The sequence below is a fragment of the Pongo pygmaeus genome, chromosome 4, assembly GCF_028885625.2.
Source record: "Pongo pygmaeus isolate AG05252 chromosome 4, NHGRI_mPonPyg2-v2.0_pri, whole genome shotgun sequence".
NCBI classification, from domain to species: Eukaryota; Metazoa; Chordata; class Mammalia; order Primates; family Hominidae; genus Pongo; species Pongo pygmaeus.
Genome location: NC_072377.2, coordinates 166844012 through 166988190, shown reverse-complemented (window position 1 = coordinate 166988190; position 144179 = coordinate 166844012). Strand labels below are relative to the sequence as shown.

General features: G+C 34.6%; 1 long non-coding RNA gene across 1 annotated transcript; it reads left to right on the top strand.

Annotated features, from left to right (window-relative positions):
• The first annotated feature begins 44901 nt into the window (after positions 1 to 44901).
• Positions 44902 to 134751, top strand: LOC129037389 (uncharacterized). Its single transcript, XR_008502789.1, has 3 exons — positions 44902 to 44978; positions 121428 to 121675; positions 134383 to 134751. It is a non-coding gene; the product is annotated as an uncharacterized LOC129037389 (long non-coding RNA).
• The last annotated feature ends 9428 nt before the right edge of the window (positions 134752 to 144179 follow it).

Below are 144179 nucleotides of genomic sequence, written 5' to 3'. Positions count from 1 at the left end.
TTTCTAACCACACTGATACTTTACAGTACAAAAGGCTTTTCTAGGCCCTGGACCTTGGCTCATGCTGTTGTCTCTGCATTATAATGTTTTCCTATTTGCCTGGTTATCTCTTACACACTATGCAGATGTCATCTTAAACATATTTTCTTCAGTGCAGCCTTCCCTCACCCACAAATTAGGTTATGTCTCCATTAAACATGTTTCCTATCATCCTGGATTTATCATCATTTCAAATACAAATGATTATAATTCCATACTTAATTAAATGTTTATTTAATGCTTGTCTCTCCAGTTAAACCATACATTCTGCAAAGGATGGTCTAGTACTGTTTCCTTCATGGCCTAATAGTTAAATGACTGCGTGACTCATGTCCAAATCTCACTGCTTGTGTTTTCCCCAATTTCTTGATTTTCTGCTCTTATTTGCATATTAAATAAGTTTCAAGTTGATTGCATTTAAAAGATAATGACAAAATATTGTACGATTTATGTGTAGTTATATAAAATTATCTTAAAACATGGAACATTTTAAACCAAGGAACATTATATATCATAGGGTTATAAGTTTTGTAACAAAATAGTAGAAACTATTTTAATATTCAATTTCTAATAGAAAAACTTTTCAAATCTAGTTCTCCAAAACCTCGGCAAACCAGTATGCTTTCAAGTCAGGTTATCATTCATTCATTCATTCATTTATTCATTCATTTAACAAATACTGTTAATTGTCATTAAGGTGTCAGACACTGCCAGGTGCTGCAGAATGCAGAGGTGAGTAAGTCATGATATTTGCCCTCAAGTCCCTTATAATTAAATGAGAAAAGCAGTGTGGTGACAAATTTTTTAGGGTACTGCATTTTATAAAAATGATTTAAGAAGATGAAATATTTATTGGCATTCTAAGAGATTATTCATGGCAGATTGTGGGGATTAGATATTAAATAGAATTGCAACTAAAATTTTTAAAGAAATTCTGGAGTCCATTAATGTAATTCCTATAGAATTTGATAGTTTATCAACTTTCTTACTTTCTGCTCATTTTCCTTAATCAATACCAAATGGATTACTCAATGTGAAAGTTATCAAATGTAATTCCAGACCTGAACGTGACCTTAGGAAAATGCCTGACCAAAGTTTCTCTGAGAATAAAAAATATATAAATTTGGCCAAGAGAGGATAAATGACTGATTGAAAATTACCCAGATGACTCATAACAGAATTAAGATAGGAAATGCAAATTCACTACCAGGCCTCATTTTGTCTTCACATCCATGTAAACAACTTCAATTTATAGCTTAAGACAAAGGTGAATATTATGGTCATAAAGTATTTGTGATTCAATTCTTCTTACTAAATACTCTGAAATACATAAAATTGTTTCTTGTTTATTTAATTCAGTCTTTAAAGGATGATATGCTTTTAGTTAAGTCATGATATTTAATTATTCAATGTAACAATATTCCATTTATCATTTTACAGTATTGGGGATGAAGAACAAAGGATTGCCTATTAGTGCAATGCATAGGGTGGGGCTTTCAGTTTGGGAGTTTTGCTTGGCTAAGAATTAAGTTTAATGATGGAATTGGTTTGAACCATTGAGCTGGTAGCATTCTTTTACTCATCTCTTCAGAAAGATAGTCTTCATTTTATTTTCCTTTCTTGGAATGTTGATTGCATCTCTTGGAATCTTACTCAAGTGACAACCATTTTATTTTAGCCACAGTTTAAACAGTACTTTATATACCTGAAGTGTACGAAAATATAAGTGGTGATTATAAGTTTTATTTTCATTTGAGAAAAATATGCTTGTTTCAACTAGGCTGGCATAAAGCATTTAGTATGAGCAAAAAAAAAGAAAAACTAAAAAAAAAGAAAGAAAAACAAAATGTTCCTTTTCAACACAAAAATTCATTTTTCCAAATATTTTTCATTTTCATTTAGACCATATTAGCCATGTCATCTCCAGTTGCCTTAGGGAGAACCCTTTTAGTCATTTAGCATTTTATTTTAGACTTTTGGCTCCAGATTTTAAATGAATAAAAAATTGCTGGAGAATTCAAACTCCAAAGTGATATGCAGCTAATTGAATAGACTTTTTAAATAATAATTAACTCATGAGTACATAATTAAATTCAGGGACACATTTGACTTATTTTTGAAATATTCTTGAGTGAAATGCCATTTTTCTAGGATATTTTTAGGAAGCTAAAAGCTTAAGTTGTGTTAAGATATAGATTAAGTAGCAAGGAAATAAAGATCCTTTTTTAAAGAAGGAGGTAGTGTTAAAAACAGAGGGAAATATATGTGTCATTAAGACAATATTAAAATATTTAATGATGTAAAATATGTTGGTGATATATTGCTAAATAAGTAAGCAGGATTTAGAAGATATACCTTATATGATTTTAATTAAGTTACAGATTATAGATAAATGGACTGATGCAGACATAAAGAAGAGATGGATGGATGGGTGGATGGATAGATAGATGGATGGTAGACAGACTGATGCTTAGAATAAATTGTAGCTGCTAAAATTACACTGATTGTTTGAATATTGGCTGAAAATTTACTAGCTCTAGGTTAATTAATTGTGTATTACAATTACATAAAGTCTCTCTGAGCCTTATTTTCCCCATTTGTAAAATGTAGGTAATACCAATAACTAGTTCATGGGCTATTATGAATAAAATAAGGTAATTCTAGTCAGGTGCTTAGCACACTGGCAGGTACATAACTAGCCATATCATAGCAGTAAGTGTTCACTTGTGTATTATTATTACCATCTATATGTATACATGTATAGACATTTTATTTAATATGATTTATATATACATTTTTATACTACATATTTAATTGAGCCTCATTGTAAACATAAAATTTTAAATTTTAAATTTGATTGTTGTTTCAATAAACATTTATTAATCCCCAACTATGTGTAAGTTTGTGAGAGAGATACAGACATCTGCATGTATTGTGATACTTGTAAAGTTACAGAGGAAGGCAAGTTTAATTACAGTGGGTGAAAAGTGCAAACCAGAGAGGGTGAGTACAAATTCAAGAGCTAGATAGTGAAAGATCAAAGAAGAGAAGGTAGAGTCCGGGAGATTTTTCCCTTAATCTCTGCCATTGATCCCAAGAGGATGCAGAGAATGAATTAAGTGAATTGTTTACTGCCTTATTTATCTTCATTTCCCACATGCTGCTCACAATGTGGGCATTCTACCTGGTTTAATGTCAACATATATTTCTAAATTTCATGGGCAATTTTTTGGTATTTTTAAGGTTATTTTAACCATTCTTAAAATTTAACTTACATGCAAAATTGAAAACCTATTATCCCCACAATTAAATAAAATGAATTGTAAAATGTGTACTTTTTTCTCGAATACACCCATACACGATTGTTTGTTGAAGGAATCCTAGTGACAGATAATTCATTTCAATCTTTTTTATTTTACTAAGAAACAACTTGAATTCTGCAAATGCCAAATGATTTGTCAAAGACTACACAATAAAAGCGTGATAGAAGCAAGCAACAGCCTTCTGATTTTTCTCTAATACCATGCTTTGAGTACCTCTTCTTTGAAGCCATGCCTACTTCCTTCTCATAATTTTAAATTTTCCCTCTTCTGGGACTATACTGCCTCATGGCAGATATCATTCAGATGCCTTTGTCTGTCTGTCTCTCTCATATTAACCTATACATGGAAGTGAAAAATAAGTATCTCTGAACCCTACAGAAAATTCTATTTTATGCATATTTAAATACCTCAGTCTGTAAATCTTCAAGCGGTAATATCAAAGATAACTTTAAAATGTTAGTAATATTAAAAAATAATGTGCCGGGCAAGGTGGTTCACACCTATAATCCCAGGAATTTGAGAGGCCGAGGTGGGTGGATCACTTGAGGTTAGGAGTTCGAGACCAGCCTGACCAACGTGGTGAAACCCTGTCTCTACTAAAAATACAAAATTAGCCGGGTTTGGTGGCACATGCCTGTAATTCCAGCTACTTGGGAAGCTGAGGCAGAAGAATCACTTGAACCCAGGGGGTGGAGGTTGCAGTGAGCTGAGATCATGCCATTATACTCCAGCCTGGGCAACAAGAATGAAACTTTGCCTCCAAATAATAATAATAATGTGTTTCTGTGACTAGAGAGTTGTGTGTGTGTACATTTGTGTACACATGTGCATGTGTGTGTGAAACCTGAATACACTGTTAAAATTATTCTTAAGAAATACTACTGCATCAATATAGTTTCTCATCTTACTAAGGAAACTTTAAGCTCCTTAAAAATAGGGATTGTACCTTATAGTTTTTAACAATTTTTCATTGTGATAAGAATAGAATTCTCCTTCCTGTATTCAATGTATTTTATCTGAGGTGGTCACATTTCCAGTCATGAGCAAATAGTTCAATATGATACCTTGTTTGTGACCTCAACTATTCACAAGCAATTGTTGTCTTTTACTTAAGAGTATTAAGCCAAAAAAAAACACTAAAAATTGTAATTAAATAAAAGTAATAAATATAGATAATGATACTCCTAATCAACCACCACTTATAAAAAGCAAGAATCAGAATGACTCTATATTATACTCACACATTTTTCAGAAAAAATGAATATTATGAAATGTTTGCTCCTAGTGTTGCTGGACAAAATGATGGCAGAAAAAGATGAGCTCAGGGATTCAATTTCCCAGCTTGAGTGTCACATAACTAACCTGAAAGATTCTCTGAGTGCTCTAGAGGAGATCCTCATCTTCTATAGCCACAAGTCTGAGATGACTGAAAATTACATGCAGCATCTCATACTGTGGCTGGCACAGTTACAACTCTTAAGAATCTACTTACCCTCCAGCCCTATGTCCTAATTATTTCACAGAGATGTGGGTCACTTTTTCCTTCTGCAAGATATCACACTGGTCCTTTATATTGATAATATATGCAGATTGGACCTAGAGTGCAAGAAGTAGCAACTATTCTGGACTTATTGGTAAGACATCTGCATGTAAAGAGTAGAAAATAAATCAGACAAAAATTCAGGGGCCTTCTACCTCAGTAAAATTTCTTGGGGTCCAATGACATAGGGCATGCTGAGATAAAAAAAAAAAAAAAGGAACAATGCCTAGGGACCTCTTTGAATTTTTGAACATATTCTACATTTGGGTGTGTTACTCTGGTCAATTTACTAAGTAATCCAAAAAGGTGCTAGTTGTGAGTGGGACCCAGAACAAGAAAAGGCTCTGCAAGAGGTTCATGCTGCTGTGAAAGACGTGTTACTTCTTCGACCTTATGATCTAGCAAATCTAGTAATACTTGAAGTGTCAACGGCTACGGGGAGGCTGTTTTTTAGCAGGCCATTTGAGGCAAATTGCTGTGCATGCCCTTGGGGTTTTGGAAACAGGTAACTAATCTGGTTTCACAGGTTCATGGATGAAGAGGATCTTTGTCTATGGAAGAATTATATGAATTATACTTACCTATATCTGATTTAGATAGTATTTACAAGAGACTTTAGACTTATATCTGATTTAGATAGTACTTACAAGAGACTTTAGACTTTAGAGTTAATGCCGAAATGAGTTAAGACTTTGGGATTGTTGAGATGAAATGAGGGTATTTTGCATGTGAGAAGGAGAGGGTTTATGGATTTATAAGGGCCAGTGGTAAAACGCGATAAACCAAACGCATGTGTCCTATCAAAATTCTTATGTTAAAATTTGAATCCCCAATGTGATGGTATTAGGAGGTGGAAAGCTTTTTAAATTTTGTTATATAAAGTTTTGATCATATTATACATATTGTTTTGTAGTTTTTTTTTTTTTGCCTTAAAAGCACTATTGCTTCATGACAAAATATAGATTTATCTTATTCTAGGTAAGTGCAGACTAATATCCCAAGGAATGGATATATCATAATTTATTTAACTCCTCTTCCCCTAGGTTGTTTTCTATTTTTCACTATGGTAAGCCTCCACAACACGGATATTTGAGTGTTGTCACATAAATATGTGGAGAAAAAAAATTGCAAGTAGTTGTTATTTGCAATCTTTCCAAAAGGTATTTTTTTCTATAATCAGAGATAAGGAATAAAGAAATTAAAATACATTTAAAAAGAGATAATAATAGGTTAATAATAGTGCAGTAATTCTCAAATAATTTTTTTAAGCTATAAAGTTAAAAAACTTTTAAACCTTTATTTAAAAAGAATCTTTTTTTTTCCTGTAGCTGCCAATTTGTTATAAATCCTCTAAGGTGAAAGGAATAAAAGTTTAAAAATAGCCATCTTTTATGTTATTTATTATTTATTCTTTACAAAGGAAAGAAAAGTGAAGGAAAAACATGCAATAGGGAATTAGCTGGGGGATGCATTTAGTCAATTCTCCAGCTTCTGAGATGTTGCTCTTCCAGAATTTTATTTTCATCCTCTTTCTTTCTCATGTCTCACTTCTCAATATCATGTTCTTTAAAACATTAATTTTGTTTGCCACTCTAGACAAAAATAGAAATTTGAATATGCACGTGAGAACTGGAACATTTTCTTGGTCTTGTACTACTAGTTGATGTTCTTTTAGTTACAAGCTACAGTAACTAGCATGTACAGCAGTTTTATACTATTAATAATTGAGCCTCTTTGAGTTACAAACCCTTGTTATCTTACTTAAAACAAAATATTAGAAGATCTCTTCTTTTTTAAGAGTTGGGGTCTCTTTCTGTTGCTCAGGCTGGTGTACAATAGTGTGATAATAGCTCACTACAGCTTCCAACTTCTGGGCTCGAGTGACTCCCACCTCGGCCTCCTGAATAGCTGGCACTACAGGTACATGTCACCACACCTGGCCAATATTTTCATTTAATCTATTCACACTGTCTATGCATTAAATAAATGAAAGTTGTAAGATTAAGTGAAATCATCAAGGTGTTTTTGTTTTTTTGTTTTGTTTTGTTCATTTTTGTTTTAGACGGAGTCTCGCTCTGTGGCACGATCTCAGCTCACTGCAACCTCCACCTCCCAGATTCAACCAATTCTCTACCTCAGCCTCCTGAGCAGCTGGGATGACAGGTGCCTGCCACCACGCTCAGCTAATTTTTTTGTAATTTTAGTAGAGATGGGTTTCACCCTTTTGGCCAGGCTGGTCTTGAACTCCTGACCTCATGATCCACCTGCCTCAGCCTCCCAAAGTACTGGGGGGATTACAGGCATGAGCCACAGCACCTGAACTTATCAAGGTATTTTTTTAATGCTAAGTATACTTAGTACTTTAGATACTTTTCTAGAAATTCCATAAATACTCTTTAGAAAGATACTCATGTGCAAAAGCATTCAGTCAAATAGTCTGATACTTAAGGGGTACCACACATTGTAACAGGGTATTATATTTGAACTCTCCAATCCATATAACAGAAAGACTGGTACACTTAAGATCTTTTACATTTTGACTTTGTGCCCTTTTCAATTAAAAACGTAAGGTCTATATTTGTATAACTACCTCTGCAATGTCTCAGAATGTTTATCTTTATATAAAGATTAACAAGTGTCAAATATCATTGCTGCTTTACGTTGTTAGAGAATAGAAATAAATACTAGAAAGATACATTTCAGAAGTGAAAACAAAAGGAAGTTGGTCCAGTTCTGATTAGAGGCTTATACCTATGAAGGCCTTCCTTTGTGTTTGGTCTAATATTCACAAATCTTTTAAAATCTAAATAATTGTTTTTTATCTTTATTTTGTGCAAACAAAGGTGAGAAAAACGGAGACATAAATATAATACATATTTTAATTACCCAGAACTATGTGGAATATCTTGAAGAAAATTAATTAAGTGAGTGAAATGTTATTCTCCTTGCTTCTTGTGCCTGCATTTAGACAGGTCTTCATCTGTCTCTCTCTCTCCCTTTCCTTTATTAAATACAGTTATTGAAAGTAGGGTGATAAAAAATCTATATTAAATATCAATCAGATGTGAGAAACAATACCACTCACTGGTCTCACCGGTAGGAGGTTAGGGAGATTTGAGTGAACTGGATGTAGTTGAGTGGGTGGGTAGGAGTGGAAAACAATTACATATAATTCCCTGCATTAGAAAAACCTGGCTATGCCAGTGTTATTTCTGAGAAATGTGTCTTCATATATTTTATAATATTTACTTTTTACTGATTACAAAAGGAACCCATGATCCAGGTGGAATATTTGGGAAATATAAGGAAAATAAAATTTAAAAATTTTATTATACGCAAACCTTTGATTGTCACTGTACTCATTCCCATAGGATAATTTATTGTTACCAAATTATTGAGTCAAAGGACAAAAGCATTTTTATAATTCTCCACTTTTAAGCTGTACTGTCAAATTGTGACAATTTGGCAACTAGGTCTTAGAAAAGGCCTCTCCCAGGAGAATGGCGTGAACCTGGGAAGCGTAGCTTGTAGTGAGCCGAGATGGCGCCACTGCACTCCAGCCTGGCCAGAGTGCAAGACTCCGTCTCAAAAAAAAACAAAAGGCCTCTCCACAGTAGTATCTCCATTCTTGCGTTTGCTTGCAATGCAGGGTTCACTGTCCTTTCTTACCTTTCCTCACTTAATTTTCTTTCAATTAATTCATTTCATCACACTATTGAACATTTACTATGCATTAGGCAACAATCCCTAGCTATCCTGAAGACTGAGCAATGAATAAAGCAAGGTAGTCATTTTCTTCTTTGGGCTAATTTTCTAGTTTGGGAGATAGATATTAAACAGAAAAACACACAGTAGTAAATAAATATGAGCTAAAAATTATTATAAGAACTGTAAATAAACTAAGTTGTAATGAAAACTAGTAACATGGTAGAAGACGTGTTTACATCGAGGTTGGGCTCAGGGAAGGCCTGATTAAATCCTGAACAAATCCTGCTTTCTAATCCTTTATATATCTTGATAAATAATTGCCTAATGCAACTTTCCTCAAATTTATCATAATACTTTTATGTCAAAAGAGATGAAGATCAAAAAATGAATAGCTTAGATTTTACTTGCCCAGTCACAGGAAAATATTTTTATAACTTATGGTTTCTTAAGCAAGACACATATCCGAAATTCATAAAGGAAAATGATGAGATAGAAATCTTCTTCATGAAAAAAAATGTAAAAGAAATCAAAGTCTAACTACAGACTATGAATTTTTGGCAAAATATTTAACACAAAAAGTCTTACAATATTATTCTTCAAAGAGCTCCTATTAATTGACAAGTGTTTCTTTTTAATATAATGATAAAGGGATACAAAAAGACTTTTAACCGAGAAGAATTGATAAAGTCCAATAAATACATGAAAAAAAGGCTCAACTACACTAGTAACCAGGGATATGCATATTAAAACATCTACCATTATGTCCATCATATAGTTATAAATCCTTTCCTCAGGACCAAAAACATCTCTTGAAGACATTGTTGTTTGCCTAACCACAACCAACTACATCATTGTTTCTAAAAACAACCAATTTTGTTCAGTTTTTTTCTCTTCTTAGTATACTCATACACTTTAGAATATGCTGGCCATAGATCCGAATCTGGGTTAAATCTTCATGAGTCATTCTCTTTCCCAGTAATTGGTTTAAGCATGGATTTTTGACATAATTCAGGGAAATGAGAGAGGAGAATTCTGCTAAAAAAAATTCTGCAGAAGATTTGCACACTCTTAAAAAACAGGTCAAGATGCCCATTTCTGTCTCTGAATGGTGTCAGGCTTAGCATGGACACCAGGAAGAGCTACAGCTGTCATCTTGAAATCACCTTGGAGAGCTCTATGAGAATAAGAATAACAGGAGGAAAAATAGGCCACAGCACAGTGCTCTTCATCCTCTCAACTTTCTGTTACATGACAAAGTGAATTTTCTCATTTAAATAAACTTAAATTGACATTTTCTTTTATTTGCAACCCAAAGTAACCTGATACAATACCTCAAACACTGGATGGTAATGTAAATTATTGCAACATTTTTGGATAATTATCAGCAAATAAATATAAGTAAATTAAAGTGTTCATCTCTTTTGACCCAGCTACTGATACTAGGAATCTTAGGAATCTATCCAAATTAAATAGTGTATATAAATAGATAGATGAATATATCTATGTCATATATTTGATACATATACATATATTGCATATATATGGTCTAATTTCACACAACACATGCACACATCAGCCTTACTTGTAAAAGCAAAAAGCAAAAAAAAAAAAAAAAAAAACAGAAATAAAACACTGGAAATAATAATAAATACCCTTGTATGGAAGTATATCTAAATAAACTTGAGGCACTGTGGAATACCATGAAATTTTATGAAGCACTATGACATGTTTAAAATAGATAAGACAGATCTATAATATATAACTTGGAAAGACTTATTTTAATGTCAATGCAAATTTATTTATTTATTTATTCATAGTATGATCCCATTTTACCAAAGAATTATGTATTAGAAGAGTTCTAAAATCATATTCTTAGGCATAAAGGAAAAATGATGATGGAATTTTGAACAGAGCTTAATATAAAAGGGACCTCAAAGATAATAGTTCCTGCCCTTTTATTTTATTAAGGCAGAAACTGAGTTCTGAAAGGGGTATATGACTTGCGCAGTTCTCACAGGTAGAAAAGAATCCAACATTCTGAATTTTACATCTATATATTGCTAAGTTGCTCTGCATTTTGAGATATGTGAGATAAAATGGGAGTGACACACAATTGTCTTTTCAGTTGGTACAAATTAGAATAATACAATTTCAGAGTTTCAGAAAAGTCCTCCTCTACATTATGTGAGGCTTCTCATTTATTTAGGGGCAAAAACCTTAGCACTTAAGACACTGAGATTGCAGCGATGTTCACAGTACTCAAAATTTGAAAGCAACCTGGTCCATCAGCAGATGAATGAAAAAAGAAAACGTAGTACTTATACACAATAGAGTACTATTCAGCCATAGAAAAGAATAAGATCCAGTCACCTGCAACAACACGAATGGAACTGGAGGGCTTATGCTAAGTGAAATAAACCAGGCACAGAAAGACAGAAAGAAAAATATCACATATTTTCACTTATTTGTGGGATCTAAAATTCAAAACAATTCAACTCATGAAGATAGAGAGTAACAGGATGGTTACTAGGGAGGGTAGTAGGAGGTGGAGGACAGATAGGTATAGTTAATGGGTACAAGAAGTAGCTAGAAAGAATGAATAAGACCTACTATTTTATCACACAACACGGTAACTATAATCAACAATAACTTAATTGTGCATTTAAAAATAACTTAAAAAGTGTAATTGGATTGTTTGTAACTCAAGGGATAAATGCTTGAGGGGATGGATACCTCATTCTTCATGATGTGCTTATTTCACTGTGAATGCTCATATCCAAACATTTCAGGTATCCCATAAATATATATACCTACTATGTACCCACATAAATTTTTTTAAAAAAGGTAGTGGGTGTTGTAGTAAGAAACATTTGAATTAGAATTCTGGATTTGCCGTTTTTGGTTTGTAAATCTCAGCTACGTTACTTAACCTGTCTCAGATTCGGCTTCCTGTACTACACAATGGGAATAATAGCTTAGAACTGTTTTAAAGGCCTAAAAAACATAAACATATGAAAATATTGGAATGTATTATTCTCCATTTTTATTTTGGCAAAATCCACCCAATCTTTTTAAGAAACGCACTTTGTAACCAAAGACTTGCTTCCAGTTTTCACTCTGCAGAGCAGTTTCTGAACAAGCTAAGAAATGGAGACATGTCAGTCCCCTATATTTTTTATACTTTTCTCATCTTGACACCTGATTGTCTGGTGCTCATCTGTACAGACAATTCAAGCAGAAATTGCAATAGACATTATCAAATATCCATGCCAATTGAGGTTAACAGGTGCCTGACATTACCAACAAACTTCATTTACTAAAGAGTTTAGAGCACATATTTGGTCTGATGGTGGGTAAGTGGCAAGGAGCAATTTTGAGTGTTAGTTTTCCAGTTCTACAAAGCTATCAATCTTTCCCCATTGATATTCCAGAAATTATTGAATTAAACATTCCAGTTATTGAACCAAAGAAACCAAAAATATTTGCTTGTTTTACATATTGTGTATTTATTTAATCTATTAAGTACCTGCATGCCGTTGTATTTTCGTTCATGCACTGGTAACAGGCAGAATTCTACATACCACTATTGTAGACCAGCAGTGCTGTATCATCTACCTGTTGCAGGCAAGTAGAGCAGAAGCAATGAACTCCAGCTCAGTCACCCCATACTACCATATTTGACCCAAAGATGAATGGTTGATTTAGAAATTAATCAAGGTATTGAGTGTGGTTAGTATCAAGACTATTCATGAGAAATAACCTTGATGTGTTTGCTGTTGTCATCCTCCTTGATGTTGCTGAAAGCAAGTTGTGACTGGAAGAAATATCTGCACATTATAGAATCCAATAGTGTTAGATCTTGATCAGCTCCTGATATAAATCTAATCCAACTCTCTCACTGTATGAATGTCATAGTATTCCTTGTGACTTTATACAGGTAATCTAAATGTTTTGTGTTTTGACATTTCTCATCCCTATGTGGGAAAAATTATAATCCCATAAGTATATGTACAACTTACATAAAGTTTTGGAGGAAAGTGGTATGTGTGAATTAGCGTTGAAACTTCTAAAATCCTATAGGCAATCATAACAACATTATACGTTATGTTTCTCTCATTTTCACACTTAAGGAAAACTTAGTTCCATATGGAGTGTTAGATTCTTTTTATTACATTCCATTCAGAACATTCACCTGACTTTTCTCACCTTTTGGTCTTGTTCTTTTATGGAGACTAAGAATCTAAAAACAACCAAGTAGCATATGGGTCACATGATATTTCTAGAGAAACTTGAGTGAGACCTTCTTCTGTAATTAAGGCGAAAATTCTTTGGCCTGATTAAAGAGAAGTTGAATCTAACTAGAATACCATTTTTTAAACCATTAGATGCCAGATTAATTTTGGGGGATTTAGAACAGGGGAAAAAAGCTACAAGTAAATATTAAAGGCAAAGGCTGTCTTTAATAGTATCCTCAGAGATCATGGGGGAAATTATATTTTATAAAATACTTCTTAAATATTTTATATACTATATATATTCAAAGTTTTATATATTTTATAAACTATTTATATATTCAAAGTTTAAATATATATATATATATATATATATATAGAAACTTTTGCTTCAGCTTACTTCTGCTTACTTCTGTCTAAGTCTGTTTTGTGCTGCTATAACAGAATACTTGACACTGGGTAATTCATAATAAACACAAATTTGTTGGTTCATACTTCAGGAGTCTGGGAAGTTCAAGATCAAGATATCTGCATCTGGCTAAGACTTTCATGATGTGCCATCACTTGATGGAGGGCTGAAGGGCAAAAGCCCAAGAGGGGGTTGAACTTTTTTTAAATAATGACATTAATCTATTCATGAGGGTTCTGCCCTCATGACGTAAACACCTCCTCTTAGGCCTCACTTTCCAACACTATTACATTAGGGATTCAGTTTCCAACACATGATTATCTGTGGGACACATTAAAACAATAGCAGCTTCTGTGCCCATTCTGCTACTCCATGATATATGCTAATATTCTATTAACACATCCTGGATTTTCTAATTACTATACCTTTTTAGAGACAGGTACAGAATAGAATAGAATAACTTCTAGCAGCATTTCCCAAAGTCCGTTCCACAAAATCACTAGTCCTATGAGGTAGATCTTCGAGGGAGGGGAATAACCATCAAGATCAAATGAATTTGAAAAAAAATGTGTATAATGTTCCCCATTTAATGAAGAATCAAAATACAGTTTATTATTTTACATCCTCTAAATCAGTCGCAAAAGAATCTGTTACCTGTGGTTGACAAGGTATTTCCAAAATTTGTTTGCCCCGGAAAACATGTCTGCAGAATTTGTGTTAGGTGAAATCGATTAGTTAATGAACTGAGCTTGGTTAAATCTCTAGCCTAGGCTAGACATGGAGTGTTGAAGACATAGTGAGGTGGACCTTGGTCATATGACATGTAATACAGAAAGGAGAAACATGAGCGTTTTTGACTTTAATGCTTTCTACTTCCCACAACTCTATTTTGGGGGCCTGTTGGCTTGACTCTTCTTGTGATTGATAATTTACAATGCAATAGTAGTGATATATTATCAAATAATATGGTTATAATTTATCAAACACATTTCACAGCTTCTGAAGGAAAAAGTGATAGCTCAGATGGATAAAAGTATTGGGCCAATTTCAATGTTATTCCAAGTCCTTGGATGGTACTAGTAGGCAGGTCACATGTGTGCATGCACACACACACACACACATACACACACACACAGATGTGCATCTACTCCCAATGAAACACAGTTTTAGATTTGGCTGGTGATCTAGCTATGTGAGAATCAAAATGGCAGCAATTCTTCTTCTGAACAGGTTTTTAAATGCAGTATATGCCAGAAATAAAATCCAGAGTTAGCCAAATTTTTCTTCATGTCAACTACACTACAGGAGATAAATAGGTCATCGTAGTAGCTAATGCCAGGAGTCCAAAATTATTCTCTTTTTTTATTACTTCTAAAATTTTGTTTGGGGTTTAATTTTTAAATTTATTTTCTTTCTTTTTTATTTCTTCTTCAATGCTTAAGGAGCAATAATATGTTTTAATTTAATTATTATAAATACCTATTTAAAACACAAGTATTACACAATTACCTATCATTTTTCATTAAATGTTGAGTAGATACAAAAGGAAATTTATAAAATATGTGTAAAGGATTAAGAATAAAGATATGGTGATCCTCTGTGGGCACAACACTCAGTTTATTTAAAAAATTATTGGCTTAAAATTCTTTCTGTGCCCCATCCCTTTCCCATCTCCTTCTCTCCATCTTCAGGGTACTCATCATATTGAGTTATTTATTGTTCCTTTGCTTCTATTAACTTATATATATTTTTATCTCTAAAAGTTTCCTGTTTTATTTGAAATATGCATCAATAGAATTAAGCTGTGTATTCTTCTTCAATTTTTCCTTTCGCTTGATTTACATCTTGCAGCTCATCCATGTCATTTCATATAGCTATTATTCAGTTGTTTTCTCTGTTATAGAATAGTCTGTGGAATTAATATATCAAACATTACTTACCTTTTCTAATGTTGGTGGTCATGCACTATTTATTTAATTACAAACTGTTATTTTATACGTAATTTTAAATATCTTAGAGTTCTCTAGAGGGACAGAACAAATAGAATATATATATATATGTATATAAATATATTTATATATAAAGGGGAGTTTATTTAGTATTAACTCACACTGTCACAAGGTCCCACAGTAGGCTGTCTGCAAGATGAGGAGCAAGGAAAGCCAGTTCAAGTTTCAAAGCTGAAGAACGTGGAGTCTAATATTTGAGGGCAGGAAGCATTCAGCATGGGAGAAAGATGCAGGCTAGGACAGTCTAGTGTTTTCATGTTTTTCTGCCTGCTTTATATTCTAGCCATGCTGGCAGCTGGTTAGATGGTGTCCCCCCAGATTAAGGGTGGATCTGCCTTTCCCAGACCACTGACTCAAATGTTAATCTCTTTTAGCAAGACCCTCACAGGCACACCTAGGATCAATACTTTGCATCCTTCAATCAAATCAAGTTGACACTCAGTATTAACCATCACAAGTCCACCCCTTGTGAACTTGAACCGATACACATCTCCTGAGATCATACATAGTCTTCAAATAAAGACAACAATAAAGTCATAATTACACCTAACATCGTACAACTATCCTTTGTACAACCGGAAATGAACCAATCCCCAACCCAAATACTATTACATAAAGATAACAATACTTAAATGCTGATATGAAGTCAATAAATCTTATGTCACATGATAAAGGAGAAAGGAAATAAAATAAAGATATTTTCTTAGTACAAGTGTATACATGCTCAAAAATGTATTTAACAAAACAATGAGGAAATACTCATCACAATTACAGTCCTCATTTCTGCAGCTGGTCACGTGGTCATAGCTTGTATTGATGACTACCTTCTTCTACTACCCATTCTGTATTTCCTTTGCCTTCAGCAAGCACCTCATCAGATCGTGGTTTTTTTTGGTTTTTGTTTTTTTTGTTTTTTTTCCTGGTGGAGTGACCCAAGCCTTCATTCCTGAAGTGTCTGGACCATTTGTAGTCCTGCCTGGATTGAGCTGTTGTAGTTTCCCATTGACCTTAATCTCAGAGCATGGTAATAATAAGAGACAACCTAATGGATCTCCTATATTCCATGTATACTCTTCCTTACCTCTGTTGTGTACTAGTAGACTGATTTCATCTTAATAGTCAAGGTCAATCACTCCAGCCAACACTGTAACTTCCTCTTAGCCTGTTGACTGAAAGGTAGGAGGAGCCCGAAGTGTCCAGGTGGCAATCTTAACTTCCTTTAATGGGATCACTGTTGTGTCTCTTGGTGGCAGCGTTCCTCCCTCTGAAGCTAAGACCTCTAGGCCATCAGCACGTAATGTTACGGGAACATATCTCTTCCAGAAGGTTTGAGGATATATATTCATATGCTTAAGAATGAAATTGCTGGGCCATAAGCTGTGTGCAAATTCAACACTATCAGGTCATACTAAATTATTTTTTGAAGTCATTTTACCAATGTACTCTTTCAACCAGAAATATATTTCAGTAACTCCACACCATTCCTGACATTTGATATTACCTACTTAGAAATTTTTAAAAGACATAGTAAGATTACCTCATTAGTGTCTCAAATAATTATTTAAGTACATAATATTTATAATTTCTGATTTATGATTAAGTACATAATCCTATCTATCATCATTTAGAAAATATTTACATTTGTCCTTTTACATTCCTCACAAATGATTCAAACATAAATAGTTGTGAGTGCAAGGGAGCTAGTTTCCTATAATATATGTATAATCTTTGTTAAATTAATCAATGCATTTATCACATATAATTGATAGCCATTCAGTTATCAATCACTAAATATTACTTGACAATCAGAAGACACAAAATGATGAGTCAAAATGCAAGGTCAACCAGTATGTATAGTTCACACAGAAAAATCACAATCCATAAATATTTCTTTCTATTTGCTGTTAAAATCTCTGCATTCATATATATTGAAAATTATAATTAAAAAGAAAATACTTATCAAGTTTTAGCCAAAGATATATTTTTAAATGAATTCATGATTCACCTGTAGCTTGTATACATTGTGAATTATTGCATGTTAAGGGTCTCCCTCCCTCACTCCCTCCCTCCCACCTTCACTCCCTTTCTTCCTTCCTTCCTTCTTTCCTTCCTTCCTCCCATTTTTCTTTCCTTACTTTGGTTAGGATTGCTTTTGCTTCTTTGGTTCCATAAATATTTTAGGTTTTTTTTTTTCTAATTCTGTGAAAATGACATTGGTATTTTGATAGAGATTGCATTGAATCTATAGATTAACTTGGACACTATGTTCATTTTAACACTATTAATTCTTCCAATACATGAACATGGAATGTCTTTCCATTTATTTACCTCCTCTTCAATTTCTTATAACAGTGTTTTGTAGTTTTCTTGTAGAGATCTTTTATCTCCTTGGTTAAATTTATTCCTAGGTATTTTTTTAATAACTATTGTGAATAGGTTTGTCTTCTTTGTTTCTTTTCAGCTATTTCATTATTGATGTATGAAATGCAGCTGAAGTTTGTGTGTTGATTTTGTGTTCTGCAACTTTACTGAATTTGTTCATCAGTCCTAAAAGTTTTTTTGTGAAGTCATTTGTTTTTTCCTAGACATTAGAATAAAACCACAGTTACGTTTGCACCAACTTAATATAAAATTATGCCATCTGAGAAGATGAACAATTTGACTTCTGCTTTTCCAATTTGACTGTGTTTTATTTCTTTTTATTGCCTAATTATTCTTACTAGACTCCCTGTACTTGTTGAATAGGAGTGGTGACAGTGGGCATCCTGTGTTGTTCCAGTTTTTAGATGAAAGCTTTTCAACCTTCCCCTATTCAGTATGGTGTTCGTCATATATGGCCTTTATTACTTTGAGATGTGATTCTTCTATGCTGAGTGTCTTGAGAGTTTTTGTCATAAAGGGATTTTTATTTTTGTCAAATGCTTTTTTTTGCCTCTATTGATGGTCATATGTTTTGTCCTTTATTCTGTTAATGTGATGCATCAAGTTTATTGATTTGCAAATATAGAGCCATCCTTGCAACCCTAAGATAAATCTCACTTTATCACGGTGTGTTATCTTTTCTTAACCTGTTGTTGGATTTGGTCTGCTAGTATTTGTTGAGGATTTTCATTTCTGTGTTCATCAGGGATATCAGCCTGTAGTTTTCTTTTTGTTGTGTCCTTCTCTCGTCTTGGTATTAGAGTCATGCTAGCCTCATAGAATGAGTTACAGAGAATTCCCTCCACTTCTGTTTTTTGGAATAGTTTGAGGAAGTTTGATGTTGGTTCTTTTTTACATCTTTAGGAGAATTCAGCAGTGAATTCATCTGGTCCTGAGTTTTTCTTTGTTGGCAGACTTTATTACTGCTTCTTGATACCTGTTATTGGTCTGCTCAGGTTTTCTATTTCTTGCTGATGCAATCTTGGTAGGTTATAGGTTTCCAGGAAAACTTAATTATTAGAACATTCTCAGGAGGAAAAGCATCACTATTCAACAACATTTCAAAGAGACAGCCAGTTAGAAAAACAGGAAAAATTTCTTATTTAAACAACTTTCCCTAATGGAGCTTACAAAGAAAGTCCTAGAGAAAGAGGACTGAACATCTGTGGAACAAAAATTTAGAAAGACATATTGATTGTTCAGACAAGATAACAATAAAAAGTTAACAAAATAAGAGTTTTGGTAACAGAATCTTGCTTTCAGCAAGAGTCCATCGAGTAGGACATCAGTTGTATCATGCCTCTTTTACAGATTCTGAGCTTTCTTTTGGAAATTAGCCCATTGAAAAACCATGTATACAAGCCACAAGGCACTCATATTTTGCCATGTTTAAACAACAGGACCTAGGCTCCAGTACAGTGAAATTGTTTGCAATAAATCTCCAGTAACACCTTGTCAAAGCCAACACAAACTAATTAAAGGAAGAAGAAAGAGCAGATGGCTCTATTCTCGCATTTAGAGATTATATAGCTTCAATTAATAGGAGGCAAAGTAAAAAAAAATGTGCTGTACCTTTTTGGTAACAAGAACATAAATATTCTTTTAATCATAGTTTGGCCATAGTGAAACAATATATAAATACAATTTACAATGCTATTTCAGAATTTTAATAGTTGTTGGCTATCTTGTCCTCTAAAAGAAGAATATTATTAAAGTCTTTCTCCTCGGTGATACATTTTCCCCAGTGAAGGATAAGTTTCTAATTGCCTCTATATTCAGAGATTTTATTTTGAACTTTCAGATGCTATCAGGAAATATTACAAACAAAAATTTAATTCAGAGATTGCCTTAGTAAAGTGAACAAGCAATAAATATTGTGGTGTGTTATGAAAGTGATAAGAATTTTGTGATTAAAAAAAATAGCTTGAATTCTTTTTTGTTATATTTTAAGGTAAACATGAGGGAAGAATTTGGTTCATATGAGTAGTGACAGTTATTTGATTCAGGAAACTAAAAAAAAGATAGTGCCCAAATGACTATTGGATATTATCACTACATTTCCCTCATTCGCCTAGTTGGTTAATACTTTTTCTAACATTAGAAAAGAAAGAAACTTGCTACCATCTCATGAATTGATATGCCTTGTTTACTAAAGCAGATTGTTCTTCGCTCACTTATTAGAGCCACCTTCAACAAGACTAACAATGGCAAAAGAGGCCCTTTGAATTGTTAAGTGACAAGCAATGGGAAAAATAATCACTTTTCCTCAAAGTTATACTATTATAGAAGCTCATTCTTTTCAAAAAATGTTCTTACTATGAAGCAGTAAGTGTGATTAAAAAGAAGAATGTTAGCAACAGAAGGAGGCATTTCCATCTAAGGAGCTCTGTGACTTTTCATCTGAAGTAATTTTAAAGAAATGGAGAGAAAAAATTGAATTTGAATTAATCATAATTAAGACGACAGAAGTGAAATCTTGTCTTCAAAATGCTGATGGAGGGTTGTGCATTTATAAACTCCAATGTTTCTTCTGCAAAAATGGTCTCACATTACCATTCTAGCTAAATGTAACTCATTTCTATCACATTTTATAATTTTCTTAGAACTTAGCACTAACAGAAATTATCTTATTTATTTTTCTTAGTATGCTACTGTCTTCCTTAGTAGAATATAATTTTCATGATACAGGGATTATTTTATGTCTTGTTTTAAATTTCTAATGCTCAGGGGATCTTCATTAAATAAACATTTGTTAAATGAATTAACAAATGAGTGAATAAAATAATCAACAGAAGTGCTCTCAGCCTTTCTGAGCTTATAGTTTAATTGACTAAAACCCAAAAGAACTAATTTTTCATAACTGTCATGTTAGCTCAGAGGCAAAATGTCAAAGGCATTGAGAGTCTCGGCTTTTAACTGAGAGACCTAGGGTGACACTGCTTTGACACTGACTAGTTTGCAGAATTGCGAGTCACTTGACCATCTTGGGCCCCTAGTCATTTGTACATAATGGACATAACAATTTATAATGTATTGGGAAAGCTAAAAATATAACTTATGTGTAGTGTTTGACACTGTTTTAAGGGTTCAGTAAGTGTTAGTTAGTTCTTAGGATTTTTAGAAATAATTCTTGGGGTTCCTGCTGCACAAAGAGAGTCTATCTGTCCATAGGTCATCAGTTGCAACAAACGTCAAATAGAGCTTTCCTCAACGCCTTTAATTTTTCATTCTATATGTTAAAATTTATATTTAGAAGCTGGGCAAGGTTGCTTGTGCCTGTAGTCTCAGCTACTCAGGAGGCTGAGGCAGGAGGATCATTAGAGGCTTGAGACCAGGAGTTTGAGACAAGCCTGGGTAACATACTGAGACTCTCTCTCTAAAAAAATATTAAAATATTTAAAAAGTTCATATTTAGAGTGAGAACATTAGCTATATGATAAGTAAGGAGTTAGCACCATAATTAGAGAGATTTTAGGTACTTTCTATGGGCAATTTAACCACACTATATTTTGGAATTATTTCAAATCTTTCTTCTACACGCATATATACCTTGAGCAGTTACAGCAAAGAATGTGTCTTTGTAACAATTTAGAATTCTTTACTTCATGTTGGATTTAGTTAACTTGAGGTAAATATAAATCAAGGACATTTCTATGCAAAGAGGTTTGTGATTTTACAAATGCAGTGCTGGTCAATACAAACGACTTGGTGTTATTTTTAGTATTTGCAAACATCACTTCAGGTGGAGTGAAGGATTTGAGCTGAAATATGCTCAGAGTTTGAATACCTACATTACTTGAGACATTAAGTATTGCCTCTAAATAAGTTTTCTGAAGATTTTTCCCCAACTTTTCCTAGCTACTTAGGAAAAAGTATCACTTATTTTCATTTCTTTGGGTTTGAAAAATGTCTTCCTTGAAGAATTTAATTAATATTCAAGAAATTTGAGCCTCAGGTTAAAAACTTTATTAGGTAACTTTTCTTCTTAAGTAACATTATTATTTAAGCTCTAGAATACAACTTTCTCTGAAGGCATTTTGTAATGTATTCCCTTTCACTGTTTTTATTTTTAGTTTTTGTGGGTACATAGTAGGTATATATATTTATGGGATACATGAAATGTTTTAATACAGACATGCAAAGTGAAATAAGCACATCATGGAGAATAGGGTATCCATCTTCTCAAGCATTTATCCTTTGAGTTACAAACAATCCAATTACACTCTTTAAGTTATTTTAAAAAGCACAATTAAATTATTGTTAACTACAGTTATCCTGCTATGTGATCAAATAGTAGGTTTTATTAATTCTTTCTAATTATTTTTTGTTCCCATTAACTATACCTACTTCCCCGCCACTTTCCACTACCATTCTCAGCCTCTGGTAATTAGCCTTCTATTGTCTTTGTCCATGAGTTGAATTGTTTTGATTTTTAAATCCCACAAATAAGTGAGAACATGCGATGTTTGTCTTTCTGTGCCTGGCTAACTTCACTTAACATGATGATCTCCAGTTCCATCCATGTTGTTGCAAATTACTAAATCTCATCCCTTTTTATGGCTGAACTCCATTGTGTACTTCACTGTGTACGTGTACCACAATTTCTTTATCAATTCATGTGTTGATGGACACTTAGCTTGCTTCCAAATCTTAGCTATTGTAAACAGTGCTGCAACAAACACAGGAGTGCAGATATCTCTTCAATATACTGATTTCCTTTATTTTGGGTAGATACCCAGCAATGGGATTGCTAATTCATATGATAGTTCAGATTTAGTTTATTGAGGAACCTCCCGACTGTTCTTCATAGTGGTTGTACTAATTAACATTTCTACCAAATGTAGAAAAGGGTTCCCTTTTCTCCATATCCTCGCAAATATTTGTTATGGCCTGTCTTTTGTATATAAGTCATTTTACCTGTATGATATGATATATCTCATTGCAGTTTTCGTTTGCATTTCCCTGATGATCAATGATGCTGAGTACCTTTTCATATGGCTGTTTGCTATTTGTATGTCTTCCTTTTGAGACATGTCTATTCAAATCTTTTGCCCCCTTTTTGATCAGAGTGTTAGTTTTTTGTTTTTTTTTTTCCTGTAGGGTTGTTAGAGCTTCTGTTATATTCTTGTTATTAATCCCTTGTCAGATGGGCAGTTTGCAAATATTTTCTCCCATTCTGTGGGTTTTCCTTTCACTTTATTTATTGTATCCTTTGCCGTGTAGAAACTTTTTAACTTGATGTGATCACACTTGTCCCCATTTTTGCTTTGATTGTCTGTATTTGTGGAGTATTGCCATAGAATTCTTGCCCAGACAAGTGTCCTGTAGATTTTCCTGAATATTTTCTTTTCATAGTTTCATAGTTTAAGGTCTTAGATTTAAGTCTTTAATCCATTTTGATTTGATTTTTGTATATGGTGATACATAAAAGTCTAGTTTAATTCTTCTGCCTATGAATATCAAGTTTTCCCAGCACAATTTATTAAAGAGACTGTCTCTTCCCCAGTGTATTTTTTGGTAGCTTTGTCAAAAATGAGTTCACTGTGGATGTGTGTATTGGTTTCTGAGTTCTCTATTCTGTCCCATTCGTCTATGTGTTTGTTTTTTATGTCAGTACCATGCTGTTTTGATTACTATAGCTCTGTAGGATATCTTGAGGTCAGGTAATGTTATTCTTCCAGTATGTTTTTTTCTTTTTGCTTAGAAAAACTTTGGCTATTCTGGGTCTTTTGTGATTCCATATAAATTTTAGTATTTGTTTGTTTTTCTCTGAAGAATATGATAGATATTTTGATAGGGATTGCATCAAATCTGTAGATTGCCTTGGGTAGTATGAACATGTTAACCATATCAGTTCTGAAAATCCATGAACATGAAATATATTTCCGTTTTTTGGTGTTTTCTTCAATTTCTTTCATCAGTGTTTTATATGGTTAAGTTAACTCCTAGGTATTTAATTTTACGTGTGGCTATCATAAATGGGATTACTTTTTAAACTTCTTTTTCACATTGTTCATTGTTGGAATATAGTGATGCTACTGACTGTTGCATGTTGATTTTGTATCCTGCAACTTTACTAAATGAATCAGTTCTAAGAGTTTCCTTGTGGAGTCTTTAGGTTTTTCCAAATATAAGATCATTTCTTCTGCAAACAAGATAGTTTGACTTCTTCCTTTCCAATTTGGGTGCCCTTTATTCATTTCTCTTGTCTGATTGCTCTAGTTAGGGCTTCCAGTACTATGTTGAATAACAATGGTGACACTGGGCATCCTTGTCGTGTCCCAGATCTTAGAGGAAAGGCTTTCAGATTTTTCTCATTCAGTATGATACTAGCTGAATGGTCTGTCATATATGGTTTTTATTTTTTTATTAAGTTGAGGTATGTTCTTCCATCCCAGTTTTTTGAGGGCTGTTATAATGAAGGGATGTTGAATTCATGAAGGGATGTTGAATATGATGAAGGATGTTTATCATGAAGGGATGTTGATGTCCTGGAATCAGGGACTCCAAGAGCCTCCTTGGTGCTCTACCCACTGTAGGTCTCCTGATACCTAAGGTGCAAGACAAAGTCCCCTTTACTTTACCCTCTGCTTTTCTTAAGAAGAAGGAGATTTGCACCATTACCACTACAGCTGAGAATGTGCTGAGTCTCACCTGAAGCCAGCAAATCTCAGAGGCTCTTTCTAGGATCTTGATGTAATACCTAGGTATTGCTGCTGATTATTCAGGGCCCAAGAGCTCTCCAGTTAGCAACTGATGAATCCTTCCAGGACTGGGTCCTTCCCTTCAAGGCAGAGAGTTCCCTTCTGGCCAAGAGTGTGTCTCAAAATGTCATCTGCTAGCTAGGGTCTCGAATGGGAGCCTCATGCCTCTGATCATTGCCCTATCCTACTATTGCTGAGCTGGTATCCAAGATGCAAGATTAAATCCTCCCCACATTTCCCTCTCCTCTCCTCTCCTCTCCTGTCCTCTGTCTTCTCCTCTCCAAGTAGAAGGAAGGGGTCTGCTTTGGAGCCATGTGAGCTGTGCAGCCTGGGTTTAGGGAGGGGCAATGCCAGCACTTTCTCAATTGCCCCAGCTGGTGTCTCAGTATGTTGCATGTCACCCAGGTCCACTGTCTCTGGGCGTACTTCAGCCCTAGGACTCATCCAGGTTTTGCCGTCCTTGTGGTCTAGAATGCCTTTCAAATTTATTTGAAAACACAGAACACGGTAGCACTAGGTGGCAAGGTTTGCTGGCACTCAAGTTTGAACCTCTAGAATCGGCGATTCACCTATGGCTTGGGCTGGTTTAAATGCTCCCTCTGTGGGCAGGCATCACCTCAGGTTGGTCCAGTTTTTCTTTCAGCTCTAACAGGACAGCACTGAGTTCAATCCCTCAAAATTGCTGTATTTTCCATCTCTCAGCATCCAGAGAAGCTCTCTGACCACACAAGTGATGCTGGGGTTCGGGGAGATATGGTGTTGAGATTCAAGACCATTTTTTCTATCTTCTCAGTGCCTGTTTCAGTGATATGAAGTTAAAACCTAATACTATGAGTACTCACCTGATTTTTGGTTCTTATGAAAGTGTTGTGTGTGTGTGTGTGTAAATGCTTGTTAAATTTGTGTTTTTCTGGGGGTGGAGGTAGGTGATCAGTGGAGAGTTCTATTCCTCCATTTTGCTCTGCCTCGCTCTCTAATGTATTCTTAATGCAGACATTCTTTTATAAAAAAAGATGAGGAGATTCTAACAGCCTCTATCAGTTATATATGTTAATGGAAATGGGAAGTAGTTAAGAGAATTTCAAACTTCAAGCAAGCTTCATATTATCCACATATTGCTCTGAATATTTATGTTTAGCTCTGATCAGAGTATGTGTAAGATTGATGCTAATTAAATGAGAAATGATTCAAAACAAATAAAAGAGCTCTAAGAAAAAGGACATGGTACTTGCTTATATCTTCATCTTTTGAGGCAGGGGGACAGAACTGTACAACTTCTCTGGTTGATCAATACAATGTATGAAAAAGAGCTCACCCACCCTCCCATTGTTTTGTTTTGCCTTCATCCTAACCTTCTACCCTCTCTAAACTTTATGTCTTACATCTATCTTCCTTTGAAGTAATCAGAGAACATGTAGAATTACAGCAGGAGTCATATTTATCTTTTCTTATAATTTAACTACAAACTTTATGTGAAAATAATAAGACCACACAACTGGTTCTATAAAAGATGGCGTAATATGACATCAGACCAAATCACTGTAAAACACACACACACACACACACACACACACACACACACACACTTTAAAAAACTATAGAATCCGGCCAGAATATTTCCAAGCAATTAGGTGTCTGTTTTGTATTTTCTGGATAATACGTAAAATTATTGAAATAAGGGAGGTACAAGAGTTGAACTTCACTTTTACTGTGGCTTTTGTCCTGAGAAACCATGAAAACAGGGATCAGCAAACTACATTCCCTAATAAAATATTTGTCAATCCCTGCTCTAAAATGTGGTGTAGGGAAATAGGTTGTTAAGCAGAGAACAGTGGTCTCTGCAGGCAGGGAACGTAGATTTAGTATTGAGAACTGGCCAGACAGTTGGGATTTGGGAAACCTGGTCCTAGAGAGAAGGAAGCAAGGAAGAGGTTCCAAAAATCTTTGTAAACAACCCTTCTTAATGTCTTTACCAACTCTTACACATATACAGGGGAAAACTTCAGGAGTTCTGGAAGGCAGAACCACTGGGAAGCTGGAGATCCAGCCAAACATTTCAGAGCTTATACAGTATTGGGGAGATAGAGCTTACGTTGTTGTTTTTTCTATTTATATGCCTCCATTTTGGATGAGAGAGCTTAAGTTTTGTGCCTAACTAAAGAGACATTGACAGACACTGTGGGGTTCAGTTGAAACTCCAATGAAGGCATAACCTAGGATTAGGATCATGCCATATTTTTAAGAAAAAAAAATAAAATACTCAACAAAGCCTAAAACCAAAGTTTGATACAAAGTGATTCGCTTATAATTGTATTGCCTGACTGATCACTGTCCGACAGATCTCTTTTGGAGCCATGTGAGCTGTGCAGCCTGGGTTTAGGGATGGGTGAGGCCACCGCTTCCTTGGCTGCCCCAGCTGGTGTCTCAGTATGTCGCACGTCCCGCAGGTCCACTGTCTCTTGGCGTACTTCAGAATGCTCCTTAAATAAAGGTTATATAATATATACCCACCACATATCTTCCATGATATCCAATGCAATCAAAAAAATACGAAAGAAATAACAAGCAGCAGGTAATAAAGACAAAAAAAGACAGTAAAATTATAATCCAAGATGTCCAAAACACTGGATATTGTAGACAAAGGCATCAGCATAACTATAATCCTATGTTAGAGACAACTGAGAATCCATTTAAAAAGTCATATGGACATTTTTGGGATGGCAAAATACAACATTTGAACTTAAGAACTTGGATGGTTTTAAGAGGAGAGTGGAGATAGAAGAAAAAATGATTTGAAAAGTAAAAGATAAATTAATGGAAGAGATCTAGAGTAGACAGAAAAGAACAAAAAAAAGTTTCTAAGAAATGTGAGGTATGGTCAAATCTATAATATACATTTATTTTTGAGTTCCTAAAAAAGAGAAGGTTAACCTTGAGCATAAATAACATTTGAAAAAATATTGTTCAGTCATTTTCCTAATATGATGAAAACATCAACACACAGATTCAAAAAATTTAGCAAGCCCTGTACAGAATAAATAAATACAAAGAAACCATACCCAAGCATATGATAGTCAAAAAGCTGACATCCTAAATGTAGCCAGTTTAAAAAATTTTAAAAAAATTTAAAAGGAAGTAACAATAGACCAATGATAAACCTTTTTAAAAATCTAAAAAAATTCAGATAATCTTTAATGAGATAAAAGAAAAAAAATGCTGCCAACTCAGAATTACATGTGGATAAAATATTCTTTGGTAATTAAAGCTTTTGAAAGGAATTGTGTTTTTCATTAAAAAGCTCATATTTTTCAATAGTTTCTTCCAGCAGGATGAAATTATTTGAATTAGTTAAAGGGAAAATTATCACAAATGAAAGCACAAAACTCTAAGGAAAAAAAAACACAGAAAGACTAGAAAGTTAAGTACAGTGATAAATATAATTGAATATTAGCTATTTATTAAAAGAAAAATAATAATATCCTATGAAGTTTATAATATATTAAAATTATATTTAGCACAAAGATTAGGAAGTGGTAAATGAAGTTATAGTGTTGTAAGTTTCTTACATTCTCTGGGAAGCAGCAAATAAACGAATTTAATGAATAGTGTGAATAAACCCAGGACACATAATTTAATCTATAGAGTAACCATTAAAAGAATAAAATGAGTAACAAAATAAAATGTGATTAAAGAGCTAATAAAGAAATAAAATGAAACAATTAAAATACTTAATCTCAAAGAATGTGACAAAAATGAAAGAAATGAAAACACATATGGAAAAAAGAAAAAAAGAAAAATAGTAGACTTGATTGCAACTTGAACAGTTGTCGTATTATGTGTATCTGGCAGAGAATTTCCAGTTTCAGTTCCAATATATAGAGTTGAAAGTTGTCACTGCTATCTTGAGAACAAGAAAAATCAAGAGAAACATTTAGCAATAATTTTCTTATGGCCATCACAGAACTAAGTTCACAGAGCAGACTGCCACCTCAAATCAGAGAAGAACAGCTGAGATATGCTCTCCTGGAGTCATAAATTTGTAATCACCTAAGTAGCAGTTTTGATAAATGGCTGAAGGTTGAGTGTGAACAAGCTATACGGTGTGAAACTCCCATTGCAATCTTAAGGGACGTCCTACATTATGGTAAGTTTTATCATCAGGATTCCCACCAAGTTCTCATAGTGAAAAGCCAGAGATCCCCTCATATCTCTAGCAGGAAAGGTGACAAGTAACCACTGTAAAATATATCTAGGTAGCCTAACTCATTACTCACATTCAATGTTGTACTGGAAGTACTAACTAATGCGAGCTTAAAGAAGAACCAAGTTGGAAAAGTTACACCACTAGATTTCTGGACTTTACATAAACCTACAGTAATTAAGGCAGTATAAGATTAGGGTAAGGTAGCACAATTAGACCAATGGAATTAAGTAGAAATCCCAGAAATATACCTACGTATATGCATACTTGATATCTCATAAATGAGACATTATTATATGTAAAGGGAAAATAACTGGATATTCAATAAATGTTGCTGGGGTAAATGAAAAAAATGGGAAAAATTAACTGATGCCTATCTTATACCATATACAAAAATAATCCAATATGAATTGAAAATGTATATGTGAAAGCTAAAATCTTAAATCTTCTAGGTGAAAATGTTAGAGAATATCTTCACTACTTTGCAAATAAAAATATTTTTATTACACATAACATTAAAAATAATAACTGTACTAAAGAAGAGAGAAAAATGACAAAGCACTTGTAGCCAGAGATAAAAACATAAAAAAAACACAAAACCCACTACTTAACAAAAAACAGACAACTCATTTAAAAAAAATTGCCAAAGCCACAAATGGATTATCATATCAAGTGCATCAGCTGAACAACAAATAAAAAATGAGCAGCATTAATCACCAGAGATACAAATAATTAACAGAATGCCATCCAACTATGCATCAACAGAGTAACTAATATTAAAAAGATTGACAACACCAAGGGTTACCAATATGGTGTCAGTTACATCACTAGTACATTTGTACCATCATTTTGGAAGACAATTGGAAAATTTCTAAGAAAGCTAAAATATGTATACTCTATACTGTATGATTTCATTAACATGGATTTTATAGAGGGAAAACTAAGCTGTTGTGTTAGTGGCCAGAATAGTGATTACATTTAAAAAGGGGATAATATTTCAAAGAGGAATAATAGATACTTTTTGGTCTTGAAAGATGTTCGAAATCTTAATCAAAATAGTAGTTACAGGTACTAATCATATGTAAAAGTTTATAAAGCTATACATCTAAGGTATACACACATTATATGTTATTGCTTAATTTAAAAACAATAAGAAAAACAGTAGCAATTGTAATATAGGTAAGCTGTGTAGGTGATGATAAAAATTGAAATGTGAATTAATGTATGTAAATATCAACGTATATAAGTCAGCTGCTAATGATTCTTTCTATACCTAGGTCTCTGCTTTTATCTCTCATGATTAACTTTTCAGTATAGATACACAGAAGAAAAATAAGGTGACATGATAAGCATATAGTCACATAAGTAAATTTCTAATTTTGTTCCTTTTATTTTTAGGTGACACATAATAATTGTACATATTCATGGTATACAGTGATATGTTGATAGATGCATACAGTGTATAATGATGAAATCAGGGTAAGTAACATATCCGTCACCTCAAATATTTATCAATCCTTTGTGTTGTGAACATTCAATATCCTCTCTTCTAGCTTTTGAACATATACATTATTGTTCACTATATTCACCATGCAGTGCTATAGAGCACTAGAAATTATTCCTTTCATCTAGCTATAATTTTGTTCCTATTAACCAACCTCTGTCTCTACTCATCATTTTTATGCTTCCCAGACTACAGTAACCATAATTCTAATCTCCACTTCTATAAACTCAACTTTTTTTTAGTTCTCACATATGAATTATAATATGCAGTATTTTTCTTTTTGTGCTTGACTTCTTTCACTTAACACGATGTCCTTCAGGGTTATCCATGTTGCCATGAATGACAACATTTTATTTTTATTATGACTCAATAGTATTCAATTGTGTATGTATACCACATTTTTTATCTATTCATCTGTTGGTGAACTTTTAGGTTGATTTCATATATTAACTATTGTGAATAGTGTTGCAACAAACATAGGGTTGCAGATATTGCATCAATATACTGATTTTCTTTCCTTTGAATAAATACCCAGCAGTGGGATTGCTGCATCATTTGGTAGTCTGAGTTTTTCAAGAAATCTCCGTACTGTTTTCCATACTGGTTGTACTAATTTACATTCCCACCAACAGTGTGTAAGAGTTCCCTTTTCTCTACATCCTCTGCATCATTTGTTATTTTTGTCTTATTGATAATAGCCAGTCTAACTGGAGTGATATAAGATCTCTTTGTTTTGATTCGCATTTACTTGATGATTAATTATGGTGAAGATTATTTCATAAATGTGTTGGCCATTTCCATATCTTTTCTTTGAGAAATTCTATGCAAATTCTTTGCCCACTTTTAAATCAGGTTATTCATTTTTTTTCCTGTTAAGTTGTTGGAATTTCTCGCATATGTTGGATATTACTCTCTTGTTGAATGTATAGCCTGCAAACATTTTCTCTTATTCTGTGGGTTGTCTCTTTACTCTGTTGATTGCTTCCTTTGCTATGTAGAAGCTTCTTAGCTTAATATAGTCCCATTTGTTTGTTTTTGCTTTTGTTGCCTGTACTTCTGAAATCTTGGCCATAAAATATTTGCCTAGACCTATGTCTTGAAGAGTTTTTTTCGTTTCCCTCTTGTAGTTTTATAGTTCTAAGTTTGACATTTAAGTCTTTAATTCATGTTGAGTTGACTTTTGTATACGATAAGAGAGATAGGTTCAGTTTTATTCTTCAGCATATGGTTAGTCAGTTTTCTCAGCACCATTTACTAAAGAAGCTGCTGTTTCTTTAATGTAGGTTCTTGGCAGCTTTGTCAAAAATAATAGGCTGTAAATATGTGGATTTATTTCTGGGCTTTTTATTCTGTTCCACTTGTCTACGTGCCTGCTTTTATAGTAATATCACTCTGTTCTGGTTACTATTGCCTTGTAATAAGTTTTGATGTCAGGAGTGTGATCCCTCCAGCTTTGTTCTTTTTGCTCAGTATTGCTTTGACTATTTGGGGTCTTGTGTGGCTCCATACAAATTTTAGGGTTATTTTTTCTAATTCTGGGAAGACTGTCATTGATATTTTGATACGTATTTCAATGAATTGGTAGATTACTTCGGGTAGAATAGTCATTTTCATGATATTAATTCTTCCAATCCATGAACATGAGATTTTTTGTTGTTGTTTTTGTGTGTGTTCTTCAATTTCTTTCATCAGTATTTTATACTTTTCCTTTTAAAGATTTTTCACCTCCTTGTTTGAATATTTTATTCTATTTGTCTGTAACTACTGTAAATGGCATTGCTTTCTTGATTTCTTTTTCTGTTGGTTTTTTATCTGCACATTGAAATGCTACTGATTTTTTGATGTTGCTTTAGTATCATGCAAATTTACTGTATTAGTCCATTCTCAAGCTGCTAATAAAGACATACCCAAGACTGGGTAATTGATAAAGGAAAGATGTTTAATTGACTCACTGTTCAGCATGACTGGGGAAGCCTCGGGAAACTTACAATCATGGCAGAAGGGGAAGAAAACACATCTTTCTTCACATGGCAGCAGCAAGGGGAAATGTTGATGAAAAGGGAGAAAGCCTGTTATAAAACCATCAGCTCTTTTGAGAACTCACTCACTATCATGAGAACAGCATGAGGGTAATTGCTCCATAATTACATTACCTTCCACTGGGTCCATCCCACAACACGTGGGGATTATGAGAACTACAATTCAAGATGAGATCTGAGTGGGGACACAGCCAAACCATGTCATTTACTGAAATGGTTTTATCAGTTCTGAGAGTTTGTTGGTGGAGTCTTTAGGTTTCTCTATGTATAAGATCATGTCCCTGCGAAGAGAAACAATATTACTATAGCTTTTCCAATTTGGATGCCCTTTTTTTCTTTATCTTCCCTTATTGCTCTGGATAGAACTTTCAATACTGTATTGAATAAGAGTGTTGAAAGTGAGCATTCTTGTCTTGTTCCAATTTAGTATGATGTTAGCCATACATTTGTCTTATATGGCCTTTATTATAATAAAGTATGTTCTTTCATTACCTAATTGGCTGAAACTTTTCATCATGAAGGGATGTTGAATAATAATTTTTTCAATTTACTGATATGATCATGTGGGTTTTGTTCTTCATTTTGTTGACGTTATGGATCACATATATTGATTTGCTTATGTTGAACCATCCTTACATCCCTGTGGTTAATCCCAGTTGATCATGGTGTATTATCTTTTTGATGCGTTTTTGAATTTGGTAAACTTCTTTTTGGGCTCTAGTATCAGAATGTCAGAATTCAAATAAAAGTTCTGCTTCATTTTGGATGAGTGATTTTCTAAGCTGCAGTTTTTCCTTTATCTGTTAAATAGCAACAACAGAGGATAGACTTCCTAAAAATTACTGAAACATTTATTTAGCTTAGACCTGTAACATGTTTGACAAATAGAAAAGTTCCATGCAGATTAACTGTAATTATAATTTGCTAAAAAGAGATCACAATTATCATGCTTTTGATTTGGATAGTAATTTGTTAAATGAATCATTGCTTTTATTTTTTTCTCTGAACAAAGCAACAAATTGAGTAGAAAACTCGATGTCTGAAGTAATTTTCCATTTGATTTGGCTTATCACAAATGCAGAAAAGGGACAATTTTTCCTACTCTGACATCCATCTTTATTCAAAGCATTCTTATATTTCTATTTTATGAATGTTGGTGTATTTATTTATTTATTTGAGACGAAGTCTCACTCTTTATCCCAGTCTGGAGTACAGTGAGTGGTGCAATCTAAGCTTACTACAACCTCCATCTCCCCGGTTCAAGTAATTCTCCTGTCTCAGCTCCCCCAGTAGCTGGGATTGAAGACATGTGCCACACCTGGCTAATTTTTGTATTTGTATTAGACACAGGGTTTTACCATGTTGGCCAGGCCAGTCTTGAACTCCTGACCTCAGGTGATCTGCCAGCCTTGGTCCCCCAAAGTGCTGGGATTATAGGCATGAGCCACTGTTCCTGGCCAGTGTATTCATTATTAATGTATGTTTTGCTAAGTTATGCTTTGTCTTATTCCCTTATTTTGGTAAAAATAAGTGGCATGCAGATTTGATCACAATATCAATATAATATGTCCTGTTTCATAGCAATTTTACTTTTAGTTAGTTATTATGTGGAAATTAATGAACAGAGATGTAAGCTAATATTTATATATGATAATTGCAGAAAATTTTATAACATAAATTGAAAAACTATAACTTAACTATGTAAAAGCATGAGATCGTTTAACTCATTTCCCTGTAACTAAATATTATGAAACTGTTAAAAATCAGAATGTATGAGAATATTTACCACTCAATAAGCTGATTTACCATGTTTAATTCAGAGGGATAAAAAGCAGGCTGGAAAACAGAATTTGCGATATGAATAGATAGATAGATAGATAGATAGATATATAGATAGATAACTTGTATATACACACATACATCTGACAGTGAAAACATCAAAATGTGAATGGTGGCTTATGAATGATTTATGAAAATTAAATTTCAGTATTTTTCCTGTGTTTCTTAAGTTTTCTACAATGAGCAAGTATTACTCTTAAAAATTTGAAAGACACATACAATCCAAAAGATGCTGTTAAAAACAAACAAAAACAATGAAGTGATGTTTTCGTTAGCAAACACTTGACTTGATCAGTTTTCAGAAGAAGACTTTAGGAAACAAGAAATGACACCAAAAAAATCACACTTACCCTTACCTTTTAAGACATACAATTGCTGTTTAGCTTTGGACAAAATAAAAGACCTGAAAAAATTTTAATACAGATCCTTTCTTTCCTGAAGATAGAAATCCTCAAACCCATTGAATGCTGAGGTATTGATGTCAAGCTATAGTCACCCTAAGTTAGTTTAGATCCATTATTAATCGGTAACTACCAAAATTAGAATCTTTCCTTTGGAGATGACACAGTGACAGCCTGACATGATTTGGCTATGTTCCCACCCAAATCTTATCTTGCACTGTAAGTCCCATAATTCCCATGTGTCACGAGAGGGACCCAGTGGGAGGTAATTGAATCATGGGGCAGGTCTTTCTGTGTTGTTCTTATGGTAGTGAATAAGTCTTATGAGATCTGGTGGTTTTATAAAGGGGAGTTCCCCTGCACACATTCTCTCTTGCCTTCTGCCATGTAAGACATGTCTTTGCCTCCCCTTTGCCTTCCACCAAGATTTTGAGGCCTCCCCAGCCACGTGGAACTGTGAGTTCATTAAACCTCTTTTAGTTATAAATTACCCGTTTTTGGGGTATGTCTTACTAGTAGTGTGAGAACAGACTAATACACAGCTTAAGTAAATTTCCCTCCTTCTTGAGAATATTCTGGGCACAAGGTGCCACCTGTTAAGTGTGTATACACATGTCAATGTAGAAGATTTCATCATGTCCTTTTGAGAACAATTAAGTGGCTGCAAAATCAAAAGTTCAAGTTTTAAACAGTGTCTTTCACATGTCTATTGACTTTACACCAAATGCTCTTAATACTTTCTGGAATTAGCATTAGTCCAACAGGAAGATATTACAATCCTAAATTTCTATGCACCTAACACTGGAGCTCCCAAACTTATAAAACATATACAAATAATTATAAACATATAAAAATTATTATAAAATTACTACTAGACCTAAGTAATGAGATAGACAGCTACACTCTAATAGTCGGAAACTTTAATACCCCACTGACAACACTAGACAGATCATCAAGACAGGAGGTCAACAAAGAAACAATGGACTTAAACTATACCCTAGAACAAATGAACTTAACAGAAGTTCACAGAACATTCTTTCCAACAAGTGCAGAATGTACATTCTTCTCATCAGTACATAGAACATTCTCCAAGGTATACCACATTATAGACCACAAAACAAGTCTCAATCAATTTAAGAAAACTGAAATCAGATCAAGTATCTTCTCAGACCACAGTGGAATAAAACTGGAAATCAACTCCAGAAGAAACCCTCAAAACTATACAAATACATGAAAATTAAATAATCTGCTCTTGAATGATTTTTGGGTTAACCATGAAATCAAGATGAGAATTTAAAGTTTTTGAAATGAATGATAATAGTGACACAACCTATTAAAATCTCTGGGATACAGCAAAAGGAGTGCTAAGAGGAAAGTTCATAGCATTAAATGCCTACATCAAGAAGTCTGAAAGAGCACAGATAGACACATAAACAGAATTAAAAACAAAAATCATATGATGATCTCAATAGATGCAGAAAAAGCATTTGATAAAATCCAGCATCCTTTTATGATAAAAACCCTCAACTAAACAGGCATAGAAAGGACATACTTCAATGTAATAAAAGTCATGGCCAGGTGCGGTGGGGCTTACGTACTTGTAATCCCAGCACTTTGGCAGGCCGAGGTGGATGGATCACGAGGTCAGGAGTTCAAGACCAGCCTGGCCAAGATGGTGAAACCCTGTCTCTACCAAAAATACAAAAATTAGCCAGGCATGGTAGTGGGTGCCTGTAATCCCAGCTACTCGGGAGCCTGAGGCAGAGAAATGCTTGGACCTGGTAGGCGGAGGTTGCAGTGAGTTGAGATCGCACGCTGTACTCCAGCCTGGGCAACAGAGTGAGACTCCAACTCAAAATAAAAATAATAATAAAATAGAAAATAAAAGTCAAACCCACAGCCAACATCCTACTGAATGGGGAAAAGTTGAAAGCATTCCCCCTGAGAGCTGGTACGAGACAAGAAATGCTCACTTTTACCACTTTGATTCAACATAGTACTGGAAGTCCTGGCCAGAGTAATTAGACAAGATAAAGAAATAAAGTTCATCCAAATTGGAAAAGAGGAAGTCAAATTGTCGCTGTTCACAGATCACATGATCATATAACTAGGAAACCCTAAAGACTCATCCAAAAACCTCCTAGATCTGATAAATGAATTCAGAAAAGTCCCAGGATACAAAATCAATGTGCAAAAATCAGTAGCAGTGCTATACACCAACAATGACCAAGCAGATAATCAAATCAAGAACTCAATCCCTTTTATAACAGCTATGAAAAGAAAAAAGTACTTAGAAATATAATTAACCAAGGAGGCAAAAAATTTCTACAAGGAAAATGACAAAACACTACTGTTAGATATTGTAGACAACACAGACAAATGGAAACACATCCCATGCTCATGGATGGGTAGAATCAATATTGTGAAAATGACCATACTGCCCAAAGCAATCCACAGATTCAATGAAATTCCCATCATAATACCATCATTATTCTTCACAAAACTACAAGAAACAATCCCAAAATTCATATGGAACCAAAAAAGAACTTGCATTGCCAAAGTAATACTAAGCAAAAAGAACAAATCTGGAGGCATCACATTACCCAACTTCAAATTATGCTACAAGGCTGTAAGTTACCCAAACAGCATAGTACTGGAATAAAAATAGGCATGTAGACCATTGGAGTAAAATAGAGAACCCAGAAATAAAGCCAAGTACTTATAGCTAACTGATCTTTGACAAAGCACACAAAAAGATAAAGTGGGGAAAGGACATACTATTCAATAAATGGTGCTGGGATACTTGGGAAGCCCCGTGTAGAAAAATGAAACTGGATCCTCATCTCTCACCTTATACAAAAATCAACTCAAGATGGATCAAATACTTAAATCTAAGACCTGAAATGATAAAAATTCTAGAAGATAACATCGGAAAAACTCTTCTAGACGTTGGCTTAGGGAAATAATTCATGACTAAGACCTCAAAAGCAAATGCAACAAAAACAAAAATAAGTAAATGGGACCAAATTAAACTAAAGAGCTTCTACACAGAAATATAAATCATCAGAAGAGTAAACAGACAACCCACAAAGTGGGAGAAAATCTTTGTAAACTATGCATCCAACAGAGGAATAATATCCAGAATCTACAAGGAACTAACTCAAACAATTCAGCAAGAAAAAAACAAATAATTCCATCAAAATATGGGCTAAGGACATGAATAAACATTTCTTAAAAGAAGATATACAAACAGCCAACAAACATATAAAAAATGCTCAGCATCACTATTATCAGGGAAATGCAAATGAAAACTATAGGGAGATACCACCTTACTCCTGCAAGAATGGCCATAATTAAAAAGTAATGACAGATATTGGCACCAATGTGGTGAAAGGCAAACACTTTTATACTGATGTTGGGAACGTAAACTAGTACAGCCACTATGGAGAACAGTATGGAGATTTGTAGAACTACCATTCGATCTGGCAATCTCACTACTGGGGTATCTATCCAAAGAAAAAGAAATCATTTATGAAAAAGACCCATACACACGCATGTTTATAGCAGCACGATGTGCAATTGCAAAAATTTGGAACTAACCTAAATGCCCTTCGAACAACAAGTAGATAAAGAAAATGTGGTATATATACACCATAGAATACTACTCAGCCATAAAAAGGAACAAAATAGTGTCTTCTACAGCAACTTGGATGGAGCTGGAGGCCATTATTCTAAGTGAAGCAACTCAGAAATGGAAAATGCGAATATTGTATGTTCTCACTTATAAGTGGGAGCCAAGCTATGAGGACACAAAGGCATAAGAATGATATAATGGAGGCCAAGGAGGGCAGATCAATTGAGCCCAGAAGTTTGAGACCAGCCTGGCCAAAATAGCCAATCCCTGTCTTTACTAAAAATACAAAATATTAGCACAGTGAGGTGGCGCACACCTGTAATCTCACCTACTCAGGAGGCTGAGGCACGAGAATCACTTGAACCTGGGAGGTGGAGGTTGCAGTGGGCCGAGATCATGTCACTGCACTCCAGCCTGAGTGACAGAGCAAGATTCTGTCTCATAATAATAATAATGATGATGAAATTTGCCAACTCAGACGATAAGGGTTGGGAGTGAGTGAGGGATGAAAGACTACATATTGGGCACAGTGTACACTGCTTAAGTGACAGATGCTCCAAAATCTTAGAAATCACCACTAAAGAATTTATCCCTATAACCAAAAACCTCTGTATCCCCAAAACTATTGAAATTAAAATAAAATTTTAAAAAGACAATAGGCTATAGATTTTACAACATTCTGATCAACCATCTTGGTAAATTTGAGTAGAAGTTATCCACATCTTAGTTAAATATTAAATGGAGTTTCTTTATATGGGTAGCTGCACTAGCTTCCCAAAAATGTTTAATTGACACTTTGTATAGCAAGGTGATAAAGAGTGATATATGAGTTTTAAAATTATTTATGTTCCATAGAAAAGTAAGAAAAATGTTTACTTTTATATGGAGATAATTTAGATAGTATTTGGCTACATCTATTTTTTCAACTTGATCTCCAAGGTACTCATAAAAATCACTTGCTGTTATACTTTTGCTTTTTGAAGCAGGAGAGCTTGGACTGCTGTTCAGGATGTCCTTATTAAGTATATAGAGGGGAAAAGATAAATGAAGAAATTTACAGCCTGCTTGATACCTGTCTTTCGAATATCTTTAGAGTTACGCCACCTGGAATATCTTGCAAATTTTCATAGAGAACTCTTTAGATAGAGTATGAAATATTGGCCTGAGCTGAAATGAGCTCATTTGTTTTAAGAAAAGATATATAAACTACAAGGAATTTAAAAGAATATTAACTCATGCCAAATCAAATTTTAGTTTTCTTTCTTCCTACTATTATTGTTAATGTTTTATGTAAATATCTGGGTTTACCTGGAAAATGTATAATAGTACTAGAAAAGAAACAAGTAAAACATTGCATAACATGTTTTTTTAAAATTTTAAAGTTATGAAAATATAGAAAAGGTTTACAATTCCTGATAGTTTGAAGACATTTGCTTATCTTGAGATATGAGATTGTTTTGTTTTTTGTCAATGCAGTTTTGAAAAGAAAAGCAATTGGTAAGAAACTCCTAAGGTGCCCCTCAATGTTTGCTGCCTCTTGTTACATATTCCCCTTTTTCTCAGGATGGGCTGGATTTAGGAATGCTCTTATGCAATAGCATATGATAAAAGTGATGGATTTTTACATCCAAGATTGGGTTACCAAGTACACTTGCAGCTTACACAAGTTTCATATTTGCTGGCTCACCTTGGCATGGGGTGCAATCAGCCTGCAGCTGCCTCTTCTGTCCATTCGCCCTTCACCATTTTCCTTCAGCTATTCCAACAACTGGGAAAAATGCATGTTTAACTCCATGATGCAGGGTGTTGGTTTGTCTTGCAGGACATCCATATCTGCTGAAGTTAAAGGAGGTGGAAGGCAGAAAGATTGAAACATCTTAGTGCATCCTCATTGGGTCCACCTTCTACTTATGGGTTTCAGCTTACCCTCATTTTTTCTGGTCATACATCAATCTTTCCTTCCTGATTTCCTACTCTGCAATTTAAAGCTCTAGTGCAGGACACAAATACAGCATCCTTACAGAAACTGTTTGTTTAATCAACTCATATGATTGCATAACACCAAATCCATACAATCACACACACAAACATGCACACACACAAAGTCAACAACTTAAAATAATAGATAATAAGCAAGTTACAGAAATCCTGGGAAGGCCAGGGAGGTGGACTAACATTAAACAAACATATATGTTTAATATGTCTAATGTTTATGTTTTATGAGTGGACTCCGGCTAATATAAATAAAAAAAGTAATAAATAAATGAAAAACAATTAATCAAAAATAAATTTTATAAAGTGCAAAAGAGAAAAATGCTTGAGAAAAACAAGCCCAAATAGTTAATGACAAGAATTAAAACAAGACACACTACAGAAATTGCAGGTTTTAAAAATATAAAATAACAGGACATAATTAATGCACATAAATTTGGAAATTAAAGAATACATACAAAATATTTTAAAGTATATGTTAGCAAATCTTATTCAGAATAAATATAATAGAAAAAAATGAATGAGATCTACTATTTGATAGCACAGCAGGGTGACTATAGTCAATAATAATTTAATTGTACATTTTAAAATACTAGAAGAGAATAATTCGATTGTTTTAACAAAAAGAATAAATGCTCAATGGGATGGATGCTCCATTTTCCATGATGTGGTTATTACACATTGCATGCCCATATGAAAACATCTCATGTACCTTATAAACATATGTACCTACAATGTACCCACAAAAATAAAAAAGTAAAAAACGAAGAAATAGGTAAACCTAAATTATCACATAACCATTAATAAAATTGAGTAAGTAGTGAAACATCTTCCCACAAAGAAAACTCCTGGCTCAAGTGGCTTTGCTCATAGCTTCTACCGAATGTTAAAAAAAAAAAAAATCAGTTAAACAAAAATGCTTCTAGATAATATAAAAAGAAGAAAAAAATCTTAGCTTATTTTATAAAGCTAGCATATTTGTGATTCAAACCTCAAAACTGAACAGCATGAAAAAGAAAAATATATATATATACACACACATATATATGTACACATAAGAATACAGATAACTATATATATACATACACTATGTATGTATATATATATGTATATATATTTCTTTTTTTCATGCTGCCCTATTTTGAATTTTTGTATCAAGCATATTCTAGCTTCATACATATATTCATTCCAAGTTCCTTTATGAATGTAGCTGTATCCTAACAAAATAGTAGCAAACTAAAACTACTTTAAAATGGATAACAAGGAAGTTACAGGCATCACAGAAGGCAAGGGATGTTGTTTAACACCACAAAAATTAATTCATGTGATCCGCCAAATTAAGAGATTAAAATAGAAAAATCCCCTGATGTAACAGATTCAGAACAACAATTTGACAAAATTCAGCATATTTTGTGATTATTTTTTAATAAAGTTGTAAATGAGGAAAGTCCTGATACAATCTGTTCACAAAATTTTCATCAAATTGTTGCATCCAGGGAGAATGTAATTGCTATAGGCCAGAGCTCTTGCTGTTTCAGGAAGATATAGCTAAATATTATACAAATACAATGTTTTGAAAGGCACTAGAGGGCAGATGCAATGAACTAAAGATGGGGATGTAATGAGAACAAGTAAAACAGATAAATACTAATTTTTAAAAAGTAAAAATAAAACAAATAATGTAGGTTATAATAAAAATTAGAAATATAATCAATCTTAAGTCACTTCCATAACAATTTCAGATAACTTATAGATAACAGGAAATAATGTTAGAATTTATGTGAATTCTTAGAATTTTACAGATAAAAACTCAAATTTGTGGTTTCACAATACTCTGACTTACATTTTCTCTTCCAAAATTACTTTAAAAAAAAACACAAACTAAGAACCATACTGTAATATCACTTAATTATATACTAGAAAAAATAAATATAAAATTAACATTCAGAAGAGGTAGTTTCTAATTGTCGTCAGCCTAACTGTGCCTTTTCTAAGTAGCCTAAGGTTACTTGGTATTAGCAAGTGTATTAGTCTGTTCAGGCTGCAATAACCAAATACCACAGGCTGGGTGGCTTAGGCAACAGAATTTTCTTTTCACAGTTATGGACGCTGGAAGTCCCAGATCAAGATCTGGACACTGATTTTTGTTGAGAGCTCTTCCTGGCTTGCAGATGGCCAATCTCTTCTCATATGGTAAGAGAGCTCTTTGGTGTCTCTTTTTTTTTTTGAGACAAAGTCTCGCTCTGTCACCCAGGCTGGAGTGCAGTGGTGTGATTTCGGCTCACTGCAACCTCCACCTCTCAGGTTCAAGAGATTCTCCTGCCTCAGCCTCCTGAGTAGCTGGGATTACAGGTGCATGCCACCAAGCCCGGCTAATTTTTTTCTGTTTTTAATAGAGACGGAGTTTCACCGTGTTGGTCAGGCTGGTCTCGAACTCCTGACCTCATGATCCACCGGCCTCCACCTTCCAAAGTGCTGGGATTACAGGCATGAGCCACCATGCCCAGCCTGGTGTCTCTTTTTATAGGGACACTAATTCTATCAGATCAAGGTCCTACTTTTATTACCTTATTTAACCTAAATTAATTCTTAGAGACCCCATCTACAAATACAGCCACACTGGGGGTTAAGTCTTCAACCTATGAATTCTATAAGAGACACAACATTCAGTGTGTAACAGCAAGATACATATTTTTTCTTTGAGAAAATTAGTACACAAATAAAAGATGAAAACAGTCCTTAAACCAAAGTATTGGTCTATACTTTATGAACAACTAGATGCATGTCTGTCTTGAGGAAAGATGAGTGATATTCTTCCTTTGGTTAGAAGTATGCCTGTCTTGTGCTTTTAGTACACATATCTCCATAAATATATTAGGGAGATAGTCCATGGGGATTTAAAATACTATAAAAAATAAACTGTAATTGGATTTCATTATGGAGTCATAGTTCAAACAATGGGATTGCAGTGCAGTAGAACCTGCCAGTCTCAGATGAGAGGCTTTGGCAATCTGTTTTTCGCATGCACAAATGCAGTGCACCTGTGAGGTTCTTAATCTTCCAGAAAATTGAAGCTGTCCACCTTCAAGCAGAGATTTAAAACCTATAACAGTAATCAGTGGAAATAAAGTAGGCATTGCAATTGGTAAGGCATAGGTGTCATGTAAACCTTTTGTCCGTTCTGTCATATGGAGTCCTAAAATTTCTGTCTCTCTGTGATTAAAATGAATGATCAATGTATGATCTAATTTAGAGCAAGAAGGCCTCCTCATTGTTAAATTGTCTCAATAATAAAAGTGAATTCTGAATATTTTCCTGGGATTTAGTGTTAATCTTTTATTTTTTAAATTTCCATGCTTCTTTTTACTGTTCAAGATGAATGAAGAGGAAGATTATAAATTTCGTGTAATACTAAAATGGTTTTATTTCATATCTTGTGTTTTTTTTTCTGTGGGAGAAAGGGGTAGTAAATTGTGACTTTATGATGAAATGAACAGTGGACCCCCTTAAAAAATCATTTTTCCCCTCCAAACTTTCAACTACTTTGGAATTTCCAATTCAATTTTTAAAACGTGAAAAATGCCGTAGGTAATTTCGTTTGAGTCAACAAAACTCTGGTATTTTCTTTCTTTTTTTTTTTTTTTTTGAGATGCGTTTCACTCTTGTGGCCCAGAATGGAGTGCAATGGTGTCATCTGGGCTCACTGCAGCCCCTGCCTCCCAGGTTCAAGAGATTCTCCTGCCTCAGCCTCCCAAATAGCTGGGATTACAGGCACCCGCCACCACGCCCAGCTAATTTTTGTATTTTTAGTAGAGACGAGGTTTCACCAAGTTTGCCAGGCTGGTCTCGAACTCCTGGCCTCAAGAGATCCACCCACCTTGGCCTCCCAAAGTGCTGGGATTACAGGCGTGAGCCACTGTGCTGGGCCAACACTGGCATTTTCAAATGATGTTTAGAAGCCTCGATAGCTTGTGACTTTAAAAATGAACCATCAGTTATAGTCTTGATTTTTCAGAGCTGCAGTTAAACATGCCATATGTTGACTAATCTGCAAATAATACATCTGTGATCTTTTGTGGAATTTCCCTCCTCCAGACTTCTATTCCAAGCTCCACATGAGTTAAGAAGTGTCTTGTAAGTTATAGTTACTGTGCTTTCCTTCTATGGGCTGAAGATTTTGAAGGCCTCTCTGTAGCCACATGTGATTCACATTTTGCATAAAGGAATTAGGTTCAGCAACAGGCAAAAAAATAGCCTTTGTTACGTATCTACAATCTATTAAATTGCTTTCTTAGGAATAATAAGTAAATGTATATTACATTTACATGGGAGATAAGTCAGGGTTGGAAGAGTGAAGAGAAGCAAAAAGTCAAGAGTGGCGGCTCATACCTATAGTCTGTACTTTGGGAGGCCAAGGCAGCAGGATTGCTTGAGGCCAAGAGTTAGAGTCCAGCTAGTGTAACATAGTGAGACTCCATCGCTACAGAAACAAATAAAAAAAAAAATAAATATTACCCCGTTGTGGTAGTGTGGAGCTGTAGTCCCAGCTACTCAGAAAGGAGAGGTAGGAGGATCACTTGAGCCCAGAAGTTCAAGGCTGCAGTGAACTATGATCATGCCACTGCACTCCAGCCTGGGTGACAGAGTAAGATCCTGTCTCAGAGAGAGAGAGAGAGAGAGAGATTGAGAAGAGAGAAGTGCGAGATCACACTTTTGCAGCTCTTTTTTTCTCCTTCTGGCACATTTTTCATTTTCAAGACCCCACGTCCTCCATATATGCTTTCCTGGCCCACCCATTTCCCTCCTCCCCTTACACAGATGGAGAACTTCCTTTCTGGTGTTCTCTCAGCACTCAGCACAGATTGCTAGTGCTTTTATGTGCTGAGCCTTTCCCTTCAACCTGGACTGAAAGAGGATGGCAATCTCGCTGAAGCTGTTTCTTTTTCTTCACAACATATAGGAAAGTGTTGCCCCTTTTTGGAGGTAAGCCTTTTGTTCTTAAAAATTCTATAAGAAAGAATGAGGAGAAAAGGAAAAGAAGTTATTAAACCAAATTGAGGAAGGGATATGTATCTCTCTCCATGCTTAAAAATTAAAAGGAAATATTAGAAAATTTGCTAGACAGTTAATGATTTGGACCATCTGTAGTGGCCTCCGTAACATATAAAAGAAGAGAATCTCCTTTTAATTAATTTTCAGTTGTAAATCATGCTGCAAAATAGCAACCATCCTTAGAGACTAAATCTTATGAGTCATGGCTTCATAATAATGTGACCCAGGTGTCACAGACATACAACACTGAAATATTATACTTTTTCCAATACTTTGAAATAATCTATTTAAATTTCTAGTGAGGGAATATTTTGATATACTAACTACTGGGGATTTATTTCCCTGTCAACTACTACCACTTATTTTACATTGCTATTCACATTAAAATAGATCAGAGTGATAAATCATATGCACAGAACAGAAGTAAAAATAAAAACAAACTTCTTTAACTTTTTGGAGAGAATTTAAGCTTGAAAGCATAAGGTTTTGGCTTGTACAAGCTTGTTAACTCAGAATTTAAATGGCTAAGCCCCAAAAGGAGAAGCTTATATTAGAAAGAATACATTTGAAAGAAAATAAAAACAGATAAATCTGACTCCGCTACTACAGACTAGAAACAGGTCCCAAAAGATTAGAAAATTTTGTGAGACCCTGGGGAAAACAAACAAACAAACAAAATACACACACACACACACACACACACACACACACACACACACACACAGACTGTCCAGGACCATGATCAGCAATGACTGATTGCCTCAAAGAGTGAGTGGGAGCTATGGCACAATCACAGACATATCACTGAGTGCTACCTTTGTGGAGGTTATAGTCCATATCTGGCTGACATTAACAGGTTCAGCAGAAAGGATGTGCCATCTGCCAAGAACATCACTCAACCCTGTTCAAATTATTGCTTGCAAATAAAATCCCTCTTTTTGCCCGGAATCCAGGACATTAAAACATAAAACAGGTGCAGTTTTGTCTGCTCCTCTTGGAAACATTTGACAACCTCTGGAGACAATTTTGATTGTCAGACCTTCGAGGGAGGGACGGTGTTGATATCTAGTGTGTAAACGCCAGCATTGCTGCTAAATATCCTACAATCCACCATACAACTCTCCTACAACAAATAATTAGCCAGTTTTCTGGCCTAAAATGTCAGTAGTGCTGAGGTTAAAAACTCTGACCTAAAGCAGGGCCCATAGTGAAGCAACTTTTGTTATGCTTACTCTATATGAAGACCATGATACACTAACATAAGACTTACAAAAAAGATAAATAAGACATTTCAGTAGTCTTTATCTAGAAATTAAAGTGGAAAGAGGAGTATGCTCTGCAAATGAGAGATAAAATTCCCAGAAATAATTTTATGTTAATTATTTTTAATAAAAACATTTTTGTTTCTTTTTCTTTTTATGTATGTATTTTTTAAGAGGGAGGATCTCACTCTGTCATCCAGCCTGGAGTGTAGCGGTGCAATCTTGGCTCACTGCAGCCTTGAATACCTGGGTTCAAGCTGTTTTATTAAGATAAATACCTATGAGGAGATACTTATACCTCTATGTAATACAATTAAACTACATTTTGCTGAATAACAAATTACTCCAAAACTTAACGACTGAAAACAACCAAGATTTATATTCTCACACTTTCTGTGGTCAGAAATTTGGAAGTGGTTTGCCTGGATTTCTATGGCTCAAAGTCTCTAATGAGGTTTCACATAAGCTGTTAGCGAGAGCTGCAGACATATCAAGATTTAAATGAGTCCAAAGGATCCGCTAAGGTCACACACATGATTATTAGGCTTCAGTTTTTTTACTGGCTGCTGAACTGACAGCTTCAGATCTCAGCCATGAAGTATGGGCTTCTCCACAGGGCTGCTCAGGATATAGCAGCTGGCTTCTTCTTCATGGCAACGGAGCCAAGGAGAATGAGGGAGGGAGGGAGGGAAGGAGAGAAAGAGCGAGAGAGAAAGAGCAGGCAAGTGAAAGATGGTAATGATGGTCTTTTATAACCTAATATTGGAAGTTGATCTTATTTAGGTGATTGTTGCTGTAGTTGTTGCTAACTAAAGCTCATTTCTTAGATTTTGGCTTCTCTACATATACAAATGCAGATATAAATTAGAACAGAATAGAAACAATAATTTCAGTCTGTACTCAAGGGGAGGAATACACAAGAGAACGAAGGCCAGGAGATAGAGATCAATGTGGGAACTGCACACCCTATTATATTGAATAAGACACTGAGATTCAATAGATGCAGTAAATTCATGCTGCTGTGAAAGGTGGATTTGATATTGGAAGCTAGGAGTCCCAGGACTGAAGAATTAGCTCTTTCTTTTTACAAATAACTTATGTAAATTGTTTGTGTGCTGATTTATGTGATCATAAATTGTATTACTTTAAATTATTAACAACATTATGATGATTTATTTTTTACCTCCCTGCATTAGTTAGGTTTAGGCTTCTCTGCATGTACAACAAGCAATAACTAGAGCAATGATCACCTAAACAAGGTCAACTTTATTTTCCATCTCTGGAAAAAGAGAAGTGAAGTCTGGAGATAGATAAGCTGAAGCAGATAAGAAGGCTCCACGCTATGATTCAGGGCCCCAGGCTCCATTGTTCTGCTCCATCACTCTCTTTAGTGCTTCTATTTTCAAGTTCACTTTATGATCCAAGATGGTTGTGGGAATTCTAAAATATCATTACTTGACAAGGAAAGATGGAAGATAGAAGAAAAAGATCTCTTTTTTTCCAGCCAATTTTAGCTCCAAATGATCCAACTTTCTCAAAATTGTATATACTATTTCCCTTTACATCTCATTGGCCATAACTAAGTCACATGGCCATATCTAACTGTAAAGTAAATGGGAAAACACGGTTATTTATTCTGTGCAGCAACATGTTCAAATATTTTTAAAAATTCCAACACTAAGATGGAAGACAGTAGATAGCAAAGTAAGAAAATGGCTGTTTTTTCTTTTCTGTGCTATAAAAGAAATGCGTTCCCACTAAAAACTGTAAACAGTAGAGAAAAGTAGAAAAATGATATAAAATGATACCTACACTCCGTTTTCCCCAAGATAAGCATTTTTTCTTTCTTTTTGTAAAAATTTCTATTTTCAATTTTTGTGGGTTCATAGGAGGTGTGTGTATTTATGGAGGTGTATGTATTTATGGAGTAAATGAGATATTTTGATACAGTTATGCAATGTGTAATAATCATATCAGGGTAAATGTGGCATTCGTCACCTCAAGCATTTATATTTTGTGTTACAAACCATCCAATTATACTGTTTTAGTTATGTTGAAATTCACAATTAAATTATTATTATTGACTGTTGCGCTTTCAAATACTAGATCATATTAATTCTATATAACTACTTTTTGTACCCATTAACCATCCCCACTTTCCCTCTAAACCTCCAACTACCTTTCCCAGCCTCTGGTAATCATTGTCCTCTCTCTATCTCCATGAGTTCAATTGTTTTAATTTTTAGTTCCCGCAAATCAGTAAGAACATGTGAAGTTTATCTTTCTGTGCCTGGCTTAAGTTAACATAATGGCCAGAAGTTCCATCCATGTTTTTGTAAATAACAGTATCTCATATATTTTATGGATGAATAGTGCACCATTGTGTATATGTGCCACACTTTCTTTATCCATTCATTTGTTGATGGACACTTAGGTTGCTTCCAAATCCTGGCTATTGTGAACAGAGCTACAATGAATATGGGATTGTAGATATCTCTTCAATATACTGATTTCCTTTTTTTGGGGTATATACCCAGCAGTGGGATTGCTGGATCGTATGGTAGCTCTTTTTAGTTTTTCGAAGAACCTCAAAACTGTTCTGCATAGTAGTTTTACTAATTTACATTTTCATCAACAGTGTACAAGGGTTCCCTTTTCTCCATATCCTCACTAGCATGTATTATTGCCTGTCTTTTGGATACAAGACATTTTAACTGTAGTGAGATGATATCACATTGTAATTTTGATTTGCATTTCTCAGATTGTTGTATCAATGATGTTGAGCACTTTCTCTTATACCTGTTTGCCATTTATATGTCTTATTTTGAGAAATGTCTATTCAGATATTGGAGAAAGGACAATCTCTTCAATAAATGGTGCTGGGAAAATGTTATCCACATGCAGAAGCATGAAACTAGATGCCTATGTCTTGCCATATACAAAATAAACTCGAAATGGATTAAATACTTAAATCTGAGACCTCAGACTGAAACTACAAAAAGGAAACATTTGGCAAATTCCCCAGGGCATTGCTTTGGGAAAAGATTTCTTGAGTAATACCCCACAAGCACAGGCAACCAAAGCAAAAATGGACAGATAGAATCACATCAAATTAAAAAGCTCTGCTCAGCAAAAGAAACAATCAACAAAGTGAAGAGACAACCCACAGAATGGGAGAAAATATATGCAAACTATTCATCTGACAAGGGATTGATAGCCAGAATACATAAAGAGCTCAAACAACTTTAGAGAAAAAAATTTAACTTATGAGATAAAGACAGGTCAAGTATCTGAACAGACATTTCTCAAAAGAAAACATACAAATGGCAAACAGGTATAGGAAAAGGTGCTCAACATCACTGATCATCAGATAAATGAAAATCAAAACTACAATAAGATATCATCTCACTGCAGTTAAAACAACTTTTATCCAAAACATGGGCAATAGCAAATGTTGGCAAGGATGTTTAGAAAAGGGAATCTTCATTCACTGTTAGTGGGAATGTAAATTAGTACAACCACTATGGAAAACAGTTTAGAAGCTCCTCAATAAACGATAAATAGAGCTACCATATAAGTCAGCAATCCCACTGCTAGGTATACACCCAAAAGAAAGGAAATCAGTATATTGAAGAGGTATCCGTACTCCCATGTTTATTGCAGCACTATTTTGAAGTTAAGCACTTTGTAACTTCACTATGTATTTTCTTCCCTCGCTTTCCTCAATACAAACTTGAGGGTTATTTCTTTTTATGTTTAATATGAGAGGATGTGCTGGATTTACAAAAAAAATGAGAATAAAATAAAAAAGTGTGGAGCGAAGACAGGAAAGCTAGACTCATTTTGAGGATTTATATGAGAATAAAGATGGCCAATTATGTCCTAGAATAAAGGAACTTGAAAGTAAATAGGATTGTTTGTTGCAGTCAGCAGGGTGTTTTAGTATCTTTTTAACAATATATACGTTATGATATATTCCGGGAATTTCATTTGGATGATTAGAATATTATACAAAAGGAGAAGACTAAAATAAAGTTTAATGACCGACTAATGTTGGCTATCCAGTCATGAGATAATGACATCCTAGAGAAGTGTGGGTAAAGTGAAATGGAAGGAAAGGATGCAACAAGGTAATTTTGCAAAAGTTGGAAATGATGGGATGTGTGTAAGCTAGATAAATAATTGACTATAAGATTTGTTTTCCTTATTTGAGGGTATGGATAAAATCAAATGATAAGTAGTAAAGTAGGGATGAGAGAGTAAGCTATAAATAATGTTTAAGGAGATTTGAGGTTCATATAGATGAGAGTCAGGATCCCCACTAGAGATGGGTATGCACTAGAGCCGTGTGTGTTTGCTTGAGTGGTTTTGTTTAGGTTTTTGCTCTCAGCTTCAACTTTATTGTTGCTTCAGTACTCTGTGTTTATGAAAGGACTAGTTCCATGATGAAGACCGCTTGAAAAGTGACTGCAGCAATTTTGGTAGTAAGACAATTGGTGTCAGTTGCTGGTAGGATCCAGGGTGAGAAACTGAGTTAGCGGGTATATTACTTCATCTATGCAGAATACTAGCTTCGTGGTTTGTAATGTTCTTCAGATTCCTAACATTTCCCAAGAGTTATGTGAATGAATTTTTCTTCTCTTGCCAAATGCCAAATGGTCAGTGTCTCATGTGGAATTAAAAATAATTGAGTAAATTACACTCAGATTGTTTTGCCCATCTCTTAACTCAGAAGTTGTTCTAGGTGTTGTTGTTGTTGGTTTTTTTTCCCTCCAACAATGAATAGATAAACAAATGCTAAAGTTTTGTTTTTGTTTTTTGAAACAGAATCTCAATATGTTGCCCAGGCTGGAGTGCAGTGGTCCTCCAATCTCGGCTCACTTCGACCTGCACTTCTGGGGTTCCAGCCATTCTCGTGCCTCAACCCCACGAGGTGGGATTACAGGCACGCACCACCACCCCCAGCTGATATTTGTATTTTTAGTAGAGACTGGGTTTCACCACGTTGCCCCTGCTAATCATTTTTTTCTGATTTCAGAGTTTTCTTTTTTTTTATTATTATACTTTAAGTTTTAGGGTACATGTGCACAATGTGCAGGTTAGTTACATATGTATACATGTGCCATGCTGGTGTGCTGCACCCATTAACTCGTCATTTAGCATTAGGTATATCTCCTAATGCTATCCCTCCTCCCTCCCCCCACCCCACAACAGTCCCCAGAGTGTGATGTTCCCCTTCCTGTGTCCATGTGTTCTCATTGTTCAGTTCCCACCTATGAGTGAGAATACGTGGTGTTTGGTTTTTTGTTCTTGCGATAGTTTACTGAGAATGATGATTTCCAATTTCATCCATGTCCCTACAAAGGACATGCACTCATCATTTTTTATGGCTGCATAGTATTCCATGGTGTATATGTGCCACATTTTCTTAATCCAGTCTATCATTGTTGGACATTTGGATTGGTTCCAAGTCTTTGATATTGTGAATAGTACCGCAATAAACACACGTGTGCATGTGTCTTTATAGCAGCATGATTTATGGTCCTTTGGGTATATACCCAGTAATGGGATGGCTGAGTCAAATGGTATTTCTAGTTCTAGATCCCTGAGGAATCGCCACACTGACTTCCACAAGGGTTGAACTAGTTTACAGTCCCACCAACAGTGTAAAAGTGTTCCTATTTCTCCACATCCTCTGTGGCACCTGTTGTTTCCTGACTTTTTAATGATCGCCATTGTAACTGGTGTGAGATGGTATCTCATTGTGGTTTTGATTTCCATTTCTCTGATGGCCAGTGATGATGAACATTTTTTCATGTGTCTTTTGGCTGCATAAATGTCTTCTTTTGAGAAGTGTCTGTTCATATCCTTTGCCCACTTTTTGATGGGGTTGTTTGTTTTTTTCTTGTAAATTTGTTGGAGTTCATTGTAGATTCTGGATATTAGCCCTTTGTCAGATGAGTAGGTTGTGAAAACTTTCTCCCATTTTGTAGGTTGCCTGTTCACTCTGATGGTAGTTTCTTTTGCTGTGCAGAAGCTCTTTACTTGAATTAGATCCCATTTCCCAATTTTGGCTTTTGTTGACATTGCTTTTGGTGTTTTAGACAAGAAATCCTTGCCCATGCCTATGTCCTGAATGGTAATGCCTAGGTTTTCTTCTAGGGTTTTTATGGTTTTAGGTCTAACATTTAAGTCTTTAATTCATCTTGAATTAATTTTTGTATAAGGTGTAAGGAAGGGATCCAGTTTCAGCTTTCTACATATGGCTAGCCAGTTTTCCCAGCACCATTTATTAAATAGGGAATCCTTTCCCCGTTGCTTGTTTTTCTCAGGTTTGTCAAAGATCAGATAGTTGTAGATATGCGGCATTATTTCTGAGGGCTCTGTTCTGTTCCATTGATCTATATCTCTGTTTTGGTACCAGTACCATGCTGTTTTGGTTACTGTAGCCTTGTAGTATAGTTTGAAGTCAGGTAGCGTGATGCCTCCAGCTTTGTTCTTTTGGCTTAGGATTGACTTGGCGATGAGGGCTCTTTTTTGGTTCCATATGAACTTTAAAGTAGTTTTTTCCAATTCTGTGAAGAAGGTCATTGGTAGCTTGATGGGGATGGCATTGAATCTATAAATTACCTTGGGCAGTATGGCCATTTTCACAATATTGATTCTTCCTACCCATGAGTATGGAATGTTCTTCCATTTCTTTATACCCTCTTTTATTTCATTGAGCAGTGGTTTGTAGTTCTCCTTGAAGAGGTCCTTCATGTCCCTTGTAAGTTGGATTCCTAAGTATTTTATTGTCTTTGAAGCAATTGTGAATGGGAGTTCACTCATGATTTGGCTCTCTGTTTGTCTGTTATTGGTGTATAAGAATGCTTGTGATTTTTGCACATTGATTTTGTATCCTGAGACTTTGCTGAAGTTGCTTATCAGCTTAAGGAGATTTTGGGCTGAGATAATGGGGTTTTCTAGATATACAATCATGTCATCTGCAAACAGGGACAATTTTACTTCCTCTTTTCCTAATTGAATACCCTTTATTTCCTTCTCCTGCCTAATTGCCATGGCCAGAACTTCCAACACTATGTTGAATAGGAGTGGTGAGAGAGGGCATCCCTGTCTTGTGCCAGTTTTCAAAGGGAATGCTTCCAGTTTTTACCCATTCAGTATGATATTGGCTGTGGGTTTGTCATAGATAGCTCTTAAAAAAGAGAGAAGAATCAAATAGATGCAATAAAAAATGATAAAGGGGATATCACCACTGATCCCACAGAAATACAAACTACCATCAGAGAATAATACAAACACCTCTATGCAAATAAACTAGAAAATCTAGAAGAAATGGATAAATTCCTCGACACATACACTCTCCCAAGACTAAACCAGGAAGAAGTTGAATCTCTGAATAAACCAATAACAGGATCTGAAATTGTGGCAATAATCAATAGCTTACCAACCAAAAAGGGTCCAGGACCAGATGGATTCACAGCCGAATTCTACCAGAGGTACAAGGAGGAACTGGCACCATTCCTTCTGAAACTATTCCAGTCAATAGAAAAAGAGGGAATCCTCCCTAACTCATTTTATGAGGCCAGCATCATCCCGATACCAAAGCTGGGCAGAGACACAACCAAAAAAGAGAATTTTAGACCAATATCCTTGATGAACATTGATGCAAAAATCCTCAATAAAATACTGGCAAACCGAATCCAGCAGCACATCAAAAAGCTTATCCACTATGATCAAGTGAGCTTCATCCCTGGGATGCAAGGCTGGTTCAATATATGCAAATCAATAAATGTAATCCAGCATATAAACAGAACCAAAGACAAAAACCATATGATTATCTCAATAGATGCAGAAAAGGCCTTTGACAAAATTCAACAACCCTTCATGCTAAAAACTCTCAATAAATTAGGTATTGATGAGATGTATTTCAAAATAATAAGAGCTATCTATGACAAGCCCCTGCTAATCTTGAACTCCTGACCTCGGTGATCTGCCCACCTCAGTCTCCCAAAATGTTGAGATTATAGGCATGAGCGATCACGCCCAACCACAAATGCTGAAGTTTTGCCTGTCCTTGTTAAAACTCCAGAACTCAAATTCATCCTGCAATCGGAATTTGCAAGTTTTCCAAAAAGTCATTAAATGGCTGCCATAGATCTGGTCTTCTCCAATACTACAGGCGGCGAGGGACCACAGTATGATTATTTCACTATTAGAGATGTAACTCTTTTAAAGTTGTATATTCTAGAAGTCTGAAAAAAACTGAGTTTGAGTCCCACTTCTCAAATAGAAAATTATATTGCTGTCTAACACATGGAGCTTTGGGAAGAATTAAAGAAAAACATGTATAAATAACCAAGATATCTTTTACATCTGGAAGGAGATATACATACAGATATTCATTGCAAGATTATTTACAATAGAAAAAAATATGGTAAAATTCTAAAGTTAAATAGAAAGGCAAAGGGTAATTATGTTTGATTAATGCTTTGGAATAGTTTGGAGCAGTTACAAAGATGAGGAAGATTTATACAGAAAAAATGCTAAGATATTGTTGAGATAAGAAAGTCTCAGAAAAAGTACTGTGCCAACATTTGTTTGAAAACCAGAGTAATGTATTTTAACTTCCCCCATTTGCGAAAGATGAAACTATCTGCATAGAGAGGTTAAATAAATTTCCAAGGGTCACACAGATACTTGAATTCAAACTTAGATCTATCTGATAACTACAGACCATACTTCACTAAAAAGGAATCAGAGTTATTAGAAATGCAAAGAATATCAGACATTGTTTAGTTCAGTGGCTTGTTCCCTGTACATCTAAGGGCCTGAGAAGGAGTTCCTTTGGTTTTTGCCCTTTCCCCCACAACCTCTTTCTACTTTAACCAGAGAAGTTGCACATTTTTATTGCTTTGTATTTAAGAGTTTGATGAAAAAAATATTTCAAGTGTTCTATTGCTAACTGAAATCCAGTACTTCAAATTAAAAATAAGGGCCTTGAAGCCTGGAGAGAGTGAAACAAGTTTCCCAGAGTTACAAAATGAAGAACTAGAAATCAGCACTTTGTCCTCCAAAGCCAGGGTGACTTCTAGGGTACACTTCTGACTCTATACATTCTTAGATCTTAGCCTAGGTGCCTCTGTGGATAATAATAATAAGATTATTACTAGAAAAACAATGACATGTAGGGAGCCATCGGGGACCAAACAAGGGGAAGTTGGGCCTAAAGAGGGAAAACTGAAATGCCAGATGGTTAAGAAAGGGTGAGGAGACTTTCTTCAAAACATTTTTGCTTTCAACATCCATTTTCAGAGGTTCTGCTATTCTCTTGGAGCAGGAATACATTTTCAAAGGGGACTAATTGCACTCTCTTAGGGGGAAATATATTAAGTGCATCATAGTTTAATTGAATGTAGATAGATTAGTTTCTGTCCATGGTGTACTTGTCTTCTTTTAGTAATGGAGACTCACAGAAAATGAGCAGCCAATGAGCAGAGGAAACCGGCTCTTAGATCCCAAACTGATGGGTGCTTGGAATGTAAACACTGGTCTCATGTCCCTTATTACAATTTCAAGACGTATCTGTTTTCTTTATTCATGCCTCATTATTAGTTCCTGTGACCTTTGCTGGCCACCAATAAGTTTAAATTCAGAAATACTTCATTACAGCATTGTATGAAAATACTGAACTAGAAAATAGGACACCTGCTTTAAATCTGGGGGAAAATATCTTATAAGCCCACAGCATCTCCATTTTGTCATCAGTAATGAGTTCACGAAAAAATTATTCAAAGAATATTTATTGATTTCGTATTTAGGAGATGTCACTACTTTCTCTCTTGAGACACTTCTTTCCAGGTGAAAGGAGGTCAGTTAATGTACCTATTGGCTTCTCTCCACCTCTTGACATACTGACCCTCTAGGACAGCAGAGTGATCTCATCTGATACCAGGAGAATGAACTGGTCAGTCTTGGTATAGCTCCTTCTTTTTTCATTGCAAGTCATGAATTCTCATTTGATCCTCCAGCAGTATATTTTTCTGCATCAGGCCTGACCCAGCTGATATTGACTGAGACAGGTAGAGAGAGTCAGCCTAATTATTGTGTTAATTAGTTGACCTATTTGTTTATCACACTATACTACAGCCAGTGATGTAGATAATATTTTGACCTTTATCTTCCACTCCTTTTTTCTCTTTTTTTCCCCCATCTCTGTTTCTCAAACACTTATGGAGAAGATGTAAAGATGTGGACCTTTGCACCACCAATGTGTCAGTCACTCTTCTAGATTTGGGGTGCCATTGACAGATAAGAACTTTTCAAATACAGCTTTCCATCTTGTGGAAGAGACAAACAACAAAAGCAATAAATCTATAGGATAATTGTTTTAAGATAATATTAGGGACAGAATCATTGACTGGACTTATCATCTGCCACTCCTTTTTTCTCTTTTTTTTCCCCCTCTCTGTTTCTCGAACACTTACGGAGAAGATGTAAAGATGTGGCCCCTCCAAGACCTTTGCACCACCAGTGTGTCAATCGTTCTTCTAGATTTGGGGATGCTATGGTGTCATTGACAGATAAGAACTTTTCAAATAGAGCTTTCCATCTTGTGGAAGAGACAAACAACAGAAGCAATAAATCTATAGGATGATTGTTTTAAGATAATATTAGGGACAGAATCTTTGACTGGACTTACTTCAGATTGAATAGTAACGGGCATTTCAGCTGGTGTCTGAATAGGGAGAAATAGTCAGGCCTGTGAAATTTTAAGGAAAGAACATTTCAGGCAGTAAAAAGAGCAAGTGAAAAATAATTTGGCATGTTCCAGGAACAAAAAGAGAAAGGCTAATATGACTGTGATAAAAGTGATGTGTGGGAGAAAATGTAGGGAAATTGAAACCAAGTTGTAGGCAAAACCTTCCTACTCAAATGAAAGAAATGAAAAATAAATTATTTGAGAAAATATTACAGGCATGTTCCTGTTTTAGGTGATCAAAGAAAGGGAGGGAGGTAGAGAGATAGAAAGATAGACTGATAGACAGGCATTCAGATCTTTCCTTAAAGTACTTTTGGAATGTTTAGAAGAACAATGAATTTTATTACTGAAAGAATGAAATCTATTCTTTTTGGTTTTGTTTTACTTATGTTTTATGCTCAACATCAATTCTCCTTTCCACATTTTAATATTTTCATATGATCAGGACAAATATAAGCAGCATGTCTCTATCTGTTTGTTACCTCACTGTGTAATACACACACACACACATTCACAGAGAGAGAGAAAGAGTGAGAGAGAGAGAAACTAAAAGAGAGAGAGAGAACCTGAGTATCTCTGGGGATTTGAAAGAGATAGACAACTGATAACTGGAAATCACAACAATGTCTGGGTTGTTCCAGGTACATCTCTGTCATCAATCAGGGATTTGAACAAGCCCTCCTGACCTTAATATTTTTATGAAGTAAAAATCAGGGAAATCCCTGTGATATGGTTTGGCTGTGTCCCTACCCAGATCTCATCTTGAATTCCCATGTGTTGTGACAGGGACCCAGTAAGAGATAATTCAATCATTGGAGTAGATCTTTCCCATGCTGTTCTCATGAAAGTGGGTAAGTCTCACAAATCTGATGGTTATTGTAAGGGGGACTTTTCCTGCACAAGCTCTCTTTGCCTGCCACCATCCAGGTAAGCTGTGACTGGCTCCTCCTTGCTTTCCTCCAAGATTGGGAGGCTTCCCCAGCCATGTGGAACCATAAGACCAATTAAACCTCTTTGTTTTGTAAATTGCCCAGTCTTGGATATGTCTATCAGCAGCGTGAAAATGGACTAATACAGTAAATTGGTACCAGTAGAGTGGGGTGCTGCTGAAAAGATACCCAAAAATGTGGAAGTGACTTTGGAACTAGGTAACAGGCAGGGGTTGGAACAGTTTGGAGGATTCAGAAAGACAGGATGATATGGGAAAATTTGGAACCTCCTAGAAAATTATTGAATGGCTTTGCCCAAAATGCTGATAGTGATATGCAAAATAAAGTCTAGGCTGAGGTGGTCTGGGCACTGGAGCAAAGGTGACTCTTTTTGTATTTTAGCAGAGACTGGCCACATTTTCCCCCTGCCCTAGAGATTTTTGGAACTTTGAACTTGAGTGAGATGATTTAGGATATCTAGTGGAAGAACTTTCTAAGCAGCAAAGCATTCAAGAGGTGACTTGGGTGCTGTTAAAGGCACTCAGTTTTGTAAGGGAATCAGAACATAAACGTTCAGAAAATTTACAGCCTGACAATGTGATAGAAAAGAAAATTCCATTTTCTGAGGAGAAGGTCAAGCTGGCTGCAGAAATTTGCATAAGTAATGAGAGGCAGAATGTTAATCTCCAAAACAACATGGAAAATGTCCCCAGGGCATGTCAAAGGTCTTCACAGCACAAGGCCTCCCATCACAAGCTTGGAGGCCTAGGAGAAAATGGTTTCTTGTACCCAGCCCAGGGTCCCCGTGCTGTGTACAGTCTAGGGACTTGGTGCCCTGCATCCCAGCCACTCCAGCCATGACTAAAAGGGGCCAAGGTACAGCTTGGGCTGTTGCTTCAGAGGGTGGAAGTCCCAAACTCTGGCAGCTTCCATGTGGTGTTGAGCCTGCAAGTTCACAGAAGTCAAGGAATGGGGTTTGGTAACCTCCATCTAGATTTCACCTGATAAAAACATGCCTGAGACTGGGCAATATGGAAATGCATGGATGCCCAGGCAGAAGTTTGCTGCAGGGGCAGGGCCCTCGTGGAGAACCTCTGTGAGGGCAGTGTGGAAAGGAAATGTGGGGTGGGAGCCCCAACACAGAGTCCCTACTGGAGCACTGCCTAGTGCAGCTGTGAGAAGAGGGCCACAGTCCTCCAGACACCAGAATGGTAGATCCACTGACAGCTTGCACTCTGCTCCTGGAAAAGCCACAGACCTCAATGCCAGCTATGAAAGCAGCCAGCAGCGGGGGTTATACCCTGCAAAACCACAGGGAGCTGCCCACGACCACGGGAACCCACCTGTTGCATCGCTGTGATGTGGATATGAGACATGGAGTCAAAGGAGATCATTTTGGATCTTTAAGATTTGACTGTCCCACTGGATTTTGGACTTGCGTAGGGCCTGTAGCCCCTTTGTTTTGCCCAATGGCTCCCATTTGGAATGGCTGTATTTATTCAATGCCTGTACCTCCATTGTATCTAGGAAGTAACTAACTTGCTTTTGATATTACAGGCTCATAGGCAGAAGAGACTTGCCTTGTCTCAGATGAGACTTTGGACTTGTGGACTTTAGAATTAATGCTGAAATGAGTTAAGACTTTGGGGGACTTTTGGGAAGGCATGATTCATTTTTAAATGTGAGTACATAAGATTTGAGAGGGCCAGGGCAGAATGATATGTTTGGGCTGTGTCCCCACTTTAATCTCGTCTTGAATTCCCACATCTTGTGGAAGAGACCCTGTGGGAGGTAATTGAATCATATGGGCAGGTCTTTCCCATGTTGTTCTCATAATAGAGAGTAAGTCTCATGACATCTGATGGTTATTATAAGGGGGGAATTTCCTGTACAAGCTCTCTTTTCCTGCTGCCATCCACGTAAGATGTGACTTGCTCCTCCTTGCCTTCCACCATGATTGTGAGGCCTCCTCAGCCTTGTGGAACCATAAGTCCAGTTAAACCTCTTTTTTTTTTTCTTGTAAATTGCCCAGTCTCAGCTATGTCTTTATCAGCAGTGTGAAAATAGATAAATACACCCTACTATTCCTTTCTCTTAATTATCCAAAGGACTTAAATACTTTTGATTCTATCTCTGAAACTTTTTTTTTCAAATTATTGCCCTCTTTTATCTCCATATTAACTAGATGGAATCTTTCTGATCATCTTCCTAATTTTTTCTATACTATCTGCCTCTTCTTCCACTTTAATCCATAATTTTTGGAGATATAATAACAATGCAGCAAAGAAAGTGGAGGACAAAGAAAAATGAACAAGAACAAGATTAATGTATGCAGCTCATTTAGCCAACAAACAGCACAATGCTCCTGTGAATTTATTCATTCTCAGAACAGTAGGTTGAGAAAGGTGGTGTAAACATACTTAATTCTGCAGTGTTGACGTTGAGTGGGAGCGAGTCTTGAGCTATTGGAAATAGCAGGCCATATATGGATGGCATGAGAAATATTTTTTTGTGGCCCACAGAGTTGCATTTTGTTTTTTAATAAATTAGATTTTGAGTTTTAAACATGAGGAAATTTCACACAACCATCAGACAGTCAGCCTGTTTTTAAAAAATGAGAAGATCAGGCACACACGGACTGAATTTTTGCATGGTAACAACTATTTGGCACTGAATAGAAGCTGTCCCCTTTGGAGAAGATATGCAGACTCATGACTTTGTTCATCACTACTCTGCTCACTCCATGAATTTATATTATCTTCTTGCTCTTATAGGACATGGACTTTATGACTTATGACTTAAGAGAATGCTGAATGATTTCATTAAGTTGGTAAACATGGCTTAGTATACTTTTTCCTCATTCTATTTGCCCTATAGCCATTCACAAACCTCAGATATGCTCCAGTTTCCTCATCTGCAGTATGAAGATTATAATATTTACCTAAGTAGTTTAAAGTATTGAAAGCTCACTGGAAAGCAATTTAGAGTTTAGTTACTAAGTAGCTGTTGCTGAAGAAGATTTGACTGAAATTATTGGAATAGTGCTAGGGTTTCTACAATAAGAACTGGTAATCTGGAGTCAAACCTGCCTTCATCAGTATAATGGGCATCTGTTTTGGAAGATTCCAGCATCTATATAACGTTCTTTTGATACAATAGTGATTTTTTCATTGGAGAAGAAACCTTTCCTTCATAAGAATTCACTTGGTTTATTTGTGGTGGTGCTGAATTCACCTCTAGCATTAGGAATATCAGACTTGACCAATTAAGGCATTGTAGCCCTCTCTCATTGCCCTCCCTCATACACACAGTGTGCTTACTTCAGGCATGGTCATGTAGGTACACAAACCAGAACTAATGATACAGATAACTTACTCATGGGATTTTTGTTGAGATGGTTAAAAAATCATTTGTCTCTGATTCCTCTTTGTCCTTGAGGTAGTGAGGATGTAACTTTGGACTGCCAGGGGCCACCTCATAGAGAAAGCCTGCAAGAAAGTGCATCTAACACAAGTCAGGGAAAGCCAGCTGAATGATGGATAGGTATAAAGAAAAGAGGGAGAAACCCACAATATTGTTTGAACATGGATTAAGCTGTTTCTGAATTTAGTGCTTACCCTGCACATTCCAGTATCAATCCTTCTCTCCCACTTTGCTTGATGAATATATTTAAAATTTGTTTCTGTGAATTGTAAAGTATAGATTGCAGATTAATCCTTATCTATGCTGCTATCTGTCTATCTATCTATCTATCCATCTATGCATTTATCTATCCATCTATCTGCAGGGTCCAAATTTAGTCATTTCAACATTATTGTCTGTTAAACTGGGTTATTTGAAGAACCCACATTTTATCTATTTCTGAATATGTTTTGTTTCCCCAAAATAAGATGTAGGAATTTTCATGTCATTTATTATTCATCTGAACTATTGGAGAAAGGAATAATTCATAGGTATTAAATAGTCTAGGTCATTCTAGGAACTTTCAATGCCTTTGATTCAGAGAATAACACAAAATGACGCAAATCTTTGAAGACATCTCAGTCTTCACCACCTCAACCTCAGTAAACTTCATCACAAATCATCCCATTTTCTGAATACTTGAGAAAATTTCAATATGAGCTCTGTATTAGATGATATGGAATTATTATTAATATGTTAGACTTGGTAACAGAATGTTGAGTAGAAAATGATTTTGATTACTAGGCAATGCATGCTGAAGCATTTAGAAGAGAAGTGTCATGATGTCTGCAAATTATTTTCAAGTTTGTTTGTTTAAAGTACACATATATGTACTGATATTAGTACAAAAATTTTGTTTTCGAAAATGACTTCTCCACCATGATAAATGCTTATGTTCAGTTCTTCAGTTCTAGAAGGGCATGGAAGAGACCTGATGATATACCATTATCTCCCTGTCCACAGTGGTTGTTTCAGGATTGGCATGAGACTTGAGATCAATGAGATACATTTTGACTTTTACTTGCTATATTTTGAGTCTGTGAGTCAAGAGAGGGCAACAATTTTGCCAGTTTACAATGAGGACCTCCATGAAAATTAAGTTAGCAAAGAAGAAAATGGAATGGAGAAATAGAAAGAAACTGTTAACTGATGAAATTGTTTGACTCCCAGGAATCAGCCAAGTCTAAAATTTGCCCGGAATCTTTAATTTATACAAGCTAATACTTTCATATTTCTGTTTCATCTAATTTGAGTTGATGCTGCTTGCAGTTGGAGGACTTCTTGCCCATACACTACCACATCCACACTTTTGCTATGATATTTAGCCTTTCAGTTGATAGTCCATTATGTTGTGTATGAAAGACCTGTAGGAATTAGTCTTCTTTAATTCAGCCAAAATATAAATTATTTAAGAACATAGACCATCCATGCCTTATACTACTAAAATGTTACCCACTGGCTCTTTATATATTATACAGTAGATACTATATAGATGACAGTTGCTAATAAATATTTGTATATTAACAGGGAATAATTGTGGATGGTTGAACTTTGTTGAATTGTATTTGATGAATGAACTAGTGACACAAGAGGAAAAAGTTGTCCTCCACCCCCAACACACGCAAATACCTGTTATCTGTACCAGCAGTATTCAGAAGTCCAATTTGTTTATCTTTGTGGTAATCACTAACATTCACAACAACTGCCTAAGTGTAATAGTAATACCAATAATAGCTAACAAATGTTAATGAACACTTTCTATGCACCAGGTACTGTGCTGGGTACTTTATGTGCATCATCTCATAACTACCTATGAGATAGTCAAATAACTACCCTTTAATCAAATAACTACCCTATGATGTATATAATGTATTATTGTCCTCATTTTGCAGATGAGAAAACGTGAGGCTAATTGTAATTAAAGGATTTTCCTGGTAATTTAGAGTGGTGATATTGGGACTCAAACCCAGGTCAAACCCTATATTCCAAAGTCTGTGTTTTGAAACAAGACAATGAATAATTTTACAATAAACATAAATCCAACCACCAAAGATTTAATACTTTATCAAATAAGATATGCATTTAAGTCAGACCATTCCAATTGTTCTTCCAACTTGGGCAAAAATATATCTAATATATTATGCCTAACCTAGTAACAGAGAACTACTAAAATTTAATTTTTATTTATGTAGATTTGGTTCTTTGAAAGTCTGAAAACTAAATCTCTCTGGTTTTGGATTCTGTTTTTGTAAGAATTAGACAGTGTTATATAAAACAGTGTCTTGGTTAAATTATCCAGAGTAACTGATACTAATTTCTTCAGAGGTCCACATTAGCTCTAAGTCTCTTATAGTTTATGAAATTATCTAACATGAGAGTTCTTTATTTTTTAAACAAATTAGAAATATCCATGAGGGTGATAGAATGCTTATCTAGAAAGGACAAAATAAAACAGCACTGATTTTTTATAAAGGAAAAATAAGTATTAACAGTCCCAGAAAAGCAGATGTATTTATCAATCTAAGAGATGACTTATGTTCACCAAATGCATTGAATGCTATTTCTTATGTGATATTTAAATTATGGCTCTATGATTGACTTTTTAAACATAAAACAAATATTTTGTTTCATTTATTAACCACTAAGTATACATTCTTTTTATGGGAATTCTAGTTCATTTTCAACTATTAGGCTGTGTATATCAGCTTTTTGACCTTAAGGAATGAATACATATAACGATTACACCAAAATTAAAAATATTTTGAAATACCTAAAAGGAAAACAAAAAAGTAAAAATAAATAGAATTTTAAACCCAGGAAAGTTTGCTCTGAAGTATTTTAAGAGTTAAATCTTATTTTCCATTTTTTAAAGAACAGTTGGTTTCTGAAAGAGAAATAAAAAGATGCCATAAAACCCCTATGAATATTAAAAGGTCAAACTTGATTGTATGAAGTTATTTTTAGCCATTGTTAGAAATATCTTTAGCAATCAAGAAGACAGGAGATTTATGCTTCTACTTTTATCTCAGATGATACAAAACCAACAACTGGCATTAAGTTTTTGTTATTAATTACAGTGTAATGTGTATTTATAAAGTTCTTCTCTAAGAATTATCCATAATGAAAATAATTTCCAGAGCCCAATAAAAAAGTAGAAAGTGAAAAATTATAGAAGAAATGATTCTATTATCTCTTTAGCTTGTTATCATAAATTGACTTTCCTGTTTTAATACCGAAGCAGAGAATTTCTTTACAAAGTCTAGGCAGATTATGGATTCTTCAACTATGTAATTAAACCAATTTCATAGTCTAAAGTTTGAATGACAAAGCTAGACTCTAGTACAATGTAAAGCGGCCAACATTTTTGTTAAGGATAAAGGCCATAGAAAATCTGATTAAAGGAGGCTTTTAAATATTGATTTTAAAACTTTATGGGACATGAAGCAAATGCCAAAAGAAAATGAGTCCTGTGAGTGTAAGCCTTGGACGAAAGGATTATGACTTACATGTCATCTGTATTTCTCATTTGGGTAGGTGTTTATGAACATGATAGAACAGTATTATTTCTTTACAGGAATATGGATTACAAAGAGAGCCATGTTCTTTCAAAAGGCCTTGTGAATATCTTCATGAGCTGACTAGGCCCCAGATTCATTATCTCCATTGTAAATATAAGAAAACCTAATTCAAAGAAGGACCAAAAAAAGAGAAGGAGGCTGTCAGATATCCATGCTGAGAATATGTATGAGAGCAGGTGTAGAAATTGTCCAGAGGCAGACAAGAGAAATCAGTGATTCCAACCAGTGGATCATATGAATCCTGCAGGATTTAAATTATGAAATTTTTGGTGCACATTTCTTTTATTTAAGATGGATATTTGAAACCTAATATATTTGAAACAAAGAGAGATAAAGAAATAGATGCAAAGCACTTGCTTTATAGAATTATTTAATAGTTAATTTTCCTAATATCACAACATAGACTACAATTAACACATAAACATGTATACAATTTTCAAAACCAAATCTACTTTACTAGCTAATCAAGACTGCTAGTACAGAGCAATTCACATGCAAAATGCACTGTTTTAAGCATGCAACATGCATTAAGTAATGTAATCATTATTCTCTCAAGTGGTCACTATTATTTCCCCAGTTTATAGGTTTAGACACTGTGAGATTAACTGTACCAAACATTCAGTTCATAAGTGGCAGGAATGAGCTTGAACTCAGGCATGTTCCAGAGCCTGTGTTCTTTTTTTTTTTGAGACGGAGTCTCGCTCTGTTGCCCAGGCTGGCGTGCAGTGGCACGATCTTGGCTCACTGCAAGCTCTGTTTCCTGGGTTCACGCCATTCTCCTGCCTCAGCCTCCCGAGTAGCTGGGACTACAGGTGCCCGCCACCACGGCCAGCTAATTTTTGTGTATTTTTTAGTAGAGACGAGGTTTCACTGTGTTAGCCAGGATGGTCTCAATCTCCTGACCTCGTGATCCGCCCTCCTCGGCCTCCCAAAATGCTGGGATTACAGGCGTGAGCCACCGCGCCCAGCCCAGAGCCTGTGTTCTTAACCACGATACTTCACTGCTTTGCTCATAAATGGGAAACACTATTTTAAAAATATTATTTACAGGGTTGCTTCTACCTATCTAGTGTTTGCTAGGAACGAAAATGTCATAGTGAAACTTGTAGAATTTATATACATTTAGCATGTTTTTAAGATGACTATGAAAGGATCTGCCATTAGAATATTCACTCTAAAACCAAAATTGAGATGAGGAATTACAAAAAGAATGTAGGCATATACTAAAAATTTTCTGAATACACACACACACACACACACACACACACACATATTCTATACATATATATGTCTTTAGGTGCACATTTCTTCTATTTAAAATGGATATCTGAAATCCTAATATATTTGAAACAAAGATAAAGAAATAGATGAAAAGCACTTGCTTTATAGAATTATTTAATAGTTAAATCCCGTGTGTATATGGAATATATATAGATGAATTTCAAAAGCATCCTATTAAGTGAAAGAAGCCAGATGCAAATGACTACATACTATGTGATTCCATTTATTTGAACGAATAGAGAAGTCAAGGCTATAGTAACAAATGCAGATCAATGACTGCCAGGAGACTGACATATGGAAGAAGACTGACTGAGAATGAACAGGAGGAAACCTTTGGGGGTGATGGTAGTGCTCTCTATGTTGAGTGTGATTCTCTCTCCTTCTGTATGTAATATATACATACACACATACATGCACATATATGCTCATTGAAATATTTATGGGCCAAGCACACTGGTTCATGCCTGCAATCCCAGCACTCTGGGAGGCTGAGGTGTGCAGATCCATTGAGCCCAGGAATTCATTTTCTGCCATTTTTATATTCTGATTCCTTCTGATCCCTCATTATATTTTGTTCTTTTATTTTCTGAAATGTAGAAAATAAAAGGACATTTTGGATGCAAATCACCTTTTTTAAATTATTATTATTATTATTATACTTTAGGTTTTATGGTACATGTGCTATGATGAAGCAGCTTATCGAATCTTCATAAACTAAGAAATAACAGGGTGCGACTTGTCTCAAAAGAAGACATTTATGCAACCAACAAACATAAGAAAAAAGCTCACCATCACTGGTCATTAGAGAAACGCAAATCAAAACCACAATGAGATACCATCTCACGCCACTTAGAATGGCAATCATTAAAAAATCAAGAAACAACAGAAGCTGGAGAAGATGTGGAGAAATGGGAACGCTTTTACACTGTTGGTGGGAGTGGAAATTAGTTCAACCATTGTGGAAGACAGTGTGGCAATTCCTCAAGGATCTAGAACTAGAAATATCATTTGACTCAGCCATCCCAAGGATCTAGAACTAGAAATACCATTTGACTCAGCCATCCCATTACTGGGTATATACCCAAAGGATTATAAATCATTCTACTATAAAGACACATGCACACGTATGTTTATTGCCGCACTATTCACAATAGCAAAGGCTTGGAACTAACCCAAATGCCCATCAATGATAGACTGGATAAAGAAAATGTGGCACATATACACCATGGAATACTATGCAGCCATAAAAAAGAATGAGTTCACGTCCTTTGTAGGGATATGCATGAAGCTGGAAACCATCATTCTCAGCAAACTAACACAAGAATAGAAAACCAAACACTGCATGTTCTCACTTGTAAGTGGGAGTTGAACAACGAGAACACACAGGCACAGGGAGGGGAACATCACACACCGAGGCCTGTCAGGGGGTTGGGGGCTAGGGGAGGGATAGCATTAGGAAAAATACCTAATGTAGATGATGGGTTGAAGGGTGCAGCAAACCACCATGGCACGTGTACACCTATGTAGCAAACCTGCACCTTCTGCACATGTATCCTAGAACTTAAAGTATAGTTAAAAAAAAAAAAAGTAAATTGTAATGCTTTTCCTAGAGCTTCTGGGTACTACTTCAAGTTTGGAGCAATTTTGCAACCCTAATCTGACATTACACTTGTCTTGCCTATTCTGTCACTTCACATCAGTTGACCTTAAGGTCACTGTGGCATAATTAAGGCTTACAAAATCTTTTTCAAAAGAAGGATTCTAAACAGCAAATTTAAGATAACTTTAAGCCAGGTTTGAATGTTAGTTAATAGTATTGCGTACTTAGGATACAGATCTCCTCATTCTTAGTCCAGGGAAGCTTTTATTATCTCCTATGTACTTTTAATTTTACTGAAACAAAAGTAAAGAAATATTATTAAAATTTTGTCAAGAAGACAGAAAAACCAACGTCTTCAGTAAAAATTATATATTTAGCTAACTGAAAGCTTATACTCACCATGTTTTGAATACTTACTCTGACGTATAATTTAATTTCTGCTGTCAATGGCTTTTTGTTAATGCAATAAGCATTTCACTTATCAACACCCAACAATTCATATATTTACAGGGGTTTAGTTCATTTCTATTCTAATATGTAACAGTTGGGTGGCCTGGAAAAATAATGGTGCCCTAAACCTTAAAAGGTCAAACTTGATGGTAAGAAGTAATTTTTATCAATGAAAACAAAACAAAACAAAATAAAATGAGAGAAAAATTATGTATCTTAAAATGAGATAAATTAATATTTAAAATAAAAAGTAACATATAATGAACCTAATGGAAAAAAAGTATTGTGAGTAGTTTCAACAAGTGAAACCATGATTCCATTGACTATCAAATATTCAAGCAGTTTCATTAAAATGACCTATTAGAGCAGAATTAAAAGACTTAAATTTGTAGAGTTATATATTATAGATAGGTATTATATGTATACATAACTTATTATACATATAATAAATGATATTATAAACAATATTTGGGATTTGGGGCCATTCAAATTAGGGGCTTTTCAATATCTACATCAATATAATTGAATATTTTACTGATATTTTAAAGTTTCTAAAGAGATGCATTCATTCACCATAAAGTGTTAAAATGACAGATAGAAGTCACTGAAATACTTAAGTGTATCTGTCATTTTCATCACCACTGAAATAATATGTTGCTCATTTATAACTGAAGAAACTTTAAAAGATGTAAATACCATGGGTTTTTCCAGTCATTTTCTCAGATTTTCTTCCTCCATGTTAAGCTTATATCAATTTTATTTAAGTTAGACAGACATCTTTTCTTTTTTAAGAAATTGATATTTAATATAATGAATAAAAATAATTTGCCTTAATCGTAAAAGGTTAGTAGATTTTTAAGAACAAGTACATCTAGAAAATTCCATCCAGATGAAGACAAAAATTATTTCTAGCACGATGAAAGCCTTCCTTATCCCCTATCAAAATCAATACACCTCATCCACTGCCCCAAAAAGGCAGCACAATTCTGAATTTTTAAATTAAATATTAATATCACTGGATTAAAATTTTACATTGATGATATCATATAAATCTTTTATATCTGGCTATTAATAGTCAATTTTTATCAATTTCCAAAAAGAAAATCTATTTGCCTAATGATTATGATTTTATATGAATATGGTATATCTCTCCACTTATTTTGATTTCTTTAAATTTTAAGAATAAAAATCAATATTTTAGATTAAATTTATTTCTACACATTTACTGTTTTGATATTACTACAACTAAAGCATTTTAATATTTGCTAATACATAGAAATATATACTATTACCCAGGTAACTAATCGATATTGACTTAGTTCTAAAAGTTTTTCATTAGATTCCTATAGAACTTTTTCCAGCCCCAATATGATATGTGAATAAATGACAATTTTATTTCTACTTTCCAAATCCTCTACGCAGGTATTTTTTCTTACATTATTGCTTTGCCTAGGACTTCATCATGTTGAATTCAGCAGAGACTGAGTATTGAACTCAGTAAAAATGTTCTCAACAATGTGTCAATGTATATGATGTTTACAATAGGCATTTTATAAATAGTCTTTATTAGATAATTTTTGTTTCCTATGTTTCTAGTTTTCTGAATTGTGAGATATTATTTTTTCTATAGGGCTGGATTCAATTAGCAAATATTTAGTTTTGCACTCTTAGGTCTGTATTTATGAGAGATTAACATATAATTATCTTTTCTTACAATGTCCTGGCCTTATGAAATAAGATAACATATATACTTAATGTTTTCATTGTGTGAAAAAAATTTTTAAAGATGGTTTTATTTTTCTCTAAAACATCTAGAACAATTCACCAGTGAAACCATTTGTGCCTGGAGGTCCCTTTCTAAAAATGCTTTTGATTAAAAATTTACTTTTTTTTTTGACTTATAAACAATCAACGTTTATTTCTTTTCTTTTTTTTTCAAAGAAAAATTAGTCATATTTATTTGGCTTAAGATGGTTAAACTTTTTTTATTTTTTATTTTTTATTTTTATTTTATTTTTATTATACTTTAAGTTTTAGGGTACATGTTCACAATGTGCAGGTTTGTTACAAATGTATACATGTACCATGTTGGTGTGCTGCACCCATTAACTTGTCATTTAACATCAGGTATATCTCCTAATGCTATCCTTCCCCACTCCTCCCACCCCACAATAGTCCCCGGAGTGTGATGTTCCCATTCCTGTGTCCATGTGTTCTCATTGTTCAATTCCCACCTATGAGTGAGAACATGCGGTGTTTGGTTTTTTGTCCTTGCGATAGTTTGCTGAGAATGATGGTTTCCAGTTTCATCCATGTCCCTACAAAGGACATGAACTCATCATTTTTTATGGCTGCATAGTATTCCATGGTGTACATGTGCCACATTTTCTTAATCCAGTCTATCATTGTCGGACATTTGGGTTGGTTCCAAGTCTTTGCTATTGTGAATAGTGCCGCAATAAACATACGTGTGCATGTGTCTTTATAGCAGCATGATTTATAATCCTCTGGGTATATACCCAGTAATGGGATGGCTGGGTCAAATGGTATTTCTAGTTCTTGATCCCTGAGGAATCGCCACACCGACTTCCACAATGGTTGAACTAGTTTACAGTCCCACCAACAGTGTAAAAGTGTTCCTATTTCTCCACATCCTCTCCAGCACCTGTTGTTTCCTGACTTTTTAATGATCGCCATTGTAACTGGTGTGAGATGGTATCTCATTGTGGTTTTGATTTGCATTTCTCTGATGGCCAGTGATGATGAGCATTTTTTCATGTGTCATTTGGCTGCATAAATATCTTCTTTTGAGAAGTGTCTCTTCATATCCTTTGCCCACTTTTTGATGGGGTTGTTTTTTTCTTGTAAATTTGTTGGAGTTCATTGTAGATTCTGGATATTAGCCCTTTGTCAGATGAGTAGGTTGTGAAAATTTTCTACCGTTTTGTAGGTTGCCTGTTCACTCTGATGGTAGTTTCTTTTGCTGTGCAGAAGCTCTTTAGTTTAATTAGATCCCATTTGTCAATTTTAGCTTTTGTTGCCATTGCTTTTGGGGAACTGACAGAATTTTTTTTCTTCCAAGTTTGATAAATTTCCTTTTTCAAGAAAGGTATGCATTTTAGTTAATAATCAAGTTTTGGCACTTTAAGTTGTTCATCATATGCTTTTATTATTTTTCTATTATGTGTAAGATTTACAGTGATACCATTCTTTTCATTCCAATATTGGCATTTGTGTTTTCTCTTTTTTTTCTTGATGAGTGTTTTGAAATATACAAATGTTTAATATCTTCAAAGTAATTAAGACTGTTTGATTTTCTATAATGTATTTGCTATTTCATTAATATTTTTGCTTTTATTCACATGTACACTGCTTATAAATTTCTTTATGGTTTCTTGAAATACATATTTAAATAATTGATCTTCAGACTTTTAAATTTTTGTCTAATTTGACAGATACAAGGCTATACATTTTCATTAAATATAGCTTTGATTCTATTCCGAGCGTTTTAATATATAGTATTTACATTATGATTTAGTTTAAAATATTTTCTAATTTCCCATGTTACTTCTTTAATGCTTGGCTTACATAATTTGGTGTTGCCTGTTTCCCAATCATTTAATGGAATTTTTTAGTTATCTTTCTGTTGCATATTTTTACCTAAATTTCTCTATGGATAGAGAATATACTCTGCACAATTACTAATCATAATTATTTTGAGAATTTGAGAATTCTTTATTGTCTAGCATACGGTATATTTTATCTAGTATTTTATAGACACTAAAATTGTATTTATTCTGCATTGGGCAGGTACAGCACTATGTTTGTCATACAGATCAAGTTTTTAAGTCATGTTGTTTAGATAATCTATTCTTGCTGCTTTTTAATGCCTCCTTGATTTTTATTTGCTTGTTTTTTAGTTGCTGAGAGAAACGAGTTGACATCTCCAATTGTGGCTGTGTATTGATCTACCTTTCATTTTAGTTCTAATGAATTTTACTTCATATATTTTGAAACTACATTGTCAGGTGCTTTGAAACTATGTTGTCAGATGCATAAACATTTTGCATTTTTGCATTTCTCTGTTGAATTTAGTCCCATTTTAGTATGGAAAAAATCCTTATGCTTTTAATATTAACTTGTCTTAAATTCTATTTTTAATAGTGTTATAATAGTTAAGCAACTTTCCAGTTTGCATATGTTGAGAATGTTGTCGCACCATCCTTTCTCCTCTGCCTTCCGTCCTTTCAGAGTGCCACCATGGTAGTCCCTTTGAAGGTTATATGTCCTTTACTTTCCCTCTATCTACTTAAAATGTATCTTTCCTTTTAGATCTCAAGAATTTTAACATAATATGACCCAGGTGCTTTTTTGTTATTCTTTCTTATATTGTTTTGTTTTTTCACATAGGGTTATTTAGAGATAAATTATGTGGGTTATATCTCACCAGTTTTAGAAAATATTTAGCCAGTAGCTCTTCAAATTGTCTGGACTAATGCTCTCTCTTCTCACTTTATGGGATTCCAACATAAATCATGGAATTTTATGCAGCCATAAAAAAGAACAAGGTCATGTCCTTTACAGGGACATGTATGGAGCTGGAGACCATAATCCTTAGCAACTAACGCAAGAACAGAAAACCTAAATGCCACATATTCTCACTTAGAAGTGAGAGCTAAATGATAAGAACATAAGGATATATAGAGGGAACAACACACACTGGGAATTTTCTGAGGGTAAAGGATGGGAGGAGGGAGAGGATCAGGAAAAATAATGATGGGTACTAGGCTTAATACCTGGGTGATGAAATAATCTGTACAACAAACCCTGATGCCACAAATTTACCTATGTAACAAAGCTGCACTTGTTCTCCTAAACTTAAAATAAAAACGTTTAAAGGCATATGGAATCCATAATTATTTTGAAGTTTAAAAAGTACATGATATATTTTCACTACTTTATGAAACACATTTAATTTATTTCTTGTATTTTCCATTGTTATATTTTTCTCTCAGCCTCAATCTGGATACTTTCTATGTGCTTAACTTCCAGACAATTTGTTCTTTTTCTGCCATGTCTAAATAACTATTTAATTTCATGATAACTATTCTTTAAGTATTTTCTTCTAACTATTTTATAATAGTGGGTATTTACACAGATATTTAACAGTTTTGGCTTCCAAAGCTATTCATTCTCATAAAATGGAAAGTAAAAAATGTTTTATTTTAAGCTATCAGTTCTAAAAATCTAGTTATTAAGAAAACTGAATTAATATAAGTAGATTGGTGACCATTTCATTATCAACAGAATACATTTCCTTTAAATTCTAGCAGGAATTTTACATAATTCTAGTGTACACATGGATAAAAGGTAAGCTTCTCTTACTGATGAATGTAAGCTCCAGCGGGTAGAGATATCTCTTTTGCTTTTTATGGCTGTATTTTCAGTACCAAGAACAGAGACTGGCACAGACTATGTCTCCTTCACTGAATGAATTAAATGAATTAGGGAATCAACGTGGACGTGAAGAAGCAACTCATTTTTTTGTATCCTCTCACAACATAAAATCTCACAATATATTAATTTCTGGGAGCCACTAATCTTATACAAATAGCAACGTTTAAAAAATAGTGTAATATATGAGTGGTCTTGATTATAAAGTAATATTAATAACATAATGTTTTCAAGATACATTTTATGATAAAGAACATTACTGAAAATTAAAATGTCATTTCATAATGATAAAAAGAATTCATCTCAAAGACATAAGGTTGAATATATATGTACTAGAACAGATGAAAAATATATGATTTGAAAACTGAAAAAACTAAAGGAGAAAATAGAAAAATAGGGAATCATAGCTAGAAATTTTAATACCATTTCTTAATATTTGATAAAATAAACATACAAAAATCCAAAAGAATTGAAGATTTGAAAACCACCATCAATGACTTTTTCTAATCCACATTTTAGAACATGACATCCAACAGCTGCTTGATAGGTGTTCTATTCAAAAGCATGTGGTAATATTTATTAATGTAGGCTATATAGTGGGCAATAAAAATGTCTTAATATATTTCAAAGGGTTAAAATAGAGTATATTCTCTTGCCAAAATAATATTAAATTAGAAACCAATAACAATTAGATAACTTTAAAAGTCTCCATATATTTAAACATCATGTTTCTGAATAATCTATGGTTATGTGAAGAAATCACAAAGACCATTGATAATTGTTATTTATTTATTGCTGATCCAGATATTACAGAGCCCTAGTATTAAACAGCTATCAGTGTGGAACTATGTGTGTGTGTTCCTTTCAAGTCTTTTACTATTAAATAAATACAGCCACCTCCTCGGGTACATAATAATAAAAAAAAAAAACAGAAAGAAGGTGTGAAAAAAAAAAAGCATTGCACAGTTTTGTTTTGTTTTTTAAAGAACCAGGGTGTCACATGAATAGGATGAAGCACAAATAAGGGAAGTTGCTATTTGACTATCACACATCCCAGCAGAAAGGTGTCATGACTACTCAGTTTCAGCCAAAATATGTTTACCTTTTAGAAAACTTTATTTTGTTGTTATTATTATTATTATTATTTTGAGATGGTGTTTTGCTCTGTTGCCCAACCTGGAGTGCAGTGGGGCAATCTTGGGCTCACTGCAACTCCTCTGACTCCCAGGTTCAAGAGATTCTCCTGCCTCAGCCTCCCGAGCAGCTGGGACTACAGGCGTCCACTGCCACGCCCAGCTAATTTTTGTATTTTTAGTAGAGACGGGGTTTCATCATGCTAGCCAGGCTGGTCTTGAACTCCTGAGCCCAGGCAATTTGCCTGCCTCCCAAAGTGCTGGGCTTACAGGCGTGAGCTACCGCTCACGGTCCTTTTAGGAAACTTTGACAGAAACTTTCCAATTGCAGTGCTAAGAGTACTGTGGAGAGTAAACCATACACATAGAGTGGCTTTTCAGACTGTGATTTGTAATAAGAGCACTTCATCATCGTTCATCAACATAAAAATTTTCACAAAATGCATTGATATTAAATTAATGCATTGATAGTAAATAAATGCATTGATATTAAATACTTTTTTTAACTTTAATCTGTATTATTGGAAACTTATAAGAGTGCCTTATGGGCTAAAGATATTTTTAACTGAGGTTAATATGTAATTATTTTCAAGATGATTAGTTTTTTTTTCCTTCAATTAAATCAGTGGATTTCACTTCTGTCCCACCTGCTTCATTAACCTGGCCATTGTTTTCTGGTAGTCCAAGGTTATTTAAAGTACCACCTTTTTACAAGCTCCTTCCTGATTTCACTAATAGTATTGGTGGTTACTTCTCATATGTTTAATAAATGCTTTTCTCTAATATACTTCATTTCACTAAATACTAAATACAAGTCTTTGTTAAAAACATTAGCTGAATTTTCACTTAATCCTCCCAGTAACCCACATGATAGGTAGTATTATAGTATTAGCACTCTTATCTTCCCAAGAACAAAAAGTGAATCACATCGAGATTAAATTACCTCTGAAATTCCAATGAACAATAAGTACCACAGGGAGGATTTCAAATCAGACGGACTGAGTTCAGAGCTGATGTTCTTGTTCACCCTACATGTACCATCTACTCATCTATAGTTAGAAAAAATATACAAATAGTTACGCTAATTATAAAATACAAAAATAAAAAAGTATATACTTCCTCCTATCACACGCACCCATCCAAACTATCTCCAAATTCTCTCTGTGTTTAACATCCAATCCTCCAAACCTCTAATCTTAATAGTGTAGGTCAAAATACCATCAAGTCCCACCAAGAGAACCTCTGTTAATATTACCCTAAATGATACCCTTGCTTTCAATCTTGCTCACAGATAATCCACACAGCAGCAGAAAAGGATCTTCTAAAATGTAAATTATATCATGTCATCCCAAGTTGAAGAATTTCAATGAGCTTTCCACTGCATGTAGTGTAAGATCTGACCTGGTTTTCCCTTCCAACCTCATTCTATACCACTTTAACCCTCATTGACTGTTGTCTTGGAATACCAGCCCCCTTTTTTTTCCTCAGAATTTCCAAGATCCCCCCATCCCTTAACTTACTGCTGTTTTTTTCCGCCTGAAACATTCTCACATTCAAACTGATGTACTCCTCTAACTCACAATCATATCCAAACCCAAACACGATTTTCTTTCTCAGCTTTCAGATCTCAAATCAAATGTCTCTTCTAAGAAGCCTTTATTGTTTTTCCCTATCACACTACTCTTCTCCTTTCCTCTCTACAATTTTCTTATTTTACAATTATAAATTTACTTGTTTCTGTCTGCCTTCTACATTGATCCACACATTTATTAAAACAAGTATCCGCGTAGTAACATATTGGTAAATGTTTGTAAGTACTGGTAAATGTTTTACAATGGGCCTCAAAAAATTTTTGATTTGTGGTGTGTTACTCCCATCTTGCATTGCTATAAAAACATGCATGAGACTGGGTCGTTTATAAATAAAAGAGATTAAATTGGTTCAGGGTTCTGTAAGCTGTACAGGAAGCATGAGGCTGACATCTGCGTGGCTTCTGGGGAGGCCTTCAGAAACTTAGAATCATGACAGAAAGCCATGATGGAGAAGTCAGCATGTCTTAACTGGCAGGAGCTGGAGCAAGAGAGAGATGGGGGAGGTGCCACACACTTTTAAACAACCAGATCTCATGATAACTCACTCACTAGAACAGCACCAAGGAGACCAAGGGGATGGTGTTAAATCATTCATGAAGGTCCACCCCCAAGATCCAATCACCTCTCACCAGGCTCCATATCCAACACTGGGAATTACAACTGGACATGAGATTTGGGCAGGAACACAGATCCAAACCATATCATGGTGCTTGCCAATTTACATGCTGTTAATACTGTCATCTTGGCTAAAATGAAGCTACTAACATGATGTCAGCTCCTCGCAAAATGTTTGAAAGGTAGTAATCAATTCTCACAAGCAGATATTAGCTGGCTTACCACTTGGCCCGTGTCTATTCCATTCACCACGGTGGTAGCACTACTTAGCATGATAAAGTATATTACCTTATACTTAATGGTGAAAGACTGAATGCTTCTGCCCTCAGATTGGGAACATTTAGGGATGCCCACTTTCCCCACTGCTATTCAACATAGTAGTAGAAGTTCTAGTCCATGTATTCAGATCATAAAAACGAAAGAAAACAGTCCCTAATTCCCAATGGTCTGAGTACAATAACCCCAAAAATCTAAAAACAGCAACAGAAAACCCTCTTAAAATTAAAAACTCAGTTCAGCAAGGTGGCAGGATACACGATTACTATAGAAAAATCATGTACTAGCCATGAAAATGAGGACATATAGATTATAACTATAATACCATTTAAAATTACTCAAAAATAAAATAATTAGGTGTACATCTAACAAACATGTAGAGGATTACATGTTGAAGACTACAAAAATGCTAATCAAAAGAACCACAGAAGATATAAATAAAAGATAATCCATGCTCATTGTTTCAAAAATTCAACATAGTTACGAAGCAAATGCTCCTTACGTTGATATACAGATTTATCACAGTTCCTTTCAACATCTCAGGGAAATTTGTGTAGATATAGAAAAGATTCTTCTAAAATTTATTTGAAATAAAAAATGACATCACTGAAACATTTCTAAGTTAAAAGAAAATCAAATGAATCAGTCTATTCCATTTCCAGACTTATTATATAGCTGGAGTAATCAAGACTATATAATATTGTCAGAGATGAACACATTGAACAAAACAACAAAATAGAGAACCCAGAAGTATTTTCACACACGTACAACCAACTGAATGTTTTACAAAGTTGCAAAAGCAATTCAGTGAAACAATATGTTTTCAACAAATTGCACCTGGCTAATTGTATATCCATAGGCAAGAAAAAAAAAAAATGAGATCCAGGCGGGGTGGCTCACGCCTGTAATCCCAGCTCTTTGGAAGGCCGAAGGCCGAGGCGGGTGGATCACCTGAGGTCAGAAGTTCGAGACCAGCCTGGCCAACATGGCGAAACCCCGTCTTTACTAAAATTACAAAAATTAGCCGGGCCTGATGGTGTGCACCTGTAATCCCAGCTACTCAGGGGCCTGAGGCAGGAGAATTGCTTGAACCCAGGAGGCGGAGGTTGCAGTGAGCCAAGATCACTCCACTGTACTCCAGCCTGGGTGACAAGAGCAAGACTCCATCTAAAATAAATAAATAATAATAAAAATGAAAATAAAAAACTATAAAAGTTTAAAAGATTGCGCTGTAGAAAAACTTTGGGACATAGGGCTTAATTAGACTTAACTTAGGGACATAGGGTGTAATCATGACACTGAAAACATGATTTCTAAAAGAAGAAATCAATAAGTTGGAATTTATCAAAATTAAAACCTTTTGCTGTGCAAAAAAATTCTAATCACAGGATAAAAAGACAAATTACAGATTGAGAGAAGATATTTGCAAACCAGATGTCTGGCAAAGGACTAGGAACCAAAGTATATAAAATACTCTTAAGACTCAATAATTAAAAAAAAAAATCCAATTGCAAAATGAGCAAAAGACATGAAAAGGCATTTCACTGAAGAGGATATATAGATGTCAAAAATGTACATAAGATGTTCAGCATCACTAGCCATTAGGATAATGCAAATTAAAAATACAAAGTGGTATTACTGAAAGATATGGAACAGCAAAAAATAAAGCATAATGAAAATACCAAATGCTGGATAGGTTACAAAGAAAATAGATACGACATACATTGCTGTGGGAATGTAAAATTGTACAGTCACTCTAGGAAATAATTTGGGAGTTTCTTATAAAAATAAACATACTTACCATAAAACCCAGCAATAGCATTCTTGGGCATTTATCCTAGAAAAATAAAAACCAGGATAAATGCCCTAGAAGATACAAAGCAGATTAAAAAAAAATTATATACACTCAAAATTCTGTAGAAGCCTGTCATAGCAGCTTTATTTGTAATAGTAACAACCTGAAAATAACCAAAATGCCTCTCAATGGGCAAATGTTTAAACAAACTTTGATGAATCCATACTTTGAAAACTGTTGAGCAAGAAAAAAGAACAAACTTGATTCAAACAAATTGATAGATCTCAAGGGCATCATGCTGATGAAAAAAAAAAGACACTCTCAAAAGGTCAAATACTCTATAATTTCATTACATAACATTCTCAGAATAACAAAATTATATAGAGGGAAACTGATTAGCAATTGCCATAGTTCAGGGATGGGTAGGGAGAGGGCTTGAGTGTGTACAAAATGGTAGTACCAGGGACATCTTTGTGGTGATGAAATAGCTTTGTGTGTTGATTGTAGTGATGGCTACACAAATTACAAATGATAAAATAATAAAGAATTGTATATACAAATTATACGAATGTGAACTTCCTTATTTTTATATGATATAAGATGTAACCATTGGGTGAAACTGGGTGAAAGGTACGTAAGAATTTTCTGTGCTTTATTTCAATTATTTATGAATCTATACTTATTTAGATAAAATGTTTAAAAATAATTTGAGTACATGTAGTAGACTAAAAATGCTGAAACATTTAAAATGCAAGTTGAAAATATTTGGGGGTACAGGGTCATAGTGTTATGACTAATATGATTTTCATAACTAAGAAATACTATGGTGTCTTTTAGCAAAGACTTTCTACCAAAAGCAACCTAGAGCTGCTTAAATTTATCGTATATTTCAATTAAACATTCCCTGAGAATTTGAAACATGGGATTCTTTGTACTGGATATTCATCGATCAATCTTTACACTTTACTAATTTCAGACACCAATAATTTCTTCTAACAATATTTAGTGTTCTGAAAAAAGGCAACCTAGAGTTGCTTTTTACAAAATCATGGTGGTTGTGTTATATTTACATGTATGAGTAGAAGTGTTGGAATTTGAATGCTATTTTCTTTGCAAATATACTTCAGTTTAATAAATTCAAACGGCCTACATTGTTTCTCCCACATGTTTGATTTTTTAATGAAACCTAGAGGTGCATGTCTATTAAACTTTTAAGTCAATGATACAGTAATCCCCTCTTATCCATGGTTTCACCTTCCACAGTTTCAGATTCCTAGTCACCTGTGATCCAAAAAATAAGTGAGCGTGGTTAATAAGATCTTTTGAGAGAGAGAGAAAAAGACCACATTCACATAACTTTTATCACATTATGTTGTTATAATTGTTCTATTTTATTGTTATTGTTGTTAATCTCTTGCTGTGCCTAATATATAAACTAAACTTTATCATAGTTATGTATGTATAAGACAAAAAAGAATAGTATGACATTACCTGTCCTTTCAGGCACCCACTGGGGACCTTGGACTGTATCCTCCATAAATAAGAGGACTACTGTACTTAAAGATCTTCAGTAACATAAACTTGTTAAATTTGAAATTAACACCACAAGATGCATTTTAAGTTATTGTGTTGTAGTTAATAGGTCGCATGAAATTTTGGTGAAAAAAAAAAAAGGTGAGAGAAGAAGACAAATTAGGTTGTTATCAGACGACGAAAACAAAACCTAATTAAAGTTAAAATCTATTGTACCAAAAGTAGTTTAATTAATACTAATTTATCTACTGTGTTGCTTTTAGGTCCAAGTAAATTTCCAATGATATGGAACAAATTTTTTAATGCACCATTTTTCTAGCTCAATAACTCTTCCATGTGTGCTTACATTTATCATATACCTTGATCAAACCTCTGGGAATTTGAAATACGAAATTCTTTGCACTTGATATTCTTTGATGAATCTTTACACTTTACTAACTTAGGACATCATTAGTTTTTTCAAACAATATTTAGTGTGTCTACCAGGCACTGGGGCCAAAATCAGTAAATAAGAAAGGTGTGGCTCCTGCACTCAAGGGTCTTACAGCCTAATGGAGAAAGAGAGAGGGGTACAAAGACAGTTGCAATGCAGGGTGGCAAGAACGAGGATGGGAAAATATAGACTACCACAGGATCACATAGAAAGTCACATAAAATTTGGCAGCAGAGGAAAAAAGGAAATGATACTCGGGCTAATATAAAAAAATAAGTAAAGTTTTCCATCTGGACGCAATTGCAGAAAGTGTTTCAGGCTGATAGAACACACGTGATAGTCCAGAGTAAAAACAGTATCAATAGCAATTTGTTGTAGTGTTCTAAAGGAAGTAAAGGGTAATTCACTAAGTTCCCAATTTCAGAACCGCCTTAATCAGCTATACTGTGAAGTGTAGTATCTTTAATAGGCAGTGTTTAATTTAGTAGAGGATATTAGGTATGTTGTTCAATTTTTTGATTTTTTTTCTTTTGTGGCAACTTTAATTTCTTTTTTTCTTTTTAATAGAGATGGGGTTGTGCCATGTTGCCCATGCTGGTCTGGAACTCCTGGACTCAAGCAATCCACCTGCCTCAGCCTCCCAAACCCTGTGATTACAGGTGTTAGCCACTGTGCCCAGCCCTAGGGAACTTTAATTTCTACTGTTTTATTCATCCCCTTTGCCTCCTAGTTTCCAAGGTATGCCTGGTCCTCCTTCAGAAGCAGTCCTCTCTCAAGACTGTCACTTCTTGTTCTGAACAATTTCAAATCTCTTTCTGTCAATTTCCCTGCAGCCAGTGTTCTGATCCCCCAGGTTTTGGACCAATTATTATGTCTTCACTCATGTGAGACTTTTTTTACTTAACTTTCTGAATTTTAGGTACATCATAAATTACTTAGAAATAAGTAAGTTACAGCAAATTCTTAGAACAGTTTCAGTACATGATGAGTTCAAAATATGGTATTAATTATTGCATTATATGAAAATCAGAACTAAATTTGAAAATGTATTTGCCTACAATTATTGTAAGTTGTCCCCTGCTTAGCTTGCTTCTTAGATTTCTTGTGCTTCTTTTTAAGCTGTGATTTTCCAACACCATCTCGAAGTGCTCTTCAAAAGTAGACTTAGTACTTTGTTGAGCTGAATGTGCTTGAAGAAGCCCTCTTAGCATGTTTCAACGGATCCAAAGAAGTGTGTAGACTCTGAGGTAAACACTTTGCAGTTACATGGAGAAAGAAATGACAGAAAATGTGTGTGTTTCGGGTTTTAAAATTCAGTATGTTTTGCAGCACTGTGAAAATGAGTAGCTTCTAATGCTTGCCAAGTTAAACCCAGCTAGGCCAAATTGTTAGAGCTCCTCCTAATGGAGGTAACTGATGAAGGAGGGACACGTTTGCCAGCATATTCTCCTTCTCTGAGTAATAAATAGTAGAAACTTACTCTACCTGTTTGCAGTTAGTGCAGTGGTTCAGAGCAAGATAAACATTTCTTTTGTAACGTTAGAGAAAACAGTTCCAGTTCTCATGATGAGGAAAATTGCCCTGTTATTTCTCTGGATGTAGAAACACAAATGCTTTTTGTTGAAAGAGAGCTGACACAATTGAGTGACATGTTAAGATAATCATGGACACTTTTCTCAACTGTCTAAATCATCCCATAGCAATTGATGCATAAACTATTCATTTGCAATGTCATAAAAGAAAAAAAATGCCTGTATTCAAAAAGCATTCAAATCTTATTTACGCCATGCACGACTGTCCTATTAAATTCAATATGGGGCTTATAATAACATTTTTGGGTTTCCTGTCCTACTTCATCTCTAATGTGGCACATGTATCTCTACTTGTCTCTATAAGAGGGGCAAACATAATCTTAAGTTCGTGAACAATTTCCTTTCCAGACAAATCACAGAGACATAATTTACAGTGAATGAAATGGCATATCTAAATCTCCATTTTTGTAGATAATGATTATGTAGCCCTCTAATTCATTCAGATGCTTTTGAGTTTCTCCTTTTGAAAAGAAGACCCACTTGAAATACTTTCTAAAATAAATTTCTTTAAGGAAATGAAAAGAACGGTTAATTACAATCTTCTAAAATGTTCTTAAATGGCTACGCCTGTCAGATGAGTGCAAAAGGACATTTTCAAAAGGTGACACTTATAGATGATGACAACAGGAGTATTTTACCCAGCATATCATATTAACTGCTGTTTTCTTTTATGTGCATAAGGAGAAAATGTTGGCTTCAGTGTAGAAGCCAAAAGAACATTGTAATTTAGGAGCAAGGACTTTATCTAGAAAATTCTATTGAGCAGTTTGTAATGTTAATGCATGCATTTAGCCATACTTCACCTTGGAAATGACTTATCTGATAGCTTCTAATTGAGAATAAGGTTTTCTTCTAAAGGGTAAAACAACTACCCTTACAAAAGAAGAGACACTCAATTCATTTCCCCATTTGCCAAGAATTATATAATTAACTGGTAATAACTCCTGATTCTAAACATAAGGAAGGTCAAACTACTGATACCAAGTTTTTAAGCGTCTATTTCTTAACCTGAAAGAGGGATAATTTTATTAAAAAGTCAATGGATTTAACTTTATATAATCTTTTTTAAAGAAGAATAAATATTATTTAAAGATTAACTGATACCAACCAATAAATACTTTGACCATTTCTAGTTGAATTAAGCATAATTGGATATTAGGTAAAGTGAGCATTTGAATTTTAGATTTATAAAATAGTGGAAATATAATTGTTACTTCAGAGCAGGTGCTATTTTTTTATTTTTCTGTGTATTGCTAGTGTCCAACATACACCTGACACGTAATCAGTTACATAAAGATTTTTTTGTTTGAGTGAGTGGATATATAGATGAGCAGATTCAAGTTAGATGTGCTCTATTTCTTTTTTTTCTGTTCTTTTTTTTTTTTTTTTTTGAGTGGGAGTCTCAATCTCTCCACCCCAGCTGGAGTGCAGTGGCATGATCTCGGCTCACTGCAACCTCTGCCTCCTGGGTTCCAGCGATTCTCCTGCCTCAGCCTCCTGAGTAGCTGGATCTATAGGCACGTGCCACCATGCCTGGCTAATTTTTGTATTTTTTAGTAGAGATGGGGTTTCACCATACTGGACAGGCTGGTCTTGAACTCCTGATCTGTAAGAAAGGCTATCATTATATTCTTTCCTCGTTATTAAAAGCATGTTAACTGTTAGTGTACTTCTTGAATTATTTTTATTTCTTCCCAGCAAACTGGGGATACATCTTTTGCCATTGGGTATGGCATTCACATCCACGATCAGGCACTTGGTAAAGCCAACATTGACAATATTTCATAAAATTTAGTTACATTTGAAATGTACTAGGCTTGATAGTTCTTAGAGTTTTAAGCAATACATAACATAATTTATCTACCTTCTGTGATACTTAATAAACCCCAGGCTTTACCTGACTTCTGAATTAAACTGTAGGAAAAAAAATAGAGAGGCAACCAATCCATAAATCTGTGGATATTGATATAATGTGTGAAAGACAGGCTTATGAGGTTATAGGGTGGCTTAGAAAATAAATTATACCTGATAATGTTGATATAAAACTTAGTGAAGTTTAAGATTTTATTTGCATGATAAGTAACTTACTTTATTTTTTCTCATCAAATTTCAGCTGACTTTTTTTGTTGCATTGAATTCGTTAAGGAGTCTTAAAATAAGGGAGAAAAGAAAAAGTGACAACAAAATCAGTTGAGAACATCTTATTGCTGAAATCATCAAATGGTTCATTTGTCTGACAGGTCAAATTTTTCTAATTGGAGACTCCGATTTCTTCTTGAAAAGTAAGCCACATCTCTGAAAGCTATAAGCAGCAGAGATAAGGCATCTCTTAAAATTCCCCTTTAGCTAAAACTAATCTCTGAATATCTTAAATCTAAACAATGAAACACAGAAAGAAAAAATAACAAAACACATAAATTAATAATTTAATTTTAAAACTTAATATTCAAATTGATCTATAGGCAGTCAAATGATCAGTTTGCTCTTGTATTCAGGAGTGATTTTATATTAAAAAAATGATTTCTTGATCATACATCTGTGAAAGTGTGCATAACCACAGTGAATGATTGCAGAGCCTGCCGTTCTTCAGGAAGCAGTGTAAAACAATATTGTAATAGATACTCTTACTGGACATTATCAATCATTCTAGGCATTCTTCTAAAGTCTCTTAAAAAGTAACTTATTAATGCATAAAACAACCCTACACAGCAAGTGTTTTACTACTTATTTTTTTGTAGATGAAGAAATTGATTCATAGGAGGGCTGAGAAATTTTACAGGCTGGCACAGTTAATAAGCAGACGAGTTGAGATGTGAACACTGCCAGTCTGGCTTCAGAATGTTCAGAGCTACTTTCTCATAGTTGTAGAACACAGAAGTTGAGGTCCATTAAAATCATGTGCTTTTAACTGGACCTATTAATCTTGGGCTTTTAACTGAGTTCCTAAATTTTAGAACTTTCTGTACTTCGTAATGTTGGGCTTTTAATTGAGTTCTTAAATCTTAGAATGGAGATACTATGTATTTCTTATGGCCTAATGTGATGTTTGAGAGCTGAGATTCTAGAACATGACTGGGTTTCAACCCAGGTTCTGCCATTTACCAGCTGTATCATTTGAACAAGTTAGTAGCATCTTTCTATCTTTGGGCCTTGGTTTTGCCATAATAACACACATACTTTATAGATATTCTGAAGATTAAATGAGTTTCTGTCTCTGTCTCACAAGATAGACTGCTGTTTTACAAGTTCTTAACTATAATAAAAGTGTAAGAATGAAATTAATTTAAATTAAGAATGGCTGTAGTGCCATGTAGAAACTAAATAGAAAGTACTCATTGCTATCTTCAGCAAATTCAGTCATGTCTCTGTTCTCACATCTCATCAATCCTATTCTGGGATTCTGTGCTTTATAATAAACTAGGTTACTGTAAAACTCCAGTGTAATTCTCAGTGCTTGGTCTCACTACTTGTTACCAATATCTGAACAATCTTTTCTTCTCTGCATCTTTTCCCTCCTTCCTGATTGCTACTGTCATCATAATCATAGTCATTATTGTCATTATAACTTAGCTTTTAACTTGGCCCTCACTTTATCTGGGAACCCTTCACTCGATCCTTTAATCAAAATGGTAGTCCTTACTCTCTGCTTATAGCACCCTATGTTGACAATGACATAGACTTAACATTATTCTGTATTGCAATTGATTTTCAGTTTGCCTGTCTGTTACTTCTCCCCAGTTAAGCATATCTTATCAACATCTCCATCCCTCTAGCACCTATCACAATTCCTGACATAGCAGTTTTTCAGGATGTGTTTTGAGCGAATGGAATGTTTCTTTTTCAGTTGACTGACAACAAAGTCTAGATCAGTAATTGCCAAAAAATGGTTTATGGAAATATTTTCTTGAGTCAATGAAAAATAAATAAACAATTGTGATTAGTTTTCATAAAGGTGAATTTGTGTATGTTTTCATGTTCTGAGATTGTTTTTCTATTTTTTAATAAAAAATATTTATTTCATTAAATGAAAGCAATCATAATTGAGTTGATTTATTTTTATTCTCTTAAAAAATACAAAGCTGGCAACTTATTGTTATTGGTATCTCTATTATTTTTAAATTTAATTAGTTTATGAGATCCAAAATTCTGGCATAAAGTAAACAAGGCATAGAAATTCGAACATAAGTAGATGATGCAAAAAAGTAAGATGGTAAAGAGGCCTGGAACAGGATATGTGGTATTATTATTTTCTCATAATTTTGCTTAGAACTAGTGAAAATGTTATTATGACAAAATAATGGATGTTAAGCTATTTATTGTCATCTAAATGTTAATTACAATAACACATTGATTATTATTAATTACAATAATCTATTTATTTATTGCACCTATCCCCAAACAGATTTCATAGATTAGAAGCCATAGTGCTTCCGTATGTCAGGAAGGTATTTGACAGAGTGCCCAGAAATGTTATTGAACCAGGCATAGAAATATTTCCTAGTAGAGATGGATGCAATCACAGTCTATAAGTGTTGGATATATGTTAATGTCAACTTTGGAATATGATGGCTTTTTATTTGGCTATGGCACATCAAAAATTTTATTAATGACTCAGATGAAGACACTGATAGCGTGTCTATCTAATTTCAAGGTGACGAATATTGTAAATAAATGATGATGGAATACAATATCAAATGCAAAAAAAGTTTGAGTGGTTGAGATAATTTTCCATTTTAAGGAGATAAAATATCAGGTAATAATACAAAGTCTTATGTTGGCTTGCCAAAAAGAAATAACAGCAACAATAAGTTAATTGTGTATTTAAGTAAAGATGGGAGAGATATAGGAATTTTAGTTCAACATGAGCTAACTGTAGAAAATGCCTAAAAAATTGTTGTGATCTCCTTTTGAATTAACAAATGAAAGGATAGAGTCAGCGCAAAGGAAAATAATGCTTTGCTTTTTAGTAGTATATACCACATTCCAAGATGGTTTGATGAGAACAATGCACATATAAATGAGTTACTTCATGTGAAAGGAGAGAAGATTCAGATTTTTGTCTATATTTCAAATATTTATTCGATTTGACCATTTCATTCGAGGGAGTATGTGGCTGTGTGTGTGTGTGTATGTGTGTGTACCTGTGTGTGTGTATATTGCCCAAACTTAGACTTTCTAGAAAGATATCTATGAAGGAAAACTGTTTGTATTTCTCTGTAAAAATGTTTCAGATTATGTAATGTCAAAGTACAGACTGTAGGAAACAAAGGAAAGTAGTAATAAAGTCAATTTTTTCCTGCAGTTAGAGATCAGAAGAAACAATATTTTATTTCCTCCCAAGGGACTGTTGAAAAATACAATTACTGTTCAAACTTATTTAAACATTGGGAGCTGCAAAATATATGTCTATTGTAATAAGCTTGCATTTGATTTTTGCATATAAGTAATGTCATAAGTGAAGGTGTGGACCATACTCAGAATACAAGAATTCAGACTTGAATACCTTTTATACATTTCTGCCTTTAAAATGCATTTTGTTGGTGATAAGTAAATAAAGCAAATAATGGGGAGGTGAGAAAATGTCTTTATAATGCATGTTTGCATTTTGTTAATGTCGGTCAGAAATTAGTCTGGAGAGTGAAGTGGGGTGGAGTTGGAGTCTGAAATTCATTTGCCATTCTAGATGCTGTCCTTACCCCAAATATTGTTCTTACATCTTCTTCCCACTTATTGTATCAGGCTTGTGGGAAGAAACAGGTATACTGGTAAATTTGGAGTTACCGGAAAAGAGGTATCCTCTTAACTTGAATAAGTGGATTTTTCTTTTTTTGTTTTCTTTTACTACTTCTCTTTTATTATGAATGCCAAACTACAATGGTCTAGCCTAAGGGTAATATGTCACCATGATGAATGCTACTCACTTCTTTCAGACAATGTAGTCTAGTAAAATGAGGACTCTATTATGAGCCATACTTCATTTCTGATTTTAACACAGACTGGTTGAGTGACCTTGAATAAATTGGGTCATGTCAGCATATTGAAGCTTTTTGGCTGCGTCTTTGTCTGTCTCATGTATAATGAATGTATTACATATGGTAACTTTTCAATATGAATATTCAAAATTATCAATAAGACAGCTCCAATTCTGCACTATAACTAGCATCGCTAATTTCCCACCTTCATCTCAAGAGCTAGTTTCTTTAGCAAGATTATAGAAATGTTTTTCTTTCTGTCTGCATATTATTTATCTTTTCTGTTGTTTTGGTAGAAGTTTTTTGAGATGTTCATCTTAGGAAGTTCTTCTAAATATGATTTTCAGAAGTAACTGAAATATAACTGATAGTATACTTCCCCAAAGGGCTTACATACAAATGTTTGTTTTTAGCCAGATATTTTCTCTCTAAAAGAATGCATATTTATTCTGTGTAAAGATAAAAAATTAAAAGTTACAAAAGTACACAAAGTGAAAAAAAGTTTCCTGCCCCCCTGCCACCAACTCCTCTTCTTAGAGAAATTCTTTTACCATATATTAATATCCAATGTCTCTACAAATGTGTATGTATACTCCTTTATTAATTTCAATGGTATTTTGCTCTACTGCGGATGTACAACTTGCTTACTATTACTTAATAATATATGTTTAGATTGTTTCACCTCACAATCATGTAGAGATGCTTTATTCTATTAATGGCTACATAGTCTGTCATTATAACTATGTATCATAATTTATTTACTCAATTCCATATTGGTGGACATTCAGATTTTTCCAATATTTTATGATTACAAACTATGGTGCAAATAATATGCTTGTATACATACTATTTTAAGAAACTTTTCTAGAAGTGGGATTCCTCAATCAATATGTTCTCTGTCCATAGTAATACCCTAAAGCAATATTATGTTGTGAAAAATATTGCAAATTGTTTTCTAAAGAGATATATAAATTCATCTCCTATCAACAACTTCGAAAGATGCCTATTTCTCTTACCCTCGCTAATACATATTAAAGATGCAAATTCAAGACATATGATTTTATCAAAAAATCTTACTGAGCAATTGTCTCTTCATTTTACTGTACAAAACAAATTTTGTTTGAAAAATAAATAATACAGATAATATCAAGAACTGTAAAAACTTAGGGACAGAATCCCTCTTTGGAATAGTGCTACAATAGTGAATACAAAAGCAACTATATTACTTTTATATTTAATACTTTAAAATTGTGAAGCATTAAGTGATTTTTAGATTGAGACTTTCAGAATCAATGAACCTGCAAAATAAAGAGGTAGAGAATGCTATATTGACATTTGTGTCAAACAAAGTACGTGTTGAGATTCTGTGAAAATCAAGTTAAGAATAAAAATATCTTCAATTCTAAAGATATTTAGGCTTAAATGTACTATGACTACTAACTATATGCCAAGATAGAAGCTAGGAAAAAGTATTTTGCTATTGTTATTTTCCCACATCTTTTTTGACCTTCCACCAAGTAAGAAAATAAGCATTGTTCGGTAATGTTGATTATAGCCGTACCTTGATGTTAAAGATGTTTTTGATGAGATCTGTGCATATCATTGATATCTTCAGGAACTGCTTAATTTTAGAGGTTGCATCTGAAGATAATCCTGAAAATTCATCATAATTTCTAAATGATACTCTGCTGTTTTTTATAAATGAACAATCTTAAAAACAAAGCAATTGAAAATTAAACACCATTTTCTATTCTGTCAAACTTTTAAATAAAAAATACATATACCTTTACATAAATTGCTGGTAAAATACATTTAACATTATATATTCCCAAGTCCAATTACTTCAGAAAATAATAGTATTCTTGCTATATTTTTTGACACTATTTCTGTTCTAACACTGCTTTTCACTTGTTTGAGCATAGTTTGTTTTAGATTACATAATAATAATTCCTGAATGTTTTACATATTCTGCATTTGGAAATCTTGAAAATGTAATTTTTCAATATTTCGAATTCAGGCTAAAAAATAGTGATACTTTTTTTATTAAGTTTATTCTTTAATGTGAATCTGAGCAAATCTAGCCATGGTTAAGTGTAATTAGACTTAGTTATCTTGGAAAATGTGTAAAAACAAGCAAAAGACACACAGAGGAGTACAGTTATCACTTCAAATAGAACGGGTGTTGTGCACACATATCTCTATAATATGTCATCTATTTTTGCACATTGGCATACAAACACAGAAAAATAAATCATTTCTCATCAATTGTCTTGCACTGGTATAAAAACAGTGCTGATAGTGGAGGTTATGTTTCACTTCATTTGATAACCATTGTCTTCTAGAAGACTTTTTTTTTCCTGAACTGCCTTAAATTGAGTTAATTACTAAAGCCTTTGGAAAATGTTACAAAATATGTCCAGATGGTATTTTATCATCATACAAATAATTTAGCATTTGCATGGCAATTTTATGTTCCTTTTATAAAGGGTGACTTTAGAATTGTTTTATATTTACTTCCAGTGCTTCAGCTGTTTGGTTGTTAAGTTCCTAGTTGAAACCCACCCCAAGGGAAAGGCCTTGTATGGATTTAGGCATTAATCCTAATTTTATTACAAATAATGATAATAATAATAACTCAAAATTTCTTACACATGTAGCATGTATTAAATACTAACCTGGTGCTGAGTAATTTTAAGAATTATGTCCTTGTTCCACACAGAACCATAAAAGATACGGTAATATTACTCCTAAATTTTACATTGAGGAAACCATGAGCTATAAGAATTAAGTAACTTAAAAAAGATCCTGCTTCTAAAAAATGGCAGAACCCGGCTTGAGTTCTGGTCTGTCTGGAGTCTTGAATGGCCACAAATGGAAGAAATGTATCAGAAGTATGTTGTATGTTTGGTTTATAACAAGTTATGAGAATGTGATCAGAGAAGGGAACATAGAGTTTCGATTCCATTAGTTACGGTTTCTTCCTTAAGCTATAAGGGATTCTTATTTTTTAAGATGTAAAGTATGACAAAATTTTACCTAAAAACTTTCAGTCTAGAATAAGGATGATTAGAGGTACAATATATCAGCTTTGTAATTACATGTAACAATATTTATCTATTTATAACTGTTAAATAAAGAAAATTGGAGAACAAATGGATTACATGCATTTGTAACATATGGATTACCAATGGATTACGACATGATACTTTCAAATCAATGTGAGGGGGAAACAGTTTCTATATGAAATTTTGACCCTACCATTTAGTTTCTGCTTTTTTGACCCAGAATATTTTAACTTCCACTTTGTTGGTGAAGATTTTAACTGAATTATGCCAATGTTGATGAATTTTTCTCGAAAGGTATTTTCTGATACTAACCCAATTAAGCAAATGTAGTCCTTTGATCAATATTATAATAAGGACAGTTTAAGCATTATTTTTGGCAGGAAGAGTTATTTTCTGATACATTTAACAATAAAAATTTGCTTAATTGACCACATTTATTTATTTTCAATTTTGCTGATTGTACTTTCTGTGGTTTTGTTTCTTTACACCAAATTGTGTCATAAATTCCAAAAGTAAAATTGACGACAACAGTCTCATAGACCACAGAAAATAGTTTTTCAGATATGTTTTGTCAATAAGAATAGATTTTTGTTTCAATTTTAGTTAATAAAAATTTTACACATTTTTCTAGTTTTAGATATTCTGTTAGTTACTTCCGTAGTCAATTTTACTGTGTCAATTAGTGTAATGATTAAATGATATTGAGATTGGTTTTCTAATTTATGTAAAATATTACTTCCTTCAGTGAGAGCTACTCTCTATTTTATTTTAGGTTAATGTTCTTAATTAATGATATGTCCCATGAATTTTATAAAATATTTGTTTCATATTTTATTTCCTAGATAATGTGCAGCATTTTTAAGCAAATTACCTCACAGATTGCAGCATTGAATTGTGACTGAAGAAGGGCAGATGATTTTACTAATCTAGTTTTCCTGCATATTACTGACCACGAAGAATTCTATACTTGAAACTTCCATGCTATTTTCAAAGCAAAAAGCAAATGAATGATGAGAGCAATATGTCTTCATGATAAATAGGCCCTTTTGACCAAATCAGTGTAGGTAGCAGAAAAGCAAATTCAGAGCTTTGCTGGGAAAATGCATGCCAAACTGTTTAAAGTGATTCACCTCCATCTGAGGGGTGCTAATATAGGTAATTTTATTTTCTTCTTTTTGGCAACCTGTCTTTCTATATTTCTCTGTAATTAAAATGTATTACTTTTGAAATAAGGAACAGAAATGAAGCAAGAAAGCAAACAAACAAGCAGAGACAAACGATAAATGGACTTAGAATGGCCTTCTGGGTGATTTGAAAATGGTAGTCAGTATCTCACAGTTGCAGATACAGATTCAGGTCTTGAATGAATCAATAGCTACAGAACGCAAAGTCTTCAGAAATGATAATTCTAGTGGCAGAAAGCCCAGGTAAGGAAGCTATCATAAAGTTGTATGTGAGGAATGATGACAGCCTGAACTAAGCAGGGTTTGGGGATGGGGAAAAGTTAGCAGGCCAAGCAACAGCTACAACAGGAGAAAGACTTCAACCAGTTGAAGAAAAGACAATGCACGTTCAAAAGGAAGGGGTTTCAGCCTGAGGCTTTCATTCAGCTCTCAATGTCAAGAAATAAACAAATAACACCAAAACCAAACCCTCCCACCCCAAAAAAGAGAGAAATGAATATCCATGTTTAAAGAATGTTATAAAAATGGTGTCTCTAGATTTTTTACTGGAGTTATTGAATTTCTCTAAAGAAAAGTTTCCAATCCACTATCTGAAGTGGCCTGGAAGTAGGGGTTTAGGGTGCTACTCCATGCTGGACGCCAGCCTGGTGGGAAATGAACAGCAGAAAGAGGCTGAGTGTGTCTCATGGTTCAGTACTTTTCCTTCTATGTAATCTGCCTTGTTGTGGGTGGATTTCCCTGGAAAGGAGTGTTTTATGGCTTATCTCCCCACTGCTACCTAATGAATAAGTATATCAAAGGGAACTGGGTATGCTCAGCACCACTCCTTCTTCCCATCTTTGATGAGCCAGCCTGACCACATGCAACCTGAGGTTCTCTGTGCCATACTTTTCCAGTGGAGAAGTCTACAGAGGAAGCCTAAAGTTTCACAGTTCTGACTAACGGAGTTGATAAGTCAATGTGATTCTTAGGAGAATTAGCAAGCCTCTTTATGTTTCAAATCTAAAGGCACATCTTACCAATTAAAGTTGACCCTTGCACAACACGATTTCGAACTTAGCAGGTCCACTTATACACGGATATTTTTATCAATAAATATATTAAAAATTTTTAGAGATTTGAAAAAACTTTTATATGAACTCAGTACCCTAGAAACATTGAAAGAATTAAGGAAAAATTAATTATGTTACAAATGCATAAAATATATGTTGATACTATCTAGTTTATCATTTACTACCATAAAACATATATACATCTATTATAAACAGTTAAAATGTATTAAAACTTACACAAATACAGACCATACATGGCACCATTCACAGTCAAGAGAAATGTAAACAAACATAAGGATGCAGTGTTAAATTATAACTTTGTAACATTTACTGTAGTCTATACTGTAGTATTGTAATAATTTCATAGCTACCTACTGTTGTTATTGCAGTGAACGTAAGTGTTGTGAGTGTCCACTTAAAATGATGTAGATTGCTAATCATCTCTGTGTGAGCATTTCACATCTCCAGTAAATTGCATATAGCAGCATAAAGTGATCTGTTGTGGTGCGTATTTTTCATCGTATTTTGGGCAATACCATAAATCTTGAATAACACCATGGTACCCATGTGGAATGCCACTAGTGATACTGGGAGTGCTCCCAAGATGCAGACAAAACTCACGACACTACAAGAAAAAAGTTGAATTGCTTCATATATATCTTAGATTGAGATCTGCAGCTGTGATTGCCCACCATTTCAGACAGGATTCATCTTGTAAACAGATGAGGTAAACTTATGGTATCGATCAATACAGTACAGTACTGTTAATGTATTTTCTTTTCCTTACAATTTCCTTAATAACATTTCCCCTTTCTAGCTTTCTTTATCGTAACATAAATAATATATAAAACATACAAAATATGTTTTAATCGACTGTATATTATTATTAAGGCCTCCAGACATCAATAGGTTATTAATAGTTAAGTTTTCAGGGAGTCAAAATTTATACATGTATTTACAACTGTGTGGAAGGTCAGAACCCCAACCATTATGTTGTTCAAAGATCACCTGTAGTCTGGGTTCATCTATACTCATCATAAAGCTTGTATTTTAATTTCCATCTGTCTATATCTCAGATGGTTCTAAAATCAGACAGGAAAGCCAGTTGGTTTTTATTAGGACTACTCATATCCCCAAAACACTGTTGTTAGAATGTAGCCACACCTCCTCTTTTGTGCCCTAGCCTGTAGCTTACCAAGTTCAGTGTATCCAGAGAATAAAATTGCTATCTTCCATTTGTTTGGAGAGCTGACTTTAAACTGCACATGTATGAGGATATATTTTATTAAATATATTTTCATGAATTTCTAATCTTCGTGCTATTCCTCAAGTCCTACTGTCATAAGTGTATGTATCTCCAATTCATGGAATTTTTGTTCCTTGTGCATACTTGATTGCTTCTTGTAAAAGTCATAGCATACGAACTCGGCTTTATCTGCTCCATTATGTTAGTTATTATCTCTTCTCTATCTTCCAAATTTCTGTTGGCATGGGTAGTCAATAGCTGTCTTCTCTCCCATTCATTTGTCTTTGTGAATATGTGCCTATATTATTTGTTGATTGACATTTTAATGAGAGTGTGGAGAGGTAGTAGTGTGGTTAACCCAGTGCTGAATCTGCCATATTTTCTGGGCAGTCCCAAAGTGTCATCACCAAGTGGTTAGTCAACTAGAAATTCTTCTATAAATGAAGATTAATTAATAATAAATAATATCAATCAATTGAAGCATTTTATATTTGCAGAATTGGTGCTCGTATGAATTATTGGTCATTTAGTGCTCTAAAATACATTCTTAGAAGGGTGTTGTGATCTATGACACATTAAAAAAAGAATCTAAAGACAAATAAGAGAAGTTTTGTGGTAAGAATGCTGACCCTGGGATAAGAATCTCACATTGCATCCTGACCTATTCACTGACTTTTTGTGTAGCTGTGAAATGTTGGACCATAATTGTGTTGTAATTGTAAAATGAATGTAGCGAGGTGGTGAAAATAAATTGTTTCCCCGTTTTCAGTTTTAAATTTTTTAGTTTCCCTCCCCGTTTAACATTTTAGTAAATGTGCTTAAATAAAACTTTTGAATGCAAATTACATGTTTATCAATGAAAAATCTAAATAATATAAAGTAATATTTATTTAGCAATTACTAACTTCGTATTAGTTTACTATGCTTGTTACATTGGGTAATTTATTAGTTCTCATACCAAACCTATGGGAGTAAGTAAAAACTTTAAAAATCTCCCATTAGAAGATAGAGAAATTGACGCACAGAAAGGCATAGTAATTTGCTTTAGATCACTCAGCTAGGATACTTGGCACCCAGAAATGCAAACTATAAAACCCATATTCTTAACCACTGTGTTGTACAATTGTGATTGAATGTACTTTGTAACTATTCAGCCAAATACATTATATCTGTATATTTAACATGGAAGTTATCCATGAAATATTCTTTATAGAATATAAAAGAACTCTTACTATTTTATTCCCTCCAACAACTGGCAAGTTTTAGGAACTAGAAGGATCTGTTTTTTATTTTTGAGTTGAGTATACCGTAAAAATGGAATCTGATTTTATTCTAAACTTTGTGTTATTTTAAGATATTAGGTACATTTTAACAATAAAATTTTCCAAGAGTACTGTATACTATTGTTAAATCTAAAGCTCAAAAATTACAAACCTCACCAATAATGCTGCCATCTAGAAAAAAAATACTATATATGTGGGTGAAATTACTTTGAAGAAAGTAACTTACGGGTAGCTTAATAACATTCCACCTGAGTTTACAGTGTAGGAAATGTCAATAGATATATTTTCATTTTAAATCTATTTAGCAACTATTTGTTCTTATTTCTTGCTGCATCCCTTCTCATTTCAGTGATAAATGTAAATGCTCTAAAGCTCAACTTCATTAAAGAGTTTACATCAGAAAAATCTCTTTTTTTTTGGTAAACTAATATTTTATTAGTTCCAACCTATTCTCTTTCTCTCTCTCTCAAAACTACTTTAAATTTTGAATTCCCAGATCATTTAGTTTGACAACTCAATTTACCTTTAAGAAAAATGTTTAAATTACATGATTTTGTCCATCGATTTTTGGAAAATGTTTCAGAAGTGATTTATGATATAATGATAAAATGCTTTTTCAAAACATTATAACAAATAATGGAATCTGGGACACAAGAATAAGAAGGAAAATATATAGAAATTTGATGAGAATATAAATAATGAGCAAATCAACACTTAAACTCTTATAAAAGAAGCAACTTATCTCCAGATTCTTGAGTCTAGGCTATTCATCCTTAACCGTGGCTAAAACACTGGGTAATTAAGCAAAACAAAAAAGTCTACAAAAAATAATGAAGGCAAAATTCTTGTAAAATAAATTGATGCTAAATACTATCAAAGAACTAAACATTTTATATTAATGTTTAAGTAATGTAAATTTGGTTTTAATATTCACAGCTGATAAAATAAATATAAGATATACACATGTATGTAAACTAAGGCTGTTCTTGTGAAATATGCTTTAAACCTATGCTGAAATTGTTTTATTCTTTTAGAGGTGGGACAATATATACAAGTAGTACCAGGGTCAGAAGAAAACAAAAGTAAACAGATTAGGACTAGTATAGAAAAACTGCAGTTTATATATTAAGCCATTCAAATAAAACAACATGAACACTTGTGATGAAACACATGCTTGACAAAATTTAACATGATCCTATTTAATTCAGATATTGTTCAAAGAAACAAAGCAAAAATAAAATGTTTTATAAAAAGTGGAATCTCCTGTGTAACCTTCGCTGATTAAACCAGGCATTGTATTAAGCACTTTACAGATACTACATATATTAGCTAACCTAGTGCCCATAAGATTGTTATGAAATAGCTTTAATGATTATTCTCAGTTTGCAAATAAAGAAATTAAGGCAAGATCTTATATTAAGTAAATGAGCGGGGTTTGAACCCAGCAGGTTGACTGCATGTGACCTTGTGCATGCAGCTTGTCCAAATCCTACCAGCTCTGCCCACAGCTATTGAACCAATTAACTTCCCCATGAGCCAAGTATGTGAGTTTATGATCTCCACATTCATGTGCACAATTGCTATTTTCAGACATTTTAATCTTTGCCAATTTGGTTATGGTACACTATTGTATTTTTCTAAATACGAATAATATACTTTGGACATTTGTCCTCTCCAAATCTCATGTTGAAATCTCTCCAGTGTTGGAGGTGGAGCCCAGCGGGAGGTGTTCAGGTCATGGGGGTGGATCCCTCATGAATGGCTTGGTGCCCTCCCTGCAGTAATGAGTTCACAGGAGATCTGATTGTTAAAAAGACTGGGACTTCCCTCCTCTCTCTTAGCTCGCTCTCTCACCATATGACTAGTTGGCTACTATTCCCTTTCTCCATGACTAAAAGTTTCTTGAGGCCTTACCACAAGCAGATGCTTGTGATATATTCTGAAGAACCAAAAGACAAAACAAATCTCATTTCTTATAAATTACTCACTCTCTGGTATTTCTTTATAGCAATGCAAAACAGACTTACACACCTAGTAAAGTGGAGTATCTTTTCATGTGCCTAATATCTATGTAATGTTTCTTTAGATTTTTCATTATCACATTTTATTTAGCTATATCATGGTATAATTTACAAATAACAAAATGCCCAAAATGTGAGTATATAGTTTCAATGAACTGTGGGAGATTACTCTCTTGTATAACCTCAATAAAGCCCCTTTTCTATCAATCCTTGCATTCACCAGCCCAGGTAAACATTGATCCGCTTTCTGGTACTACCAACTAGAATCTCATACAAATGAATCCATAAAGTATGTAGTCTATTCTGCCTGGCTTCTTTCACCCAGGATATTTTTTAGTTTCATTTATAATTTTATATATAGTAAACTTTATCAATAGGTAAACAATAGATTAACCTTACATTGAGGAAATAAAACTTAAAAGGCATAGAGGCATTATCAGACAGCTGGCTTTGAAGTAAGACTCATCTAATTCAAACTCTATCTGTATTATCTCTGACCTGTGAGACCTTAATTAAATAATGTAAACTCTGTATGGCTTTTCTTCTCACCTGAAAATTAAGGATGCTGTTAACATCTTTCAGAACTGCTGTGTGGACTTAGTAAGGTGCTGAATGCAAAGTTCTGATTACAAAAGCAGGCACATAGAAACCAATTCATTAATATTCTTTAACTGTTATTTTTAATATTTATATAATTGAACTTTATACCCCTAATTGGAGCTTGAGAAATGATGATGAAAGTCAATAAGGGTGTTAGCTAAGTCAGAATTTTTCCCCTTTTATTAAAAGAAACTCTTTATTATGATGGAAATTATGGCATTTAATTTAAGCCATCAAAACCACTTGCTTTATTTAGATTTCCCTTAAAAAGAGTAATCATTGTCTGTCAAAATTCTAGATTCTTGATTTTTGCAGGGCTTGGAAGTCATCACTCCCCTGTTACAACAAGAAAAAAATCTAAACACACTGAAAAGGAACAACTATTCTTAGATTTATCAGAGAATTGGAGTGTCAGTGCAAACTGATGACCTGAAAAATTGAAAAAGAAGCAGAAATAGAGAATCACACCTTGCCAGGAGCAGAAGCCCAATGCCAGAACCAATGCAACCGTGAATACCAACACCCTAACTAATGAGTTACTGGAAGCTCACTATGAACTAACTTGAGAGTTAAAAACTATGGAGGGTACAGTCCTAGGTAGTTCCCACACGTTCACGAGTTTTACTATCAGGACCCCCATCAGGTTCTCACTGTGAGTATCTGAGAAAAATCTGATCACATTTTTTGTAAGAAGATGGGAAAAGGTAACCATTGTAACATATGCAAAGAAGAAAAGTCATCATTTTGAAATCCATCCAGAGCGTCTGTTCTTTTTATTTATTTATTTATTTTTAATAAAGGCTAACTCTCAAAGAACAACATTTAGAATGCCATATTTAACTGGAAAAGATCAATTAGTGAACTTTTATCTCTCCTGTTTTACACAAGGAGAGGGGAAAAAAAAAAACTAAGAAACTATTATGAAAGTCACAGCACAAGAACTGTGACTCACCAATAATAAATAAATAGCATAGATTATAGAATGTTTTCCTTTCCTGGTATCTTAGCACCACATCAACAGAGCTTCATATACTGAGTAACAGTAAATAACAACTTAGAGAGCTGCCAGATACACATTCCATTTAAGGACTTTCTAGGAGAGCCCAAAGTCAATAGCAGAGACAAAACAAGGACACTAGAAGAAGTGGAAGCCCTTGACACCTACTGCTGACGCACACATTGAACTAGGCCTAAATTCCATTCAAATAAATAAATTAAAAAATCTCACTGTAAAGACCTGTGGACTTCAAGTTCCTCTTACCCAAAATGTCATGTCCAGCATTCAAAAAAGTTATGCTAAAAGGCAAGAAAGAAACCGCTATCTAAATAAACAAAGTAAACATAAAATTAGACTTGCATATGGCAAAAATATTGGAGTAATCAAATAGAAATTTAAAATTACTATAATTGGCTGGCCATGGAGCCTCAAGCCTGTAATTCTAGCACTTTGGGAGGCCAAGGTGGGCAGATCACTTGAGGTCAGGAGTTCGAGACCAGCCTGACTAACATGGGGAAACCCCTTCTCTACTAAAAATACAAAAAAACCTGGCTGGGCATGGTGGTGCATGCCTGTAATCCCAGCTACTCAGGAGGCTGAAGCACGAGAATTGCTTGAACCCAGGAGAAGGAGGTAGCAGTGAACCAAGATCACGCCACTGCACCCCAGCCTGGGAGACACAGCAAGACTCTATCTCAAAAAAATAAATAAAATAAGATAACTATGATTAATATGCTTAGGTCTGTTATGGAAAAGGTAGACAACATGCAAGAACATATGGGTAATCTAATAAGTGGAAGAAAAACACTAATAAAGAATCAAAACAAATTGAAAAAATAGAAATAATGTATCAAAAATGAAGAATGTTTTTGATCAGCTTACCAGTAGATTGTACATGGACAAGGAAAGAATCAGTAAGCTTGCAGATATGTCAATAGAAACATTGTAAACTGAAATGTAAAAAGGAAAATAACAAGAGTAAAAAACAACAAAGACATAATATCCAAGAACTATGGAACAATTATAAAAGATACAACATGTGTAATGGAACTACCAAAAGAAAGAGAAAAACAGAAAGAAGTAGTAAAGCAGTATGAATGAAAATTTCTCTAAATTGGTGATAGACTGTATGCCACAGATACAGCAAACTCAGAAAACACCAAGCAGGATAAATACCGAAAAATCCACACCTGAGTACATCATACTCAAAATGCAGATAATTAAAGACAGAGAGAAAACGTTGAAAGGTTTTAAAGGAAATAACAAATTTTACCTACAGAACATAAGAAGAAGAATTACATCAGAATTTTTCAAAAACATTCAAGCAAGGCAAAGGGTGGAATGAAATATTTATAGTGCTAAAGGAAACAAACTACCAGCCTACAATTCCATATCCAACAGTCATTCTTCAGAAGTGAAAGAAAAGTAAGAATTTTCTCAGACAAATAAAAACTGAGAATTTGTTACCAATAGACCTGCTTTGCAAAAAAATGGTAGAGAAATTCTTCAGAGAGAAGGAAAATAATATGTGTCATAAAATTCGGATTTACATAAAAACAAAAATCATTAGATAAGGCATAAATAAAAGTAAAATAGAACATTTACTTTCTCTTACTCAACAAATTGAATAAATAACTGTTCAAAATAGTAATGGCAGGATATGTGGGGTAATTACAGCTTATGAGTACATAAAATAAATAGTAGTAATGTTATAAGGAAAAGGGTAGAATTGGGGACAGTTATAAGTTACTTGTATTATCTGTTAAGTGGTATAATGTTATTTGAAAGTGAGTTTAAAATAGTCTTAAATGCATACTTCAAACATAGGATAGTCAATAAAGGAAAATAAAAAGGAAACACAATTACCTGTTAAGAGACAAGTAGCCTGGACAATATATTAAGACCCTATCTATAAATAATTTTTTTCTAAAAAAAAAATTAGCTGGGTATGGTGGCCTGTAGTCCCAGCTACTTGAGAGGCTGAGGTGCAAGAATCACTTGAGGCCAAGAGTTCAAGACAAGCCTAGGGAACATAGTGAGACTATATATATATATATATGTGCACACACACACACTATGTATATATACACACACATATATATACACTATATATATATACACACACATATATAAAATATTAATTTAAAACAAAAATAAAGACAAAAATGAAATGATATAAATGATATAAGACAAAAATAAAATGATATAAATGATATATAAAGCTCAATTAAATCCAAAGAAGGCAGAAAAAGAGGACAAGATTTAGAAAGTAAGCAAATATTAAGTGCAATCAATTGAAGTTACTAATATAGTAGATATTATTCAATTATGTATATATCAATAATCACATTAGAAGTGAATGTTCTAAATACACTAATTAAAATACAGACTGACAGAATGGATAAAAAAAGAGGGCCCAACTTTATATTGTCTATAAGAAATCTATTTTAAATATAAAGATACAAATTAAAAGAACATTTATGATGAAGGGTATACCATATTAACACAAAAGTAGAGAAAGCTGGAGTAGCTTATTAATTTCAGGTACATTGAGTGGCCTCAGTATCTGAAATTTACAGAGGGAATTAGAAAGAATTACAAAGAACTACAAAATATTACAAAGATAATTATGAGGATATAGAGGTGGATTGCATAAAAGAGTTGATTTTCCAAGGTGACACACTAATCATTAATTTGCATTCATCTAAGATGGAGCATCAAAATACATGAAGGAAAAACTGTTATAATTCCAAAGAAGAGTAAATAAACTCATTTTTATAGTTGGAGATTTCACTACCTATTGGTAATTGAAAGATTCAACAGGTAGTAAATGAACAAATACGCAGTTTAAATAAATAGTATCGTCAAACAGTGATATCTAATTGATGTATATAAAATACAGCAACAGACAGAATACATATTTTGCTCAAGCTCAAACAAAACTTCATCAAAACGATCATATTCTTGGCATAGAACTTACCTACAAATTTAAAAGAACAAAAATCATACAAAGTATGTTCTGGGACTGCAATGAAATTAATCTAGAAATCAATAACAAAAAGATAGTTAGGAATTTCCAAAATATGTAGAGATTAAACCACAAATTCTAATACCAAATGTGTCACAGACAAAGTCACAAGAGACATTTTAAAAAATTGTACTGAATGAAAATTTAAAAAACAATATTTGAAAATGTATGGATACAATGAGAACAGTACTTAGGGAAACATTTGTGGCATTGAACGCATATTATGGAAAATTAAAAAAAATCTAAAATCAATGCTTAAGCTTCTACCACAGGAAACTAGAGAAAGAAAGAACAACATAAACATAGATCAAGTGGGAAAATACATTTTTTTAAAGTAGCAGAAATCAATGAAATTGATAACAGAAAAGCAAAAGAGATTTTTTTCTTTGAAAACTTTTCTCGAAAAGATTAATAAATTGATTAAATGCATACAAGGAGAAAAAGACCATCTAAATGTAACTATATTATTAAAAAATGAATCATTAACTCTTATTGTTACAGAATAGAAAGGACTAGGGCCTATTGTTTTTATTGGTGAATTCCACAAACAAGACACAAGTCATATTTCTGCAATCATGTCAAAAAAATAAAAGCAGAGGAAACTTATAACTAATTCTTTCTTCCTAACTCACTTGATAAAGCCAACATTACCTTAATACAATAGCAAAACCAGGTAAAAACAGTCAAAAAACAAAATTATAAACCAATATCTCTCATGAGCTTAGATGTAACAATTCTCAATAAAACATTAACAAATCAAATAAAAATGTATAAAAAGAATTATACTTCACAACTAAGTGGGATTTATTTCATGTATGCAAGGCTGGTTCAACATTCAAAAATCAAGTAATATAATCCATAACATCAATGCACTAAAGAAGAAAAATTATATGATCATATCAATAGATGCAGAAGAAGCACTTGACAAAATACAGCACCTATTCATAATAAAAATTGTCAGCAACCTAGGAATAGAGAGAAAGTCACTCAAATTCATAAAGAACACTTACATAAAACCTGCAGCTGGCATCATACCTAAAGGTGAGAAACTGAATATTTTTCCCTTAAGATCAGGAACAGGACAAGGAAGTCACCTCTGACCACTCCTATTCACATCATATTGGAAATTGTAGCCAATACTAAGACAACATCAACAAAAAAAGTAAAATAAAATGTTTAAAAGGGGAAATAAAGATAGACAGATTGGTAAAGTAGAAATAAAACTGTCCTTGTTCACAAATGGCATGATGATTGTCTGTGTAGAATATCCCAAAGAATTAACAGAAGAAAACTCTTGGATTTAATAAGCGATTATAGCACAGTTGAAGAATAAAGATTAATATATGAAAGTTGGAAGTCCTATCCAGAGCAATCAGGCAAAAGAAAGAAATAAAAGGTATCCAAATAGAAAAATAAGTCAAACTAACTTTCTTCACTGACAATATGATTCTGTACCTAGAAAACCATAAAGATTCTGCCAAAGGTTCCTAGAACTGATAAATGACTTCAGAAAAGTTTCAGGACACAAAAGTCAATGTACAAAAATAAGTAGTATTTCTATACAATAACATTCAAGCTGAGAGTCAAATCAAGAATGCAATCCTATGTACAATAGCTACAAAAAAAATAAAATAGTTAGGAATGCATCTAATAAAGGAGGTGAAAGAGCCCTACAAGGAGAACTACAAAAACCTACTCAAAGATATCAGAGATTACACAAACAAATGAATAAACATCCCATGGTCATAAATTGGAAGAATCATTATCATTAAAATGGCTATACTGCCCAAAGCAATTTGCAGATACAGGGCTACTCTTATCAGCTGCCAATGTCATTTTTCTCAGAACTAAAAGAAACCATTCTAAAACTCATATGGAACCAAAAAAGAGCCAGAATAGCCCAAGCAATTCTAAGGAAAAAGAACAAGCCAGAGGCATCACGTGATCTGACTTCAAACTATATTATAATACTACAATAACAAAAATAGCATGGTACTAGTAAAGAAACATAACATCAACCAACGGAACAGAAGAGAGAACCTAGAAATAAAGTCACATACCTATAGCCACTTGATCTTTAACAACATCCACAAAAATAAGCAATGAGGAAAAGAATCCCTAGTCAACAAATTGTGCTGGGATAGCTGACTAGCGATATGCAGAAGAATGAAACTAGACCACTATCTTTCACCATGAATAAAAGTTAACTCAGGATGGAATTAAAGATATAAATGTAAAACTTCATGCTATAAGAATCCTAGAAGAAAACCTAGGAAACACCATTCTGGAGATCGTCCTTGTGAAATATTTTATGACTAAGTCCTCAGAAGAAAACACAAAAAGACAAATGGGACATAATAAACAAAAGAGCTTACACACAGCAAAAGAAACTATCAACAGAGTAAACAGACTATCCTACAGAATGGGAGAAAATATTTGCAAACTATGCATCTGACAAAGGACTAATATCCAGAATCTATAAGATACATAACAATTGAACAAGCAAAAAACAAATAACTTCATTTTAATAAAAGGCAAAATATACCAGAAAGACACATGCATACGTTATGTTAATCACAACACTATTCACAATGGCAAAGACATGGAGTCAACATAAATGCCCATCGACAGTGGATTGGATAAAGAAAATTTGGCACATATACACCATGAAATACTATGCCACTATAAAAAAAGAATGAAGTTGTGTTCTTTGCAGCAACATGGATGGAGCTGGAGGCCATGAGACTAAATGAACTAATGCAGGAACAGAAAACCAAATACCTTATGTTCTCACTTATAAGTGAGAGCTAAACACTGATTACACGTGGAGGCAAAAAAGAGAAAAATAGACACCAGGGGCTACTTGAAGAAGGTAGAGGGGAGGGTGAGGTTTGAAAAACTACCTATGAGGTACCGTGCTTATTACCTAGCAATGAAATAATCTGAAATAATCTGTACACTAAACCCATGAGTCATGAAATTTACCTATATAACAAACCTGCACAGGTACCCCTGAAACTAAAAGTCTTTTTTTTTTTTTTTTTTTTGTGACATGAATCAGTACTTTATTCCTTTTTGTGGCCAAATAATATTCCATTGTGTGAATGTGCCATATTATTTTATCCATTTATCAGTTGATGGACATTTGGGTTGTTTCCAACTTTTGGTTATTGCATATAATGTTGCTCCGAACAGTGGTGTACAAATATTTGTTTGAGTCCCTCCTTTGAATTCCTTTGGGTATATTCCCAGAAGTAGAATTACTGGGTTATCTTATAACTATGTGTTTAACTATTTAAGGAACTGCCAATCTGCTTTCCACAGTGTCTGCACCGTTTTACATTCTCACCAAAAATATATGGGGGTTTTAATTGCTCCACACCCTTGATAACACTTGTTATTGTCTGACATTGTGGTTATAGCTATCCTGATGGGAATGAGGTGGTGTCTCACTGTGGTTTTGATTTTCTTTTCTCTGATGACTAATGATGTTGAGCATCATTTCATGTTCTTGTTAGCCATTTGTGTATCTTCCTTGGGAAAATGTCTATTCAAATTCTTTGTACATTTTAAAATTGTTCTGTTTGTCTTTTTATTATTGAATTGTAAGAGTTCTTATATATTCTAGATACAGTTTCCTTATCAGATATATGATTTGCAAATATTGATCAGCAAGCATCTTTCAATAAAGGAATTCTAAAATTTCAAAAAAAAGAGCAAAAGACATGAACAGACTTTTCTCAAAAGAAGATATACAAGTGGCCAAAAAACATGAAAAAAAGCTCCACATGACTAATCATCAGAGAAACGCAAATCAAAACGAGAGTGAGATACCATCTCAAATCAGTCAGAATGGCTATTATTAAATAGTTTTTTTTTAAAAAAGATGCTGGTGAGGCTGCAGAGTAAAGGGAACATTTATACACTGTTGGTGGGAATGTAAATCAGTTCAGCCACAGTACAAAGCAGTTTGGAGGTTTCTCAAAGAACTTAGAACGACAATTTGACCTGCGATCCCATTACTGAGTATATATACAAAATAATATACATTGCTCTACAGAAAAGACATATCCACTTGCATGTTCATCACAGCATTATTCATGATAGCAAAGACATGGAATCAAAATAGGTGCCTATCAATGGTATATTAAATAAAGAAAATGTAATTCATATATAGCATGGACTACTACACCACCCTAAAAAAGGATGAAATAATGTCTTTTGCAGCAGCATGGTTGCAGTTGGAGACTATTATTCTAAGCAAATTAATGTGGGAGCAAAAAACCACATACCATATACTCTCATTTATAAGTGGGAGCTAAACATTGGGCACTCATGGACATAAAGACGATAACAGTAGACACTGGAGACTACTAGACAGGAGAGGTAGGGAAAGGGAGATTCAAGGGTTGAAAACTAACTATTGGGTAATATGCTCGGTACCTTGTGATCAGATCGATCATACCCCAAACCTCAGCATCATGCAAATATACCCATGTAATAAGTCTGCATGTGTATCCCCTGAATCTAAAATAAAAGTTTAAATTATTAAAGAAAATAACCAACAAACAAAAGGTCAGCTACTTGCCAGCAATGAGCAATTTTCATTTGAAATTAAGACACACTACTATTAAATGAGCTCCACCCGGTGCTTTGGGAGGCCTAGACAAGAGGATTGCCTGAGGACAGGATTTTGAGACAAGCTTGGCAAGATAGGAAGACTTCATCTCTAGAAAAAATTTTTAAAAATTAGCCAGACATGGTGGCACATGCCTATAGTCCTAGCTAACTGGGAGGCTGAGATGGGAGAATCACTTGAGCCCAAGATTTCCAGGTTGCAGTGAGCTATAATGATGCCACTGTACTCTAGCCTGGGTGACCAAGCTAGACTTACCTCTGTAATAATAATAATAATAATAATAATAATAATAATAATAATGAACTCCAAAATTGAAGGACTGAGGAAAAAAATTCAAGCTGATTTATTTGAGAAAATTCAATATTTATTTGAGAAAATCTACAAAACACCAATGACAGAAATCAAAGAACTAAATAAATGGAGAGGCATTTTATGTTCATCGATAGGAAATCTCAATGCCAGATCTTTCCAACCTTGTCTATAAATTCAATGCAGTCCTGACCAAATCACAGCAAGTTAATTTATGAATATAGATGAATTGATTCTCAAATTTTTATAGAAAGGCAAAAGTACCAGAAGAGGTGATACAATACTGAAGAAGAATAAGAAAGTCAGCCTGACACTACCTAACTTCAAGAATCATTATTAACTTACTATTATTATAGTGTGATATTAGATAAAGAATAGAAAAATAAATCATGCATCATGGAATAGAGAGCCTAAAAACAGATCCCCACAAATAATAGTCAACTGATCTTTGACAAAGAAGAAGGATATTCAATGGCAAAAAAGATGTTATTTTTAATAAATTTCTTTTAAATAAACAACTAAACATCACATGCCTCCGCTCACAAAAATTGTACTCCCTTCAAAAGAAACATTTAGCATTGGCCTTACTCCTTTCTCAAAAATTAACTCAAAATGAATCTAAGACCTAAATGTGAGATATGAGACTCAAAAACTTCTGAAATATAATATAGGAGAAATTCTAGATGACCTTGACTTGGTGATGAATTTTAGATGCAAAACTAGAAGCACCATACATGAAAGAAAAAAAATGATACTTTTGATTTCATTAAAATTATTATTATTATTTGCTTTGTGAAAGATACTGTTAAGAGATAGAAAAGACAAGCCACAAATTTGGAGAAAATAATATTCTAATAGTGGATACTGACATAATTCATTTTTCAAAACCCACAGACTGTACAAAACAAAAAGTGAATCTTAATGCAAAATATAAGCTTTAGATAATAACAGTGTATCAATATTTCGTCTCTCATTAATTGTTAAAAATATACTACACCCACACAAGATGTTAATTATATGGGAAACTGAGGAAGGGGGAGGAAAGATATAGGAACTCTGGACCTCAATTTTCAATATGCCTAAAAGTACTGTAAAAATAACATCCATTAATTAATTATTTCAGACAAAAATTTGAAGTTTTTGATATACATCAGCATTTTCAATTACATGTCATAGTAGAATCCTATCTAAACTAGTGACTCGGCCGTTCATTAGAGGATTCTATTTTAATTCACTGCAGAACATGTTTTTTCAGTTATTTTCTTATTTTTATTTTAATTTATTTTATTTTTGAGACAGGGTCACCCAGGCTGGAGTGCAGTGGGACAATCACAGCTCACTGCAGCTTTGACCTCCTGGGCCCATGCAATCCACCCACTTCAGCCTCCCAAGCAGCTGAGACCACAGGTGCACACCACCATGCCTGCCTAATTTTTTCATTGTTTATAGAGATGGGCTCTTACTATGTTGCACAAACTGGTCTCAAACTCCTGAGCTCAAGCAATCCTTCCACCTTAACCTCTCAAAGTGCTGAGATTATAGCTGTGAGCCACTGTGGTGGACTATTTTTTTGTATATTTGTTTATATGGGTTGTTTCTTTTTTTATCCCTACAAGTATTTAAGATCTCTGTATTTACGTAATATAAAATAGTGCCTATAGTAGAGTATACCAGGGATTGAAGCCATCTTTAGGGTCTCAGTAATTTTTTTCAGAGCACTCTTAAGCAAAAAATGTGTGTGTTTGTGTGTTTGTGTGTGTGTGCGTATACACATATGTATAAGTAAAATAAAGGCATACCTTTGAGATATTGGGGTATGCTTCCAGACCACTGCAATGAAGTGAATATTGCAATAAAGTGAGTAATAATTTTTTTGTATCCCAGTGCATATAAAATTATGTTTATGCTATACTGTAGTCTATTAAGTGTGTTATAGCATTATGTCTAAAACAACAATGTACATACCTTAATTAAAAATACTTTATTGCTAAACAATGTTAACAATCATCTGAGCTTTCAATGAGTCGTAATATTTTTGTTGGTGGAAGGTATTGCCTCGATGTTGTTGGAAACTGACTGATCAGGGTGGTGGTTACTGAAGGCTGGATTAGCTGTAGCAAATTCTTTAAATAAGACAGCAGTAAAATTTGCTACATTAATTGACATTTTCACACCCACAAAAAATACCATTAGCAGGTGATACTGTTTGATAGCATTTTACCCACAATTGAACATCTTTAAAATAGGAGTCAATTCTCTCAAACCCCTGCTGCTGCTTAATCAACTAAGTTTATGTAATTCTAATTTTTTGTTGTTGTTGTTATTTCAACAACAGCATCTTTGGCAGGAGTAGATACCACAAGGTAGATACCACCTCAAGAAACCACTTTCTATTTTAATCCGTAAGAAGCAACTCCTCATTCATTCAAGTGTTATCATGAGATTGCAGCAATTCAATTATATCTTCAGGGTCCACTTCTACTTCTAGTTTTCTTGCTGTTTTCACCACATATGTAATGACTTTCTCCACTGAAGTCTTGGACCCCTCTGAGTCATACATTAGGATTGAAATAAACTTCTTACAACCTCCTGTTAATATTGCTATTTTGACCTCCTCCTATGAATCACAAATGTTCTTAATGGCCTCTAGAATGGTGAATCCTTTCCAGAAGGTTTTCATTTTACTTTTCCCAGATCCATGAGACAACATGCTATCTATAGCAGCAGTAGCCTTGTGAAATGTATTTCTTGAATAATAAAACTTGAAAGTCAAGATCACTGCTTGGTCCATGGGCTGTAGAATGGATGGCGTATTAGCAGGCATGTAAACATTAATCTCCTTGTCCATCTCCATCAGAGTTCTTGGGTGATCAGGTGCATTGTCAATGAACAGTAATTTTAAAAGGGCTCTTTTGCTTTGCTGAGCAGTAGGTGTCAACAGTGGACTGAACGTACTCAGCATACTGTGCTGTAAACAGATGTGCTTTCACTCAAGCTTTGTCACTGCTTTTATACAACACAGGCAGAGTAAATTCAGCAAAATTCTTAAGGGCTGTATGACTTTCAGAATGGTAAATAAGCATTGGTTTTAACTTAAAGTTACCAGGTACACTAGCCCCTAATAAGATTGAGTCACTCTGTCCTTTGAAGTGTTGAGGCCAGGAATTAAAGTCTCTCTAGCTTCCAAAGTCCTCATTGCATCTTCTTCCAACAGAAGGCTCTTGTGTCTGTTGAAACTCTATTGTGTATTGTAACCACCTTCATCAATTAATTTACCTAGATCTTTAGATAACTTGTTGCAGCTTTTCCATCAACACTTGTTGCTTCACCTTGCACTTTTATGTTATGGAGATGCCTTCTTTCCTTAAACCTCATGAACAAACCTCTGCTAGCATTACATTTTTATTCCACAACTTCCTCCCTTCTCTCAGCCTTCATAGAATTCAAGAGAGTTAGGGTCTTGCTCTGGATTAGGCTTTGGCTTAAGGGAATATAGTGGTTGGTTTGGTCTATCCAGACCATTCAAAGTTTCTCCATATCAGCAGCAAAGATGTTTCACTTTATTATTATTTATACTTTCACTGGAGTAGCACCTTTCATTTCTTCAAGATTTTTTTTTTTCAGTCACAACCTGTTTTGTGCATGAGGCCCAGCTTTTGGTCTATCTTAGCTTTCGATATGTCTTCTTCACTAAGTGTAATCATTACTAGTTCTTGTATAAAGTGAAAAATGTTTAACTGTCTTTCACTTGAACACTTAGAGGCCATTATAGAATTATAAATTGGCTTAATTTCAGTATATTTGTGTCTCAGGGAATAGGGAGGCCCAAGGAGAAAAAGAGAGAGACCAATCAGTGGAGCAATCAGAACACACACAACATTTATCAATGAAGTTTGTTGTTTTATGTGGGTGTGGTTAGTGGTGTTTCAAAACAATTAAAATAGTAACATCAAAGATCATAGATCATTACAACAGATATAATAATAATGAAAACGTCTAAAATATTCTCCGAATTACCCTAACGTGACACAGAGATATGATGTGAGTTCATGTTGTTGGATAAATGGCCCCGAAAGCCTTGCTTGATATAAGGTTGTCACAAACCTCCAATTTGTATAAAACACAGTATCTGCAGAGCACAATAAAGCAAAGTGCAAAAAAAAAACAAGATATATCATATATTTGTATATTCATATACATGAATAAGATATATACGTGTATTTCATTTATTATGTAGAGTCTCTCAAATACATTAAATATTTATGTACTAACACCAGGTGAAGTTGGGCACTGAACAAGTTCTCGAATTTTGTAATCGGATTGGACATTCCTACTCTCATTTTCTGTTACACATAGATTTTACATACTACCAACTTTTATCACAACAACTACTGAAATCCAAGCTTTCCAAAGAAATGACATCATTGAAGGGATGTAGCAATCTAATATTGAAACTATATTCTTCATCAGGCTGAGAGTTTGCACACTCACAGTTGTGCAAAATTGTATATCTGTGTCTACCTAAAAATTGTAAAATATCCCACAGCACTCAAGTAAATTTTCTGTGACACTCCAGTGTGTTTCAGTGCACTGTTTGGGAACAGCAGGAGTGGACTTGTCATATATTAAATAATATGAAATATTATGGAAATTACTTATACCAAAAATTACATATTATGCTATTGTTCAGTTCAAAGGATAAAAGTGAAATGAATTCCTGTGTGCTCACTACACAGCACAGTAATGGGAAATTACCGGTACTTTGAAGCCCTCTATATGACTCTCTCTGAATATATTCTTCTTTCTCTTTCCCATAAAAGAAACTTGTCAAGTATGCTGCCGGGACAAACACCACAAACACAGGCAGTGACGGTTTAAATTAGACACGTAGAAGCAGAGGACTAGGCCGGGCATGGTGGCTCATGCCTATAATCCCAGCACTTTGGGAGGCAGAGGCAGACAGATCACCTGAGGTCAGGAGTTTGAGATCAGCCTCATCAACATGGAGAAACCACATCTCTAATAAAAATACAAAATTAGCTGGGCGTGGCGGTGCATGCCTGTAATTCCAACTACTCAGGAGGCTGAGGCAGGAGAATCGCTTGAACCTGGGAGGCGGACGTTGGGATGAGCTGAGATCGTGCCATCGCACTCCAGCCTGGGCAACAAGAGTGAAACTCCATCTCAAAAAAAAAAAAAAAAAAGAAGGAAAGGACTATTAGGATGCATAAGAGTCTCCAGACTTTCACAATCACAGAATAAGAATCTCCAGACTTTCACAATCCCAGGGAAATGTAACTGAATGCATAGGTTTTGCTGGCAGAAAGGATTTTTCCTCTAGATGTGGAACCCTCTCTGGGCAGGTACATGTGTGACAATACGATCAGCTTGTTGCTAAATATTTGCATCTGTTCCCATAGTTAGTCAACACATGTGGTCATTCCTTAAACAATACATATCTGGGTAGTCCAGGAGCCTGTACACCAATCTGGTCTTTTAACAATGAATCCGGCATTTATATAAATGTAGGAACAGCATTTTCTGTGGCCAGCACATTGCTGTCAGTTCAGCCCATTTTGCTGAGTGGTCAATACAGCAGGCTGTCAGTCAGTATGATGATGGCAGCAGCACCTCACTGGATTTTTCTGTCTTAAAGTCAGACAATTCCATGCCTTATTTCCGAAGCCATTAAAACAGGAGATGCATTATATAGCACCTGCAGAAGCTTTAAATCCCACATATAAGTATGATTATTTATTTTTACCATTTTAGTGTGTGGTAATGCTTTAACTGCAGGCTGTTGGCAGGCTTTAAGAATTTAGGTAGCTTGCAGAAATGTACTTGAACCCACCAATGTGGGAAATACTTCCAAGGATTGGAGTGAATGAGGTCAAACCAACCAGTAGGCATGCTGGTGTTGGAGAAAAATAAACTAAAATATTTGCACTGAGTAGCAGTCTGAATAATTACTAGCAATCACACTCCAGTCGTAGACGTCAAAACCTGAATGTATTGGCCATCGGTGACCATGCTCTATTAGAACCCAAGTTACAGTCCACTAGGGAGATACTCTCAAGACAAATGAAGGTTTGTGTTCACTTACCTTTCCAGTGAACTGACTTCCAAGCCTTTCCTGATTACTCAGTTACACATGTAAAACAGAATTTCATATTTTTAGGCGACCTGTAAAAGGACAGTTTCTCAAGACAATGAGGATGATATATTTCTGACAAAGAAGTATTTAAATGAATACTTTCTCTTTAAAATCATGTTCAAATGAATGAATGAGTGACCTATATATGCTACAGTTTGAATGGAAATATTTTATATCACAGACATATCAAGAATGTGAGAAATATAACAAACTTGCTGAAAAAGCCCATGAATACTAGTAATCATATTTCTTTTTTCTTTTTTTAATAAAAAAAAGAAAGAGCAATGCCTTCAATGATGGTACTTTATCTCAGTAATGCAATATTGCACTTGTTTAAATGTTGCTACTAATTAGTACATATCCTAATCTACCTGCCTAAATACTAGTGTAATACTAGCAAAAAATGGTTACTGTATTTACCTGCCTAAATACTAGTGGAATACTAGTAGAAAATGGTTACTGTATTAGTCAGGGTTCTCTTAAAGGGACAGAACTAGTAGGATTATATATATCCTAATATACATAATATATATGAATATATAAAAATTATATATATTACTATATATAATATATAATATAATATATATAATATATAATATATATAATATATTTTATAATATATATTATATATATAGTAGTCCAGGAGCCTGTACACCCATCTGGTCTTTTAACAATGAATCCAACATTTATATAAATGTAGGAACAGCATCACATATATCTCATATAAATATATGGGAGTTTATTAAGTATTAATTCATGAGGTCCCACAATAGGCTGTCTGCAAGCTGAGGAACAAGGAGAGCCAGTCTGAGTCCCAAAACTGAAGAACCTGGAGTCCAATGTTCGACGGCAGGAAGCATCCTGCACGGGAGAAAGACGTAGGCTGGGAGGCTAGGCCTGTCTTTCTCCTTTTTCAGGTTTTTCTGCCTGCTTTATATTTCCTGGAAGTTGATTAGATTGTGCCCAGCAAATTAAGGGTGGATGTGCCTTCCCCAGCCCACTGACTCAAATGTTAATCTCTTTTGGCAACACCCACACAGACACGCCCAGGATTAATACTTAGTATCCCTCCACTCAATCAACTTGACACTCAGTATTAACCATCATAGTTATATATGAGAATATTTTTTTCACTTTTATTAAGCATAGCATATTTTGATTTTTTTAACTAGAATATTTCTGAAGTAGTTGTATAAGGTATACAAAATTATTTACTATATTATATATACACAAATTGATTTTTTATTATTGACTCATGTATTTTTGAATATAGTATATTATAGTATGAAATTTAGTTCTCTTGTTGCACATTGCATCTTCAGATAGGTTCATCTTACATAATTACAATTTGTACCTCTTGACCTACACCTTCCCATTTTCTCCTCCTCACACTGATAACTACTTTTCTACTCTCTCCACTTCTATGTATTTATCATTTTTTAGATTCCATATATAAATGAAGTCATGCAGTATTTTTCTTTCTGTGTTTGGTTTATTTCACTTTGCATAATGTCTTCCAGGTTCATCTATACTGTCACAAATGGAAGCCTCCTCTTATCTTTTAAGTCTGAATAATATTCCTTTGCACTACAATTTCTTTTTTATTGTATATATCTAGAATGTATGTGACTATATATATATATACCCATATATATACATATGTGTGTAAATTATATGTAACATATAGGTTATATAATGTAATATATAAGATTCAGGACCCTCAAACTTCCCTGGGAGGGTGGAAGAAATCGTCATTCTCTAGTGCTTGATGCTCACCAGCTATTAACTCCATGTATACACAAGGCATGTGAGTTCATATTAAAATCTATTTAGGTGTTGTAATTGGAGAATGGTGATTTTTTTTTTTCCTAAATAATTGCAATTGTACTTTGGAGCATAGGGCATGATTACATACACTGTTCTTAAAATCATCACTGGAAAACTTGTTTTCAATCAATTGTGAATCATTTCTTTTTTAATGTTTTATTCCTCCAAATTCAAATTTTGGATCTTATATTTCCAGAGTTCAAAAAGACAAGGGGATAGGAGAGGAAGAAAAAAAAAAGGAGACGATTGATCAATGATATTCTTTCAAACGAACAGTTCGTTTGAATTGCAACACTGTGCCAACTATGCCCTTAAAATCACATTTCTTTACTCAAGAGTATGTTTCAATTGTGAAAATAGATCATTTTATTTTCTCTTTTGAGGTCAGCTTGTTACAGATGGAACAGCCCGTTGCTGTGTTTATGCTGAAATGGGGTTTTGAGCTGTGCAGGTGCATAGGTGGTAATACACTGCATGATTACATTTAATTTCTATTTCAATTCTAACTCTCCTGAGCCCTGACTCTACTTTCTCATTTTCTTCTTTTGTGACAGTGGCACGTAGGGCGATGACTGTAGATTTGCATCTGTAACTCCTAAAACCTTACTCAGGTTGGTATGCTAAAGCATCCTTTTTTTCTACAATGTTTTTCTTTTGGTTTTGTTTTACACATTTTGGTGACAATTTTTTTTCCTTGCTCATCTTACTTTGTTCCAGAAACAAGGAATTATCTAAAATGTGGGCTGTCATTACACAAGCTTATCAACTAAAATGATTTAATTCACGTAAATTAGATTATATCAAATCTTATTAACATCCATATCTCCAATTAATCACTGTGAAATTCCACGTGCCAAGAAAATTGTTTTATTTTCTCAAAATGGGTGAAAAATACTGTATTTGTCACAGTTGCAGAGGAGAAAAAAGCTGAAATCTGAGCTTTGTAAAGGCTATCATCATTAACAAATGTAAAATTTTGGAAGATTTATTAGAGTTACTCTTACATGTCCACCTACTAAGGTTTTCTATCTTCTTGCATTTTAAGCAACAGGTGCCTGTTTGAAACTATTTATTCTAAATGTTCAATTTAATTCTCACATAAAGATTCTTCTTCAAATGAAACAACTGCATTTTCCCTAAAAATGCAAGCATCCTTACTTATAATTAGGCAATACAACTATGAAGATTGAGGGATTAAAGAAATTATTATGAATTATGTAAAAAAAATGAAGAGCAACTTGAAAAAATTCAGGTGTTGTAATGCATAGAATGTCTGTAAATGCCAAAATTTACTAAGCACCTTCTAAGACATAGGGTTCTGTGTTTATGTCATATCAATAGATATTTGCTGAGTTATTGCTTTGTTCCTGAAAATATGCTAGCTGCTCTAATACATATGGCTTCTCCTTGCCTTTTTCCTTCTACAGGTTAATATCTCTTGAACAAGTTTTCTTCTCTCTGTTCCTCCTACTACTATCTTATTCGGATCTCCATACATAATCTCTCACTTTTACAACTTTAGGCCTTCAGGATGATCTACCTGTAATCCATACCTCATTGTGTCTATCTTTAGTACAGACCTGCTCATGTCATTCTCCTGTATGAATTGCCCAGTGTCACTCTATTTTCTTCAGTTTAGCATCCAGATTTCTCATGATGATGTGGTATGCATGTCTTGAGTCTGTTGCTCTTTGTCCTTTGTAGCTCCTTTTGCCTACATAGTGCACCTATGCATATTTGTTTCAGAAGAAATTACCTCTCCCATTTCATAGTGTTCTGTTAGGACTGTCAACAACAGTGTTGCTCTAGAGAATGAGGACATGAACCAAATGAGATCAATCGATCTTTTCCAAGAATTGAATACATAGTAGAGTGCCAAAAAGGACCAAAGTTGGTCAGAACTGAGTCAATGCAATGCAATGACTGTACCCTAAAGAAGATGTCATGAATCTCTGCTACTGAGATCTCTGGGAACCTCTTTGTTTCTACATTTCTTGTGATCGGACTACACAGCTTCTATTTCAATTATGTGGTTTAGCCAGTGTATTAGTCTGTTCCCATGCTGCTAATAAAGACATACCCAAGACTGGGTAATTTATAAAGAAAGGAAGTTTAATTGATTCACAGTTCCAAATGGCTGGGGAGGCCTCATAATCGTGGCGGAGGTTGAAGGGGAAGCAAGACAAGTCTTACATGGTGGCAGGCAAGAGGACATGTGCAGGGGAACTCCCCTTTATAAAACCATCAGATCACATGAGACTTATTCACAATCGCGAGAACAGCATGGGAGAGACCCACCCCATGACTCAATTACCTCCCACTGGGTCCCTCTCACAACACATAAGAATTATGGGAGCTACAATTCAAGATGCGATATGGATGGAGACACTGCCAAACCATATCAGTCCACCCCTGGACCTTCTCAAATCTCATGTTCTCACATTTAAAAACCAATTATGCCTTCCCAACAGTCCCCCAAAGTCTTAACTCATTTCAACATTAACTCAAGAGTCCACAGTCCAAAGGCTCATCTGAGACAAGGCAAGTCCCTTCCACTTATGAGCCTGTAAAATCAGAAGGAAGTTAGTTATTTCCTAGATACAATTGGTGTACTGGTATTGGGTAAATATACCCATTCCAAATGTGAGAAATTGGCCAAAACAAAGGGGTACAGGCCCCATGCAAGTCTGAAATCCAGCAGGGCAATCAAATCTTAAAGCTCCAAAATGATCTCATTTGACTCCATATCTCACATCCAGTTCACGCTGATGCAAGAGGTGGGTTCCCATAGTCTTGGGCAGCTCCGCCCACATGGCTTTGCAGGATACAGCCTCCCTTCTGGCTCCTTTCACAGGCTGTTATTGAGTGTCTGCGGCTTTTCCAGGTGCATGGTGCGAGCTGTCAGTGGATCAACCATTCTAGGGTCTGGAGGATGGTGGCCCTCTCTCACAGCTCCACTAGGGGGTGCCCCAGTAGGGAATCTGTGTGGGGACTCCAACTCGACATTTCCCTTCCACACTGCCCTAGCAGAGGCTTGCCATGAGGACCCCGTCCCTGCAGCAAACTTGTACCTGGACATCCAGGCGTTTCAGTACCTCCTCTGAAATCCAGGTGGAGGTTCCCAAACTTGAATTCTTGACCTCTGTGCACCTGCAGGCTCAACATGTAGAAGCTGCCAAGGATTGGGGCTTACACCCTCTGGAGCCATGGCCTGAGCTGTACCTTGGCCCCTTTTAGCCACTGCTAGAGCAGCTGTGATGCAGAACACTGAGTCACTAGACTGCACACAGCAAGCGGGGCCTGGGCCCAGCCCACAGCCCAACCATATCAGCCAGTTTAAATTATGTTTATTTCTAAAAAGTTATCCATAGTTGAATTTGTCTCTTTCCAAGAACATTTATTAATAGATCCCTTTATTGTTCTTCAACTTTGTCTCTTACCATTTTTCACTTTGTACCTGAGACTTCTGAATTCTCCCTCCTTCACTAATTTATCATCCTTTCATTTGGCTCTAGACATTTCTTCCTCATGTCCCCTTATCATGGAATCCCATTGCTTTTATCTGTATTTCTCTAATTACTACACATCCTCTAGAACTCAACTTCATGTTTTCCAGGAAGACTTCCTTCATGCCTCAGACACTCCTACTTTGTGTTCCTATAACTCTTTAATTACCTTTTACAGTTTTTGCCTATCTACTGTAAAAAAGGAACTTCAGCTGCAGAATCTGTGTCTATCATCTTCATTATTTTATTATTGTGCCTAGATCACTGCCTCATCTATAAAAACAAATTAGCTAATATTTGTTGAATAATGAATGAATAAATGTAAGAAAAACTCATTTAACTCTATAAGACATTATATAATCATGCTCCAAATTGAATATATTCAAGGCCCAGGAAGCCCGTCCTCTGGTTACTAAACAAAATGAGAGGCATTAGTGTTAGGTTAGATAACAGGAAAGGCTGTAAGAAGTACATGGTGCTTGATTTCGTTGATGGCCAGCAGAATTCAAGGAGTTGTAAAAAAAATAAGGAGCGTATTTTGGCCCCAGCATAGCAAACTTTGTATTCAAAACGGTTCTTGTGAAATCTAGAGGTTTTTTTTTTTTCTTGCTAGCATTTCATCACTATGCAGATGTCTTGACAAATAAGTTTTACTTCATCTGTCATTTCTGATTTCACTGAGATAATCAGGCCTCATCCAGTCTTGGCAAGAATGAGTGTGGTGATTGATTTGCAATGCCTGCCTGGGAAAAGAAGTGAGGAAGTGTGAATAAGAATGTTAGGAATTTTTCATTCTATGATGGGTTAATGCATTAACTTCTAGTAGCTTTTTGAATTAAATTGTTTCAGAAATTTCCCAAGAAGATATAGAAAAGGCCAGCTTGACTGATAAATCTGACAGAAAGCTAACATAAAATTACAGAAAAATAAAATTTTTAGCATGCCTCAAACATATCTATTCACTTTACAGACGTGGAAGACAAGGGCTGGAGAGGGTGAAAGAGCTTGTCCAAGATTGCCACCAATCAATCAACACTAAAATTTACATTTTCTTCCTATTTTTTATGCAAGAGCTTTCAGCTTACATAATCCAATTCAAACTTTCCTTTTAAATCAAACACTGAATTCATAAATTATTGATTATTTATGATGACTTGACTAATTTACTTTAGTCCTCTTTTTAAATTTGTAAAGTATGGTTGATATTTGGATAACATAGTAACTATATACCTGACACATAGTGAGAAACTAATAAATGCTATCTCATATTAACATTGTGACATCTTAGTTCAAGTATAAGGTTTAAGTGACTCAACTTTCAAATTACTTGAAAGAATTTTGTGTCCTTGGTAAAACCAGCTATGTTTACAGGAGTAGGGCCACATGTTATAAAGGGCCACCCCTTTCATTGTGACTTCTCTAACAAAGCCTTTTCCATTAATAAAATAATCAGTGGTAAGTGGGGCTAACAAATATAGAATCTGGGTTATAGGCCAGGCACTGAGCTAATTGTTTTGTTAACATTACCTTATTTAATCACCATTATAATTCCATGGGGAAAATGTCCCCATTTTTTTGATAAGGAAGATGAGATTTGCACCAGTTAACTTACCTGGAGCTATGAAGGTAACAACCATGTTTAAAAATACAAAGCCTCCGTGTCTCCAAAGCCAATGCTTTTAATCATCATAACAGACTCTATGAAGTCACTAGCCTTCCTTCTTTTTTTCTTGTGATTTTCATGCAGAAAGTAACAACCTCCACCGACACTACTTGAATCAGTATTGGACAAATGTCAGGTACTTGGGAAACTCTCCAGCCCTATCCCCTGTCCTGGCCGGGTGTGCTCCAAGTGCACCATTTGGCTAAGTCAATTTGAAATATTTGGGAGACCTTTGTACCTACGATTCCTTCTGCTTGGAAGATCCTTTCTGTTTTGTCAGCTCTTACTTCCCTGTTGTGGAAAACTGATCTGACCTCCTAGTCCTGAATCAGGTATTGCTCCTTAGCACCGACAACCCTTTGGCCTCAGGTGTTACTCCACTGCATCAGGGTGAGACCTTTTGTATTTACCTTCAACACATTACATATGATGTGGTATTAAAACTATTGGTTAACTTCTCTCTTTCTTCACAGATGATGAGATGAGTCCAGGAACTCAGTGTTACTCATCCTTCTAGTACTTGTGTCAAGCACAGCAAATATAACCAAATAGATGATTCAAAAATATCAAATTATTGAATAATTAATGATATAATTATTGAATAATTCTATGTGCAAGATATTTTATTTAATTTTTCCATGCATTACCTCATTCAATTTACCCAATCTGTCTAGAAACTAAATAATATTCCTACTCTAAATAGTAGGAAAATAAGGCATAGACAGGATATAGGATTTAACCTTGTTCACATCGAGAGTTAATATCAGTGGACATTTCAAATTTGTCTCTTTAAAGTAGAATTCATACTCCTAAGCACTGCACTTTAGTAGATGTTTTCGTGAATGGGAATAATGCATACATTAAGACATGTGATTTTAGAACATGGTCTTAGCTTCTACAGCTGCTCTCCTGTTGGAAACAAAATGGCTTAAACAGACCATTTCCTCATTGTTCTCACAATGTGCCCCAGTAGATTCTAAACTGCCACCTTTGTCTTTTTGTTCTCCATCCCAGGATACTCACTACTTCCGGACTTTATATTCAAACTTTACCTGTCCATTTGGGGTACACGGAGGAGCATTTTTTCTTGATTTTCAAGCTCATGAGGGTGCATTCACCTCTGAACTCACCAGTGCATTCTGTCCCTTCCATTCACCCCCTTTCTTGTGGATTTAGTAAAATTTTTATTGCCATTAAGAGTACAGTCCTTGGAGTGAATCAAAGCTAGGTTTGTAAGTGACTCAACACCATATTAATTTTGCCTCTAACGCGATGTTGATTTTATGTTTGACACATGTCTCTCTGCTGAACCACTTGACCAGTGAGAGTCTTGAGAGCCAGTGATGGGTGTGAGAAGGGGCAGATAGGACCTGAGACTGTGGGTACCAAGCAAGGCAAATGAGGCCCTGGTTGCCAGTGAAGAGAATAAGGGGAATAAGGAAAGATAAACCTTCAATTTAATGGAGGCACTAAGAATTAGAAATCAGCCTCAAATGGGAATTCTAGAGTTTGCAAAAGACATTGGGGTGACTGAAGTGTACCCCTAAGGCAGACATTCAGAGGGAGCCTAGTTTTAGTCCAGGGACCTGACCTAGTTCATGCAGGGGACAATCATCTGAAGTACAATAAGAGGTTAAAATCATACATTCTATTTGAAGTGCCTTTAGAAATCTTTAGACTTGTGGCTATTTCTGCCCTTTTCTGTGTCTGATAAACAGGTTCTTCTCGTGTTGTTGTTGTTGTTTTGTTTTGCTTTTTCTTAGATTTGTAATTTCTTTGTACTCTCATAGATTAACAGAGGATATTTGGCCCCTCCTTAAAAGCAGGTCTCCTTTGCCCCCAAGGATTTTGTATTGAGTGAAGAAGAGCCAAAAGGAACAGTTGGGAAGGGAATATTCACTATTTTTTTCTGCATTATTCTAAGGGGCCCGAACTCCATGCCACCTGGATCATTTAGCAGTCCTGATTAAAGAGCACAGGGCCTGGCAGTCTGTGGAAGTTTGCTCCCTGGTGCTGCCTGGACTGCCTTTGGCTGCTAGCAGCCTTATGGTCTCCAGACAATCTGTCATTTCTGCTGTGTCCCAATAACCTTTGGCAACAACAAAAGCAAACAGGTACCTAAAGGCTGAGGGATTCCAAGATAGAGAAATTGTCCTTTGTTTAAAAAAATTGTGTCATCTGTACCATAAGAAGTTATTGAGAAGTTTCATTTAGAATCAAGATCATCTATGGGCTTGTAATTTTTCTGCATCGAAGAATGTGTGGTTGCTGTTTTTGCTATGCTTTTTACTCTGTCTGAGCCAGGTTCTGAGTGTAGAAGGCAACATTTAAATATTTGAGGAGATAACTACATAATTATGTGTAAGTATATGCTTCTTTCTCTCTCCCTCTCACTGTATGTATTGAGAGAGAGAGAGAAATACACACATACACACATACATACATAGTTTCATAAATGTGTAGTTATTTCCTCAAGTATAAGAAAGTTAAAGAGTCAAATATCCAGATACATGAAGAAGGCACTAGGTAAGATATCCTAACTGTTTAGTTTCCATTGAGATCTGCCTAATGTTACAGACTCAGGGGCTCCAAATGCCTGCAAGGTTCAGAAAGATTATATCAATAAATGAAGCCAGACCTGGCTGCTGGGTTTTGGGGCCCAACAAGGGTGTTGAGGCCCATCAGGGGTGTTGGGAAAGAAACAAGAAGAGCAGAGACATTCATGCCCAATCTGGAAGGGGAAGTAGCCACTATTTTCTTGCAGAATGTAGGTCTAATGTTGCCAGCTTTTCTTTTGATTCCAAAGAAGCCCACGAACCGCAGTGTATACAATTTCTCCTGAGTTAGAAATAGTGATTCTATTTTGTTTTTAACAAAAACACACCAGAAGGCTGAAGCTTGCCGATGGGTCTTATTATAGCCTGTGCCTTCATGGCCAAATTGTTCAAGTGACTCTAACTCTTTTCCATTTCTCTTCTACAGTAAGAATCTCTAAAATTTTAAAACTAATTATTTTTAATATGCCTTCAGTTATTACTTTAGTATAGAGATAGATTAAAACAAGCATAATATTAAAAGATATGAGTGTTTATACATTTTCTCTCAATTCAAGGGTCAATACATTTAGAAAATATATTTTAGAGTGATAATTACTCTCTGTGATGGAAGAATAATATTTTTTATTCATTGTCTCTTTAAAGTGTATATAATAGAGTGTTTATGTATTCGTCAACTCTGAATCTGGGTTTTCTCTCTTATAATTCCAAAACCTATTTACTGAGGTTTAACTATCTTCTTCATCTGTTATAAACAAAATTTTCCCTTTTTGGGGGGTTCAGCTGAAGCTACTTGGTAGAAAAAATCTGTATGCCAACTTCTGAAACTCCCTTACAAAGCTCATTTCATTTTTATGCAATCTCTCTTTTAGGGTATTGGAATTTATAGTTTTCAGACTATCTTGGGGAGTGGGAGAATCCTGATACTATTTATTTAAATTAAAAAAAATACGGTTGTCTAATTTTCCAAGCCCAACATCAGCTTTATCTATTTCTCATTCAATTGGCCCTTTCTAATTTTCTGGTTGTAGTTTTTCTTTATATATCCATTGCAAGTTTACAACAAATTCCAAATTTGTACTTGCAATTGTCTACATTACCATTTCCCCCCAGGCATTAGTCAATCAATAGGAAATGAATAAAACTCATATGTGAATACATAATCGAAGAGAAGATACACTGTTTTGGTTCCTGGAAATGAGATTTCACTTGGTTGACTCACTAAGCTCATTGTTGGGTTTTCCAACTTCTACCATTTAGAGAAATAGGTTTTATTTTCCTTCTTCTAAAAACTACCTGGGATGTACAAATATTTTTGTTCCTACAAAGCAATTCTTATCTATTTTAAAATCAACTCTATCTCTCTGGCTCTCTTTTGAAACAGTTATGATGTTACAGTTATTGGCAGAGTTGAAAAAAACATGAATTTTTAATTCATGTTAAAAAAGCAGCAGAGCATCCTGGCCACTAGCATTTGATTAACTATAAGGGCTTCTACTAAAACTTAGCATTAAATCCAATCTTTCAACTGTGGTCTAAAATACCCTCCAGGATATCCCCTGCATATCTATCCAGCATTTCCTGCAATTCTCTATCTCAGCCACAACACTTCAGCTATGTGTGCTTTATTTCTTTTCCAGAATTTTAACAAATGTATCCCAGCCACAGGCCCTTTGCTCTTACTTTTCTCTCTGGCTCATGTATATTGCCAGTTGCTGGCTTTCATATCTTAGAACTTGTGCTGATTTCCCAATGAGTTCATCCTTGAGCATCATAGCTGCTATTTATAAATAGGTTTATATTATTCGTTGTACTTAATGATTTAATTACATTTCTATCCTGTCTAAACCACTGGAATGTAAAGTCTATGAGATCAGGAACCTGTATGGTCTTGTTCACTTTGACATTTCCAGTGCTTAAGACAGTGTCTGTCTCTTAGAGAAAAATATTCCCTTTCTCTCTCTCTCTCATATAAGAAACATGACGACTGATAAAATAATTCTGAGTTTCTTTTATAAAAAATTCCTAACAAGCATAAATAGTTCTAAATTCATGAAGTTGTAAGAGTTAGTGAGGTCATGCATGTGAAGCACTTACCAGAGTGTCTGACAGTGCATTAGGTAAATAAGTAATAGCTGCTGTAGTTATTTTCAACATGCTGCCAAAGATATGAATGAAAGACCTCCAGAAAATTTCTGGTCAATGTCTTTAAAACCTATAGGAACATGTAGCAAATTCTAAGTAAGAAAACAGAGTTTCTCATTCTTAGATTTTGGAGATAGTATTCAGCATTTTTCTTTTTCATCTTTTTTTTTTTTTTAGTCTTTTTAGAAATTTATTTTAGATTCAGCTAGGTACATGTGCTTGTCTGTTGCATGGGATTACATGTCTAACTGTGGGAATTGGGCTTCTAGTATATCCATCACTCAAATACTAGATATTGTACCCAGTGGGTAATTTTTCAACTCTTACCGCCTTTCCACCCTTCCCCTTCTGGAGTCCCCATAGTCTATTTTTGTATTGGGCATGTCTCTAACGCAGCATATAATCAAAGTAACTGGTGTTTGGTATCTTATACCACTAGTTCTCAAATATTTTAGTTTCATGACCCTTTTGCAGTATAATAAATTATTGAGGACCCCAAAGACTTTTGTATATTTTTTTGTGCCTATCAGTATTTGCTGTTTTAAAATTTGAAAGATAATTTTGGGAGGCCGAGGTGGACGGATCACCTGAGGTCAGGAGTTTGAGATTAGCCTGGCCAACATGGTGAAACCCCATCACTACTAAAAATACAAAAGGTAGCCAGGCGTGGTGGCTCATGCCTGTAATCCCAGCTACTTGGGAGACTGAGGCAGGAGAATCGCTTGAAATCAGGCAGCGGAGGTTGCAGTGAGCCAAGATATCACAACACTGCACTCCATCCAGCCTGGGTAACAGAATGAGACTCCGTCACCGCCCCCCAACACACACAAATTAAAAGGTAAACATGCATGTTATTTAAACATAAAATAATTAAACTGATTAAATACAAAAAATAATATTTTAATGAAAATTATTTGTACAAAAAAAGAGTGATACTGATTTATATTTTTGCCAACTTCCTTAATGTCCAGCTTAATAGAAGACAGCTAGATTCTTATATCTCATTCTTGTTCATTCTGCTGCAATACATTGTTTTGGTTTGAATATATGAATAAAAGCTGGTCTCAAATAAATATGTAGTTGAAAGCGGAGAAATATTTAAATATTCTTTTAAGATAATCACGAATATTATCTGATATTACACAAAAATTTGACAAATGATTGTTTCTTAAAGGGTAGTGTTAATATAGAAGCTGAAATTCTATTTATAAAATTTTCTTACTGTGTTACAATAAAATCCAATGGTCCATCTGGGACATGAATGGATATTTTACCCATACACATTTAAAAAAATTATTCACCAGTCATTTAGAAAATGTTGTTTCAATCACTGAGTTATATAAATCTTTACTTGAAAGCTCAAATCCTATTACTGGCAAAAAATACTATTCATTGTTTTCTTCAAAGTGATAAGATTACTTCATTCATTTTGAGAAAGTGTCTGGCCAATACCCAAATTTGATAGTGCCAATGGTTTTTGAAGTACAGATGGTATTCTGTGAAACAATGCCCCAGATAAGAATTCATGCAATTGTTTAAGAACTTCTCCTTAAAATAACATAATCATTCAGCTTTCAGCAAAAGTGTTTTATCAATACTTTCCATTTCATCACACAGAATACCAAGGAGTTGTAGACTTAATGGTTGAGATATAATAAGATCAATAGTTTTACTTCTTTATTGTGTATACTGTTAAGTAAAACCGACTTTTTTTGTTTTTGTTTTTGTTTTCCTGTGATGGCTGGGTGGTAAACAACATAATGACTACTGTAATTTTGGGTTTGAGTGTCTTGATCTATTCTAACGTTCAAGACGTTTTACCCACAATGCTATTGTCCCATCAGTGCAAATGTCAATTGAGTGAAACAAACAAAAGGTCTTAATATCATTAGAAAAAAATAGACTTGACCGTATGGATCCCCTATAAAGATCACAAGGATACAAGAGGTCTACGTAGCACGTTATATTATTGCCAAACATTTGAACATATATCCAGACAGACAGCTTAATCCTCAGTTCACTTTTACTCATTCAAACAAAGCTTGATTTCCCATTGGAATACATAAAATTATAATATGAAAGAAACAAGAATAATCATATCTGAATTCAGCTTATCTTCCAAATAAAATGTCACTTTATTAATTCAGTTAGGCCATATTGAAGAAAGTGAACAAGCAGTTCTTCAACACTATCTACCATATTAACTACCTAAAATTTTGAGGTAATAAAGTATCTTGATTCTGGAATGCTGGATGTGAATGTTTAATATTTTATGGGTAAACCTACATTTATGGCTATACTAAGAGGTAGTCATGCCACCCATCTCTGTAAAAGGGAACATTATCTTTTACATAATTCACATGAAAACCAGTGTTCTTGAAACAATTTTTAATCATGTTATGAAACTTCATAAAAATTTCTTGTCCCAATTTCTCAACTTACAATCAAACTAGTGAAACAAGACCCTTCAGGTAAAGGTAAATGTGAGTCAAGACTGAGTCACTGAATTTGTGCAAGTTAAAAAAGAAATCTAGGTCACTTGCTTATTGCAAAAATGAATGTAAGTTTCAAATATAAGTTCTACTTTATGTCAAAATAAATATTCACCTATATATATAAAACATTTAAAAATGTTTGAGGTATGTATTCATTGGAGAAAATAGTTTGCCAAAAAAAAAAGAGTGCTTGAATTGTGAGAGTCTGAACTATTTAGACAATAAACTGTCTCCTGAATATTGCTATGCAAATAGCAATGCTAGGTGGCATCCTCTCTATTGTCTGATTGGAGTGGAAAAACCTGCTTCTTTACGATTTTTTTTTTTTGCATGAGTCATTTACATTTAATACTTATTATCTCTGTATTTTCAGCTGTAAACACACCCTGCCCTAATCAAACAAAAGCAAATAATCTTCAATGAGTAACTCTAATTTAATGTAAAATCATGAGGGAGACTCGAAGTCTAAAGAATGAGAGACACCTGGAATAGGTTAGGCATAAGAAAACGGAGTTAAAAGCATTCATCTGTTAGGCAGGTTGCCTTTCTGCCTGATTGCCCGAATAATCTGCTTCTGGACATCTTTTAGAAAGCTTTTGGCTTTGACAAAAAACTTCTACGTCAAAATGGCTTAAATAATAAGGGCATATGTTATCTTACCTAACAATAAACCCAGGAGTAGCAGAGCCATGCATTTTGTTAATTCAGCAGATCATCTATGTTAAGGTCTTCAGGTTCTTTCCATCACCCCTTTCTACATCTGCATTGTCAATTTTCTCCTGAGGTTAGTTTCTTATCAGGGTCCCAAGATAGCTGCTGCAATTCTAGGAAACACAGTCTTACACAACCATATCCAGGGAGAAAAGAGCCTGCCTTTTCCTCTGTGCCTCTTCAAGGGAATAAGAAATCTTTTCCATAGCCCAATAGGAAACTTCACCTTCACCTCATGTTCAAAGTTATGTCACAAGCTCATGCCTAATGACTCACTGGCAAAGATAACGGGAGAAGAAAATAAGGTAGGTATTAGTTACGTGAGACTTAACTGTTTGCACAGTCCGTTTCAAATAATCACCAGAAACCATCCCTTTACCCAAAAGAAAAAAAAAAAACATTTGTTCTGTTTTAGCTGCATTAAAGTATAATTGATATACAAATATTGTACACATTTGGCCGGGCCTGGTGGCTCAGGCCTGTAATCCTAGCACTTTAGGAGGCCAAGGCAGGCGTATCATTTGAGGTCAGGAGTTTGAGATCAGCCTAGCCAACATGGCGAAACCTCGTCTGTACTAAAAATACAAAAATTAGCTGGATGTGGTGGCATGTGCCTGCAATCCCAGCTACTTGGGAGGTGGGGGCAGGATAATCCCTTGAACCTGGGAAGCGGAGGTTGCAGTGAGCCAAGATCGCGCCATTGCACTCCAGCCTTGGGGACAAGAGCAAAACTCTATCTCAAAAAAAAAAAAAAATTGTACACATTTAACATACACATCTTGATGAATTACTTCATATGCATATACCAGTGATAGCATCACCACAACCAAGATACTAAATATATTCATCACCTCCAAAATATTTCCATGCTTCGTTTTTGTAAGAACACTTCACATGAGATCTATCCTTTTAAGATATATTACAGTGTACAATATTGTGTTGTTATCTATAGGTACTATGTTGTACAGTAGGTCTCTAGAACGAATGCATTTTGCAAAACAGAAGCTTTTTACCCATTGAGGAGCAGTTCTCCATTTCCATCAACCTTCACCCCAAGTCTCGGGCAACCATCATTCTATTCTTTGCTTCTATGAGTTTGATTGTGTTCAATACCACAAATAAGTGGAATAAGGAAGAGAAATTTATTTCTTTTAATTTAATCTGTCCCTCCTACCACCTGCTCTAGTAAACTGACCTTACATGAGGAAAATAGCCTAATCGTGTCTATGGATGAGTGTAATATTTATATCCTAACAAGTGTAGTTTATTTTGGTTAAATGTTAAGGTTATTGTTAGAATTGCAACTTTTACTTTTGTCAGAATGTATAAAAGAATTATAAACATCTGAATGACTTGAAAAGCCTGTGTGGTTTAAATAAATAATCTCATAATAGCCTGGCAGGCATTTGAGGTGTAGGGCTTTTGAGTAGAAACCCTTCTAAAAGCTTTCAATGGGTAGAGGTAGGAATTTAGTAATATCTGAATGCCACCTGTTAGACTATATTACTTATTGAGACAACATATGTTTTAAGCCAACAAAATAACAGTTCGTGATCATTAAATCTAAGTTGGGTTACTCTTTGTGTGGGAAGTATAATTATATGAAATTTATTGATGTTCATACAATAGAATGATTATCTCAAGCTTCTTCTTCTCCCTAATCCAACACCTACCTACAAAAAACCCTTCACTTGTCTTGGTAACATTGATAGTAATGCATTATTTAGATATAAAAATGTGAATAAGGAATCTTGGAAATAGCATTGGCTAGAGAATTGAGATCACATTTCAGATATCACCTTTGCCATAGACTGTGCAAAGTGGGTAATTCACTTCTCTGTGATGTAGTGACCTCATCTATGATGTGAAGTTACTTCCCTGGATGTACTTTTCAAGTTCCATAACCTGAATTTTCATTCAGAAAATAAGTGATTCTGATTCCTAGTATTTAAATGTTTACAAATGATCCATTTGGGTTCATTTTAAACCTTCATCTTTTTTCCTTTCAAGTAAACAGTACTTTTGTGTTTTGGTATTTTTATTCAACACCATTTATGACCTAGTATTTTAGTAGATGCAGGCTTTTTGGATGAAGATTAAATTATGAAGATGAGTAGGATGATGACGGTGCTAGTTTGGTCCAAAGATTATATTTTACCCCAGTGAGACACAGTTTTTTAAAGAAAATAGTGCTTTTATTTCTGCTGCATGCTTGTTAAATGTTCAAATTCATGATAAATAATACTTGCTTATGTTTTCAAACTTATGAGAATTAATTATTTGGTTCCAAATGTGGAAGACCTGTTGAATACCATTAAATAGATTATTAAACTATTATGTAGTACAGTGGGAAAATTTTAGAAATATACCATGTTTTCTAGTCACAGACTTTAGTACTTCAAGACTCAGAGCCTCTTGTTTAATAAATAAGATAATTAGTAAATTTCTTAAATTCAAAGTTGTTATTTATTTATTTATTTATTTATTTATTTATTTATTTTGAGATGGAGTCTTACTCTGTTGCCAAGGCTGGAGTGCAGTGGTGGGATCTTGGCTCACTGCAACCTCCTCCACCCAGGTTCAAGCGATTCTCATACCTCAGCCTCCCAAGTAGCTGGGATTACAGATGCCTGCCACCACACCTGGCTAATTTTTGTATTTTAGTAGAGGCGGGATTTCACCATGCTGGCAAGGCAGGTCTTGAACTCCTGACCTCAGGTGATCCACCCACCTCCGCCTCCCAAAGTGCTGGGATTACAGGCATGAGCCACAATGCCAGACCCAAAGTTTTAACTCTTAATTGCTTATTATAGGAAACTTCCTTGATATAGATATTTAACATAAATATCTGTTGCTATTTAGGTCACTGCCACATTAGAGGAAGCTTAATGACAGATCTATTTCAAAAACTGTTGCTTAGAACACCTCTTCTTCTAGGGCTAGGAAAATCCATATATGTTCCTATATTTGTTTCTTAGGACTGTTGTATCAAATTATCACAACTTCCTGGCTTAAAACAACAGAAATTTATTTTCTCAATTTTCCGGGGGCCAATGGTCAAAAGTTAAGGTGTTGGTTAAAAGTTAAGCCTCCCTCAGTTAAGCCTCCCTCCGAAGGCTCCATGGGGAGGGTCTTTGCTTGTCTCTTCCATATTCTAGTGGCATCAGGAATCTCCTATGGCTGCCTCACTCTGCTCTTCAGGGCCTTCTCTTCTGTGTGTGTTGTCTCCGGTCTGTGTTATCTCTCTCTTCCTTCTTACAATGACTTTTAAGGGTTTGGCATTTAATTTAGGGCCAGATAATTCAGGACGATCTCATCTCAAAATCCTTAATTACATCTGCAAACATCCTTTTTCCAAATAAGGTCACATTCACAGGTTACGAGGTTAGAACATGGACATATATTTTGAAGGGCTACCATTCAACCCACTATAGTTCTGCTCATACATGTCCCAAAGAACCTTCTTTGGCCTATTATGCTACCTGTGTTTTCTTAAAGGGAGAGGTATTCTGAGAAAGAGAGGCCAAATTATAATCATATTTGTATTCCTAGTGTCTAGAACATTTCCTGACACATAAGCAATTCATTAACATGTATCTACTCAGTGAATTAATTTATTGTAGTACCCATAGCCTGAAAGTTACATCTTGGGTTATCTCTCTTTCTCTGTCTCTCTCTCTCTCTTTCTCTCTCTCTTCCCCCCACACCCGGTTCTCTGTCTGTCTGTAGAGTGTAATAGTTAAGGGGTAAGACAACACAGTATAAAGTTTAATGTAAAGGAACCAATTCATATTTTTATTTGTTGTTAGAATTTGGGAAATGTGTATTAGTGTATTATAATCCTGAATCTACCTTTAGCTGGGGGCTTATCCATTGTGGCTTTTTATTTTATTTATAAAATAAAAGAATTAATCTAGATAACCTCTTCAATCCACTTAAACTCATAAAAAATGACCTAGTTTCAATTCTAAGTTTCTAAGACTGGTTTGGCACTTTTAATCTACATAACAACGGGCAAGTTTTATAACCTTTATAAGACTCAGTTTTCTCATCCATAAAATGGAGACTGTCATCCACATGAAGTAGGGATGTAAGAATTAAATAATATATATATAAAATATGTAGCGTAATTCCTGACACTAAGAAAGCAACACATTATCATAAGCTTCTAATAATGATTGTTATCACTGTAATACATTAGCTTATTTTCTGATAGAAAGTTATATTTAGGATGCATGGAGTTCAGAGATATATTGTACATCAATATTTAACTTCTTTCTGGTCACTAGCTAAAATTTGTTAAGGAGATAAAGTCCCCTTTTTTGGGCCACATATCAAAACTTTATTTGAATTAATTTTGAAATGTTTAATTGACAAAATATTATATAGATTTAAGGTATGCAATGTGATGATTTAATATACTTTGTGTAATGATGCATATCAAATTAATTACCACATCACTACCTATGCTGTTTGTCAGATCCCCTGAACTTGTTCATCTTATGCTTAAAGATTGTACCCTTTGGCCAACATCTCCCCATTTTCCTCACCCCCATCTTACCTTTATATAGTGCCTTCTTCAAGAAAATAGTTTTTGAATCAAAGTACGTTCCTGATTCTTTAATAAGTATTACCTAAGGTTTGATAAAAGAAAAACTTCAGCTGAATTAAATTTAAAGGTGTTTAATTGAGGAATGAACGGTTTGTGAATTGGGCAGCCCCCAGAATCACAGCAGATTCACAGAGACTCCAGCACAGCCACGTGGTAGAAGAAGATTTATAGACAAATGGAAATGAAGTACAGAAATCAGCAGTGACGTACAGAAACAGGTGGATTGGTTACAGGTTGGCATTTGCCTTATTTGAACACAGTTTGAACACAGTTTGAACACCTAACAGTCTATGAATGGTTGAAGTATGGCCATTGGGATTGCCCAAAACTCAGCTATTGTTACAGATACCCATTCCTAAATTAGGTTTTCAATTTTGTCTATTAAACTAGGTTACAGTTCATCCACAAGGACTCAAATATAGAAGAACGGAATCCTTCTCAGGCCATATTTAGCTTGCTTTAACAGTTTGAATTGGAAAACAGTTTTGGTATGTTATGTTTTGTTATTTCTATTTTTGCAGGGGCCATAAAGAAAACTGATGAGGACAACTGGCCTCCCAGTATGTGGATTCAGTTTCCGTATGTCAATTTATCAACTCCCACTGGTAGTCTGAAGAGTTATGGCTACTGGAGAACAGAAAATCACCAGTATTAATAAAAGCAATTTTAAGTGTTTACCTTTTAGTATTTGAATAGCTTTGTTAAAGAGACATACTCAAGAATACTATGAAGAGACTTATTGTACTCCTTACCTGGAGATAATTGTGATGCCAGAAATTCAAATTTATATTCAACAATATGGTTTTTCACCATCAATATTATAAACATCTAGGCAGTGTTTATTGTTTACGCATTTGCCATCCTCTAAAATGAGATTATTCTAAGCATAAATTATACTTCATCATTCAAGATTATAAACATTTATAATAATCATAATATTCACGGACATTTCCCTGCTCTCAAATCACTAGAGCTAATAGGCAAAGTAGATACAGCTACAAACAGCGGGAGAAAATGTTTCTGGCTGACCTACAAATAGCTGTGCAATAATGTAGAGAGGAAAATATAGTCTCACTTGTAGTGTCTGAAATTGAGTTTCCCTCTTTAAAGGACAAAGTAATTTTCAAAAATATTTGAGTATTATTCTGTGTAAAAAATCTCTGTTTTAACTGGCTTATTGAATTGTATTTCTTTATTGCGTTTGTATTCACTTTTCCATTTGTGGGTGGAATTTATTATAATTACCAGTTTTATACTGAATGAAACAAAAATCTCATAGATTTAATAAAACTTTAAATTCCTTGTCATTAATAATAAAATGTATATGCTTTCTCTAATAAGGCCATACTTTATTTTTTAAAACTTGTTTTTCCTCTTTCTCAAGCCCATGGATTGTTAATTTAAATTCTGAAATAAAACCAATTAATCCATAAACATGGACTGTGGGTAATGTTGATATTATGTGTAAATTTCTCAGTGTGTGTTTCGTGGACCCAATAGCATCAGCATTAGCTGGGGACTTACAAGGTGGCATGTGCCTGTAGTCCCAGCTACTCAGGAGGCTGAGGCAGGAGAATCGCTTGAACCCGGGAGGTGGAGGTTGGAGTGACCGAGATCGTGCCACTGCCCTCCGGCCTGGGCAAAAGAGCGAGACTCTGTCTTAAAAATAATAATAAAAATAAAATAAAATAAAATTTGCAAATGTATCCCACCCCAGGCCTATTGAAACAAAAAGTCTATAGGTATGGTTTAGCAATCTGTCTTTCAACAAGCCCTTCTGGGCAACTCTAATGCATGCTAAAGTTTGAGAACCACTGGTCTGTGACTTTCCAGGATACTCAGGTGCTGTATTATCTTATTCCCTACAGGGAATACCTTTGTTCAAGTGTGGAAGTATGCACACAGTGTGTAAGGAGGTGGGTTGAATCTTTCTACAAATGTTTTAAATAAGTCACCTGCCTCATATATGTGGACTAGATTATTTAGATATTTGGATCCATACTGACCCTTAACCCTACTTCTGATTTACAGATAAGAAATCCCTACCCTATTTTATTATGTGTTGTGTTTGGCTCATTGGTAATTTTTTTTCTCTCCTTAGACTCAGTTTTAACTATTTGCTGCAATCTAAAAATGGAGGACTTATCTTTATAGTTAATTTAATTTTGCAAGATATACTATAGGACAGGAAGTATGCCTGATTCTTTTACATAAATTTGATATCAGTGATGCCTCAAAACAGTTCTTCACATTAACTATCATTATTTTTGTAGCTTTAATGCATTAAAACTTAGTATAAAAGTCACCTACTTAAAATGTACAACTCAAAAATTTTCAGTAAATTAATAAAGTTGTGAAGCCATGACCACAGTGCAATTTTAACACATTTCCATTGTGCCAAAAAGATCCCTCATGCTCAATTCCAACCAGTTCCCACTGCCACCCCCAGTATCAGACATGACAATCTGCTGTCTCTACATTTCAGGACATTTAGTGTAAATACAATTATACAATATGTGGTCTTTGTGTCTGGCTTCTTTCACTTATTATGTTTTTGAAGTTTATCCATGTAGATTGTATCAACCTTTTGTTCCTTCTTTTTTGTTGAATAACATTTTATTTATCCATTAATTGATATACAGACATTTGGGATATTTTCAGTTTTAGGTTCTTATGGATAATGTATCTATGAATATTTACATACAATTCTGTAAGAATACATAATTTTTAATTGTTTTGAATAGTAGAGCTGTTGAGATATATGGTAAGTTTATGTCTAACTTCATAATAAACTGCCAAACCATTTTCCAAGGTGGCTGTACATTCTCACCAGCAATGTATATATGTTTCAATTTCTCCATATTGTCTTCAACACTTTTTATAGTCTATCATTTGATTATAACCATTCTATGGATATAAAGTTATCATGGTGGCTTTAATTTGCATTTTCCTAATGACTAATGGCAATGAACATTTCATAGGTTCATTAGTCATTTGCTTATACCTACTTAAATATTTAGCCTATTTTTACTCGGGAGGCTGAGGCGGGAGAATGGCATGAACCCAGGAGGCGGAGCTTGCAGAGAGCGGAGATCACGCCACTGCCCTCCAGCCTGGGCGACAGAGCCAGACTCTGTCTCAAAAACAAAAAACAAATATTTAGCCTATTTTTAGAATGGGTTATTGTTTATCTCATTATATAGTTCTATAAGTTATTTATGCAGTTTGGATAAATGTTCATTATCAGATATAATTTTTACAAATATTTTCTATCAGATTGTGTTATTTTTAATTTTCCAGTGTGGTCTTTAGAAGCACCAGAGTTTTTAATTTTGATAAAATGTAATTTAACCATGACCATTCTTTTATAGATTTTGATTTTAGTGTGTCCAAAAACCGTTGGCTAACCCCAAATCATGAAGATTTCCCTTCATGTTTTCTTCTGGAAAGTTTATAGTTTGGGTGCTTATATTTGGATCTATGATTTAATTTGACTTATTTTTGTATATGCTGCCAGGTGACAGTCTATTTGCTTTCTGTGTGTCTAAGTCTTTTGTAATCTTCTAGTCTTGTTTTATTATTTCTTGTGGGTTAAGTAGAATTTTTCTAGTGTACTATTTTTAATTCCTTTGATGTTTTCTTGTTTCATTGTTTTGATTTGTTTTGTGTTTAATATTTTAAGTTATATCCTTTTTAAAAGTTATTTTTAATAGAAATAAAATTGTATATACTTATCATGTACAGTATGTTGTTTTTTGAAATACATATATGTTGTTGATATGTATACAATGGCTAAATTGAGCTAATTAACATAGGTGTTACCTCACATATCACTTTTTCTGGTAAGAATATTTAAAACTCCTCTCAGCATTTTTTCAAGAATACAATACCCTGTTATTAACTATTGTCACCACATTGTACAATAAATATGTTGAATTTATTTTTTCTAACTGAAATTTTATATTCACTTGGCCAACAGCTCCCCAACCACACCCACCTCCCCAGCTCCTGGTAATCATCATTCACCCTCTACTTCGATGAGTTCAGCTTTTGTAGGTTTCACATACAAGTGAGATCACGTGGTATTTGTATTTCTGTGCCTGGCTTATTTCATGTAACACAGTGTTCTCCAGGATCATTGATGTTTTCATAAATGAAAAAATTTCCTTTTAAGAAAAAGTAAAATACTATTCTAACATTGTATTTATGTCACATTTTGTTTATAAATTCACTTTTTGGTGTACACCTAGGTTGGTTAACATTACCTTTTAATAAAGGCTCTATTTCTTATCATCAACTGCCATCTCCATCACCAAAGTGTCTGATAAGTGTCTAATCATCCTTCAAATCCTAGCTTGAAGCATGGTAAGGCAGACTTTATTAAGCACTATCACAACAGTTGTAGGGACCACTGCCATGGGGTCTTGCAGTGGGAGTAAGAGGCTGGGCTCAACAGTAAACATAGCATGGGTCAATGGGGGTTTGCAGCCAAGAAGCTGGATGGGGTCAGAGGATGGAAATTGCTAAAAGGAAGTATTGGGGGAGAGGGGAAGTCTTGCTAAACCAGCTGGACTGGATTCAGGCCAGGGTGATCAGACCTGGGAGATGGTGGAGGTTTAGAAACCTGATAAGATAAGTCAAGGGTTGGAGTTCTTTACACTTACTTAGCAGTGTTCTTTGTTAATAAACTGATTTAGCAGTGTTCTTTGTTAAATCTAGCTCTTACAAGGAAGTGCACTGATGGGCCTAGAAGAAGGCTCACTAACCTGATGACAATTTAGTCAAGCAAAGAATCTTTGTCAGCCCTCATCCTTGTTCAAGGAAAGAAGATACATTCTTGTTTCCTTCGAAAAATATAAGTCTGTGTTCTTGTTGGGTTGTCTTTTGTTTATAAAGAACCAGTTGAGTCATCTGTTGGAACTTGGTAGTAGAGGATACTTTGATGGAAAAAATAAAATTTAAATTTAAAAAATTGAAAAAAAATTAAAACTTTTTTGCTGAAGGAAGCAGTACATCTCGGTGATAAATGTCCCAAAGTATTGCTGAGAATAAGACTGATTTTGTGGGAAAATTAAGCAATGTGTCCCAGTTTTTAAAACCTGGATCTGAAATCTATGTTGAAAATTCTGTTTCCGGATCTAGTTTGAGGCACTAAGAAGGATAACATCAATTGTGCTAAAATTGAAGCAAGAACAAACATCAAATTTATGGTGAAGCTTGTGTGGAAGAATGGTTAAATCACTGATATGTTACAGAAATTTTATGGGGACAATGTCCCAAAGAAATCAGTAGCACTTTACAAATGGATAACTATTTTTTATTATTATTATACTTTAAGTTCTAGGGTACATGTGCACAAGGTGCAGGTTTGTTACATAGGTATACATGTGCCATTTTGGTTTTCTGCACCCATCAATTCGTCATTTACATTAGGTATTTCTCCTAATGCTATCCCTCCTCCAGACCCCCACCCCCCGACATGCCCCAGTGCATGATGTTCCCCACCCTGTGCCCAAGTATTCTCATTGTTTAGTTCCCACCTATGAGTGAGAACATGCAGTGTTTGGTTTTCTGTCCTTGTGATAGTTTGCTGAGAATGATGGTTTCCAGCTTCATCCATGTCCCTGCAAAGGACATGAACTCATCCTATTTTATGGCTGCATATAATTCCATGGTGTATATGTGCCACATTTTCTTAATCCAATCTATCATTGATGGATATTTGGGTTGGTTCCAAGTCTTTGCTATTGTGAATAGTGCCGCAGAAAACATACGTGTGCAAGTGTCTTTATAGTAGCATGATCCTTTGGGTGCATATCCAGTAATGGGATCGCTGGGTCAAATGGTATTTATGGTTCTCTAGATCCTTGAGGAATCACCACACTGTCTTCCCCAATGGTTGACTTAATTTACACTCCCACCAACAGTGTAAACACGTTCCTATTTCCCCACATACTCTTCAGCATCTTTTGTTTCCTGACTTTTTAATGATTGCCATTCTAACAGGCACGAGATGGTATTTCATTGTGGTTTTGATTTGCATTTCTCTGATGACCCGTGATGATGAGCATTTTTTCATGTGTCTGTTGGCTGCACAAATGCAGAAATAAAGATGTTTTTTGAAACCAGTGAGAATAAATACACAACGTACCAGAATCTCTGGAACACATTTAAAGCAATGTGTAGAGGGAAATGTGTACCACTAAATGCCCACAAGAGAAAGCAGGAAAGCTCTAAAATTGACACCCTAACATCACAATTAAAAGAACTAGAGAAGCAAGAGCAAACACATTCAAAAGCTAGCAGAAGGCAAGAAATAACTAAGATCAGAGCAGAACTGAAGGAGATAGAGACACACAAAAAAACTCTTCAAAAAAATCAATGAATCCAGGAACTGGTTTTTTGAAAAGATCAACAAAATTGATAGACCACTAGCAAGACTGAAAAAGAAGAAAAGAGAGAAGAATCAAGTGGATGCAATAAAAACTTTTAAAGGGAATATCACCACCATTCCCACAGAAATACAAAACTACCTTCAGGGAATACTATAAACACCCCTACGCAAATAAACTAGAAAATCTAGAAGAAATGGATACATTCCTGGACACATAAACCCTCCCAAGACTAAACCAGAAAGAAGTCGAATCTGTGAATAGACCAAAAACAGGCTCTGAAATTGAGGCAATAATTAATATCCTACGAACCAAAAAAAGTCCAGGAGCAGACGGATTCAGAGCCGAATTCAACCAGAGTTACAAACAGGAGCTGGTACCATTCCTTCTGAAACTATTCCAATCAATACAAAAAGAGGGAATCCTCCCTAACTCATTTTATGAGGCCAGCATCATCCTGATACCAAAGCCTGGCAGAGACACAAAAGAAAAAGAAAATTTTAGACCAATATCCCTGATGAACATCGATGCGAAAATCCTCAATAAAAGAGTGGCAAACCAAATCCAGCAGCACATCAAAAAGCTTATCCACCACGATCAAGTCGGGTTCATCCCTGGAATGCAAGGCTGGTTCAATATACACAAATCAATAAACATAATCCATCACATAAACAGAACCAACGACAAAAGCCACATGATTATCTCGACAGATGCAGGAAAGGCCTTCGACAAAATTCAACAGCCTTCATGCTAAAAACTCTCAATAAACTAGGTATTGATGGAATGTATCTCAAAATAATAAGAGATATTTATGACATACCCACAGCCAATATCATACAGAATGGGCAAAAACTGGAAGCATTCCCTTTGAAAACCAGCACAAGACAAGAATGCTCTCTCTCACTACTCCTGTTCAACATAGTGTTGGAAGTTCTGGCCAGGACAATCAGGCAAGAGAAAGAAATAAAGGGTATTCAATTAGGAAAAGAGCAAGTCAAATTGTGTCTGTTTGCAGATGACATGATTGTATATTTAGACAAACCCATTGTTTCAGCCCAAAATCTCCTTAAGCTGATAAGCAACTTCAGCATAGTCTCAGGATACAAAATCAATGTGCAACAATCACAAGCATTCCTATACACCAATAACAGAAAGAGAACCCAATCATGAGTGAACTCCCATTCACAATTGCTACAAAGAGAATAAAATACCTAGGAATCCAACTTACAAGGGATGTGAAGGACCTCTTCAAGGAGAACTACAAACCACTGCTCAACAAAATAAAAGAGGACACAAACAAATGAAAGAATATTCCATGCTCATAGATAGGAAGAATCAATATTGTGAAAATGGCCATACTGCCCAAGGTAATTTGTAGATTCAATGCCATCCCCATCAAGCTACCAATGACTTTCTTCACAGAATTGGAAAAAACTACTTTAAAGTTCATGTGGAACCAAAAAAGAGCCCGCATCACCAAGACAATCCTAAGCAAAAAGAACAAAGCGGGAGGCATCATGCTACCTGACTTCAAACTGTAGTATAAGGCTACAGTAACCAAAACAGTATGGTAATGGTACCAAAACAGATATATAGACCAATGGAACAGAACAGAGGCCTCAGAAACAACACCACACATCTACAACCATCTGATCTTTGACAAACCTGACAAAAACAAGCAATGGGGAAAGGATTCCCTATTTAATAAATGGTGCTGGGAAAATTGGCTAGCCATCTGTAGGAAACTGAAACTGGATCCCTTCCTTACACCTTATACAAAAATTAACTCAAGATGGATTAAAGACTTAACATAAGACCTAAAACCATAAAAACTAAAAGAAAACCTAGGCAATACCATTCAGGACATAGGCATGGGCAAAGACTTCATGACTAAAACACCAAAAGCAATGTCAACAAAAGCCAAAATAGACCAATGGGATCTAATTAAACTAAAGAGCTTCTGCACAGCAAAAGAAGCTACCATCAGCATGAACAGGCAACCTACAGAATGGGAGAAAATTTTCACAATCTACCCATCTGACAAAGGGCTAATATCCAGAATCTACAAAGAACTTAAATAAATTTACAAGAAAAAAACAAACAAGCCCATCAAAAAGTGGGCAGAGTATATGAACAGACACTTCACAAATGGATAACTATTTTTAAGAAGGGCTAAGATAATGTTGAAGATGAAGCCCACAGCAGCAAACCACCAACATCAATTTGCAAATATAAAATTTTTAATCTTGTTCATGCTCTAATTGAAGACAACTAACAGCAGAACAAACAGCCAACATCATAGACATTTCAACTGGTTCAGCTTACACAATTTTACTGAAAATCAAAGTTGAGCAAAGTTTCCACTTAATAGGTGTCAAAAATATTATGCGCAGATCAGTTGCAGACAAGAGCAAACCTTTCAGCAGAAATTTAAATAAGTGTGACCAAGATCCTGAAGCATTTCTTCTAAGAATTGTAACAGAAGATGGAATGGGCTCTACCAGCACAATCCTGAAAACAATGCTACCAAGATATCAAAGTGGTCCAATCAAAGCAAAAGTGGACTGGTCAAAGGCAAAGGTCATGACAACAGTTTTTTTGCGATACTAAAACAACGTGCTTGTTGACTTTCTGGAAGGCCAAGGAATGATAACATCTGCTTATATTGGAGTATTTTGAAAAAGTTAGCCAAAGCTTTTGCAGAAAATGCCCAAGAAACCTTCACCAGAGAGTCCTTCTCCACCCAACAATGCTGCTTGGGCATCTCATCAAATTAGGGCAATTTTGCAAGAGTTTTGATTGGAAATCATTACAGTCCTGATTTGTCTCTTTCTGACATTTTTTGTTTTCCGATCTTAACAATTTTTAAGAGACACTCATTTTCTTCACTTAATGTGAAAAATACCTCATTTACTTGGTTATATTCCCAGGACCCTCAGTTATTTAGGAATGGACTGAATGGCTGGTATCATTGCTTACAGAAGTGTCTTGAATTGATGGAGCTTGTATTGAAAAAATTAAGTTTATATTCCTAAAGCAAAACAAAAGCTAGCTTGGCTAACACTTTCATTTAAAGACTTCCCTCATACCACTCCCCAGGTAAGTCTCCTACACTTGCACATTTTTCAGTAATTATATGTAATATAGGAAGTATTCTAATTTTAGATTCATTCTGAATCTCTATGAACTTATGAGCTTTCCAAGGTTATATTGTCATCTTCATCTCTGCAAGCTCAGTATCTATCCCAGTAGCTAAAGGGATCTTAGAGGTTTCAAATGTTTGGTTTGTGGTTTAATGGCTAACAACTCACAAAACTGGCATTAGATCAGAAGTCCACTCATTCATACATAGTCCAGGTCCAGGATGGTTTCAATTCCTCTTACACTTCAAGTTTCAACTTGAACATCATTAGTTTCTACAAATCCAATTTGCTAGCCTTATGAAAAGTGGCAAGGCACTTCTTTTACATACTGGTTAGCATCATCTGCTTTATCATAATACTTATTTTTTATCTTTATCTGATTGTTTTCCTTCCCCAACATAACCATTATTTTTGTAAGGAAAATGGCCATATTTACGTCTACATCCCCATCATCAAGTGCAGTATTTAGTACAGGGGAAAGACTCAGCCAATGTTAGTAGAATTTAGTTTAATTAAATTAAATCAACATTTGAAGTTAAACTATTTTGCTGGATTGTGGGTATAATATAGTCAAGTTAGATGTTTATTATTGTTGGTCATAAGAGCTGGACAGATTTCAGAAAACTCCAACAGAAGGTTATAACTAACTGGTACAATGAATTTCAAACAGATGGTCAGCAATAATGACAAGCCCTTTCTTATTGTGATTTCTTTGACAATTATGTGGTGAGCCTTGACATGAATTTGGTTTGATAGACAAAATAGTCATCATTCACTGCATTA